The sequence below is a fragment of the Manis pentadactyla genome, chromosome 12 (genome assembly GCF_030020395.1).
Source record: "Manis pentadactyla isolate mManPen7 chromosome 12, mManPen7.hap1, whole genome shotgun sequence".
Classification (NCBI taxonomy): domain Eukaryota; kingdom Metazoa; phylum Chordata; class Mammalia; order Pholidota; family Manidae; genus Manis; species Manis pentadactyla.
Window position 1 is genome coordinate 5405982 of NC_080030.1, and position 122941 is coordinate 5528922.

Here is a 122941-nt window from a genome sequence, read left to right on the forward strand (position 1 = left end):
GCTAAGCAGCCACCAGAGGGCGCCGTGAGCACCAGGGTCAGGTTCCCTCCTGTGTCCAGGCTCCCACCTCCCTCAAGGTCAAAGCCCAAGTTCTCCCCGTGGCCCATGAGGTCCTACACGACCTACTGTGTCCCCTCCATGCCCACCTCTTCTCCCTCTCCCCCTTGCTCACTCTGCTCTAGACACACAGGCCTCTTCACTGTTCCTCCAACACACCAGGCATGGTACTTGCCTCAGGGCCTTTGCATGGGCTGTCCCCTCTGCTTAGAATGTTGTTCCCCAGATTTCCCTGGAGCCCCTTCTCTCAGCCCCTTCAAGTCTCCCTGGGTTAAACACAACAGCCAAGGCCAGCTCACCTTAGCTTTTCCCTGTCAAGCAACTCCTGTCTCACCTGACATATGGCCCTTTACTTACTGCTTGCCTCGCTGCCTCCTGTCATCTGCACGAGGGCCAGGGCCAGACCTGCGCATTGGTGCCATTGCTCCGGGACTTGCTGGATGAACGGCATGTTCATGAAGGCTGGGGGCCTGGTCTCACCCCAGGGCCACAAGACCCCATGGTCAGGCACGCTCCCCAGCTCCCACATCCCTGGAACTGGGTCCAGGCCAGGAGGGTGGCCCCTGGCCCCAGACAAGCAAGCGGGCAGCCAGCTGTCCTGCAGAGGGGGCCACTGCCTCGGCCACTCCTGCCCCTGGCCTGCGCTTGAGGGAGCCCGACTGCCGCCAGGGAGGGCTCTGTGGGAACACAGCTGCGACCTTGGGCCCAGGGAAGGGAGCCCCCTCCAGCCTGGAGGCTAGGAGCAGGCCGTGTGCCCACCCAGCCCCGCTCCGGAGGCCCTGCGCCTGCCCTTCTGGAAGAGGAGCCCTGCCCTGTCCCCTGGCACCCGCTCAGAAATGAAGACACTCCACAACACCAGGGGGCCGTAATTCGCAGTGTTCACGAGCCTTTAATCCATGATGAACCTAGAGGCAGGGGGAGCAGGCAAAAGTACAGTGCATCCTGAATCTCGGGCGAGTGGGGGCTTTTGCTTTTTGTCTTGCACATAGACAGACAGCCCCCTGTGGGGAACCGCACTTCCTCATGGCTGTGCCGCGGCCTGCGCACCCTCGGCATCCTGACCCACCTCGGGCACAAGCCGAGACCCGCGCGGGAGCCGGCCCGCCCTCCGGGCCCGAGAGGCACCATGCACCGCACCTCCCATTCCCTTTACAGTATAAACAGCATTTCCAGACTATGTGTGAACACAGTGCCAGCCCCCAGGCAGGCTCTGCATGCAGAGGGAGGCCCCGTCTGCCGACTCCCTTCAGCACCTCCCCGCCCCACCCTCCACCCCCCACCAAAGGGATGGAAGGTTCTGGGCTCCTCTGGGTTCTCTCCATGGTCTTCAGTTCTCTCTGGCCTGGCAACTGTAAGAACACGCCAGTTTTAATTTTAAAAAATTTTTTATACAAGCAAATTCTGCTTTCAACCTGTCTGTGGGGGACAGCAGGGGACAGCAGAGATGGAGAAGGCTCTGCAGAGGGCGTGGGGGCTGGGCTGGGCTCGGCTCCTTCCCAAGCTCGCCGAAAAGCAGTTTTTTCTCTCATAAATTCGACCCACAACTCTTAAGAGGCAGATTTCCTCCAAGTCCGGAGCTGTAACCCCTCTTGCTCTCTCCCCCAGACACACAGATCCACGCAGCACAAACAGGACACAGAGCTCCGCCGCCCCCTGGGCGTGCAGCAGCAGGCAAAGCCGGGGGACAAGGACCTCCTCGCCCAGCAGCCCACGGCTGACGTGGGCCATCCGGAAGTCCTCTTTGGGCTCTGCGACCTCCCTCCCCACCTGCTCCAGTTGCAGGAAGCCACCCACGCTTGTCAGTGACTAGACAGCTGAGCCACGTCAGTGCCGGGAGGGCTGTCCCTCCCCCTGAGCAGGCCTCTGGGGGCCTGGCGGCACTGGGGACACACCAGCTGCCTGGGGCCATCAGCTGAGGGGCGGTTCACACAAGGGGAAGCAGGACGGATAGCGCGAACAAGTGGGGAGTGTATATTCTGCGAAGGCCGGAGGGGGCCCAGGGCACCTGTGGCCAGCAGCTGCCCCCGCCGGGGCTGCTGGCCTCCTCCTGCCAGGCACAGGGTGATGGGCACTGGCGGTGGCTGCAGAGGCGGGGCCAGCCTCTCAGACCCTCAGGGAGGTCAGGGAGCCGAGTGACCAGTGAGGCCGTCACTGGGCGCCCTGCCCCTGCCTCCCCGGCACCTGCAGGCCTTGCATGGCGGCAGCCCACTCACCCGCCTGCTCACAGACGAGGAGGACTTAAAACCACACACCGAAGAGCGAGCTGTTTTTATCTCCCTCTGTGTGTCTTCGTTATGAGAAAAAGAACGTTTTGTTTTGTTTTTAAAGCCACAAATCTAGAAAACAACTTTGGGGATTTTTCCTTTTCTTTGTTTTCCTTTTTTTCTTGCGTTTTTTTTTTTAAACAATAGGTATTTATAGAAAGAACCTCACAAAGGTACTATGTACAGAAGTCACAATCTCAAAGGCTGCTCGGGGGGCAGGCATCGCAGTAGCACCTTTTCGAAAAGAAGAGCTTACGTGGTTTACGGATCTGAGTAGTGGGGGTGGCACAGGCCCCCAGAGCCCACGTGGCCCTGCTCCCTGAGTCCGGGGCCGTGGCCGGCATCCTGCTCGCTCCTGTCCCTGCAGAGCGGGGAGCCCGTGGCGTGGAGGCAGCCTCTGGGGCCGCGGAGGCAGGAACAGGAACTCACAGCAGGCAAACGCCAGGGCCCGCCGCCACCTGCCTTGCTGAGCCGAGGGGCCGCCAGGCGGCCAGCTGTCCTAGAAGGGCGCTCCGGGCCGGCCCTGGGCCTGCAGGAGGCTCTCCATGAAGGCCAGGTAGTCCGGGTTCCGCCCTGAGTCCTCGGCAGCACGCGGGGTGCCCACCCGGGGGCGCTTGGCGGCCTTCACCTCCTCTCCTGAGAAGACGTTTTCCTGTGGGGCCCCCGTGCTGACCGACTGCGGGAAAGCAGACAGCAGGGGTCAGCACACAGTGGGGCTGCAGACGGAAGGGTGTGACCCCAGGTTCCTACACCGGCCCCTGCCCCACAGTGAGAAGGTGTTAGGAGGTGGGCCTCTGGGAGCCAGTGAGGTGGCGAGGGTGGTGCCCTGGTGAGCAGGGTCAGCGCCCTCGTGGTGGCGACCACAGAGAGCTCTCCTCTCCCTGCCTTTTGGGCTCGCAGAGCAGGGCTGCCTGCAAACCACAGGTGGGCTCTCACCAGACACCAAACCTGCTGGCGCATTGATCTGGGACTTCCAAACTCCAGAACCATGAGAAATAAAGAATGTGGTTCCAGTTGCCCACTCTGTGGTATTGTGACACCAGCCCACACAGACTGAGGTGGGGTTCTGCTCAGGTGCCCGATGGAGCAAATGTCTGCCCTGCTGGTGGCCCAGGAACCTCCCAGAGCAACACCCAAGCACTGGGTACAGCCTCGGGGCCCCTGCCTCCCGGGGAGCCCCTGGTCCTGCACCGAGCCTCCCAGCAGGCAGGGCAGGGGAGCGGGTCCAACACCGCCCTGCCCAGGCCCCCGAGAGGGGAGGCGGCCTGAGCCTGGCCTGGCCTGCCCGCCGCGGCTGTGAGGAGGGGCTGTGTGCGTGCTGGCGCAGCGTCGGGCTGCACACAAGGGCACGCGGCTGCCTGGCAACTCCTGTCTGCTCCCCAGGGAACCTGGTGTCTGGGGTCAGCTGTGCGACCCCCACCAGCGCTTACTTTCAGCTCACTCACCAATGGCCACAGCCGCCGGCTCCTCAAAGCCCTGTCTTTGAATTAAACACAGAAGAAAAAGAAAGGCCAGTCACCAGCCCTTGCCTCCGGGACTCACTGTTCCCCCTAAAAGGGATGAGCGTGGAGCGCAGTTCCTTGCGCCCCGCCAGCCTTCCAGCTCGGATCTTGTGTGCGGGCAGCTGCCGCCCCGGCTCTGCGCCCTGGCTTCCTCAGACGCGCGCCCTACTCTTGCAGGTCCACCTCCTTGCTAGGCTGCCCCAAGCAGGCAGGGCCAGGTCCTCACCCTGCCCCTCTCACCACGGAACAGGCTCCACCCTCGGCTGTGCCCCCCACGGGAGCGAAGGCCAAGGCCATCCGGGACTCCCTGCTTCCCAGAGGCGCACTGCAGGGTTCCGGGACAGCGCCCCAACTTGCTGGGCCACCTACCAGCCGCGACCGGACCCTCTTGGGGAGCTCCTCGTCCAGGGTGAAGATGTCATTGCGCTTCACCGTCAGCTGCGCCCCGTCCTCAAACTCCACCTGCCGAGGGTGTGGTTGTCAGAGGCGGGGCCGCCCCCCACCCCCCGCCCACTCAAGGCCCTCAAGTCCACTGGAGAAGGGGTAGGCACGGGGACATGGGCCCTGATAGCCACAACGGGGGGAGGGGGGCGGCCCACGGTCATCTCTGGCTGCTGGAATGTGGGTGACTTTTTCTCTAAGATTCCACACTATTAAATGATTTCTCTTCTGCAGTCATGGGAAGAAACTCACAACTGTTTTGATTTAAAAAAAAATGTCAGGCACTGAACTGTACTTAAAAGTGGTTAAAACAGTACATTTTTTGTTGTGTTCTACCACAGAAGAGAACAAAACCTCCAAAAACCGGGGAGACATCTCTAAAGGAAGAAATATCAGACCCCTGGGGGCCCCTCTCAGCTGACAAATACAAGGAGCCTCGACCCTTGCAGGTGGGCAGCAGCACCCATCAGTCCCCACGGGGCCAACGCCCCGGGCCTCCGCTCACCTGATAGATGTGACTGGTCACAGCGGAAATGAACCTGGCCTTGTAGATGTTGCCATCAGTCCACCGGAGCTCAACAAACTCCCCCTCGGGCGGGGGTCCCAGCCGGGCACAGTCCCGACTCTGGAGGGAAGAGGGCGGCAGGAGGTGAGGGCGCCCTCAGCATCCCCGTGCCACGCTTGCCCATGGCGTCCCCCGGGATAGATTTCTGCAGCAAGGAGGCCGGGGGTGGTCTCTGCTTGACCTCAAGGCAAGCTGGGCAAACACAGGGGACTGGATGCTGGGCGGCTGTGGCTGCCCAGCCCAGGGCCACCGTGGGCCTGTGAGGAAGCGACAGTGCTTCCTGCTTAGGTTTTGTGGAATAGGCGGCGCCTTCTCTGCAGGGGCCTGTGGCCTGGGCCTGGGTAGCAGGGTCGCAGGTGACCCCCTTGAGGGATCGGGCCCCCTCCCAAGGCCCTGAAGACAACCCCCAGTGCCTGCCCCTGCCTGCCCGCGAGGCTCACGGTGATGCTGTCTGGGTACAGGTTGTCGCTGTAGGACCCGTCGTCAAAGTTCACTTCATAGAAGGTCTGCGTGGTGGTGCCGATGACACGGCACCGGTAGTAAAGCCCGTTGCGATTCTTGGTGATAACCACCTGGCCCAAGGCCACGGTTCTCAGGAACTGGACCTGGGGGCGGAGGCGAGGGCTGCATCAGAGCGAGCACGGCGGGCCGCGGCGCAGGACAGGGGCGGGCCGGCACTCACACTGTGGACCCCCGACTTGTGCTTGAAGCAGGTGATGGAGACAACGTAGGGCCAGTCGTCTGGCTCCATGAGGACCCCTGCGGCATGGGCGCAGGTCACGTGGAAGGAGGTGGAGCAGTGCTCGCAGGAGCACTGTATGCAAGCGCCAGACACCTTCTTCATCCGCTTCCGGCAGTAAACGCACTTCTGGGGGGACACAGGCAGAGGAAATGGAGCTCTAGCCGCACCTCTGCCCCCAGCAGAGCCCCCGCTGTTGCCTGGGAGTGACCCCAAGACCCAGGACTGGACATGGAGGTGCCAGCAGCCCAGCATTCACAAGGGCACCCTGGGAAAAGCACACAGAACTCTGCTTGGCCAGGGGTTGTGACCAAGTGCAGAGCCCCCCAGACCACCCCAGGCTGGGAGCCCCAGGCCCACCAACCCAGCCTGTGGCTCCCCCAGGGGCACTTGGGGGTTCCTCTCTGCCCAACCCCTCTGCATCGCTGCCTGGGACAGGCACTGGCAGAGCCCCCCCGGGGAATGAATACCAATCAGCCAAAGAAAGGCATGACGTACTGACCGGTGCCACAGGGCAGAGGGGCCCTGCCACGTGGCGCTCAGCGAGGGGCCAGACTCCCAAGGCTACACAGTGGGTGGTCCCATTGCTGTGAAATGCCCACAACAGGCAAATCCACAGCAAGAAGGTGGGTTCGTGGTTGTCGGGGGCTGGGGGTGACCGCTCATGGGAACAGGGTTTATTTCTGGGGTGAAGGAAAGTTGTGGAACTGGACGTTAAGTGATGATTACCAACTCTGTGACTGTACTAAAAGCCACTGAATCATGCACTTTAAAATGGGGAACTGTATCTTAATTTTGCATAAAAAGCCGTGCATGTGGCCTCCTTCTTGAGGAGCACGAGTGAGGCCTTTCATCCCCCTGCGGGTCCGTCCACGCTGCGGAAATGCTCCCCGCAGAGCTTCGGCGGCTTTGGCGGCCACGCCTACCACTAATGCGTCAGCCGCCAGGCACCGCCCAGGTTTTGCTCAGCAACCAACCGGCCCCACCCGCGCTGTCACTCTGAGCATTTAATCAGCGGGCCTTTATCGCTCTGTAAACCATGTTCAAAAGCCAGATAAGCACCGCAGCAAAGGGCGCTGCAGGAGCGTGCCCAACGCCGATCGATGGCAATGAGATCTCATTATTAAACTGTCAATACCCAATTCTCCCGCCAGCCTGCGGGCCAGGCGCTGGCATCCACATGCTCCACAGGAGTTAACCCTTAAGTACTGGGCCCACGTTCACTCCGTTTACCGCAGGCGTTGCTCCCTCGGCAAAGGCCCGCAGGCAGCAGGGAGGTGACCAGCAGCAGACCGCCTGGCAAGCGGGAGAGGGCCCAACCCGAAGCCCCGGCTGTGGAATGCCACGGCATGTGTCCAGGCACAGAGCGGCGAGCCCTGGCCCCACTGCTGAGGCCCGACAATGCCTCTCAGCCCCTGGCAGGAGCTCATTACTGAGACTCGGAGTCAGACCCCCTCTGTACCGTCGTCGGGAGCCTCTCCGTGGGCTGCCAGAGAGGCTGTGTGATGTCTTGGTCTCCTGCACTGGGTGCCGCAGGACTGAAGAGGGGATGCAGGGGGGGTGTGGGGGCCTGCCCAGAACAGTGGTCTAGAGGTGGCCAAGGGCCACTGCTGGGTGTGATGTCAGCCGTGGAGGCCATTCCTGCTTGCAGACACCCCATGGCACCAAGTCCTGTGCCCTTAGCCTGTCTTCATGCCCACCAGCCAATGTACTCTGGCAGATGCCTGCCTTCCCTCCTGTCAGGACCAAACATGAGCCCCTACACCTCAAAGCAGGGCCGGTGAGAGGGGTCACAGCTGGTTCAAACTACCTGTTCCCCACCAGCCGTGCCTCTACTGACCCCCGTTAGCTGACCTCTCCCATCCCAAGTCCCCACCAGACCTGGAAGTTCCTCCAGGAACCACCCCAGCCTGGTGAGGGGCTGAGCAAGGGGTGCTAAACTGGCTAGCCCGGGTAATAACCTGGGTTCAGGCCACCAGGGGGTGGGGCAGTTCCCACTGGCCAGGATACTCCCTAGCACCCAGAGCTGGAGGCCAGGGAGTCATGGGACAGAGGGAAAGGATAGACAGCGGACCAGAAGTGGCCATCCCCGAGCCTGGGCCGATGTGTGGCTCTGGGAACGTGGGCGCGCCGCCGGCAAGCAGGAGTTAACTGTTGGCTTCCTCGCACGGCTCCATTAGGCAGTACAAGCAAGCATCATGTAGAAGGATTTTTAATTCATCGTTACAAGTGCTGGTAATGAAGAGGCTGCAAGCTGGAAATGTCAGATGATCCATAAAGTGTCTGGGAGGGAGGATCTATCACGGGCACCGTAAAGCTCACCATCACTCCACCTGAATCATGAGGCCTTTCACACCCCCGTTACTGAAGGAATCACCTGCCAGCCGCCGGCCTCTTCCCAGTCTCCTGTCTGCACATGGCTGGGCTGGCGCTGCCACCCCATGCTCCCTGACCAAGGCCCCCCGCCCCCGCCGTGGGCTCCCACTGGCCACTCACTCATCCCTGCCCAGTGGCCCCGCACCTGCGGGCTTTGAGATCACTGTTCCCACAGGACACTGCATGGGCCCTCTGCTGGCAGCCTGGAGACGCATCGGCACCCCAAGACAGCCCCAGGCAGCTGGGGAATACCCCAGGTAGGAAAAGCAGCCTGGTGCTGCCAGGGGCCCGGATGAGAGCCCAGCCCCTGGGTCCAGGAGGCATGTCCCTGCCCCAGCAAGGCTGCCCACACACTCACAGCCATGACGAGCCTGAGAGCGGATGTGGGTGTTCAGACTGCAGTCAGAGCAATATGGTAAGGCCTAGTGAGTGCTGACCACACAGGGGACCGTTGGCAGCCCATTTTATAGACAGGAAGGCTGAGGCACAGAGAGGTTAAGGGATCTGTCCAAAGTCACACAGCTGGCTGGTGGCCGAACTGGGAATGGAAGCCACGGCTTGCTCCCGGGTCACAGTCTGACCCCTGCTGCTCCCTCCGTCTACTGCCCCTGAGCTGCCCCCGAGGCTAGACCCTTATCAGCAAGAGTAGGAGGTGTGAGCCTTGAGAGGCGCCCCCCTGGCTGCAGATGGCTGCTTCCAAGGGGAAGCTCAACGTGCATCCGAGGAGCCAGCTCCGGAACTCCTGCAGCTCAGCAGCAAAAAAAAAACCCAATTCACCGATGGGCAGAGGACCTGAATAGATGTTTTCCCAGAGACAACATTCAAATGGATGGCAGGCACATGAAACGAGGTTCAACATCAGTGTCGTCAGGGAAACGTAAATCCAAACCACAGTGAGACACCATCCCACATCTGTCCGGTCAACTAGCATCAAAAAGACCAGAGCTAAGTGCTCACAGGATGTGGGGAAACGAGGACCCTTGTTTGTCAGTGGGAACAGACACCAGTGCAGCCACTGTGGAAAACAGTGTGGAGTTTCCTCAGAAAATTAAAGATAGGGCTGCCTTACAATCCAGCAATCCCACTTCTACACATATACCCAAAGGAAATGAAAACGGGGCCTCAAAGAGCTATCCGTGCCCTCACGTTCACTGCAGGATTAGTTACAGTAACCGAGATACAGAAACAACCTAAGTGTCCACCAACAGATGAACGGACAAAGAAAATGTGGTATATAAATACACTGGAATACTATTCAGCCACAAAAAAGAAGCAAGTCCTGCATTTGTGACAACACAGATCAACCTGGATGGCATTGTGCTCCGTGAAAGGAGTCAGGCACAGAGGGCAAAACTGCACAATTCCCCTCGGGGGAGGGACCTTACTCAGCCCAAGGACAGAAGCAGAGTGGGGCTGCCAGGAGCCAGGGTTGGAGGGAAACAGAGAGATACTGCTCCACGTGTATAAAGTTTAGTCTCGCGAGGCAAGAAAGTTCTAGAGCTCTGCTGCATGACGCTGGCCAGTCAGCATGCCATGCACTGGAAGGTTTGTTGAGAGGATGGATCTCCCATTAGGTGCCAGGAAAGAACCGGGTAGTGTGTGTGGCTGCCACTGTGTGAGAGTGCAGAGCCTGCAGCTCCACAGTGTGAAGGCCATCTCTGCACAGAGGCCAGGGGAGCTGGGGGCCCACTGCGCTCAGGAGGGCAACAGGCTCTTCTCTGGCCCCCATGCCTTTCAGCTTCCCTACTGTGTGCCTGTGGGTCCTATTTAAAAAGTAACAGGTTTGGCCAAACTGAAATCGATCACATCTGGCTTTGGGGCAGCTGCCCTCCATCCACGGGCAGGACTCCAGGGGACCTACCAGCTTCCACCGCTGCTCGGGGATGGCGCTGATGTCCACGGGGTGGCGCTCCATCACATTCAGGAACCGCACCTCAGGGACCGCGATGGCGCAGATCACATGGATCCACCTAGAGAGCGGGGGCAGAGCAGGGTTCACGGTGTACCCCAACCCCATGGGTCTTCCCCCAGCTGCGGGCACTGCCCTGCCCACCCCCACCCATGACCCTGCTGCCCGCCAGAGCTTCGAGACCTTAGGGGCAGTCCGGATGCCTGTCTGCCCCTCCCGGCCCTGGCCCCAGGGAGGAGCGTCCCCGGCACCTACCTCCGGTCCGTGGTCATCTGCAGGGCGCCTCCCCGGAGGTTGCACAGGCAGCACTCCTGTGGGAAACGACAACCGCACGGTGAGGGCACGTGGGCAGGGCAGTCACCTCGCTGTCCCGGGAGCTGCTTGGCCCCCACCTGAAGTCTTTACATCGTGAACTCATAGCCACGGAAGGGCCAGGCCGGGAGTGTGACAGGCTCCACCCCTCACTGCCAAGGTGAAGAAAGTGAGACCCGGGAGGCAAGGCCATGGCCCGGGGTCAGCCTGGGGGTCCCTCAGGGCCCTCGTCAGCTTTCAGAGCACCACCCGGCTGCAGGGGCGAGTTACCGCAGTCCAGGCGTGGGCCGCGCACCGGGAACACGTCCAGCCGTCGTTGACCAGCTCAGGACGGACGCCGTAGCAACCTGGAAGACAGGAGGGTGGCTGAGGCAGGTAGCACCTGCTGCCCGGCTGCATGCGGAGCGGCGGGGCCTCCCAGAGCCTGGCTGCGGTATTTAGGGCAATTGCTCTCACCGCCCGCTTTCTCTCTGTTCAGGCCACTGCACACGGTGTCATTTACAACTCAAGTGCCAGGCTGGAGAGCAGGGCCCCACTGGGTCCGCTCAGCTTGCGTGGCCCTCATTGACCCATGCCCACCCAGAAGGCGCTGCCCATGCCCACAGGCCAAGGGAGGCTGAGAGCCCGGGAAAGCAACAAGGAGGTCATATGAAGTGCCAAGGGGCCCTCGTGGGCACTGAGTTCAGGGTGGCCGAGCAGGCCGGCCAGTCCGAGTCACTACTCCTAAAACCCCTGCTGGAGGTTCAGGGTTATTAAGGTGGCTGGTTCGGACCTCAGCCCCGGCTTAGAAATGAGAGAGGGCATGGTGGAGGGGTCCAGCCGCCCACCCCAGGCAGTACGGCAGGGGTCCTCATCCAGCCAGGGCCTGTCGCCCACCACAGCAGCTCTACTGGCTGGAGTGGGCAGTGGCTGGTGCCAAGGGTGACCTGGTGGAAGCAGAGGAGAAAGGTGGCCTTCTACTGTGTCCCCACAGAGGCCCTGAGGGACAGTGATGTGCCCAGGAAGCCACCCCTGTCCCCCTGCTCTGTTCCCTGGGGGCACTCAGCTAAGGTCAGGCCTGGTGGCCTCCACCTGCCTCCAGTGCCAGGTCTCAAGACGACTAGCTGAGCCCACTGTGCCCCCCTGCCCCTCTGCAGGTGGGCGCACCTGGGTCTGCATTGCCATACCCCCAGCGCCGTGTCTCACACCCAGGCCCCCCAGGGCCGAGCAAGCTGGCTCCCAGCCAGGAGAGCAGTGCACTCCAGGCAGGCCTCTGTTGGTCGGGGGAGCTGGACAGAAATATAGCTGCCTTCCTCCACAGGGCAAGGCCTGCAATGAGCCCCAACAGCTTTCTTCCTAGAGGCCCACCTCCCATTCCTTGCCCCTCACCCCGAGGAAGGGGCAGACATCCATTGTCCTATCTGGGATGGCAGTCGGGCCCTCAGGACCTGGGGAGGGCGGCCATCAATGGCAGGGACAAATCAGACCTCCGGGCCACTCTAGACTCAGCTTTACCATCGGCTCCAGTGCGGCCCCAAGGTGCGGAGTGTAAAACTGTCACAGCCCCTGAAGGGCATCTTGTCTCTTCCAACTGGCTCCCAGGCCCCAGAGGGGAGGGATGTCTGTCCCTGAATGCCACAACCCCCGGCCATGACACCAGGTCCTGTGACAGCCCAAAGCAGCAGCCCAGAGGGACAGGACTTGTGGGCTCTGCAGACCCGGAGGTGGCCATGGGGGAGGAGCAAAGCAGGGGCCCGCAGCCCTGCTCCCCACCCCTGCAGCGCCATCAGGCCCCAGCCCCCACCCCGGACCTGCCCAGCACTCACTGGCATGGACCTGCAGGCAGCACTTGGCACAGGCAATCAGCTGGCTGGTCCCATCCTCACCGATGTAGGAGTTGGCGGGGAGCGGTTCTGTATTCTCGCCACTGGAGGTGAAGCACATCTCGGGGATCAGCGGCCGTGTCTTCTGGCCACTTTTGGAAGGAGGCACAGCTGAGGCGCCCTCCCCAAGAGAGGCGTGGGGAGCCTCCTTCTCAGTCTGTAGGGCCTGTAAGAGGAGGGGCCACCTTCAGTGGAGAGCCCAGAGTGGGCAGGCAGGGGACCCTGACATCAGTGAACCAGGCAGCGACTGGAGCCTTCCTGGACCCCTCCCCTTGCCTGCTCCTCACTCGGCCTGTCCCCAGACACACTCCACCTGCTTCTCACCTTCAGGGCCACTGGGTCTCTTACCAGGACACCTGCAGCTGACCCCCCTGATTCCTGCAGCAAGTGGTTCTCCGTCCAGTCACCCTTCCCCAGCTGCCTCCAGGCAGAGCAAACACCAGCACCAAGGAGGGCAGGCAGTGCTGCCCAGGGCCCCCGCGAGGCCCTGCAGCGGGGCCCCGTGTTCACCTGGCTGTACGGGTAGAAGAGGGTGCAGATGGCGCAGTAGGGCTCAGTCAGGGCAGCCGCTGCATTGAACTTCCTCTCGGCCTGGAAGCTGGCCGCCTTGTTCCTCCACTGCAGGGACAGCAAAGACCTCAAGGCCTCGGGGTCGCTCATGTCCTCCTCCCCTGAGAAAGGGAAGGCTTCTAGAGGAAAATGGGAGGGCAGGGCAGGAGAGAAGCCTCAGCACAGGTGAAATGCCCCGAGGACCCCTCCACCGGCCTTCTGCCTCCAGCATTAGTGGTGACAGCTCCCCTTTTCCGAGGCCCCTAAGCCGTTCCACAGAGGCGTCCCAGCAACCACAGCCAGGGGGCCCTGGGCCCATCCGGGACAGGGGGATGTCCGGGCCCAACCTCGGCGGGCCAGGCACAGGCTCCCTGAACTCAGCGGAGCCAAGGGGGCAACGCAGCTGGAGCCGAGTTGGGGGCGGCAGCTGGGCTGCGTCACCCCAAAGTGCTGCTAAGATGGAGGCCACTAACAACCCCTCTCCCAGCCCTGTCACCTGTCACCATCTGGGCCCTGCCAACGTCCAACCCCAGCCAGCTATGTCCCAATCCCCCACATCCTGCTGCTGTCTCCCCAACACACAGGGTCCTGTAGGGTCAGGGAGCCGCGCCGTACTCAGCCAAGTCCCCCAGGGCCAAGACTGCTCTGCCTGAGGACACAGGCAGGGGGCAGTCCTGCCAGCTCAGCCCGAGAGCAGACCCAAGCAGGCCCCAGGTGCCCTGAGGGGAGGAGAGCCACTGTCACCTTCGGTCACTAGAATCCCAGGATACACACTAGGTTCTGGGGCCGTGGTGGTCTTACAAGAAAGTGCCCTAGCCTCACCAAGAAGGCTCCTCAGGTTAGGGGTGGGGAGGGCCCTGGAGGCACTTTCTGGAAAGAACTAACACAACAGCCATGCCCACCTGCCCGTGGGGCCCCTCCCAGCTGCGGCTGATCCTTCCCTTCCACCCCTGGGACCCCTGGCCCTGCCATCCAGATGCTTCTAGAACCCATGCTGCCCCAGCACTCAAGCTGATTCAGGAAGATGCCACCCAGATCTTTTTAAGTTTCACATGCATCTTAAACAGAAGGTTGAAGTGCAGGATGGAAAAGTGACTCAGCAGGGTTTCTGCGTGTGAGGCAGCGGCAGCCTCCTGCTGTTAGAGGAGCTTCTCTGTCTCTGCCCTCCTGCCCTGGCTCCCCGACAGCCTCTGCTCCAGCCCTCGGCCGGGCTCCACAGCAGGAAGTCACCTCTGCAGGGCCAGCCTGATCCCAGCCCCATGTCCACCGCCTGCAAGGACGGCCTGGCCGTGGGTCAGAGCCCCTAACAGCTGCCCGAGGGGCCAGCAGAGCACCAGGGCTTCCTCTAGTCACACCACACAAATGCGGCTGCTTCCCTGCTGATGGCACGGAGAACACAGAGTGGATGTTTGCCCCGGAAATGCACTTGGAAATGGGGAGCGGAGGCACCGCCATGCCAGGAGCCCTCGCAGCTCTGCGCGCTCTGACCCCTGCAAAGCCCAGCCTGGGGGTTGCGGCTGGTGCTCCCACCCGCAGCTACCGCTGGACACCAAGAGCGCCAGCACACCCTCTGCCACTCGCCCTCCAGCCTGTGCTCCAAGTGCTCCAGAAGCCTGCCCTGCGTCGGCCACCGGACAGAGGCCATGAGGATGGGGCGATCCTCGCCTACGTGGGGCCAGGGCAGCAGTGCCGAGGAAGGGGCAGCTGGCAGAAAGGGCATCTGCTCAGTTTTCATAAGCCAAGGGGGTCATGGTTACCACACAGAGTGAGAGAGGGGGTATGCTCTGGGGTCAAAGGCAGCCAACAGCCACAGGAACGAGAACCCCGTGCCAGCATCCCGGCCCACACCACGTGCTCAGCACTGAGCCCCATGCTTTACAGGCATCAGCTCCATGCACCATGCACCTTGCTGGCAGGACCCCTCGTGGGACGGGCAGCCCCCATTTTACAGATGGGGAAACTGAGTCACAGAAAGGGTCATGGCCCATGATCCTGGGCTCCGGGCAGTAGGCTGGGTTTGGAGCCAAAAACAGCTGCAGCCTGCCCCTCACAGACCACGACAGACATGTCAGACCCTGAGCCCAGCACAAGCAAGCCCCCCAAGTGGGGCCGAGCCAAGGGGGGGAGGTGGCGGCCAGAGCCAGGGGGCAGTCTGCAGGGCGGCCGAGGCCCGACTGCGGAGCATGAGGCTGGGCAAGGGGGCTGCTGGGTCAGACGGTGTGTGCGTGAGGCTGGGTCCGAGGGCAGCAGCCTGGGTCAGATGCTGGGCCCCTGACCTCAGCGGTGGTGACGGCACTGACCAGGCAGGCCAGGTGGCAGAGGGGGTCCAGGGGACAGCGTGGGGCGAGGGGGCCTGGCCTGGGGCCCAGCAGGGCAGTCGACGAGCAGCCTGGCTCACCCTCATCGCTCGAGGCCTCCTGCTTCACCACTGTCAGCGGGGACCGAGTGGGTGGTTTGCCCAGGGGGTGGCGCCGACTCTTCTTAATCTCCATCTTCAATTTGGAAAACGTGGATGGTGCCTAAAAGACAGAGCAGGAAATGTCTGCAGAGGGCGCGGCTCTGAGACCTGCATCAGAGCCTGGCTGACCGGAGGCAGAGCTGACGGGCTGTGGCCTCAGTGTCCCCAGCCAGGGGTGCAGGGCCCCAGGAAGGGGATGGCTGGGCGTCACCGAGGGTTCCAAACCACAAGCAGCCTGCTGGTCTCTGGCGAGAGCCACAGGACCATCTTGGACGTGTGGGGCCCTGGCTGGTGTCCCTGCTGCCCTACCTGGACCTCACTGGCTCTGCTGTCCTCCTCAGGCCCTGCTAGCTCCATGGCGGCCACCTGTTCCTTCCAGGCGGGGCCCTTCTGGGCCAAGTGCTCAAAGGCCTGCTGACAGGACACGCGGCCCTTGTCACACGTGGCTGTGCTGGGCCGTGGCACCACGTACAGCATGGGGATGATGGGGCGCGGCTTCACCTCCAGCTCCTCGGCGGGTGCCTCCGGGGGCAGGACATTCAGGGGCGGGGGCAGGGGGCTCCCCGCAGAGGCTGCAGGGCCCGACGCCAGCACAGAAGGCTCCAGTGAGGGTGGGGGCCGCGGTGCCTCCTCCATGGGGAATGGGGTGGGTGGGGGCAACAGGGTGTGGTGGGGGTACAGGGGGCCATAGCTCTTCTTCCTCCGGTCGCTCCTGGCCTTGGCCAGCCGCAGCTTGCCCCTCCCGTCCTCTGTGGGCAGAGAAGAGACAGGTCAGAGCTGAGCCCAGTGGTCCCCCAAGCCCAGGCGGGGGCTGGCTTTCCCCAAAAGAACATGGGCTTCAGGCAGGTGTAAAGCACTGCCAGGTCACCCTGCCAGATGGCTGGAAACCAGTCGCACCAGCCTTGGGGTGGCCTCACCTCCACCCTCTAGGCCCTGCCCAGCGCTCAAAGTGACTTCTAGAATTAGCACTAGGCTAAGAGGACAGCCATGAGAAGGCTGCTGGGAAGGGACCTCTGTGGTTCCGGGCTCCTGCCTGGGGGCAGTTCCCGAAGCCCTTCCTAAGGGGTGGGAAGCAGAGAGAGGGTTCATTTTCTTTTCAGGGGTCTGAGTTTACGTATTTCCACAGTTAAGGCAAATAACTTTTGGGATTTTTTTTTTTTTTGAGGGCATCTCTCATATTTATTGATCAAATGGTTGTTAACAATAATAAAATTCTGTATAGGGGAGTCAATGCTCAATGCACAGTCATTAATCCACCCCCAGCCTAATTCTCGTCATTCTCCAATCTTCTAACTTTTGGGATTTTTAAAAAGCAAAACCTCAAACAACAAACCACAAAGAGTGGTCCCTTGAACGGAACACAGGAGCCACCTGGGGCCTGGAGGGCCTGACCCCCTTCTGGCCCCGAGGGCTGGCTCTGGGGATTTCCTGCCAGGTCTCGGGGCATGGAGGAGGTGGGAGAGGAGTGTCTGCAGTGGCATCTTAACAGGGGCAAGGATGGGTGTGCAGGACACCAGACCAAACTGAGAGGGCCCCTGAGGTCGGCAGGACCGTGGTCCACAGTTGTCACGTCCTAGCTCAGGGACCTGGGGATGTTGAGCCTGACATGACCACAGAGCCTTTGCAGGATGGAATAAGTTAAGGATTTTGAGACGGGATGATCTGGGTGGACCTGGCGGCCTCTCCAGCTGCAGTCAGAGGGAACCGTGACTTGGGAAGGGTCACAGGCACTGCTGGACGATGGAGAAGGGGCCACAAGCCAAGGGATGAGGGACTTCTAGAAGCTGCAAAAGGCAGGAAACAGACTCCCTGCTGCAGCCTCTGGAAGGAGCCAGCCCTGCCCACACATGGATTTCAGCCAGCAACACCCATGTGAGGCTTTTAGCCTCAAAAACTGCCAGAGAATAACTATGGGTCTTCAGCCTGAGTCTGTGGTCGCTGCCCCAGCAGACATGGGGAGCTCTGTAGCTGGGGACCTGCATGAGGCCTGCGGAGCTCAGGGCGACATGCACAGGCCCACCAGCCTGGCGGCCCACTGGAGCACAGAACCTGGGGCGTGGGGAGCCCCGCGGCCCTCGGGCTGTGCCTGCTCCAGCTGGAGGAGGGGCATCCTAGCTCAGGCTCTCGTGGGCAGGTCCCAAGTTCCCCGAGGCTCAGGACATCATGTCAGGAGTGACAACGGCTGAGAACGGGCAGCCACCATCCATTTGCCTGGAATGTGCGGTTCCAGGGCAGCCTGAATGAGGTGGTCGTCCTGCTGGCAGTACTGTGTGGCTGCTGGTTCCTGGGCTTTACAGCCTCAGTCTCCCCGGCCTGGCTGGGAAAACAAGGACAGCTCACGGGCAGCGGCAGGCCCCCTCCATGCTAAACCTGGTGATGACGAGAATGGCCAGCTGTGGTCCGGGACACGCAGCCAGTTCTACCTCTTGCTATCAAAACCTGCCCAAATGTCACCCCTGTTCCTCAACCAGAGAGGACAGGAAAGGTGACGGTGACCCTGGGAGACCAGGTTCCCAAGGGCCAGGGTTTCTACCTTCACCTTTGACCTGCCCTGACCCCACCCAGGGAAGGGGTCACGCAAGGCCCCTCCCTGTCGGCAGACCCAGCCCCGAACATAGGGAGGGGGCCCAACCCCTAACTCAGCGCGCCCAGGCCGCTGCAGCCTCCGCCACCTCCCCTCCCCACCTGTACGCTTGCAGGCCACATGGCTGCTGGGACGCCCACTGTGCCCTGGGCCAGCACACGCCTTATTTTCCAAAAGAGGCTCTACAGCCGTGGGGTGCAGGGCCCTTGTCCTGCCTGGCCCACGCCCCTCTGGTCCCCAGCTTTCGGGGGCATGTGGGGTTCTCCCTGGGCTTTGCCACCTGGAGGGGCCTGGACTGCCCCCTGGTGCCTCAGGCCCTCCCCTCATGAAGCCACCTGGCCGAGGAAAGCAGCAGGTAGCAGCCTGAAGACCAAACCCGCTCCCCATACAGATGCCGGGCTGGCATGGCTCCCCCACGCCCGGGAGGTGCCCGAGGGCCCAGGAGCTCTAGCTTCACCCCCCAGGCCGCAGGTGAGGGGCCCGGGGCTGTGGGCGCTACTGCTGCTAATTTATAGCAACCCGCCTAGGCTGGCCCAGGAAGGTGCTGTCCGGTTTGTGTAAGAGGCGCTTTCAGGCAAATGGCTCTGTTCTCTAAGGAAATCCGATACTCCTTCCTCCCTGACAGCGCAAACCACGTACTGAATAGAAAACCCGCTGTCGCTCAGCAGCCTGGAGGCGGCAGGTCCCATTTGCTCTCATGCTGCAGCCCATTCCTCATTCCCCACAGGCTCTGGGACGCCAAGGGGAGAACACCCAGGGGACCCCATTAGGGGACAAGCTCAAGGCCAGGAAGGACACGTGGGTGCTCAGAGCTCTGCTGGCACTGTGGGACCCACAGTGGCCCTGGGGCAGTGGCTGCCCCTCACTGCCCAGCCTGAGGAAGCCTTGAAACGGGGCAGCATGGTCACAGAGCCAGGGTGGGGGTCTGGGCGAGGTCCCCCCACCCCCTCAGGCTGAGGCCCTTCTGGCCTATTTCAGGATGGGAGGAAGCATAGCCCAGCCCTCCATGGTAGGCTGTTTTGGCTGCTTAGAAGGGGGGTCCCCACACCTTCTCTACGGCACCAAAGTTTACCAGGCTCACCAGGGCACCTGGAGGTCTGGGCCCCCAAGCCCAAGGCACACACCAGAGGTGCCCACAGTAGGTGGGGGCACAACTGGGGTGGTCCTGCGGGAGGAGGGGGTCCCTGCTGCTCCAGCAGACGAGGGTGGATGCAGGCTGCTGGCCTGCCTTCTGCCGGGGCTGCATGGGGTCAGCGCGGATGCGCAGAGGCTCCTGATCCGTCCCAGGGCCAGGCCCAAGGCAGCAGGTCTTCCTGCGGTAATGGAGTGGGGATGCCGGCAGCCAGCTGTGAGGAGGCCCCCTGGGGCCCGGTGGCACGTGAGCCAGCCCCGGCTTCCTGCCACCCTGAGGAGTAGTCTGTCCCTTGGGACACCTGCTCCTGCCTGCCCACGCCCCAGCCACCTCCGCTTCAGCCCGGCTGGCTGCTGCCAGTGAATGGCAGTGTACAACTTTCCCTTTGCAAACACAAAACCGGACGCCCTGCTGCCAACGCTTGACATGATCTTCAGCTCTTACAGCTTTTAGGGACACCAGGCTAGTAGTACTACAGGAAGTCTAGAAAGCACTTAAAACCTTCCCCTCATCTGCGGCCATGTGTGCTGTCGCCCTGACCGTGAGCACTTATTTGCTACCCGCTTGGAGTTTTCCTCCTTCCAGGGACCTGTGGGCGGCTTGCAGGAGGCTCCAGATCTTAGCACAGGGCCCCCTCGGCTGTGGCGGCCACGTGCAACACCCTGAAAGGACCACTTCCTCTCTTGAGGGGCCGTGTTCTGGGAGGCCCCGCACACCCCAACTCCTTTTTGGGAGTAAGACTCTGGCATGGAACAGGAGTGGAGTGTCTGGACGGTGGAGCAGTGCCAGTCTGGGGCCAAGAGATGGCCCCCACCCTGGGGCACCGGGCCTGGGAAGTTGATGGAGGCCCTCCCCACCCAACCTGCCCAGGGACCCAAGGAGATGGTGGAAGAGGTCAGGACTGGCTGTGCGCCGGGACGCCAGCACCTGCCTGCACGCCCTTCTGTGTGGCTACCTTTGTCTTCAGCACGTTTCACTCTCAAAGGACATGGGACCTCCGTGCAGGTGGCAGCCTGCTCAGAAAAGGGAAACTGGGGAAGAACTGGGACTTGCTAGGGTTGGGGGCCAGTGACATGCACTCCTCAGACAGGCCCGCTTGGGGCAGCCTGAGCCCCATGGAGGCCGGGCCCGGCAGGCTGGGCACAAGGTGCCACGGGCCAGTGAGGCCCAAGGAGGTGACCAGTGGGTGGCCACCCCACTACAGTCGAAGGGCTAGGGCTGCGATCCATTTAAAATTAATTAATGAAAAGAGAGCCGTGACCCTTTGCTAAGTGGCTGGGTATGCCCAGCGGCACGCGCTGGTGGCCCTCACTGACCTTCTGCGGCCTCGGCCTCCCGGCCCAGCAGCAGCTGGGGCTCCTCCTCCTCCTCCTCGGGCTCGGCCTCCCGCACAGCCTCCTCCTTCACGCTGCCACCCGCCTCCTCCAGGAGGGCCGCCCTGGCTGCCCCCTCCCCAGGCAACCTGGGGCCTTCGGGCTTGGGCTTCTTGGGCTGGCTCCGCTTCCGGTGGGACCTGGAGAGGGAGAGTCATCAGCCAGGGGGCAGGACAGGGGCGGGAGGAGCCCCAGGCCGGGGCTCCTGCAGAACAGAGCCCCCGGGAGCCAGGAGGGGGGCGGGGGGGCAGCGGGCCGTGGTGAGCAGGGTGCCGATGGCAGCTGGAGATGGCACGAGGGCCGCCGGGCTCCGGGAGCCGCGGGCGGGCAGGGGACAGGGAGTGTGGAGGGGATGGAAATGCAGCCGTGTGAGACGCCTGCCCAGGCGACAGGGAGACAGAAGTGCACTTACGCCAGCCCCGGCTTTTTGGTTTGCTCTTTCTTCCTTTCTAGATTTGGTTTCCTCTCCTCCTCAGTCTTTTTCCAGTGTCTGTTTTCCTTCAGACTAATTTGTCTAGAATGTAAAGGTCAGGGGGTTTTTCTCTGGGGTGTCTGTGCACTCCCGGGACCCTCACCTAAGGGGTGGGTCTGCGCCCCTCTGTGGGGGAGCTCCGGGCCCTAAGCTGCCCGGCGCCTCCTCCTCACCGGCTCAGGGCCGGGGGAAGGCACACCCTAGCCTGGCCTGGGCCCAGGCTGCACCAGTCCCGGACAGCAGGGTGGCCAGTGCCCCAAGCAGGGATCCCTGAGGCTCAGCTACCGCTTCTTAGTAAAAATGCAGGAGAACCTGGGTGAGGCAGTAGAAAGGAGAGTGACAAAGGCGGGCGGTCCTGCAGACCAACAGCTGGGACACCTGCCTGGCTCTAGGACACCAAGGTCCCTGGGCCTTCCCAGAGAGGGGACAGAGTGGCTGCCAACTGACAGGAGGATGTTTGATGGCCCAGGAGCTGGGAGCAGAGGTCAGGTGGGCATGTGGAGAAGCGAAGAAGCTCACCTTGGCTGGGTGGCTAACGCCCCTCAGGGGCTGGGGTGACCCCCCAAGGGGCCATAGGCCCGAGGCCTCATAACTCAGTCCCCACTAGCCTTTCCTCCCTCGCAGTAAGCGGCAGAGCCCGCAGGGCCGAGCAGCCCCTCAGAAGAGCAGGACTCTCTGGTGGGGACCCGGGGAGGCCCCCATCTCCCACCCGGGGGAAACAGCGCTGACAGCCTCCTCGCCACCTGCCCCAGCCGGCTCCTGGGGGCCTGGTCCTGACCTTCCCCTGACACTACCCACTCCCGCCCCTCCCGTGGCTCGGCCACTAGCTCAAGGGCCCCTGGCTTGCTGCTGCTCCGTCTCCCCTGAGCTCAGGCAAAGCCTGGGGTGGGACCAGCCCCATGCGATGTTGTGCCATGAACCACCCCAATGGCCACAGGTGGAAAGCAAGGGGACATTCCGGGGGTGGCAGCATTGCGGGCAGAGGCATGGCGTGCAGGGGGCACTGCGAGGGAGCAGTGAGGGCGGAGCGGGAAGACAGGCGGCTGGGGAGCGGGGTGCGTCAGCAAGGGATGGGGGGACGGGGGCAGGGAGCCAGGAGGCTCCCTCCCTGGGGACTCCAGTGGCTCCACAAGGGGAGTTTGGAAAGCAGGTGTGTGGCCCCCACTCGAAACACATGGAAAGCCTGAGGCTGCAGCACTAGAGTGCAGCTGGCTTTGGTCACCAGCTGTCACCTGAGGAGGGGCCTCCCTCCTGGCCCGGGAATGCTGCAGGGCCGGCACCCACAGGCCCACCCCCACGCTGGCCCCAGGCAGCACCCAACAGAAGGGAGCCCTCCTACCGCCAACTCACCTGGCCTCGGTTTCCTGTAGCTGCCTGCCTCCTCAGCCCCTATCTCGCCCTCCCTTCACCCAACCCAGGGACTGATGCCACCCCACCTGCTCCCAGGGTTGACTAGGGGTGCCCCACTGGAGTCCTGTCTGCTGCAGAGAGCCCATGTCTTCTTTGGCCCCCAACACACCACTGGGCCCCCCCAGAATGGGGGTGAACTAGGTGGACAGACACAGGCAGAGGGCCACACCCCAGAGCAGCACAGGAAAAGCAAGTTGAAGGTCAGCATGCAGAGAAACATCCACTCCATGAAACACAAGCTGGGGGAGTTAACCCTGGGAGACTGCAGCCAACCTGCTGCAGGGCTGGGGGCAGAGGCGTCCGCCATGCACACCCCAACCATAGCAGGCTGCCCAACAGCAGCCCCTGGGCCTCTGCAGATGAGACACCGTCCCCTCTTTTAGCTGTTTCTCCTCGTATGCACTGTCTCCCCCAACCTGCCGCCTTCTCCTTTCTCGGTTCTGGCTTCCTCTGCCAACTGCCGGCAGGGCCACACAAGGTGTGGTCTGCCACCTCCAAGCCCACCAGCTTCCTTCCCCACGTCTGCCACCATTTTCAGTGTGGCAAGATTCCATATGCACTTGTTTTTGCCTCTTTGAATGTTGTGCGTCCATGAGCCACAGAGCTGCCTGTGTGGCAGTCTCTGTTCCCTCTTCCCAGAGTCAGGGGCTGGCCCCCTTGTAGATGCCCAGGCTTTCTTGGTTCCGCCCCAGCTCCTGATGTTGTCTCCCACACAGGGCATCGCATGCTCCTCAATGACACCCAAGGGCCTTCCCCTTGTCCTGAGGCTGCCGTGGCCTCTCCTGGCTTGGAGCTGGTCAGTGGAGCTGAAGCCCTGGCTTTCTTGGGTGATGCCCTTGTTTAGCTGGAGCACATCCTCCAGTAGCTTCCTCAGAAAGGAGGGGAAACCTGAGACGCTGCATAAAAAGATCTGTATTTTCCTCACACATTTAGTTGGTAATTTGGTAGGTACATACTTCTGGGCTGAAAATTATTTCTCTCCTGACTTTGGAAGGCCTTATTCCTTTGTTAGCTTGCAGCCCATCATGATTGATAGGTCCAGTGCCATTAGGGTCTCTTGCTTTTTAAGGTGACCTGTTTGCTCATGCCAGGAAGTCTGCATCCCATGCCAGCATTTTCCATCTGGAAATGCAAGTCTGGGTCCCCGTAATGTCCTTTTCTCAGTGTCTGAAACTCCTGGTAGAGCCTGCAGTCCCTCAGCCGGGCCTCCGGCCTTCTAGCCGCTCCTGCCTCCAGGCCCAGGGTTTCCTCGGGCTGTTTCCCGACCCACCTCTCCCGGCCCCTCGGCTCCCGCCTCAGATGCCTCCGAGCCTCCCTCCAAGCCTCTCTCCGAGCCTCTCTTCCTTGAAGGCTTCTTCTTTCTGGCAACAGGTTCTACTTTCCCTGGTGCAGCCCCTCACGCCAGGCCCGAGAGCAGCCCACCTCTGCTGCTCACGGCACCCTCTCCATCCGTGGGTCCCGCTCTTCTTCACCTGAGACTGACTTTCATGATGCATTTCCTCAGAGGTTGGGAGGCCCTGGCTGGGTGCTCGCAGGTGGCTGTGCCTGTGAGCGGGGCCTTGTGAAGGGGACAGAGGTGGCAGGAGCCCTGATGCTCCCGGGGGACCCCCAACATCAGGATCTGCAGCTTCGCTCCTCTGGGCCACTCTGCAACCTGGGAGAGGATGCCTGTGTTCTCCTGCTTCGGGGCTGGGGACATATGAGGCTGGCACCTGCCCAGGTTTGATGTCAGCAGGCAGCAGAGCCCCTGTCTTCTGCTGGGAGGTGGGTGGAGGGACCCTGAGCCCCGCAATACCTCCCACACCTGCCTCTGGTTCCTCGTGGTCCCTGTCCCAGAAGCACATGTGCCTGAACCTCAGGCCTCTCTGGTCCCACGGCAGGAGCCGGCCCGCGCCCTGCCTGCCGGCCCAGGACCAAGTCTTCTCTGCGCTGCAGTCAGGTGCCACTGCCCACCCCTCCCAAGTCTGCCAACTCCGCTTGGCAGCCACTGTCCTCTCACCTGCTGTCATTTGGTCGTTTTGCTAGTGGTCATTTTAGTCCCATTTCATGAGACGGTGGAGAAAAACATGCCTTTACCTGCCAGGCCTAACAAGATACCACGTGGTTAAGTTTATAGGAACCTAACACTGGGACTGAATCCAGATACCACACTACCATTTTCTATATGGAAGCGGGCGCCCCTGGACCTCAGACGGCAGGTGAGGCCAGGGGGGGCTCCCTTTGGGGCCCTGGCCCATGCCGCAGGCTGAGTGGCTCCTGGAGCGACTACTGGGGGGCCCAGGGCACAGTCCCTCTGGCACCTCAAAGCGGGGCTGCCAGCTCTCACAGGACCAGCTGTTGCCCAGGACTTTGGATCTCACAGGGGGCATTTGGGGCTGCCAAGCCAGCAGCACCTTCACCCAGGCACAGGGGGGCTGTGAGCCGTGCCCCGTGCCCTTTTCCTTCTTGCCCGGCCCCAAGACACGTGCTCCTGCCTCAAGAAGGGACAAGGCCACAGAGGGAGGGGAGGCGGCAGGCAGGCGAGGAGCCCACCACAGTGCCATGACCTCAGGCACGACTTTCTGGCTGTCACACTGGCCGGGGGCTCCTGGCCTGGACTGGGTGGGGGTCAGGAATGCGGCTCAGCTGCCACAGTGCCCAGACGGCCCCCCAGGGAATGACCTGGCCCTCGGGTCAGCAGTGCCAAAGGGGAGACCCTGGTCTGAGGACAGGGACGGATTCACCCCCACCCCCATCTAGCCCAAGCCAAGGCCACTCAGGCGGTCCCACCTCGTCCCCCAGACAAACCCTCTAGGCTCAGGGGAGCCAGCGGGCTGGGGAGACCTGGCACAGCTGGGTGGGGGCAGGAGCCCGTGGAGCACCAGGGCCAGGACAGAGTCACAGGGGACTTGAGTCACTGCCAGCAGGCAGAGGGGGCAGTGGCATCCAGGTTGGCCTTGAACTTCCACACCTCGAGTCCCCATCAGCCTTTTCAGAGAAAGGACCCCCACACCATGACTTTAAAAAAACTGGGTCGGGGTGGAAATCAGGCTTATTTTACATACTAAAGGCTTTAAAGAAAATTATATCCCTGGGAACACGATTTGTTATTCAGTTCCACCATTAGAACGTTACAGCTCCCAGATCGGCGCAGGAGGCGGAGAGAGGCGGGGGAGAGGCATGCTCCAGAAAGGACCGTATGTGACCAGGGAGGTGGGCCCGCCAGCAAGGGCCGCCAGGAGCAGGGGCAGCGGGGGCAGGGAGCACCAAGGGGGCCGCTTCCTCTTGCAGAATGTTAAGGCCGGGCAGCTGGGGTCCCTGTCCTGGGTGCAGGCTCTTCAGACAGCCCCTAACCCCATTCTGGTTCAGGAATGTGGCCCCTGTTTCCTGGCAGTCCATTCAGTCCACCAACCCGCTGAAGCCACAGTCAATGAACCGTTACGCAAATGTGAGCCGCCTGGGGAGCCAGCCACTTGGCAAGCCCGCTCTGTGCCTGCTTAGGGAACAGCCTCGCCCGAAGTGGCTTTTCAGAAGGAACACCGGAGAGCATACATGACAGGTGCAGACGAGCAAGGACAGCAGGAGAGCCTGCAGGTGCGGGTCAGCAGCAGGTCTGAAAGCGTCCCAGGAGCATTCTAAGAGGGGAAAACCCCTGGAGGAGCTGAGGCAAAGGGCCCAGGCAGGGGGAAGGCTCTGGGCCCCCGGGTGAGTGCTCGGCCTGGGGGGTTCTTCCTAGAAACAGTTCGGGGTGTCTCTCCAGAGTGGGAGGACACCAACCCGGCGCCACAAGGGGAACCCCTCAGTGCCTGCGGCCGGGCCCTGGGGAGGCACCAGCCGCCATCGCCATCTCCAGCGGGGATGGGATCCACCCAGAAGGGAAAGCAGTCCGCCGATCCACTGCCATGGGTGGCCCACCAGCTAAGAATGGCATTTATGTTTCTAAATGGCTCACAAAGTTGGAAGAGTACTAATACTCTGTGGCAGGTGGAGATGCAGAAGTGCCCGTGTCCGCGTCCACAGGTGACCCTTACTGGGCCACGGCACGCTCCTTCCACTTGCTTACTGAAGGCCTGTCTGCTGTCTGGGGTGGCTTTCTGCAGGTCAAGGGGTGGTGGGAGACCGTGTGGCCCTTGAAGCTGAAAATGGCAACATCCTGGCCCTTCACAGGAAGGTCCCTGTGGCCACAGCTCACACAGGGGCCAGGAGAGGACCTGCCTTCTCCCCGCGGGTGTGAGGTCCACGCCCTCCTCAGGCCAGACCTGCTATACTCGCCCCCAGGGCCTCAGCGGCGTGCCAAGAGGGCACGGAGGCATCGCCCTCTCCTCCCCGCCCCCCTCACGCCAGGCACATGACCACGTGGTCACGGAGAGCAGGGGCGTTGGGGGTCCTCGAGGTTGAGAGGGGGTTCTCCCAGGTGGAACAGGGGTGCACAGGACATCCCTGGGGGTCAGGTCTCTGCCATCAACCACAAGACTGAGAACCCAAGCAGCACGTATTTGGGAGTGTCACGTGAGTGACCACAGAGACTAAAGGGGAGGGGCTCCAGGATCCCCGCACAGGACCTGCCCCACTCAGAGCCAAGAACGTGCCAAGCAGCCCTGACAGGCAGGACAAGCAGGAGAGAGGGAGGGATGGCATGTGTCACGCCAGAGGGAACAGTGCGGCCCAAGACGAGGCGTGGCAGGGAACAGGGTCTCTGACAGCACAGTCACGGAGGCCGCAGGGCCCACGGAGCACAGGAGGAAGTCGGGTGAGGAATATGCTCAGCCTCAGGAGCTGGGGGAGACGCAGGGGGTGGAGCGCATGGGGAGGCACAGCCTGCAGCCACCTTCCCTCGGGGAGGCCGGGGTGGCGGCTGCTGGGGACTCACCTGCGGAGGAGCTTGGCCTTGAGGGAGGCCCGGGAGGCGCTCCAGGTGCTCAGCTCGGGACTGCTTAGGGCCGTGGGCCGGGTGTGGTCAAGCGCCGGCAGGTCTTTGCCCTGCTTCCACATCTCGTACCTCTCTGGCTGGAGGATGCGCACGAAGACATCCATGGAGATCTTAACCATGTCCTTCCGGCACGTGCACTGCGGGGGACGGGACAGACCTGAGCCCCTGGTGAATGGCCCTGCACAGAGGCACAGTACTTTCTGCCCTGTCCTCCCCTAAGCTCCCCTTTCCAGAGCTTCTATCCCCAGATAGGAAAGGGCATCATCTTGTCCAAGCTGAAAGGTGAGGTTGCTGAACATTCCTACCCAAGCCACACCCCCAAATGTGAGCCTCTGGCGCACCCCAGGGACTGCACTGGTCACTGACAGCCACTGCCTGGCATGTGGCCCTCCCTCTGCTGAGGGCTCAGGAATGAGCAGGGCATGCCACCCAGCCCAGTAACCCAGAGGCCACACAGGTCTGAGTTTTGGCTGCCTTGTGTCAGTTCAAGCCCAAATCCTGTCAGACATGTGTGCCCTCAAGTAGGTAAAATGCAAGTGGAATGTTCTATAATGGCAGTAATTCCAAAGGGATTAATTAGGAAGAGGAAAAAGCAGTCAGTCCCCAAAGAGCTATGAGAGCAAATGAGGGAACAAACATGGTTTCAAGGAGGCTGACACTCAGCTGAGGCTCTGATTTGTCAGGTTAGGAGAGCAAGTGAGGCCCCATGCTCAGAAGCTGGCCCCCAGTGTTGCCAGAGCCCAGACGGCACGGGGGCTGCTGAGGAACATGTGCTGGCACAGCCTGCAGTGGATGCTGCCCTGGACAGGAGGGTTCCTTGTGTCAGGAGTTTCAAGCGAGGGGCAAGCAAGCATGATGAGGACAGGCTGAAATGGGGGCCCTCTGGGCCCCCTCACTGTCCAGACCCATCTGTCTTGTGCCCTGAAACCCCCCAAATCACATGTCCTGGAGGCCCCCCACTGACGTCACAGCACCGTGGTAGCCCCCTGCCGGGCACCTTGCAGGACTAGACACCTGGGGAAGTTGTGGGCAGGAGAGGCCAGCTAAGGATTCTGGATGCCAGGCTGTGGACAGTGAGCCCTCCGTCAGCAGGAGAACCCTGGCAATCCTGGTGTCTTTTTTTTTTTTTTTTTTTAGATAATTATTTTTTATTGAAGGGTAGTTGACGCACAGTATTACATTACATTAGTTTCAAGTGAACAACACAGTGATAAAACATTTATATACATAATTCTAGGTTCCAGCTATCACCCTACCAAGCTGTTACAATATCTTGACTATATTCCTTATGCTATAGATTACATCCCGGTTACTTATTTATTTTACCATTGGAAGTCTGTCCTTTTTTTTTTGTGAGGGCATCTCTCATATTTACTGATCAAATGGTTGTTAACGACAATAAAATTCTGTATAGGGGAGTCAATGCTCAATGCACAATCATTAATCCACCCCAAGCCTAATTTTCGTCAGTCTCCAATCTTCTGAGGCATAACAAACAAGTTCTTACATGGAGAACAAATTCTTACATAATGAATAAGTTACATAGTGAACAGTACAAGGGCAGTCATCACAGAAACTTTCGGTTTTGCTCATGCATTATGAACTATAAACAGTCAGTTCAAATATGAATACTCATTTGGTTTTTATACTTGATTTATATGTGGATACCACATTTCTCTCTTTATTATTATTATTTTTAATAAAATGCTGAAGTGGTAGGTAGATACAAGAATCCTGGTGTCTTGCTTACCTACAGGATGAGGCCAAGATCAGCCTGGAAAAGCATCCTACTGTGAGAGGGTGGGAGAAACGGACAGGTCATAGGTCTAGGGCTGGGCTGACAAACTGCCTGTAAAGGGCCAGGCTGTAGGCTGTAAACATTTCCAGCTTTGTGGCCCACATGGTCTTGGTCACAACCTCTCACCTCTGCAATGAAGCTCAGAGGTGAGAGGATATGTAAACAAATAGGTACGGCTGTGTACCAATAAAACTTTACTTACACGAACAGGCGGAGGGCTAGATCTGGCACAAACCGTAGTCCGCCAAGTCCCAGTCTAGACTCCAGAGGAGAAAGCGGCCACTGGAAGTGGGCAGCTGCCTCCGGGAACAGGAATTTCCACAGGGGTGGCTGAAGCCATGTGGAAGCTCATAGAGGGTGTGCAGAGGACAGAGGGGCCCACGGAGTGGTCGGGATGCCATAGGCTCCTCCCTCCACATCAGGCACAGACCCCACCTCCTTATAGGGAGACAGATTACTGAGGACAAGCCTGCCCTGAAGGCTGTGACAGAGGCCGAAGGCAGCCACCCTCGGGGACGCAGCACTGCACTGCAGCCCTGCAGCTCCTGATGCCAACACGCCTCTGGCAAACACAGGCTCAGGAGACGCCTGTTTCCAAATCCATGACTTAAACTGCGTTCCCATTTGAAATGCATGTCTCGCTCTGCCTTTACGACCACCTGGCAAGCCCCATCACTCTCTCAGTGGAAATGAGGGAGCCACGCTGGAAAAGCCTCCAAGTGCCCCCATAAGCCCTCCCAGACTCCGGCAATCTGCTCTCATGATCCTGAGTTGGGTGGGGCTGCAGGCGGGGGTCAGGAGAGGCTGTGAAAGGTCCCAGGAGTTTCCTGCAGCCCCAGTGTCCCTGCCCTGGGCTGGAGCCCTGAGCTCAGGCTTGGGGACAGCAGTGACTGATGGCCAAGCAGGACGGAGTATTTATGACCAAGCGATTCCCAGCAAAGGCGATTCATCTAATGAAAGACTGCGCAGGAGAGAAAGGCTGGCAGTGTGATTTGGCTGTGGAGCAGTGGGAGCACAGATGGTGCCCGTGTTTCGGATTCCTGGCCAGGCCGTGGCCTCCCCATAGTCACCACTGGTGGTGGCTCAAGGGCTTTATATTGAGTGGCTCTTCGACTGCTTTTCCTTAAGTAATTAAAAAAGACCCTGTGCACTGTGGAGGGGACACAGGGACATGCTCCATGGTGGCATTGCCCAGTGGCCTGAAGCCCAACCTGGATGCCCCGCTATGAACAGCCCCACTCACTCTGCAGGGTTTACTGGCAGGGGAACATAGATTTGGGGGCACGGGATACCAGGGGAGGAAACAGCAGGAAGGAGGCAAGGCCCCAAGGGTCCCAGAGAGGGGAGTGGGAGTGACAGCCTCTCAGATTCAGGACCTGTGACAGGCACCACTGTGGCTGAGTGGCTGAGATCCAGCAGCGCCCCAACCCGTGGCCTCCTTCATCCTGACAATTTGGGAGAGGAAGTTGTTAAGAGCAGCAAGTAGATCCAGCTTCTCTTAAAATGCAACTTCAGAACGTGCCAGACCCCTAACAGCTTCCACCAGCAGCAGCTTGTGGTCGGGGAACGTCACGACGCACAGCTATTCCGTGGGGTGGGGGGCCCCTGAGCAAGCACAGGGTTGCCATGAAAAGGGGGCTCAGAGCAGGTGGGGGTTGGGGGTTGCAAAGGCTCGAGCGGTGTCCTCAGGGCAGCCTCTGAACAGCCCCTGGGAGGGTGGCGAGGCAGACAGCAAATCGAGCTATTTGTTTTCATTAGCCACGCTGATCACCCTCCCGCTGCAGCCTCCACCCGGCACCCAAACCTTCCGGGACGTGCGTTTTCATAAGGATCTGCTGGAGTTACTAAAGCTGACAGCTTCTGCCTTCTCACCACAGCTCCTCAAGTCAGCGGTCCCCACCAGCACCCACGACAGGGACAGAGTGCACTCCTAAAGGAAGCGGGCTAGGCACTAGCTTCCGATGGGAGAAGTCAGGCAGGAATGTGGGGAGGCAGTCTGCCCCCTGCAAGCCTGGGCATGCCCCAGGGTGCCCTGCACCAGCGCAGAGCTCTCAGCCACCAGAGTCGTGTGGGGCAGGGCTCTGAGTAACTAGGTAATGAGGACCCTGCCCGCAGCAGCCAAGGCAGGTGCCCGGGGGTTCCATGAGTGTCCGAGCGGCCAGGTGGGGACAGATAAAGGAATAAAGGCAAGGGGCGGGGTGTGGGGATGGGACCACTCTGGGTGTGGCCTGGGCCCCAATCACTGGCACCTGCACATGGTATGTCCCAAGACAAGCTGTGTTCTCTGGGGGGCCGGCCTGGGCCTGCCAGCCTGCCTGCCTGCCTTGGAGTCAGCCACCGTCCACGGGGTGGGCTTGCACACCATGGGCTCTCAGCCCCAGCTGCTCGCCACCCCATGAGATTCTGGGCTCGCTGCCCTGAACAGGGCCGGGCGCCTGTGGCCTTTCCCTGCTCCCTGGTGACGTCGCCTGCCTACAGACTGAAGAGGCACGGTTTGGGCATGACTCTGGCACACACCCCCATGCCCCGCCGACCACTGCTGATGGAAACTGACTTCCTGACGACCCCACAAAGTACGCCTTAAAGAGCCCTTGCCAGAATGGCTGGAATAGCTGCATGCGCCCATTAATCAGCAGAATGTGTTCAGGGGCGACCCCATGCAGGAAAACAAGTGCTGCTTAATGCGCCAGCAGAGGGAAGCAACAGCTCTGCGCCCCCCAAAACCCCCGGGGAGGAGCTGTGACAGGATGGCTTGGCCCTCACGGCCCCAGCGAGGCCGGGTTGCTGCTGACCAAGGAAGGCTCAGCTCTGACAAGCGTGGACGAGGGCAGACAGACCCGCTCATACCTGCAGCAAGTGCTTCCCGCCGCCTCCCTGCCAGGGATCTTGCCCCAGGAAGTGAGGACTCCAGACAAAGACGGGCTCTGCTAGTGCCTGGGAAGAACGCAGGCACACACGCACTGGATGAGCTCCAACCACAATGCTCAGCAACGGGGACAGGTTAGATAAATGACAGACTCGCGCGACGGCGCCGCACGCTGCTGGGAAGCCTTGGTCCAGAGCACCATTTAAATGACAGAAATGTTCTTGGGACAGATCCGTCATCTGAAGCACTACGTGCTGCACAGTCCTGAGGACAGTAAAGCCCCAATTATGAGCAAAACTCTTTAGAGAAAGCCAAGGACATTGGTCAAACAACGACCATGGTTCTTTCGATTGTGGGCTTGTACAAACTGTGTGCTATTTATTTTTCTCTTTATTGAGCAGCTATCTTATTTAAGTTGGGGGTGATCGCATTATGGACTGTGGGCCAAATCGGCCCGCCGCCGGTCTGTTAATAAAGTCTTGTTGGCACACGGCCACGCCTACAGCTGAGCAGTCACGTGCACGCGTGCCTCAAAAATCCCAGTTAGAATCTGTACCTTTACAGGAAGGTGGCCGAACCTTGATGTAAGCCGTAGGAAAATGTTTACAGGGTAACTTGAGGTCTAAGGACCTTGGTGGTCAATTTCCCATATGCCAACTTTAGTGAACTGTATGAGCAACTACAGATGTGTCGGATGGACTCATCAGTCCCCCAGATTCCTAGGCGGAAGCCCCTGACGCCCAATGCAACTGTATTTGGAGGTAATTAAAGTTAAATGCGGTCCTAAGAGTGGGGCTCTGACCCTATAGGACTGTGAGCCCTCTATGAACAGGATGAGACCCCAAATCAGGATCTCTCCCCCTGTCTCCATCACGTGAGGACATAGCAAGCCAGGACGAGAGTCCTCACAGAGCTAACCAAGCGGGACCCTGCCTCAGGATTCTGGCTCCCCGGAAACACACGGCTGCTGTTTAAGTGGCCTGGTCTGTTGCACTTGTTACAGCAACCTGAGCTATCAAGGCGGAGGGCCTTGTGGAAACTTACTCCAGTTCAGTTTTTACTGAGCCTGGAGGGCTGCGCACTCCCCATGACCTGCTTCCAGAACCTGGCTCTCACCAGGTGCCAGCCAGCAGCTGAAGCGCAGAGACCTAGCTGGGCTCTGCCTCCTCTGGGCTACCTGCTGCGCAGCTGCAGCCTGAGCCCCCCTCTCCCCATGGAACACACCCTCCAGAGCCCAACTGGACTCAGTGGGCCCGGGCCAGCTGCACGGCACCCACACCCGGGCCCAGCCGCTGTCCCACACTGGCCCCAGCAGGACCAGCCCCGTGCTGCCCGGGGTGGGGGGACTGCCGAGTCCCCTCTGGCAGAGATGGCAGCTGCTAACCCCCGGCCACGATTTCACACATTCTGCCTGGGACAGCCCTGGGTTTTTTATTTTAATGAACCCATACAGCCACAAATGAACGGGAACTGAGGTTCCTGAAATGCCACCTAAGAATGGAGACCCTGGTCAGGCCCTGGGTCACCTCAGTTCATGGAGAGGCACTGCACAAGCACCCAGAGCAGAAGCCGACATGCACAGGCTGTTCCTCCATCCTCTGAGGTGGGTGTGTGCAGTGGGGGCCCTTCTCTCACCAGGTCAGTCCAACACGCTACACCGACCAGCAGAAACACTTTGTACACAGCTAAGGGACACGTGTAAGATGACGTCCAAGTTACAGACGTGGCTTCCCCAGCAGAGCCCCTCTCATGACAGAGCAGCATCTGTAACTCCCCACAGCCTTCTGAACAGTCTGGCCCGGAGTGGATGGATGCCCGTGCTCTAAGGGCCTGTAACTCCCAAGGTTTGGGATGTTTAAAAAGAAAGGCACTGATCTTGGGTTGGATTCTGCAATCGGAGCCATAAAAACCCTGAGCAAAATGGTTCTGGACTTTAAGCTTAGTTGCCAGAACACACACCCACTCTGCTCTTTGCATCCTGCCCCTCCAGGGATGGGTGCTTTCTCCCCAGATAAGCACCCTGGGGGAGGACCAGGCCTCGGGACCCCTCAGAGAGGGGCCCTTCTCTGGCCTCCTTGCCCACTAGTAACTGAGCCGCACGGACTCCTTGGAGTTTCTGAGACCCCTGGTGTGTATGTGCCAGCCTGCTCGGCCTGCCTGGGTTCTGCAAGCAGATGGGGATGCGGCAGGGGATAGGAGGGCTTGGCGTGGCAGCAGCCTCAAAGGGCAGCAGCCCAGCTGTTGGGGTTCGGCATTCCCAAGGCAGGTGTCCCTTCACAAAAGCACAGCCTATGTGACCCTCAGTGGATCCAGCCCATCAAAGAATCACAGAAAAGGCTGGTGGCTCACAAGAAGCACATTTGTCACTTCCAAATGACAGTTGACAAAGAGTTATGGCCACTGAGTTTGGGAGCCCGGGCCTAATCTGAGCATTGAGCAGGGGGCAGGGAGGCTGCCGCCTTGAGTCAGAAGACGGACACCTCACACAGCCGAACACCGTGGGCGGGTCTCTGGGGCACTGAGTCCGGGGAAGATGAGAGTGTAGGCTCTCGGGGCAGGGGCTGGCTCTGGTTCCTGCAGCAGGTGCCCAACTCAGACGGATCACAAAACAATGGAGACTGGGACGTGGTTGGGCTCAGGGCAGGCTCGGAGGCCCCGGCATGGGAGGGCACAGGCTCCCCACGCTTTGGGCCCAGGGCAGTGGTTACTCCCAGAGCCCTGGGCCACCAACATGGGACCCCGAGGCCCGCCAGGGACCCCACGGTAGGACGGTAACTGAGGACTGGCCACCCACCTCCGCTTCTGCCTCTTCAGGCGTTAAAGCAGAATGAATTCAACCCTTTCCAGGGATAAATATCAAGGCCTGGTACAGCTTGGAGGAGCTTTTTACTCAGCATTTCCTGGCACAAGATGAACACAGCACCCACCCTCGCTCCTGGGCTGCCACCCAGCAAGCCTGAGGGACAGCGCCGGCCACCCTTGTGGGTGGGTCTGACCCGGCAGGTGCCCGGTGACACAGTGCTGACCCCTGGCTCCTCTAAGGGGCGCCCTGCCCCTGGCTCTGGGACCACCATCAGGCCACCAGCTGAGGGGAATGGGCCCACAGGTGGAGGGGACACCAGAGGCCCCATTCCTTCCCCATCCCCCTTGCTCTTCCCAAATGCCGGGGGCACCCCCACACCTTCCTCAGGGGCCGCCCACTCCCACTAATTTCTGGCCTTGGTCCTTGGCGATGTCCACCTCCATCTGCTGGCCCTTCCAGGGGCCCCAAGAAGGCCCCACCCTTGAGCTCGCCCACACCCAGGGTTGCCAGGCAGAAGGGGCACGAGGGATGTACCAGGCCAGGCTGTCTGGATCTGCAACTGTGTACGGCTAAGGTGGTGCCAAGCGCCCCATTTCCTCTCCTGGAACTGCAACAAAAGGACTCACAGAAAAGGCACACCTGCCAGGACAGGCAACAGGGAAATGCCCCGAGGCTGGAGACAGGCAAGGCGGCAGGCATGCAGAGGGACCCGCCCTCACAGCTGATGTGCACCCCAAGTCCCCTGGAAATGTGGGGGTGCGGAAGCACGGGGGGCAGGGCTGTGCTATTCCCCCAGCCCCTCCCGCTGCCATGCAGCCGGAAGGCGAAAATCAACAACTGCTTTTCTGGGTCTGAATCGCACCAGTTTCGCTTCTGAGGAATCATCCTTTATGAGCCATAATAACCCCATGCAAAATGACTGAAATCATATAAAGTGGTGTGCTTTTGCACAGTGTAATAAACATAAAATAAAAAACTATTAAGAGCAGACCTTCCTTTAGCATCTTTTTGCAAAAGGAAATCCCCCACACCCCCAGAGAATGGAGCTTCTGCCTCCTGTGGCCTCTTCTCCCTGACCCCTCCTGGCCCCCAGGCCCTGGCACAGCAGGGGCTGTGCCCCCCTCTGCCTCCAAGACCAGGCCTTGCTTTCTGGTCTCCACAGGCCGGACTTCAGACAAGACTCCCAGAGTGGCTTCTGGGGGCTCTGTACTCATCTCAGGCTTAGGGGGCTCAATGGGGGGGGCAAACAGGCAAAAATCTTCCCTGGAGTTGACAGCTCCCTCCTGACACCTGGGCTCCGCTCCCAAAGGCTTGCAATCTAAAGAACGGGGTGGGGGCTTCCCAGGCTCCAGGGTAGACCTCCACCAGAGAACGGGGCTCCCATCTCACTGTCACCTCCTGCATGGAGAGCTACACATGGAGACAGAGCTCAGGGCACAAACCTCCAAAGAACAAAGGGCACGGCAAATGCCCTCTGCAGCCAGGCCCCTCCCAGGGCACCCTGTGCCCTCGTCCTAGTGTATCCTCCCAGGATGTTCTCAGCGACCCAGCACGCAGGACAGATCTCCTGCTCTTTTTAGGTGAGATGACACCCCATCTTTACACGGCCTTCCCCTTGGGACTTATCTCAGGGAATGCTCTACCTGAGGGCTTGAGGAGCCGCCTCGGCCCTTTTCACGGCTGTATAATAGTCCAGCACGCACATAGGTTGTTTCCGATCTTCTATTACATATTTAAATTAATATTAATAATGATCATGCCCTGAGAGGCTATTAACTTCACACCCCTCAGCTGGCTGACCACAGCAACCGCTTCTGTGCTTCCCAATTAGATGTGACACATTTCTTTTTTCTTTTTGTTCTACTTTCTGTATACTTCAAGTGCTGGGAGTTCATATTCTTTAAAACACTAATTCTGGTAGAAAACCGCTCAGTGCTTCCTCCTGGCCCCTCACCACCATGGGATGCTTAAGCCCATTTCCAGGGTCCTCTCTGCCTTTCTCAGCACCAGAGGAGTCATGGAAAGAGAGGGAGGTCACCAGGATGATCGGCATCACTGACAACATGCAGTTCCAAAGTCACCAACTGCTCCAGGCACAAGAGTGTCCCATTTTGCAGACGTGGAGGACACAGTCTGGCGCAGCCACAGCAGGGCGTGAAATCAGTTCCCTGCCCCCACCCCAGCCATGCGCCCTGCTGAGGGCGAGAACATTCTGCGCCCTGGAAGTGGGGCGGGGAGGCCACAGGGCATCTGTGAAGACATGGTGCTGCGTACGCACAACACGTGGTTCTGGGAACATTCCCCTGCTTCAAGGAAACGCTTGCCTCCCCTTCAAAAGCGCACCTGGGCCACCCCATGCAGCCTGGAAGGGCATTCTGCTCTGTGGGCACATGCTCTGCTCTGCCCCCTTCTGCAGGGACCAGAGGCCAGGGATTTGGGAGGCCCCTGCTGCAATCTGATTCCCTGGAGCGCGCACGCGCGCACACACACACACACACAACTCTGTGTCTGTTGGGGCTCGCAGGCCCTGAGGACCCCCAGCTGAGAAGCCCTGCTCTGAGCTGAGCTGAGCAGGGTCAGCATCTTGGAGTACCAGGGTCACATCCGGCTCCTCTGGCCCCCCAGCTGCCCCGGGCCCTGTTTCCTCCCAGCGGGGCTCCGCCATGCCCACCCAGGGCCCCAAGCACTGACCTATGCTGGGGCGCAGGCAGCACTGAGGCCTGGGCCCTGCCAGCTGGCCACCCTAGCGCCAGGGCAAGCCACAGCAGGACCAACAGCAACCAAAGGAACCCCGGACGCCCCCACTGGGCATCTGGCTCTATCCTGCAAGCTGGGCGGTCTGCTCCGGGCTGCCTCGGACGGGCAGGCAGCCCCGTAAACAGCAGACAAGCCTGGTAGAAAGTAATGAGGCCAGGCTGCCTTTGAGCTCATGGAGTCTTATTTCCACATTTCCCCCAATTTAAACAGCACTGAGCTTTAATCAGAGGCCATCTCTTTTTAAAAGAGCAGACATTAGAGCTTAGCTCATGTAAAAGAGTGAAATGGGAGAAAGGAGGCGCAGCAATGGGCCTAAAGAGCAAATGATTAAACGTGGTTCAATGAAATCATCAACCCAGATAGCATGTGATCACAGGGACCCTCTTACTTCCTTGTCAGAGTAGAAGCACCAACTCCAGGCCCTCCACCAGGACCCAGGGCAGAACATACAGGGCAAAGGGGCCCCAGGAGGTTCAACAGCCAATGGCCCCGGGCAGCCGCGTGGTGTGTGGGGACGGGGGGGTCCCTGAGAAGCAGTAGACCCCACGGGGGAGGGCCAGGCCAGATGGCGCCTCTCTTCCAGCTGACAAGCCCGTCACCTGCACAGCCCACTGAACTGCAGAGCCCAGCCCCTCGCTGCAAGGACACCTCCACACAGCTGTCTTAGCTGCGCTGCCCGAGAGGACATCGGTGGCCGTTGGCCGGCACTTGCTCCTGAGACCAAGGCTGGACTGTCTAATTTCACTTCATTTTAATGAACTTACAGTTACGTGGCCGCACAGCCCTTATACTGGTCCTTCCTGTCTCTCTGCTCAAGGAGTGGCCCCACTGTGCTCCCGAGGACTCCCCAGCACCCCACATCCCATAGGCAGCACCCCAAACCCCAGGCCTAAACTACCCTCCTCCCCACCCACACCTCTCTCTTCCCTCCTCAGGGACTTTGGGCCTTCCATTCCCCAGTATGGAATAATGCTCTTCCCGCTGTGCTCCCCAGGGGTACAGGCTGAAGCACGCCCATCAAATTCATGCCCACCAGGCCCCTCAGAACAGAACCTAGTTTGGAAATAGGCTGAAGCAGATGTGCTGTTGGGGGACATGGCACGGGATCAGGGTGGGTTCTAAATCCAATGACTGCTGTCCTCAGCAGAAGAGGGAAATCTGAACACTGGCCCAGAGAAAGGTAGGCAGGCCACAAGGAGGAGGGGCAGAGCCTGGAGCGATGGGTCTACAAGGCCAGGAGCCAGCAGAGGCAGGAGGGATGGTGCCCCGGGGGCTTCAAAGGGAGTGTGGCCCTGCCACACCTGGGCGCAGGACACAGCCCTGCAGGTTGGGGGAGGAGAGCGTGAACACACCTGCCCCAGCTCAGGCCTGCCTTCCCCATGAAGCTCCCATGGGCCCCCTGCCACGTCCACGTGACTCCTGGTGGCTTCACCAGGATCAGAAATCTTCCCTGCGTTCTCGTGTCTTCTCTCTCCCATCCCCTTTGCCCCACCAGTGTCATTCCTGTCTCCAAGCAGCTGAGCAGCAAGTGCATGATGAGCAACAAGCACACTTCTTCTGGAACAACTGTGGTGGGGGTGGGGTGCCTGAGTAGCAGGCGCTTCATCCCAGAAAGTGTTAAACAGCAGAAGCCTGGGGCAGAAACCCAGCCAAGGAGCCCTCATCTGCTCAGGCACGCTCCCAGACGCCCGGCCCCCCCGCTTCTGATGTAATTAGCAGCACAGCAGCGAGAGATGTGGTAACAAACCAGTTCATTAGGAAATCCACTGGAAGCTAGCGGAAGCGCTTCATAAACAGAACGATTAGGCGCAGGGCTCCCCTTGGCCCGTGACCATGGGCTAGTTTCCCGCTGCTCTGACAGCCGGCCAGGCGGGCAAGGTCACCAGCCTTCGACCCTCCAACGACATTGGCCCCCGCTCTCCACAAAGGAAGCTTCACCCTGTCACTGTTACCCTCTCCCAGCCCGTGCGCACGTCCTCAACCCATGGGGACCTGCTCCCCCTCCTCCTGGGGGCCTGGCTGCAGCTGGACAGCAAGATGCGCCTCTCCTGATGATGGTAAGCTGGGGAGCTCAGTGCCAGCACCTTCCCGCATGTTCCCCTCACACTGCCGACTGCCCGCGGGATGAAGGCACATGGCGTTTACTCCACAGCCAAACCAGCCAGCCCTGGGGGTGGGGGGCACTCCGCCCCATGGCGCACGCTCTGACACCCTCAGCCCCCACTCTGTCAGGCTGGACAGAGTGACTGGAGGCTCCGGGGAAGGAGCCAGGGGAGAAATATTTCACCCAGCAGTTTACTGCGAGCCCCATGCACTGGCGTCCCACATCGTGAATCACAGGGTCAGTGAGACGCGCCCTGCACCTGTGCCCTGATTGCTCTGGCCGCCCCCACCCTCACCCCCAGCCACTGCCTGCTGCCTCCCTGTGGGCCCGGGTTAGCTGCCCGCAGCAGGAGGCATCCTCACCAACAGAAGGCACGCTCCAAGAGGCAGTGGCATGATCTGGTTCCCATTTTATGGTAATTAAGGCCAAGTACCCATGCTGGGGTTTGGGAGAGGCCCACCCCGGAGGCAGCAGTGGGGGCCCCCTCCAGAAGTGTGCATCTGGGGCACGGCCCCTCCTCTTACACACGCAGCAGAAGCCCTCCCTGCTCGGTGCCTGGAGGGAGCTGCCAGTTCCCAGGGAGGCTGAGCGCCCAGCAGGCGGCGGCCCAGACAGAAGGCAGAACCAGTGAAGTGCGCCCGGGCTCCCCGCATGCACCCCAGGTTCTGAATCTCTCTTGCTCTGTTTAATCCGCAGTCGGCTTCTGTTGCCTTGCCTTACAGGGTGGCCTGGGGATGCCAGCATGCCCTCCATGGAGGAAAGAAGTCCTTGTCGGGCTTCATACAGCACCACCCGCCACGGGGCAGCCGGGCCGCGCTGAGCTAATCCAACATGGCATGAGGTCTTGTAGGACTAATTCGAGCTCAGCCCTACAAAGGCTGATGCGCACACATTTTCTCTTCTCTGAGTGAAGCCGGAGCATCCCTTTGGTCTCACGTGTTAGTAATCCCACTACAAAACGCGCCTGGCTGAGCGCATGCCGTGGAACTTTGTTCTTGGAAAGGAAGCACAGGCCACCCTCCAGGAGGCCGCCAGCCTCGGGGTACCTCCTGGAACCCCGATGGGCACAGGCCTCCAAATGGGGGAGGGGACGGGAAGGTCGCCCAGCATTCTGGGTACAGCCCTCCCACTGCCTTGACCTTGGCAAAGTCACTTTACCTCACAAGGTCACGAGGCCCAGAATCAGAGCCAGACTTGGTAGGGTGGTGTCATCAGTAAGGCTGGAGAGTCGGAAGGAAGGAGGGAGGGGGAGGACAGGATGCAGCCCCCAGGAGATGCCCGAGTGTGGCTGGTCGGGCAGCTGCCTGCTCTGACCCCAGACTTCGCAGAGTCCGTGGCCTGGCCCTCAGGTCCTCTGCTGCCACCAGCCCAGGAAGCCGACGTCCCACCTCATTCTAGGACCCTTCTGAACACACAGTCGGTGCTCAGCCATGCTCAGCGGCCCTTGGCAGATAGGGCCAGCCTGTGACCCACCAGGCTCCCCTCTCCCCAGATCCAGCCCTGCCTCTAGGCCTGTGCTCAGCAGGGGAGACAGGAAGCCAGCTTAGAGTCCTACCAGCTGTGGTTTGTGTGGTTTTTAATTCCCATTTTAAAAACAAACCAACAAAATCAGCACTAATGACATCAAGAGCAGCACAAACCTTCCGCCTCAAGGGGCTGCAGGGGCTCAGGAGGCACCCAGAAGGGCCAAGGCCACTCTCCTTCCCCAAAAAGCTACGCTGGGTTTATAAAAATGCTGTGAAAAAGGACAGCAGTGAATTAGCCTATGTTTTAAAGTTCCAAAATTCCACCAACACTTAGGCAAACCCCCCCCACACACACACATAAAAGGGGATCTGCCCAAAAGGAGATGAACAGTGAAAGTTCAGCCAGGTCACAGTTCTCAACTGGGCCTATCTTTTCCCTGGGGACACTGGGCCATGTCTGGGGACATCAGCAGGTGTCATGACTGGGGATGCTCCTGGCATTGAGGGGGGCAGCGACAGATGATGCTCAGCCCCCCACAGTGCCCAGGATTGCTCCAGAGAGGATGACCTGGCCCAGTGTCTGCAATGGTGGGGGGGCTGGAGGCAAACTGGACCGAAGGGCCAACATCTGAGGAACACGACACCTGCCAAATGCAGTGTTGCACACACAGTGCTCTCAAACTTCTCCCGTTTTGTGCTGGGACAGCTCTAAGAAGAGGTGCCGCTTTATAGATGGGTAAGCACAGGCCCAACCCCCCAGGGGCTGAGGGGCTGGGACTTAACACCCTCACCCCTGGCCCGGGAGGGTGCAGGCAGCCATGTGCAAGGCTTCCTCTGGCACACAGATGGAAGGATAATGCTGGTGAAGGGGCTCAGAAAGGAAAACCACCCTGGAAAGCAAATACATCTCAACCAGCCGGTGAGCACAGGGCAGCCCAGCCCTCTGCCAACTGCATGGGGCCCAAGGGGACTCCCTCCTGGAGCTCTGGCCAGAGGCCTATTTTCTCTGGGATTTTCTGGCCAAGAGGAACCTGGGAGCCTCTCTGGCCTGCAGGGCCTGCCTTGCACCCAAGCCTGGGCTTCTGGCTCTGCTGTGGGGAGGCTGGGTCAGCAATGCCGGGCAGGTGGGCAGCAGCCGCATACTGGGGGCGTCAGGCCTGGCCTGCTTGGCAACCACAGAGACCAGCATGCTCTCGGGCCAGCCAGAGCTCCAGAGGCAGCAGCCATGGCTCTGGGCTGGGGGACCAACCAGTTTGAGGGAGCAGCCCTGCCCCTTCCAGCAGAGACCCTGGGCTGGGAAAGGGCGATGGAGGTGACTACGATGCCCAACCGTGCGGAGCTGGTGGGACAAGGCAGTGCCCATACTGCCTTTTCTCTAGACCAGGGGCAGCAAACTTTCCTCATAATGGCCAAAGGCAAGTATTTTCAGCTTTGCAGGCCAGCTGGTCTCCATGCAGGTGACAGCAAGCCAATCAGTGGGCGTGGCTGTATGCCATAAAACTTCATTTATTATGAATGTGAAATGTGAGTTTCATCTAATTGTCACGTCACATGTTCTTTTTTCTCTTTTTGTCTTACGAAATGTAATAACCATTCTCAGTCTGCAGACCCTACAAGAAGACAGCCTGCCCAGTTTGTCCTGGGGTCGTTTCCTGACCCTGTTCTATGGTAGGGAGGGAGGGGGCCCTTCCTGGGGGCCTGGAGAAGGGTACAAAACCAACACATTAAAAAGTCCCTAAAATCTGCAAAGGGGAACTTCTCCCCCCATAATCTTCTGAGGAAAGTGCTAGAAGGAACAGGCCCAAAACAGATGGGAGTCAGCTCAGGCGGAAGGAGGAGCCCTTGCTCAGCAGGAAAAGGAATCCCAGGAGGCGCCCGCTCCCCCGCCTCCAGCCCCTGAAATCTGGCTAAGGACCCGGCGGTCCCTGAGCGCCATCTGACCCGGACAATGCCCTCTCCAGGCCCCAGCTGGGTATCAGTAAGGCAGGTGCCTTGGTGTCCTCTCCAGCCTGGCCTAGTTACAGAGAGAGCGGAGCTGCTGTGAGTCGGGATCTGCTGCCCTGTTTAATACCAAGGAGCCTGAGAGCTGATGTCCAGGACCACCACGCACGGTGGCCCGACGGCCAATGATCACTCTCCGGCTGAAACCCTCACCTTCCTACCACAGGGCCCCGCAGCTGGGGTCAGCCCCAAGAGGGAGCCTCGTGCGGTGCCGGGACGCCTGCCCGAACCAGGGCCTGTGCGGAGTGCTGCACGCCACTTGCTCAGTAATTTCACGCTACACCGCCCGGCAATGTAAGCATGGGGGTCCAATGTAGGCAGCACTTCCCAAATGTCACTTGTTTGTGAACACATGGCTGAACCCAAAATTGCTTTTAATATCTGGGCAGTCCCCGCCAGCCCCACTGCAGCTTTGGCCCTGACAGCTCCTGCAGAACAAGCCCACGATCTTGTCTGGGGCTTACAGCTCAATTGCAGCTCCCGCACAGCCGGGCTGCTGCACAGCACACCCGGGTCCCTCAGATTCTCTCTGCTTCAAGTCTTACCATCCACGAGGCCCCGCAGTAACACAGACGAAACCACACGCCCAGAACATCTAATTGTTTCTTCACATAAAAGGGGGAATCCTGACATCCATGGCTCCCCTCTTTAAGGGAAGCCCCACGTCTCCACCAAACACCATCCCATCATGATTCTCTGAATTAAATATAAAAGTCCCAACGCTTTGAAGCCCCCAGGGCCCCTTTCCGGCCTTCCTTCCTACAAAGCCCATTTCCTTCTCTAAACTGCACTGAAACAATGAGGCTGGAAAAACAGATAATTGGAAAAAGAAAGGTCAGCCAATTCATCCAGACCAGCACTGCCCAGTAGAAATATAACACAAGCCACCTCCGTAATCTTACTTTTTCTACTCATCACATTCAAAATGTGAACAGAACCACGTGACATTCATTTCAGTAATCGGTTTAACCCAGTCTCTAGGTAACCAGTCTAGGTGACCAGCAGAAGCACATTATTTGTGCGATACCCCATGGGATACTCCGTGTTGTCATGTGCCAAGCCTTGGACAGGGTGTGTGCTTTATACTCACAGCTCATCTCTGCACTGGCAGGCCACGTTTCACAGCCATGACACCCACATGTGGCCGGTGGCCACAATACTGGTCACCACGGCTTAGGCCCCCTTTTGCAGAGGTCTAAGGTTTGGACAATGAACTGAATCTGGGGACTAGGCCCTCCTGCTCTGGCCCCTGCTGCCAGGTCTGGTGAGAAATCCACTGTAGGCCCCAATCCTGGGCCCTGAGCAATTCCTCAGAGGAACCCCGGCTCTGACTCAGGAGGGTGGCCCAGCGTCCTGGCCCAGCTGGAGGGGATGCTCCTAACGCCAGAGTGAGACATGGAGGTGGCTTGTGTTATCTTTCTCCTGGGCAGTGAGGGGCCTGTCTCTATGGCACATAGCAAAGGCTAGAGGGGCTGATCCCTCAGCAAAGCCTGAGCCCAGCCTGACGGGTAGAGCTGTCTGCCTCCTTCCCTGGAGGCCACAGTGACAGTCCTGGGAGCAACGCCCCGGGCACAGGCAACTGGGAGGGCTGGGCCTGCTCCCATGGACAGCCCCCAGGGCTGCTGCCCTGGCCAACTTCCACCGCTGCCCCATCTGGAGCGTGTACTGTCTCAGCAGCCCTGGGCATGTACTGTCACCTGGACCTCCACAGCCACCTTGGGCTGCAGAGGGAGGCGGGCAATTCGACCCTGCCTTGCCCCCTAGGCTCCATTACACTTGCCACCACAGGGCCTCGCCACTCTACAGTCTGCCAGTTACCACCACACAGATGGGTGCGTGCAGAGAGAGCTAAGGTAACTGAGGACAAGCTCTCAGTTCAGACGTCAAATGTGCTGACCCTCTGTGGACAGAAACAGCAAATTCCCGGGGAAAAAATCAGTGCCATTGCCTTTCAGTGAAGCCCCCAGGTCTAGAGAGCAGGGGTCCACCAAGAGAGTGGCCCAGGCACCGTGCTGCCCCATGTCCAGCCCACCTGCCCCTTGCCTCCCCAACTCCGCAGTTCCTCCGGGTGAAGAACCTTCTGGGGACAAGTTTACTGAGGATTCCAGAAACAGACCCTGAAGGAGAGGCCAGGCCCCTAGCCAAGTAGAAATGGCCGCCGTGCAGGCCCTGGGCTGAGGGAGCAGGCTGGGAGGGGTCGGCCCCCATTTAGACCTTTTCACGGAGTCTGAGGCACTCACCTGAGTGGCCACCTTGCCGTAATCGATCCACCGCAGGGTGGCAAAGTTGGTCGATTCTGCACAGTTGAATCCGTGATTGAATCCAGCATGGTAGCCGTAGGGAAATGTGATCATGAATTCCCCAGCCTCCTGCGTGATCTGAGGAGGAAAAGGCCGACAGGTGAGGGGAGAGGCAGTTACCGGAGCAGGACGTAGTGTGTGTGGGATACAGTGAGTTCTGAGAAATACATAGCTGGTCCTACATATGACCAAATGTGTACTTTCCAGGATCTGTGGCCATCATCCACAGTTCCTGAAGACACTTAAAGGTGCAGTGGGTGTCCTGTCATGTTAACAAGGACTTTTGGACCCACCCAAGGGCGGGGGCTGGAGGTTGACTCAGCCATTGGCCAATGATTTAGTCAATCAAGACCAATGAAGCCCTCAGAACAACCCCTGGGAGGAGCACATCTCCATGGAGTTCCTCGCCCGGATGTTCACTGATACCTCTTTGGTACCTTTGTTAAATGGGAAAGTGTGTTTTCTGTGAGCCCCTCCAGGAAAGTAATCGAACCCAAGGGGGAGGTCGTGGGAACCTCCAGTCTGTAGCCGGTAGGTCAGAAGCACAGGGAACTGCCTGGGGCTGGTGACCAGCATCTGGAGTGGGGGGTGGAGGGCAGTCCTGTAGGACGGAGCCCTGAACCTGGGGAATCTGGTGCTGTCTCTGGCCAGATAGCGTCAGCATGGAGTTGAGTTCTTGGACCCCTGCTGGCCCCAAGAATAGACTGGTGTTCTGTGAGGGAAGACAACCCCCCCAACCCACACACTGGAATCCTCCAGGACCAGAAACGAGCTACTCTGAGGGAATGCAGCGTGGAAGGGGAGGTGCCTGCTGGAAGCAACGCAGGCTGGCGCCAGGGAAGGCCGCTGGCGGAGGCCCTCGGGAGCCACCACAGGCACAGCACGGGGACGTGGCCTTGAGGGTTTCCCAAGTCCCAGGGAGCCCAGACTTGAGGAGCTGATGGATTCCACCCAGGGAAAGGTACTTCTGCCTAACACAGGCTCCACCCGGCTACAAAGTAGCATGGCGGTGCCAGCAGCTCTGCCATGGCCCACCGCCCACCACGGCCCAGTCAGGGAAAGGGCACAGGCCCAGCTGGCACTCCCCAGGGGGAGCTGCAGAAGCAGAGGGACCCCGAAGGCTACATCTCCAGGGGCTTGTCTGAAGCCCGCTGAGGCCTTCTGCCACGCAGTCCCCACACCACGGTGCTTCTGCTGCGGTGGAGTACGAGTCTTTCTAAGTTGCTTTAAAGGACTCTTAGGGTCTGCGCTCCTGTGTCTCTTACCCTGGGTCTGTCCTCACAGGCCCTTTGTCCCGTGTGCACACTGTGCATTCAAAGGGTATTTCTTCCGTTGTGTGGATAGATCACTACGTATCTGCTTTCCTGCTGACAGACGCTAGGGTATGTCAGGTTTGGGGCTCTGGAGGGCCAGTCTCCCTGGGGACACATGTCTGCATGCCTCTGAGAACACGTGCAGATACAGAAGGGGTGCCGAGGGGTCTCAGGGTGGGTGTGCCACTAAGTTTGCAAGAAACTGCACAATGGTTTTGACAGTGGCTGCACCGTTTTGCATCCACGCTCGTGGCAAGTAAGTCCCCACGCTCCTGTCTCAGTGGTGTTTGCGGTGTTTGGTTTTCACCATCCCACTGGCGGGCAGCGGTGTGCCCTTTGCTCTGATGGCTTCTCTCTGCAACTACAGACGCCGGTCACCACGGCATGTCGGTTCATGCTGATTTGTAGGCGTCTTGGTCCCGCTAATCTTTATTCCTCCAGAGAGATGAGTAGAAATTGCTGGGTTTGTTTAAATAGCTCACAAGAAGTCAAAGCCCGCAGGGGCAGAGGGGGGTGGGGGGGATGGGAGATGGGGGCTGAGACGTCCAGAAACCAACCACAGAGTCAAAGATCAATCAAAGCTGACACAGCCTGGAGAAGAGCCAGTCCTTAAGAACGCTAAGATATTTTTCTTTTCAAATAATGAATTGCACCAATCAAGGGAAGTCAGAGTGCATTAAGTTTTATTTTTAAATTCCTGTCCAAGTGACAGCCGTGTGCGGGGAATGAAGTGCATGTCAGCAGATGGGGTGGGCAGAGAACACTCGAATGTCCCCACGACCCAGCACCCCCCATCCACGGCGGGGCGTCTCTGCACTGGCTTCTGCCACAGGACTCGCAGCTCTGAGAAACAGGTGGCAAATAAAATTAAAATTTAAGGATGTTTTTTAATGCAATTACTGATTTTCTCATCCAGTTCAAGCTGCCTCTGAAAAGTACTATCTTGCTCTTCCTCCAACGCCAACGGGCCTGCCCCCCTTCCTCCACCAGGACATGGGTGGGTTCGGTCCAGAACCGAGCCTGAAGGCACAAGGCGTGGCACGAGCTTGGAGCCTTCCGGAGATGCAGCTGGGCCCCTGTGAGGCCAGGTCTGAGACCCCAGGGTGGGGTGCCTCCACCACAGGCCCCCTCAGCATGACGCCTCACACAAGCCAAGGCCAAGCCCAGAAGATGGACTCGGAACAAGAAGAAGATTATGTTCCTGTCGGAAAATCTACATCCTGGAGGCCTCCATCAGGAGCCCACTGTGTCTGTCCTCCACATCACCGTTACCCTGACAGTAAATCAGAAGGCGCCTGGGATGATGGACAGACCGAGAGGCAAAGTACAAGCAGAGAAGGGCGTGGCCACCCTGATGCCCACTGGGGAGAGAGCCCAGAATTCGGTTTCTTCTGTGAGCTCTCTCAGAATGAGGAAGTCAATGGCAGATTACAGAAATACACTCTTTTAATTATTAAAAAGCTCTGCTATTGATCTGCTTTTCCTTCTAGAAGTAAATACCATTACAAAGGTTTATAAGTGGAGTGCAGGGAGTCACTCCTTTGAAGGCTGCCAGGAATTCAGATGAGGGGATCCAGTGGAACCCTGAAAGGGGCACTCATCTGGGGCCCGATGTTGCTCCCTGCTGGCTGGACAAAGGCCTTTGCCCCAGGTCTGCGCGAAGCCACAGGAAGGCGGGGCTGCTGTGGGCAAGGCCTCCCTGAGTGCCAGAAGCCCCTCCCGGCCATGGGCCACACTCAGGTGCTTCCTATGCAAACTGCAGTGCCTGGCAGACACTAATGCAGGAGAAAGGTGGGCACCTGCAAGCCGACTCCCTCCACCAGCAAGGCTCCCTAGGAAGCTGGGCTTTGGAGAATGTTCTTGACAAACCCCAAGACAGCACATACTTCTCACTCGCTTGAGCAAAGCTGTGATCTGTCTGCCAGGTTCCTGATAATGATGGTGTTCAAACCAGAAGACAGTCAGGGAAGGGAAAACATGGGAAGCTGAATTTTTGAGACTACATCCCTCTTTCTGCTGGGTGAGTGGCGGCTGGGAGGCACCTCCTGGCAGTGGCCCCTACAGAAAGAGCAAATCCCCCATCCGTGCTAATGCCACAGGCGGTTTGATTGAAATGTCAGAACCAATTTCCGACTTGCTGACACCCCCAGCAAGAGTGAGGCGGAGGGTCTGATCGCAGAACTTGCTCCTGTGTCTGACAAATTGCTCTTTGGGGAAACCAGGTTCCCGGGAAGGTCCACCTCCCCCAGCCTGCCCTCGGTGCCCAGCCCAGAGTCGCTCAGGCTCTGTTCCGGGCATGTGCCTCTTGCCTGGATCCCTTTAGGGATACAGGCCTAGACTCTGCTGTCCAGGAGAAGTGACCTCGGGGAAGGAATTGCCTGGAGTAGGTGGGTGCTGGCCAGTCGCCAGGGCAGAGCCATCTCCTGGCCCAGGCACACCCACAAGCCCCCCTGGGGGCTCAAACCCAAGGTGCTCACTGACCTGGCCCTGGGACACCACCCGCCAGTATCCATAGGGCAGAGGGTTCCTGTCACCAGCTTCCCTGGTTTCAGGTGTCATCCATCAGAGCCCTTGTGGGACAAGCCAAACAGCCCCTGGGGTGGTGAACTGACTGAGTTCATGGTCTTCACCCCGCAGGAGGTATTTCACTTCTAACCAGGTACTTGTTCTCTCAAAGGACACCCACCCTGGGCCATGGGGCAGGGCCAGAGATCAGGGCAAAGGGGACAGGGGGAGCCCAGCCCCAGGGAGGGGTGGGGCTGCCTTGGTTCTGGGAAGGAACCCTGACTGACAGGACACCCCAGAGGGTGGCCGCAGCCCACCAGGCAGAGGATGGGTTGGATTTGCGTTGGGATGGCAGGGAGGGGAGTTAAGACCCCACCTGCTTCTCCACTCTTCCAGCCTCACCTCCCAGCACAGGAGAGCTGACCTCCCAGCCGACATGGCTTGCCTTTGCTCTAGAACCTTCTCCAGGGGAGGGAAGCCAGTTTCCTGGGCCCAGGAGTGCCTCCATGAGCAGGCAGTCGGGCCAGCCCCTACGTACCCGGCTGAATGGGATGCCGTACTTCTTGAGGATGATGGGAGAGATGAGCGTCATCTTGTGCCGCAGGAAGGCGTCGCAGCCCTGGGAGCTCCCGGGGAAGAACCCTGCGGCAGAAGAGATGCGTCAGTCTGGTCGGAGCAGGGAGCACGGTCCCTGCGGCTCCGAGGGAACAAAATGCACTGTCATGCAGACTGTGTGCCCTACTGGCAGGGTCCTCAGCCCTCTGGTGCAGCTGAAGCAGAGGACAGGCTGGGGCTGTGTGACAAGGTGTGCCCACGGCATGTGTTCCTGGTCACAGATAGGGCGCAGCTGCACAGACTGCCCCTCCGAGCTCCCCCAGGCAAGACCCGCTAAGCTGTGTGCATGGCCACCTGGCCAATGAGAGGGCACGGCTAGGAGGCAGGACATGGGAGCTGATGTTTAAGAACCAGCCAAGCTGTGAGCGGTGCCTGCCCCACACTGTGACAAGCCTGCAACACAGGGAAGCCCCGAGTGGCATGGCCTCTGTGCACACACAGGCCCCAAGGCCACCAGGCGGGTGGTGACTGAGGCTCGGGTTGCTGACCATTCCCCATGTGGCTCCCAGTCTGGCAGGGGACCGGCAGAGCACCCCAGCCCCTGACCTGGCCCTGTGAGAAGCATGGCAGCTGGTGCTCACACTGGGGCAGGCCTCTCCTAGCGCGTACCACACAACTGACTCAGAGTAACAGAACACAGGCCGTCAGCTCTACCTGCTCAGACACTGGGCCACAGCTCAGGGACGGTTCCCAATCACTTGTTGGCTGAAGCTCAAATCAGTAACATGCACACAGCGTCGTTAAAGAAACGCAATCCCTGGGGTTCCACCCGACAGCCGGCCCCATGCATGACCATCGCCGAGAGGCAAACAAGGGCTGCAGCTGGATCCAGCGAGGCGCAAGGTTGGCAGTGCTGGCAGCTGCTCCCAAGCGTCCACCTCCCTCCGGGGGCGCTGACCTTGGGCCCCAGCCTCCAGGTCAGGGCACATGCTCAGTGGGTCACCAGTTAGGGAGGCCACGTTCTTGTGTGCATGTGAGCACATGACCCCACATACACTGACTGGGGCAGGGGGGCATCAATGCCCTCATGTAGGAGGAGGCACCTGGCTGCAAGGACACCACGGTGAGGCTCTGCAAATGCAGGAATACTGAATCCAGCAACTTCCCTCCACACTAAAAGCGTTTCAATTAGAGTTACGGCCGCCTGCCGCCCAGCCCACCAGCCTCCGCAGTTCCTCTTTTTAATGCACAGTTTAAGTGGCTCTCATTAAAGCTCTAATAAAGGCGCACATTTTAAGTGATTAGCACCAATAACGCGCCAACACATTAATGTGCTCTCCGTGGGCTCCACAACTCTCCCAGCGAGCCCATTTTGAACGCAGCTATTCATTTTCCATATTAATGGCAAACTCCTTCCACCCATCTCAGCAATGGCGTCTGCGACGCATGCCCCCAAAAAAGTCTTGTAAAGGACACCCGCAAGGCAGTGATTCACTTTCCCTGGAATGTCCCCCATCCTCCCTCCGAGGAGGGGAGAAGAGGCTGAGCATGGGGCACAGCAAGGATGAGGCCCCTACATGCCAGTGCCCCGCCTCCCGCCCTCCTCCAGGGAGGCCAGCCAGCGTCCCCCATCCCTGAAGCGGGGACCCCCATCCCTGAAGCGGGGACGGCGGCCTCCTGGCCACCTCACTCTTGCTCTCCCAGCCGGCCGCTACACCACCCGCATGAGTCCAGAACGGGAGCCAGGGTGCCTGGGGAGCAGGGCCTACCTGCAGGAACGGTGCAGGGGGCACAGGCCAAGTCCATGGAGAATGGCCGGGGCACCACCAGGGCAGTGGGTGGCCCCAGTGGGCCTCGGGGCTCCTCTAGTGGGCGCTCAGATCGCCCCAAACTTTACTTTATTAGTAGAAAACGCACACAGAGAAGAGGCCAGGCATGGCCAGTGTGCCCGGGAAGAGCAGAGGAGCTGTCTGCAGGGGTTGGGCAATGCCAGCAACCTGGTCACCAGCAAGTGCCTGTGCTGAGCACTCGGTGCTTCCTTCATGGTTTCATAGGTGCAGGAGGCTAATCAGTGGCCCCCGAGAGGTCCACGTCCTCCTAATGGCCTCATGTGTGATTCTCTTCCCTCCTGTGGGGAGCAGGGCTCTGCAAAGGGGATTAAGTCAAGGCCCCCAAGATGGGGTGACCCTGCGTTCCGGGAGCTCAGTGTCCTCACGAGGGTCCCTATTAGGGGGGCAGGAGGTCAGGGTCAGAGACGGAAGGCGCGGCCCTGCCGCCATGCAGACGGAGGGGCCCGGAGCCGAGGCGCCTCTAGAGGCTGGAAGAGGCAACGCGGTTCTCCCAGGGCCCCCAGAGGAGCCGGCCCTGCCCGCCTAGGTTTAACCCCTATAGGCTCATTTTGGAATCGTGACCCCCAGAATGTGAGAGAATAAATCTGTGGGACTTTTTGATTAGGATTGTTTTTCAAAGAGCAGTTTAAGATCACGTTGAAATTAAGGGTATCTGTGTGCTTTTAAGCCACCGAGTTTGGGGTGATTTGTTATAACAGCAATAGGGAACAAATTAATACATGTGGGGAAAGATATTTTTAATTTGTATTTTTAAATTAAAGTTTGAATTTAAAAAAATACAAGGGGAAAATTTTAATTTTGGCCTTTATTTTAGAGATTAGTAAGCAATGAAATGAATCTTTGCTGGCACTGGGCCTGGGACTTGTCCCGCGGCAGCAGGACCCTGGGTGGGGGCGGGGGCCGGCGGGCTGGGGGCGGAGCCTGACCCAGCCCCCAGCGAGCCTCCCTCCATTCTCAGGAACCTGCTGTTTGCACACAGTAGGTGTCCATGACCACTGGAGCACAACGCCCTGGTTTTCCAAAAAGAGCCTATTAACACTCCAAAGTCAGACCATCCATCAGTGGGCAAGGAGAAGCCCGCGGTGGGAGGAGGGGTGGGACAGCAGCCGCAATCAGGGAGACGTGCTGGCGCTGAGGGATGGCTGCGGGAAGATTCCGTGGCTGCTTCGGGGACTGCTGGGCTGCCTGCCACTGCCACCGGAGTGTGGGGATGATCAGATGGGCCCCAAACAACAGGGTCCCACCCACCTGGCCACCCACCCGGGTGCTGCCTGAAAGGGAGGAGTTGGCTCTACAGAGCTGGTGGGAGTGCTGGCCAGACTCTCTGGCCAGTGGGGCCTTAATGTCTGTCCAGGCACTCACAGCTATCTGACGTCAGGACAGACAGCTGGCCCACGATGGGGAGCAAGGCAGGACCACCTGCCCGGCCCCCTTGTCTGGGTTGTCACAGCCTCAATACCATCCGGCCAGGTGTCTGGCTGATCTGATAAGACCCACTGCCCAGAGGGCCTCCTTTACCCCGAGAGCTCAGTGTCTGTTCTCCGGATGCAGCCTGGGACCCCGGGACCAACTCGTTGGGCCCAGGAGGCCCCATGAGGACCTGGATGTGGGGGGTGGGCAATGGCTACCGCAGGGCATTTGCCAAGGGGGCCTGAGCCAGCGAGAGCCAGTGCACAGAGCAGACACCTTGTAGCCACCACATGGCTCCGTGGTGTGGGTGAGGGTATGCCTAACTGGACTTCTTTTTTTCTAGACTCAGCAAAGACTGAGGCCTGGCCAAGGGCCTGAGCAGTGCCAGGTGCCAGGGCTCAAGGAAGGCATCCTGTGCAGCATCCGTGAGGCGACAGGCCCTACAGCAAGGGGCCACGAATTGGCCACAAGTGTGAAAGCAAATGGAAATAAGCCAGTGACATTGTGCAGCACATCACCAGCCCCAGAAATCGAAGCCCAAGGAGCTACCAGGAGGATGAAGCTGCCCCTGCCCCACCCCACCCGTGGCTCCGGTCCGGCCACAGCACAGACACCTACCGATGGCTAGCCGCTCCAGGCGCTTGCCGTGCTCCGGCGGGATGGCGTACCTACGAGAGAAGGAGGCACGTCAGAGATGCGACTGTATGGCCACTACACACTCCAGGGGCCTGAGGATCGAGCCATGGCCTCAGGGCCACAGGAGCCTGTGCACAGTGCAGAATTGAACCACAGCTGTGGATGGCACGGCAAGGCGGCAGGAAGGCCCAGGACCAGGGAGGCGGTGGGTCGTGGCAGCCCAGGCAGGATGCCAGGAGCAGAGATGCTTCCAGTTAAGTGGCACTCAAGCTTGATGAGGCTTAAAAGCAAAATATAAAAGGCATCAAGTTGGAACTGCCAGGGTGGGGGGGCGCCCAGAGTTGAGGGCCAGAAGGACCCGGCCTCCCTGTGGCTCTCGCCCGTTCTCCCAGCTCTTGGAGACAACCGGAAAAGGAGCTTCAGGAATGAGAAAAACTCCATTTGTCACCCACTTCATAAGTTTTATTTTTACACATTTTACATTTGAAAGATTATTGAAGCTCCATCATAAATAAAAAAGATGCAAGGTGGAAGTTTGCAAACAGATGATGCCAGGCCCTGGAGCTGGCATGCCCAGGTGCCTGGGACTCTTTCCCAGCAGGGGATGGCGCCAGCAGGGGATGGCGCCAGCAGGGGCAGCCTGGCCAGGGGTGCTGAGAAACCCCAATGCCAAGGACATGCCACCCCAGCCTGCCCCCAGGAACTTGGCCAGCTGAAAACCTGTTTCTGAGCAAAGGTGGACAGAACCAGAGTGGGGGTCCCTCAGGCCACAAAGCGCTGCGTGGGGGCCGTGGCCGGGAGTGGGGGCGGCAAAGGCCCATCTGTAGGGCTGGTCCAGCACACGTGAGCCTGGCTCTCAACCCAGGAGAAACTCTAGACAGTGGTTTTCACCCAGGATGAGCCTATCCCCAGAGACACCGGGCAATGTCTGGGGACATGTGTGGTTGTCATGACTGGGGGTGTGCCTGGCATCAAGTGGGGGGTCAGGGTGCTGCTCAGCCCCCATTGTGCCCAGGATGGCCCCCCAATGAATAACCCGGCCCCAGTGTTGGCAGTGGCCAGGGGCCAGACCCTGCTGCGGAATGACAGTGGCTGACACTTGGCTCTACAAGAGTCAGACACGGGGGCGTCTCCCCCCTCGCAGTCAGGGACACAGGATGGGGCCAGTGCAAAACATCGCCCAGATGCCGCCGCTGGTTAGTCTTTCCCATTGAGAGGTTACTACTTTTTAATAAAACAACAGTGGGCAGGGGGACGCTGTGTCGTCTCCAAGCCAACAGGATGGAAATGACTGATGTCTGGGCCCAACGCAGGCAGGTCCCGGCGTCTGGCCTCAGCACCTCAGTGCTGCCGCCGTCAGAGAACTCCCCACTGTCTGGACAAAGACAAGGTCACTATTTGTAAAGTGGCCTTTTATCACATACATAAAGGTGATCAAAGTTAATCCCAGTCCAAAGCACCTTTGTGGGATTATGTCCCCCAAACAGGGAAATGAGACATTCCGTCCCTTCTGGAAGATGCCGGAGGACTGGGAGGAACTCATCTACAGCCCTAAGGCTGCGATGATTAATGCAGTATCCCCGCTCTACAATGCTGCTTTCACTTAATTACCGCCTGTAATTGGGAGTTGTAAAGATAAGATTAATTGAATCTGGTGGATGTTAAAAGTTTAATACATTGGAACGTGGCTCCTCTGTTATCAGGAAGTACAGACTGCAGGACGCTAGGCTGAGCGTCCGGAAGAGCAGTCCCCGGAGGGATTAGGGAGGATGCATGGACCACAAGCCGACAGCCATGGGGGCTCCTGGACACCGACGGCCAAGAGACAGCGTCGCCTCCCAGCCCTCGGAACAACCCAGCGACGGCCCTGGGGATGCCGAGAAGCCCCAACGCCAATGAAGTGGCACCCCAGCCAGTGGGGCTGGGCAAGATGAAGGCCAGTGTCCCCAGGAAGGCGTGCAGACCAGAAGTCCGTCCTCACCCACCTACACAGGCACTAGTGCAGCCACAGAGCATGGGCCTGCCGTGGCCGGGAGGAAGCTGGAGTCCTCCCCTCAGCCGTGGCCCTCTGGGCACCGTAGCGAGCCCAGAGAGACACAGGCCCAGGAGAGCCGCCCTCCCAACAGGGACTGACACTTGCCACCCAAGTCCCCCAGTGCCCTGGGGACCTGCAGGGCAGAGCCTCATGGGGGCCTCCACCCAGGGCCCCTGAGGAACCGGCTCACGGTACCCTCATCACCGGCCAGGGCTGGCATCCCTGCCTCTCAGGCTTGGCTCTGGCTGGGGAAAAAAAAGGAAAGAAGGACAAGCTATTTGTGCTGAGCGTCTGTTTGCTACCCCTCGAGGCAGGAAAGCATCTGTGTGGCCTTCGGTGCGCACGTTCTTGGGGCCATAGAGCAGAGTGGGCTTTACTGCTCGCCAACACGGGGGCAGTTTGTCTCGTTCCATCCCCATCACAAGGTCAGACCTTATGGCCAAAATCACCCGGCTTTACCCACCTATGACCCTGGGCGGCCCCTCTCTGGATGAAACGGCCCTAGTGCCCAGGAGGAAAGGGTTCTTGCGTGGTGTCCAGGGACAGACGGCCGCCTCGCCCTCTAGCCTGGCCCATTCCAGGTGCTCAGTCTCAAGCCTGGGGGAGGGTGGGGTCTCGGGCAGCAGGTGGCCCTGCCCTGCTGCTCTCCTCCAGCTCGGCCAGCACACACACCCCCTGCTCCCCTGACGCTCTCTGCCAGCAAGAGCCATCTTCTCCAGCAAGGCTGGTTTCCCTCGCATCCTGCCGTACAACAGCCCTTTTTCCTCCTCCAGGAAGACCCCATCCATTGTGACATATATCAGTCAAGCGGCCCCCACCCCACCGGACTGGGCTGCTTCTGGTGGTCCTCTGGGCAGTCAACTCTGCAGGCCGCAGTGGAGGCACAGAGGGTCTGCTGCCAGCACACGAGTGGAAGTGAGAGATTCTACAGTTGGGATAAAGCAGCTGGGCAGGAACTTCCAGAACCTGGGGAGCTGTGGGAGGGAGCGCAGGTGTGGGCTTCAGAGGCAGAACCAGAAATGGGGGGCAGCAGAGAGCCCAGGGTGCCTGTAAGAGGGGCAGCCCTGCAAGGGGGCGACTCCAGCCCCCCTAGGCTGTAGCCTTGCCTTGCCTGGGGGAGTCAGGCTCTGTATCAGCAGCCCAGGTCTGTCACAGCAAGTGCATCCGAGGAGATGCATCGGACACATGGTGAGCCCTGGATGGGGGGCCGCCTCTGGCCTACCAGCTCCTTCCCGATGTTTGCCAGCCCTTTCTCCTCCCCACTGTCTCTGCTCTTGGACATTTCACACTAAGTACTTCTGGACAACTCCAAACCAGAAAGTCCTGAAAAGCTCGGCGCTGTCAGAACAGTATCCCTGCAACCCTTCCAGTGACCCTGCAGAGGCTGCAGCACGAAGTGACAGGCTCCATAACTTGGGTTTAATGTCGTGGAATTGCCAAGGAGGCTGAGACAGGCAAGTTCAGGCATCATTTGCCAGCCACCCTTTTTGGAAAGGCAGTTGTCTGCAAACATCAGGGGTTTCCTGAATAAAATAAGATGCTTTTGGATTAGGTATAAGGCACACAGGCGGAAATGGGAGACAAGAGCCGCGAAACTGGCCCCCCAGGTGGGCACGCGAAACATGAAAAGCCACATGATGGTTAAGAAACAATTACAGTCCAGCAGTTTCACGGTTCAAACGATGAACTAGAAGGAAACACACTTTACACAGGACTGTGGTAGGCTGTCCAACCCAAGTCTGGGCACCACGTTCCAGAAGGAAGCAGCACCCTGAGCAGAGAGGGCCAGGCTTGCCGATGGAGGGTGGGCACCCCCAGGCCTCTCTGCCTCCAGGGCTCATCCTTTATGCTCTGAGCTACTTGGGGTGAATGGCCCCACCTGCCCCACAGGCACCCTGAGAAAGGCAAAGCTAAAACCCACAGACCTGCCACAGGGCACAGTGGTGGCCTGGGCACCTCCCACAGGGCCAGGGCCAGACCGGCAGCAACCACGTCTAAGACCTCTGGCCTGATACTGGGCTAGAGCCTGACCTGTTTAGGGGGTCAGGAACCGATGGTCATTGGGGAGCAACACTTGGCCCAGCGTTCCTGTCTCGTCACTGAGGCCAGAGGGCAGACATCTTGCCAGGCCCTGCTGACCTGCTGAGGCCAAGCTGGAGTCCAGGCTGGTAGCTGAGCTGCCTCCGGGACACTGTGTGGGTGTCAGGAGACTTTCACCTGCACAGGTCATAACAGACACTCCACGAGATGAATAAAGACACCACAGGGCTATGACACCGGGGGGATATGGGTGCTCAGGTGGGCAATGGCCTCAGCCTGGTGGCTAGGCAGCTCTTGGGGCCGGATGGAGCCGGGTAATTAAAGGAAAGGGTACTCTGCAAGCAGGATGGCTGGCTAGGCCAGGGACAGGCCGCCTCCATTTTACCAAGTCACCAACTCAGGAAAGTCTTCCTGTCCGCCATGGAGGATGCTATTAATAGTGTCATTTTCTTGGTGTTTTGTTTATTCCCCTGGAATGGCTTGATGGATGTGAATAATTATCAGACTATAAAAGCCAGCAAATGTGCTATTTTCTATCGCTCTAAATCATCAAACAAATAAAGTGTGAAACAGCATTTTTGAATATAATTTTCCCCTCTAATGGCTTAGAATTATTATCAAGAACAATGAAAATAAATAAGCAAATGCCTTATGAGTTAAAAATTAAGTGAGTGTGTCAGGAAGAGAACACAGACTGTCTTGGAGAGCTGGGACCTGCTCAGGAGCCGTTAGTCACAGTGACGATGAGCCACAGGGCTTGGGGCCGCACAGGCGCTGTCGGCCTGTCAGTGTGGACTCCCACCAACCCTGTCCCCTCCGGCCCTAGGAGCAGATGCCTGCGGCCACTTCCCCAGGTGGGTGACTCACCCTGGGGCAGATGTGCACCACTGTATCCGTGTGCCCCGCTGACCCCCATAGGAGCCTGGGCTCCTATGTGTCACTGTCCCAGGACAGCCATAAGTGCCTCAAAAGTGAGGCAGACAGGGGGCTGGCCTCTGTCCTTCCTCTCTGGGGCCATCGACAAGCAACCCCAGAGGGTCTGCTGCCTCTCAGACTGGCAAAACAAACCCACATCAAGGGGCAAATTCTCAGAATGAAGATGTGAATCTCTAGGAAGTAATCCCACCCACCCCATGGGACAGTGGCTTGGCTGGCTGGCTACCCAAGAGCCACCAGGGGCCCATCACAGATGGACTGAGCTCCCTTGTGAAGGGGACAGCATTTCCAGGATAATGAGGTCATTCCTGGCATGCTCTCCTGCCTACTGCAAGGGTTAAGACTTGAGGGGGGCTGAGGCACTCCAATCTGGGCCCTGGGATCCCCAGCTGCCCTCCTCACAAGGCCCACTCAGCCTCTGCTGGGACCCTGCCTGGAACCATCGTGTCTGGCATCAGAAGACGCAACACCATAACATAACACCACGACAAAAAAAAAACTGTTTTCCCCAAGACTGGTGCGACTCTCCACTGGGCGACAACGGCACATGGCCCAGCCTGACAGCTTCCCCCGGCACAAGGCTCCCGGCAGTTAGGTCCTGTGATGAGAGAGCTCCTCTCCCCGCCCTTCCTCTATGCAGAGGAATGCAGGCCAAGAGCAGGGGTCCAGCCAGAAGCCCTTTGGAAATGTCAGTGCAGCTTGGCATGTGTTGGGAGGGTGAGGAAGTTAATTTCACAGTGTCTGCACAAGGCCTGGGCGGACAGGCCCCTCACCATTTAACATGCTATAATTACGGAAACAGAAACAAGAAGGCTGGGTCCACTGGAAGTGCTGAGGCCATGTGTCAAGTCGGAGGCCACCTGGCATGAGCAAGCCACTCACATGAGACCAGGAAGCTAAGACAGCTCCAAATGCCAGCAGCTCCACATGCCAGGCATACAGAAAAGCTGCTATCCTCAAAGCACAAAGCTCCATTGCGGCCCACAGCCCACACCGTCTCTGGCCACACACCAAATAACCCTCCCAGCACACTGTCCCAGGGGTGGGGCAGGCCAAGAAAGACCCAGGCCCAGAGTGGGGCTGAGTCCCCCAGCTGCCGCGGCTCCATCTCTGGAACAGTTAGAGAGCAGCTGGGCCGGGGGCCTCACTGCTCTGCACTGCGAGCATGGGGGCCCAGAGAAGCACAGTGACACGTGGCCACTGGGATGAGCCCACTGACTTGATTCAATGGGATGTCCATGCGCTTCAAGTGACATCTAAGTCTGACATGTCACACGTGGTAACTGATGCCCCAGTAAAGCTGTCAAAAACGTCCCAGCACCAAGGACACCCAGTATGGGCCACAGTCCATGCTCCCGTTGCTGGGCTCAGCACCAGACGCACATAGCTCTTTGGTGTCTTCTTGGACCAAGCATCCACCAGGTTATATGAGCCCCACCAGAGGAAGCGGAAACCCTGATGAAACCAGGTCACCCTGTCTGGAAAAGGCACCAGGCCATGGTGGTTTTACTGAGAGTTCTACCTAAGTCTTCACACTAAAGGGCCAGTGCCCACTTGTACACATGGTGACTAAGCAGGCAGGAAGATCAGATGTTACTGAACTCATTTTATGAATCTGGCATATTTTTGAATGAATAAATGAATGAATGGAAAACCCCGTCACCAACACAGGACAAGGACACGCAGGAAAATGATGGGCTGATCTCACATAGCTGGAGAGTGCTAACTAAAACGTTAGCAAATCAGATCAGACACAGAAGTGTACTACAAGACCAAAAGGGTTTATTCCCAGGGTTGCAAAGATAGTCCAACAAATAAAAATATGTATAAAATTCCAAACCATTCAGTATAAAAATCCTTAGCCAACTGGGACTCGGAGGGACCTTCCCACAGTCACACTTCATGGTGAGGCAGGAGAGGTGTTCCGGCAAGTCAGATGCCAGGCAAGCTGCCCATACCCATACCATGGCCACTCATCAGCACCTTACCGATGACATCGGCCAACATAATAAGGCAACAAACATAAGATATGAGGGAGTAACAATTAGAAGGGAAGGGACAAACTTTTTCTTTAAATAACACAATCTCCTGCTTGAGAAAACTGAGAGACTGAGCTGGTGAACAACAGAACTAAACAGTCCAGTGAAGGCATCGAATAAAAAAATGAGCCTGCAGACAGCCAGGCTTCCTCTGCAGCAGAATGACATTCACAGCAGACTATAAAACCCACTAAGGTAAACCCTGGCCCTTGTCTGGAGTCCAGAAGCAGGAATTCCTTCCCACTGCCAAGGTCAAACAGAAGCTGGGGCGAGTGCTTGCCACTGATGGAATCACACGGCCCGAGCCAGAGGCCCTACACGCATCTCTGCGAGGTTGATGCTGGCTAGTGTGGCGGCTCAGGGCCTCTGTCCAGGGCAGGAGAGGGCCACAGATGTACACCAAAACACCCCTTGCCGGTGAGAAAGTCACAAGGTTGCAGCCATGCTGTGATTGTGACAACAGCACCGGCTGATTGCACACTGTGAGCGTGGCGGCATTACTGTCGTGGGCACAAGCAGGGAGCCTTATCATTACGGGTGAAACAATCACACGAGGGTAAACGGTCACCCCAGGAATCAGTCTGGAGAAATAAAAGACGTCAGAAAAAGCACCTGACAGACACTTGCCCTTGAAACATGGGGAAGCGAGCCCAAGGCCAGGACAGCCAGCCAGCGCTGGGGCTACCAAGACACCCAGGGGTTGTCAAGCCCCTCCAGGAAGGGAGAGACAGCTGGCACCAACCCAGCCTGCCTGCAGTGGGAACCTGCAGAGGACCTGGCAGGGGACGACAGGGGACCCTTTCCTAAACACTCGGGAGAAACGCAGTGCACTTCCAAGTCCCTGAGCGGGTATGGCCCGCACACAGAGACTCCAACATGGGGGGCTCCTATGCACCCCAACCTGGGGGGCTCCTATGCACCCCAACCTGGTCACCACTACACACAGGAGTTTGGCTCGACCCTGTGGGAGCAAATGAAATTGTCTGCCGGCAAAGGGATACCTGTCCGATCTGTATGAAGAAATCCCACCTTAACCTCCGAGGAGCCTCATTCCACAGAGGGCAACCTCCCCCCTCACACAACGGACGTTAACACTTGCTGGGGAGATAGGATCAGCTGAGGACCAGGGTGGCTTGTTCCCCAGAAAGAACCGATTTGAGCCACAGCGATTTTATCTTAAATAGATCGTTTTACAGGACAACAGATGATGGAATTTGGTATCTCACACCAGCAGTATCAATGATTTCAAACAATGACATTTTTATCGAAACACACACATACACACACACAAGATAAGCAGAGTTGCCCAGAGAAACTGGGGTGTCTTGGATGGGATGACCACTGAGATCGGCACCTGGTGTGCAGTGCCTGTCCAGCCCCGGTAGATGGCCAGGGAAGGGTGGGTGGGCCGTGCCCCAGGCTCATTCCCAGCCTGCGTCCTCCCGGCATTTCCCCGCAGCAGCCGGGATGTCGGCATCCTGCCGGGCCCACAGGGGCAGGGCGCTAACCCGCACACATTGCCAGCCCACTTTAATTAAGGGACAGACTTTACAAGTCGAGTGGTTCGAGCCTGCAATTAAATGCTGAATTTGAGGCATCTGATCCTGAGGCCCAGTTTATTTTGGGCCCATGAATTATTTCTGTTACGTGACAGGACCGAAAATGCCAGGTCACGGGTGCACTTGTTTTTCACATTGTTTTTGAAGCTGTCGGGGGGCCCACTGCAGGTGAGGGTTTGAAAGGCAGGTGCCTCTGGCCAGAGCTGGGAGAAGCCTGATGCCGCACTGTGGGGAGACAGCCCAGGGCCCCGTGCCAGTGAGCACAGTGCTGTTCGTAGAGCACATCGACCTCCCCTTGGAGAGCTGGCCTGAATTTCTGCTCATAAAACAAGCAGGAGGCTGCTTTGCATTGTGCCCAGACCCCTCAGCCCACAAGTCTGGGGCTCCGTCCACCAAACTCCTCCTCCAGTGGCATTTGTGCCCAAGCAGGGGGTGCCCTGACTCACTCCTGTTGGAACACATAGGACAATCTGAACAGGAAAGAATGAGGATGGGCCCACTGAGCACACAGGGCATCTGGAGGGACATAGGCTGTAGGCTCAAGAAAGACCTCAGTTCCCTTTTGGCTGGAGGGTGAGGAATTAGGCTGCCGGCCAGCCCAACAGGTACCAGCAGGAGCCCAGGAGGCAGGGATGAGCTGACTGGGGCCCAGGAGGGTGGCCAGGTCTCTGCAGGCTAAGAGCAGTCACGACACCATCCTGGTTGGGAGGCTGTGGGTCTGTTACAACAGCTTCTGGTGTCTGAGAGATTTGTGCTCATCACACACGCTCCCAGATGCACATGCCTATGAAAGCCTCCTGTGGACACACTGACAACCAAGGGCCCTGAGGACTGCAGGACAGGCCACAGGCTCTCCCCAGCCCTGCCCCCTTAACTAAGGGACTAACTTTGGAGAGCACACAGTTAGACCTTTACAACAGGCCCATGACCACCAAGGACTCCATGTGTAAAACCATCTGGGTCTCAGCCTAGCACCCAGAAGGTGGAGGCTACAGGGCACTGGGGACTGTTCCCAGGCTGCTCCAGGCCCTGGAGCTGCAGGGAGGGTTAAGCTCACTGCTGGGTTAAGTGAGTTCTGCTCACAGTGAGGTCACAGAGCAGACAGCCCCAGCCCCAAGGGGCAGCTGCTGGACGCAGATCATTAGCATGTCTCCTCCTGACTAAGTGGCCACTGCTGGTCCTGCCCTGCTCCTGCCCTGCTGTCTGACAGCTGTGAGGTCTCCCCATCTCCTGCTGCTGTGCAAACGTGGCAGGGGCACTTTCACAGCCAGATTTTTAAGCAAAGCTAATGAAGACTCCCTCTAGTCACATATTTGCAGGCATCTCCCTTCCGGAGAGCTAAAATCTGCCAACAGCAACCTCGCTAACATGAGAGAAATTTGCCATGGAAACCAGACCCTGCAAACAGGACCCAAATTTCTGACAACTCGTCTACAGTGACTGGGGTGGGTGGGGGGTGGGGTGGGGATAAGCAACTCCTGGCCAGGAAAGCCTCATCTTCTGAAGTGCAAGGGGTTCCCGGGGGCAGGCTGCACACCCCATTGCTCAAATCAGCTTCTAATCCAAACACGGCCGAGTGGCAGGATCTCAGGATGGGAGTTAATGCCCGGTGATGACATTTCAAACAGAGCCAATGGTGGTGGGCAGGGAGAGGATTCCGGCCGCTCGCCTGGCAAGCTCCAGCTTGGAGTGAGGAACGCGGCTGCCAGGTGGGCCTATTTAGCTCCTGCTGCCCCAAAGCAAAACTCCTGTGGCCTCACATGCCCATGAGCCAGCTTGGCCACTACCATTCCAAGTCCAAAGAGCCCACTTTGAACAAAAGACTCCAAAACGAAGGACCATCTGCTCCTGTCAGACCCAGCCAGCAGGCCGTGTAGCAGCCAGCATCGCCTGTGGCCATGAGTGACAGACAGCTGGGGAAAGATCATACCCATGGGGGCTGACTGGACCTGTCCACCTGGGTCCCCCAGCCCAGGCCCCGGGCCCTCCCCGGCCGAGGCATCCTCCTGGTCAGAGGAACCTGCCCGCAATCCCACCTCAAGTGGTGTAGCTCAATCAGGAACCCTCCCAGGTCCCCGCTGCCCTCCTAGCCGCCTGCCCTCAGCTGGGCCCCCATGGGCTGCCTTGTTCCCTCTCCTCCCACGGGCCTCTCTGCCTCCCCCTCAGGGGCTCTGGGGCTACTGAGTGCCCACCACCTGGCTCTGCTCTGGGTGGGCTGGGACCACACCATAAGCTCTTGCCCTGACAGATGGCATCTGTCCTGGGGTGGGTCATGCTGGGCCCAGAGCGGGCACTCCCATCAGGGCTTGAGCTCCCCCATCTCTGCAACCTCGAAACCACTCATTCAGCACCCACATGGTGGGAAAGCTCCAACTCACCCATCCCCTTCCCTTTTCCTCCTGGACATGCACCCGGACTACATTTCCCAGGCTCCCTTGCTGTGGGGTGCGGTCATGTGACTGGGCACTGGCCAGTGGACGTGGGTAGAGGCCATGGGCCTGGCCATCAGTTTCCAGAGTACCCCATCCCTCTTGTCCCACATGGACAGCCATGCCCAGGGAGACCTCGGAAGTCATCTGTTGTAGGTGGCAAAGTCTCCATGGGCCTCGGTCCTGCCATCTCCCCCAAGATCCTGCCAGCTTTGATTTTAGCTCAGTGGGGCCTCATTCAGGGATCATTTTGAGACCCTGTAAGAAAAGGGTCCTTTCTCTCCCTTTGCCAACTGGGGCACACCTTGTCCCCAAGACTGAGTGACTGCCCAGCGATGCACTCCCAGAACCCACTACCCCTTCTGATTCTAAGGATGACACTTCAAAGGGCAGAGCCATGGTTAGGAATGAGGCTGGGCCCTGACTCTTCCAAGCTCTGTAGCCCTGAGCCACCAGGGACACCAAAAAGCAGAGACATGAGTGCCATCAAAGTCAGGAGGACAGCTGTCAGCTCTGGGCGGGGAAGGGAGCTGCCCAGGGCAGGGATACAGGGCCGGACACGGAGGTGCAGCTCATTCCCAGCACTGGGGGTGCTAACACCAGCTGTAGACTCCCTTGAGAAACTGTACACAACACGTATCTTTTTGGCACATACATATTTTACATCCTTTTTTGTACCGTGTTATGTCTCACAATAAAACCTTTTACAAAAATGGGAACACACTGTAACAGGCAGTCCTCAGACACCCCTAGGTCTCCTGGCCCCTGGGACTCACACACCTGCTCTGCGATTCAGACGTTCCTCTCGGTACTGCTGTCACAATCAAGGTCCCAAAGCAGCAAAACTTACAATAGGGACAGCGCCCTGGGTGGGCCTGACCTAAGCAGACGAGCCCACAGCAGGGGCAGGGCCCTCCCTCAGGGCTGAGGTGCCACGTGCGAGGGGGGTCCCCGAAGCTGCCCTGAAGGGGGCGGGGGAGGTATCGAGCAACCTCTGGGTACTGCAGCAGCAGCCACTGCTAACACCGAAAAGGACTGAACTCTGCCCCCCACCTGAGAGCCTGGAAGTGGAGCTTCTCCAGAGCTCCTGGGTATGGAAGGTTGCAGGGGCCACACCTCAGTTCCAGCCTCAGAGACTCCAAACTGAGGAAACACCTGGCCTGTGCCTTGGTTTTGATCTACAGAGAATAAACCCAAGCCAGGCGTCTGAGCAGCAACAGAAACTGCAAGTGCCCCGACTGGACGGGCGGAGAAAAGAAAGAGATGAGGAATATCCGGCAGACGTGGGCCAGGGTGCTCACATCTGCACAGTCTGTGTATCAGGCACAAGGCTGGGCTATTCATCACTGCTGCCTTTCCTGATATTTGAAGTTTTTAAGTACACTTCAATGGGGATGGCATGGAAAGGGGAAAAAAGGAACTTTACAGTGGAGACACTGATAAACACACCTCAGTCGGGGGTCAAGGTCAGTGTCACCAATGCAGTCACGGTGGCAGCAGCACCACTGACACGAGGGGAGAGGACCCTTCACCCCATGGGCCTCCTCCCACAGCCCGTCCCCCGGCCTGACCACGAGAAAAACAGCAGACAAATACCAACGAAGAGACTTTGTACAAAACCCCCACCAGGCTGTCTCAAAGCTGCCACGGGCATCAGGGCGAAGAAAGTCTGAGAAACTGCCCAGCCAAGAGGAGCCCAAGGAGACGCGACACCGGGAGGCCATGCAGGACCCCGGATGGGGCCCTGGGTGGAGAAGGGCATTAGGAGAAGCTGAGGCAGCCCGAGCCCAGTGTGGACTGCAGTTACTAGGACGTGTCCCTATTGGTTCATTAATTGCAACCAATGGACCAGCCCAGTGTGAGATGTTACTCGTGGGGAAACGGGGTGTGGGGTGCGGGGAACCCTCAGTACTGTCTTCTCAGTTTTTCTGCAATTCTAAAATGGTTCTAAAAAATAAAAATCTCTAAAGAGAGAGCATGCCCCCAAAACAGTGGGTAAATAGGCAGGCCTCTGACAAACATCGAAGAACAGGGAACTAAGCTCATGATGGGCTGCTGGCTGGGGGCTCTCCACCACGGGCCCCCCCAGCCCTGCTCACCGAGAGCCCATTTCCAGAATCCGTCAGCCACGGTGGCGACCAGCTGTCCAGGCTCACAGCACGGCATCAGACCATTAGAATGTCAGAAGATCCCCAACTCCATCTCCCTGGCTTTGGAGGAGAACATATGGCAAGATTTTTCCTTAGCAGAAGGCTGACCTTCCTCTGCTTAGTGCGATGTTAAAATCACTTTGTGTTCCCTGAACAAACACCAGCTGTGTCTGTCCCGCCGGCGCACTGCGAGATTCGAGGGGCTGGCCCCTGGGAGAGCACCCCTAAATGCATCGGGCTTCCTGGGTCCTCTGATCCCCACGAGGGGCACAATGCACGTACCCTCGTATGACCCAATGGTGGGATTTTGCCAGGGCAGCGCCAGGCTATTAAGATTTGGTGCGGGTGAGGCTGGTAAGAAGAGGATCACACAAACAGGCAGAGCTGATTCAAAACACGCTGTGCCATGCTGCACAAAATTCTCTGAAATCGCCAGTCCTCCTACCCACCATGTTAATCAACGCCTCAATCCACTTCTCAGCCTGATGACACCTGATGCCCCAATTTGAGACTCACGGGTCTCTCAGGCACCAGGAGGTAATTTTCATATGCTAAACCAGCTTTGGGTATTAGATTTACACGAGCCTGGCAAGCAGAAAGCTTGGACTGGTGGCATCTAGGTTGACAGAGTGGTTCTGACAAGGGCCAGGCAGAGGGCTCTATAAGGAGGCTGGGAGAGGGCGCCAGGCCCTCCCTCCCGTGAGCGTCCATGTATGCAGGCCCTCCTGGCCATGGCCTTAAACCACTCCCCCCAGCACTGCCCCGGCACAGTGATGCCCAGCCCCGGGGCGCACAGCTGCATACCCCCTGGAGAAGGAAGGTCCTGGCCAGGCTTTTGGTGGCCAGGTGGGTGGCTGGCTCTCAGTCACCCTATGGAAGGCTAGGCCTCCTGTCTGCTGGGCACAATCTGGGAGGACTTTGGAGGGTCACTCACTCATCAGCTGCCTGGGTGAGAAGAGACTCCTTTTCTCTACTAGCTCACTCACATGTATGTGCACCTGCACACGCAATACCAGTATATGAATGTGCACATACGTGCACACTAGGGCAACCAGGCACAGTCCCCCCCACAAAACGCCCCCGATGATCTATTTCAGGCAGGCACGGCTAAGGGCAGACTCCAGCGGGACTGCAGGCCAGCACTCTCCAAGCAGATGAAGCCCATGGGGCCTTGCAGAGCAGGACCCGCGCCCCTGGCAAGCTGCCTCCTGGCAAGCTGCCTCCAACACCAAGCGATCCTCCCGGCCGCCTCATTATCATTTACTAAAGGTCGTGACACCTTCAGTCTGCTCTCGGGAGGCACTTTCTGCTTGAAACCACTCTTTCTGTTGCTGTATTTCTGTCACCATTGCCCAGGACCCGGGGCTGAGGAAGAGGGGCCTGGCCGGTTTCCCCAAAGAGTAAATGAGATACGAATCAAGCACCCTCCATCTTCCTGGGGGGCTTTTTCCACCAGACCACCCCAGGCGCCCCAGCCACACGGAGCTGCCACACCACTCCCCCCGACCCCGATGCCCAGTGGGGGCTCAGAGCAGGGTGAGGAGGGGTAGAGGGCAAGCGTCCATCTTGCTTTGGCATCTTGCCCTGGTGACGGGGTGTGGGTTGGGAAGCTGAGCTACTAAAATCAATGTGTGCTGCTGTCAGGCTCCTTCCATCTGCATTTCAGATCTGCAGAGCTGAGCTCTCAGGGATGGGGACAGCTACCCCAGTCCCTGGAGGACGGGCCTCACCTGAGTCAGGGGATGGGGACCCCTGGGTCCCTGCTGTGCCAGGCTCTCAGAAACCACGAGTGGCATGCAGCCAGCACAAACCCAAAACAGGCCTCCTGCAGGCACCTGGACTTCCAATCCTGCTTCCGGGGGACGTAGCCGAGGCCCTCAAGGGCCCAGCTGTGTACTTTGGTCCAGCAGCACCACGTGCAGGCAGAGCTGGGGAGCTGGCTTTGGACAGCCAGGGAGGGCGCAAGCTCCTGTCCCCTGAGGGTTGGGAGGCATTACTCAGTCCCCTGGGAGGCGCAGCTGGGAAGTAGACCGATGCTGCCTCAGTGGGCCTGCAGGGAGGTACCGAGGGGCCCCAGACAGGCAGCCAAGCGGCAAGTTCACAGCCCAGCAGCCCCCTCCCCAAAGAGCCTTGCTCGGCCTCCCCGGGCAACAGACCCATCAATCCCAGGCCCAGAACATTCAGCCTCTCGGAGTGCAGCCGAAGAGCAGGCAACACAGACACTGGCTAGCTTCCTCCTTGTGCTCCACAGCAGGGGCAACGTCCTCAAATGGGCACATATGTACACATGAGCACAACACACAAACGATGTATGTGGGCGCACACACATACGCACACACTCATGTGCCCCCACACATGCGCGCACACTCATGCATGGCCACGCACGCCTCCAGAGTGCCGTGCAGGGAGACATGCTGGGCCTGCTGGGAGTCAGGTTTCCCCGCAGCAAGAGAAAGGCCGCCCGATCCCCCTCCAGTGAAACTCCCCCAAGCGCAAATGCCAGAGAAAAACTCTAGTTGCAGCTGAATCAAAAGGAAAAATTATCTGCTCCCTGCTGCCTGGCTCGGGCTTCTTAAAGGTCAAGGAGGCATGGAGTTCTGGGAGCCCCCTGCCTCTCTGGCTCCCAACACATCCCCTCCACAGACTCTGCTTAGGGGGACGTGCTCATCACACCCAGGGCCTCCCGCAGGCCTTCTGTGGGAGCACAATCAGTGCACCCTCTCCCTGTCCCCACTCAGGGAGCTGGTAGCCACCCGGGAGACGGCATCCCAGGACAAGAGCTGGAAGGGCTCGGGAAGCCCCCAAAATCCGCCAGAGATGGGCGCCCCAGTCACAAGCCCGAAGGCCAAGGTCATGGCGCGAATGCCCTGTGGGGCTGGCTGGCTGCCCTGCCCAGGGGCCCAGAGCTCTGCAGCACATCCCCCACCCTGTGCGCAGGAACAACAGGAGGCTACACAGCAGTCCTGTTGCTCATGCGTCATTTAGTGCCCTGCCTGAGAACAGTAAGCCTCCACGAGGTGGGCGAGTCCACACTGAGCCTGCATTGCCCGAGGCCGTGGGGCAGATGGCCCAGGGGGTCATCCTCGGGGCAGCCCTGGGATAGGCCCTGGGGATATCACCTCCAGCTAAGCCACCACGACAGGCATGGCCTTCTGGACACCACCCCCCAGCTGCCCTACCACCCTGGCACTGCCCTGTCAGGCCCTGAGAGTATCAGGAGACAGCCGCCCTGCCTTCCCCCAGCCCACACCCACAACCCTCCTGGCCTCTCTGACCTCCTGGGCTGTGGGAGGCCAGTCGGGGGTGAGTTGCAAGTGGTGGCTCTATTTTAAATCTCATCTTAAAACACTTCAGATATTCTTAGCCTTGCTGCCTGACAGCACCACATAATGCCGGCCTTTCGAAGCTTTTATCGACATCAGGCTGTTCACGTCACTCTGACACACAAATCACACTACCAAAGTAGCAACAGACTCAGAAAGGCTCATAAAATGCTGTAAACCTGAGTACGTCGACACTTAAAAAAAACACTACTGAAATACTCCGAAATGGGTGCAATTAAGCTACTGCAGACACGAGAGAAGCAGGGAAATGAGCGAGTGAGGGCAATCTGCCAGAGACCACCACCGACCAGGGCCCAGGGCGGGAAGGCGCCCACCTGCTCCCCCCAAGCCAGCGTCCACGTCAGTCCCCGAGGAACCATGGCCTAAGGACCTGATCCCTTTGCCACAGCACCAGCTCCGTGTGATGCAAATGGCACCCACAGGGCTCCAAGAGGCTAGGGGCCAGCACCCGGCTCTCCTGATGGCCACCAATCCCCCTGTCTGGGCAAGGGGCTGGGGACATGGAGGGTCCACAGTCCAGTGGGGAGATCCTGATGCCAATATCAGACATGGCTGGCGTGTGGTCACCCGGCAGTCTCTGCTCTCAAGGATGAGCATGGGGTCCAGGACTAGGATCTGGGTCCCCATCCAGGTCCCAGGGAGAGAGCAGGCAGGGTGCCAGCAGGGAGCCTGGGGGCGGGGGGAGGTGGGTGCCCCTGCAGCTGGACCCCACACAGCCCCACCTTGAGGAGCCCCTGCCCACTGGCCACATTCATCCTCCTCCACTTCAGGACCAGAGACCAAGACTAAGGTCAGGGTACCTTCAAGAACATTCTTTCCCTCAGAGGAACGGCCGCTGTGTCCAACACCGCCCCACTGACTACTTCCCCAGTGCGCTCGAGAAGCGGGCTGTGGGAAGGGGTGCCGGCGGGGTGGGGAGTGGGCGGCAGGGGCCACCCGGGCAGACAGCAGGGGGCCGAGGTGCTGAGGGCAGTCCTCGGGGGCCACGGCCTAGACCCCACATTGCTGGGAACAGGCCGTCTCCCCACATTTCCGTCCCCGCCAAGGACAGTTCTAGGGACGGTCCACACACCTGTCCTCCCTCCAGGCAGATGCTGCTGCCTCCAACCACCCCCGACCCCAGCGGCCTCAGTGCAGGACGCCCAGAGCCACTCCTCACGTCAGCCTTGCTGGGACTGGTGCCGCCCACCCCAGGGCCACATTCCCCAGAACACGCTTTGACCCCCAGTCACCCCACGCAGGGCAGGGCCTCGTCCAAGAGACCAACTGGCCCTCAGCCACCATGCTCGGGAACCAGCAGAGGCTGCTTTCTCTTTCTCTTCCTTCATTTTTGTGTTACATTATTTAAGGAAAACGTGGGTCTTTCCCCCTTAAAATCCTACTGGCTGGTGGACCCCAACCAAAACCAGGGCACCCGGGCCAGGCTGAGCAGAGCCGCCTGCCTCTCCTCGCTCTCCGCCCACTGCTGACCCTAGGGGCTCGGGGATGATCACGGCGGGTCCCGGAGTCTATGAAAAGGATGAAAGAACCTGGGGAATTTCCACAGGGAGCCCAGACTCCAGAGAGGGGCAGGACCGCCATCTAGTGGCCGTGGGGGGAGCCGCGGTGGCAGGACCAGGACGGCGCTCAGAGGACAGCCCCCAGGCAGCTGTCCCTCCAAGCCAAAGCCCGCCACGAGACACTGCCCAGGCCAGCAAGCTGGGGCCGAGGCGCGTGTGCGCGCGCGCGCGCACACACACACACGCTTACATGCACATATATACTCACACACATACATGCCTTTATATGTGCCCAAGCCTGTGATCTATGTGGGCAGCAGAAGGCTGCTCCTCAGAAGGCTGCTCCTCAGAAGGCTGCCGGCCCGAAGGGGCCCTTCCAGCCCCCATAAGCTGTGCTACGCGCCCTGCCCTCCTGCCTCCATGTAGTCCCAGGGAGGCCTTGCCATGAGAGAGGTGGTGGGCACAGGGAGCAGCACTGCCACAGGGCCTCCCAGGCAGCACGGGGAGGCTCGGCGCTCAGGACACGCTTGCGGGGTGAGACTCAGGCCACTGTGAAATGCTCATCACCAACCCCGTCCCTCCAAATTTTTCCCAAAAGGCAACTACCTCCCAGCCAAGGTTCTGATGATCCAAGGCCCCAAAAGGAGAGAAATGGATTGAAAACAAGAAGCCGCGGAAATGTAACAGGATGCCCGCTAACTAGCTCCGTGGTGCAACCCACGGCTGGGGCCCGTGGCCCGCATAGTACCAGCCCCAAAGACGCCCATGCCCTGCCTGGGGCTTGGGAGTATGTCGCCTCTCCTGGCAAAAGGGACTTTGCAGATGGGACTAAGGCCCCGAGATGAGGGCGATCCTGAATTTCCTGAGCGGGCAGGGTCCTTGCAGGGGGCCCTGTAAGCGGGGGCAGGAGGTCAGGGTCTGAGAAAGAGAAGGCGCGGCCCTGCTGGCTGTGCAGACAGGAGGTGCCCCTAGAAGCTGGAAGGGGCACACATGGCTCTCCCCGAGCCCCCAGAGGAGCCAGCCCTGCTGCACCCGGATGTAGCCCTGCGAGACCGGGTCAAGCATCGGATCCCCCAAGTGTCAGAAAATAATTAAGTGTTGTTTTAAGCAGCTTGGTTTTTGTTGCCATTGGTTACAGCAGCCGAGGAAAACTCACCTGAAACCCCCACCACGTTTGTCCCCAGTGCCTCCCACCTGTCTGAGCAGGAGCCAGCTGCCAGAGCAGACCCCCCGCTCTGTCCACATCACAGGTGAGGAGCGGGTGGTGACCGCCGACGGCAGGACAGGAGGCCAGGCTGCCCACCCGAGGCCCCCCCCATTTCTGGGCCTTCCTCTCAGAGCACCTGCTCCTGCCACCCTTGGCAAAGGGCTCAGGACATCCCAGGGCCTTAAAGGAGATGAGAGGCCCTCCCACCCCTGTGGGCACAGGCCCAGCTGCTCGGGGGTCAGCTCCCAGCTGGGACACCAAGGCAAGGGGTGCCTTGGCCAGGGCGGGCCTGGGTCCCCAGCTGTGCCGTGCCACCACTGCTCACAACACGCCAAGCAGCACACACTCGGCTGAGCCCCCAAGCCCCAGTTGGCTCCCAGGGCTCCGGCCTCCCCTCCGCCTTCCTCCGAGCCACAAGGACTAGGTAACAGAAGCTTCCAAACAGCTGGGGAGAGGCAGAGAGACGCAAAGCCCTCCCTGCTCACAAAGTCCCTGCTGGGAACACCAGTGAGCATGGCAGCCCGGAGGAAGGCAGCCCCGAGCTGTCCTGCCAGCAGAGGCTGGGCGTGAAGGAGTAATCAGCTCCGAGACTCTAGGACACAGGCCCATCATCCAGAGTGGCCTCCGGGGGCTGGTACGCCCAACTCAGCCCCACACATGGACTGTCAGGGAGTAGGGGCCTGCTGCCCCCACCCTAGGCCTGGAGGCCAAGCAGTGGGCAGAGGGGGAGGCCCATGGCCCTGGGGGGAGCCCCCAGCACAAGAGCCTCTGCCTGATGGAGACCCAGAGGCGCAGCGGAAGGCCTGGTGCCAGCCACTGCTCAGTGTGAGGCACTCGGTGCAAACCACAAGCTCCAGGGACTGGCAAGCTGGTTTCTGGGGAGAGTGCATCCTCTCATCACCAACCGAGGTTGCCCCTGAAGCCAGCCGGGCTGGGCCAGCAAACTGGGGCTGCCGACGTCCCCCCGCCGCCTGACAGTCCTGGCCACAGGCCCAGCCATGTCCCCAAGGAGCCACACAAACGGCCCCACCTGTCTGCCCGTCCCCATGGCCCGACCCTCACCATGACTTGGGCTCCCCAAAGTGCAGGTAGTTGATACTGTACAGGTCCATGTCCTCCGTGTGCCAGGCGAAGGTGGTCTTCCACATGCCAAAGTACAGGTAGGGCGTGTTGACGCCCTCGATGATGGTGCCACACTCACGCTCCACCATGTCCAGGATGGTCCGCAGGTTCCCGATGTTCCACTGGGCCACATCCTGCAGGGGCGGCAAGCACATGGTCAGCTGGCTGGCCCCTCAGGGCACCAGGCCTGGCCACCCCCAGACACTGGCAGGAGAGGAAGGCTGAGTGATGTTCTCACCAAGCCCCGGGCTGCAGTGGGACCCCCACATCAACCCCACATCTGCCCAGATCCACCCAGCCACATCTGACACCCACCACGTGCTGCTCCCACCCTGCAGATGCCAACCTGCCCCATGCTGAGCTGTGCATTAACCTCAGGCAGTAAAGGCAGAGCTGCAAAGGCTGTGGTTTGGTCGTGAATAATTAACGTGCCTCAAAGTCAATGACACAGAAGGAGGAAAAAAATCCCGGAGCGGAGCTAGCCCAGCATTGGTGCCAGACAGCCCTTCCAGCACCTTCCGCCAGAGGAGATGACTTGGGGACCAGGCGAAGGCCAGAATCACCACCCACCACTTATCTGGCCCTAGTAACACACCCCCTCTTGTCATAAGAGCTCATAAAATCCTCGCTAATCAACTTCCAGTCCCTGGAGAACCCTCCAGGCCTGTTGAGACACCGAGTGATCAGCGTTCTCACGTCCCAGATCCCCTGTGCCAACCACGCCTGTCCACGCTTTAGGCTGTGACGTGGCAGGACCAGCAGTTGGTCTTTGCAAGGTGGACCCTGGCAGGAGCCCAGAACACAGCACAAAAGCAGTAAAAGAAAATAAAAATATAAACTGGGGACTTTATCAAATTAAAATCTTCCGTGCTGCAAAGAACATCAAGGAAGAGAAAAAGACAACCCACAGAATGGGAGGAAACATATGTAAATCCTTTGGCAAATCACTTATTAGGTTATGGACTTATATCTATATGAAGACCTCTAATAACTCAATAATAAAAAGAAACATAACCCCACTCAAAAACCAGCGAAGCATCTGAACAGCTGTTTCTCCAGAAAGAAGAGACAAACGGTCAATAAGCATACTGAAAGGTGCTCACTGTCACTGACCGTCAGGAAAATGCAAGTCAGACCCCCACTGAGACACATTTCACACCCACTGGACAGCTAGGATCAAAAGGCAGATAGTAACAAGAGTTGGCGAGGACGGGAGAAATCGGAGCCCCATGCACTCGCTGCTGAGGCGACGGACGATGGGGCAGCCGCTCTCAAACCAACAGGTGGAGCGTCCACATGAGACGGCAGCCTCGTGGGTATGCGCCCCAGAAAAGTGAAGTGCATGGCCACATGAAGGCTTGTTTGTGGATGTCCCAGCAGCCAAGAAGTGGCAACAACCCAGGTGTCCACCGACAGATGCACAGATGGACACAGCATGACCCATCTCCATGCCAGAGCATTTCAGCCTAGGCTGGCCCGTGCACACCACCAAAAGAGTCGGGCTTCATAAATCTGAAATCAACCCTCATCGGTCCTTCCCCAGGTTATCGGAGGTTCCATAAATGTTAATGGACTGTGCCCTAAAAATGATGGGCCCCCTTCAGCCCTCCCTCTGCTTAATACCAGCACTGCTCTGGGGCCTCAGCATCAAGTCCTGCCCAGTGTCTGGCCTACAGGCCCAAACACCAAGGAGCAGAGGCCCCTCCATTGCCCCAGTGTCCCCAGGGCCCGCCCAGCCCAGCACGGGGACTGGATGTGGGTGAACCAGTGGCAGCCTGGCCAGCTAAGCCTTGGGGCTTCCAGGTTTCCAGGAAGGGGGCACGAAAGGAACTTGGGGAGAAAAGTACCAGAATAACCAGGGCCTGAAGGCCCCTGGGAGGAGGAATGAGGCGCTCAGGGCCACTTTTTTAGGACAGCAGTGTTGAGATGGGGCTGCCAAGTCGGCAGCTGAGTGTAGGGTGCAAGGTCAGGGCGGGGGGCTCTGCCATTTGTAGAAAAGACTCTGCAAGTCAGAAAAGCCCTGGATTCTTTCTCCAGTCACCTGAGCAGGCGCATGGTTGTAGGCAGGGCCCAGATGGAAAGCCCGTAAGCTTTCTGCAGTATTTTAGCTTAAATGGTGAAGTCCCATCTGCACCCCTTCCCTCCGCCATTTACAGGCAGCCCCACCCCGTTTTCACCAGGACCTCCAGGCTACCACTTACGTCGTCGTACAAGGAGCCGCTGATGTCAGCCCCGTAGATGGGGGACACGAAGGTGAGGTTCTTCCAGTACTTGCGCTCCAGGTCGTCAAAGTCCTGGTGCCGGGGGGTGCAGTACCTGTGGGCACACACACGCCAGCAATGGGCCGTGGGCGCAGGGCTGGTGCCTGCTGGGTACGCCGCAGCGGGGCTCTGCTCAGAGCACCTGCCGTCCGGCCCTGGGGCACAGCCGGGAGGACGCAGATGTGGTCTGATTACTGCCACGAGAGGGGAGTGCCCAGCACGGCGGCCTCGCCTCCTCTCGCCAGCTGACTGGCCTGGGCCTTGGCCTACTAAGAACACTCAGCAGGCCAGGTGCTGTCACAGGGCCAGGACCCAGAGGCAGACAATGCCCTCCCTCACAGGACGCATAGTCTGGGAGCACAGACGGCTGGAAACACCCCAGCTTTCAGTGAGCAAGGAGCTTGGGGAGCCCTGCAGGGACAGCCCCCAGCGGTCAGCGATGAGGGCAGCATGGCCCTAGGTGGTGAGAAGGTACAGACGTCGCCCTCTAAGAACTGGCGGACTCTGAGCAGAGCTGTGCTGTGCCCACCCCTCTGTGCCCCCGCCCCGGGCCCGGCCGCGTACTTCTCGCTGTTGGCCAGGCGGCGGTACTCTCCGACGGTCATGGCCTTCTTCTGGATGTTGTACTGTGTGAAGAGGCCCGACTGGCCCGTCACCACCTGCTGGATGGGGGCCGGGATGACCACGTCATCGATGTCATCGTACGTCTGCCGTGGCTTCCACTCCTTTGGGGGGATGATCTGAAAGACACAAGGGCAGTCAGGGGCACCTCCAGACGGCACGTGGCAATGGACATTGGTGGCCTGGGGAGACCAGCGCCTCTCCTTGGGGCACTTTATCCGACATCCAGGGAATCCAGGTCCAGGTGGACGCTGGCACTCCCGCTAGGGCAGAGCCTGCCCACCCGATGTTGCCCACTGGGTTCTGTGCAGCCGGCCCAGCCTGGAAAGCCCCAGGGGCCCCCCATGCACTTGGGCTTGATCACAAAGTGAGGGCAGGGAGGGGTGGGCCTGGGGGCCGGTGGGTGGGAGACAGCACTGCATGCCCGCTCAGGTCCCCACTGTGAGACCAGGAAGTGACACAGCCCACCTCATCCCCAGGGCCCGTCTCACTGACACATACAAGGAGGCAACCAGCTCAAGGTGCTGAGACATCGGGAAACAGGCCCATGAGGGAGCGGGCAGATGGCACACACCGCCAGAGACAAAGGGACAGTGGGACAGGCAGCAAGTGAGGGGACAGCCCTGAGGCCACCTCTGAGCCAAGGCATGCCCTGTCACTGCAGCCGGGCCAGCAGGCGGCCACCCCAGCCTGACCCTCTGTGGGCTGAGGCTCTCACGCCCGCCCTGCCCCTCTCCAGGAAGGCACACTGCAGGCCCGGGAAGGGCCTGGTGTCAGGGCTCCCTGAAGCGAAACACATTTATTGTGCTCACAGACTCCCCTGCACACATGTGTGCACGAAAACATTTTGCTTTGCCAGGAAAACACTTATTCTCTGGGTGCCTGTTAGCAGCAGGAAGGTGCAGCCCCGGCGCAGACCCACTGCAGCCCGAACACAGACAAATGGCAACATGGCAATAAGAGGAAGGCGGGTCTCACCCACCCAGGGTGATCTTATCCTCCAGGGGACACTGGAAGTGTCTGGTTGTCACCCACACTGAGTGGGTGGGGTCCATGGGTGCTGCGCAGCCTCCCACAGTACCCAGCAGGGCCCCCCAGAGAACAGCCTGCCCCAATGTCAGCAGCACTGAGGCTGGGAGCCCTCCTCTAAGTTAATGGGGAGGCGCCACCCCTACAGGACATGACTGTCAGTCAAGGCTCTTTCTGGTGACATGTCCTCTCCCTTCTGTGTCAACTGTGGCCATGACACGGCAGCTCCTGGGGTGCCCGTGTCTGGGACGAGGCTGTGTGACAACAGGGTGCTGAGGTCAGCCTGCTGGTTGACAGCTTCTGATTTCCATTAAGAATCTGAAGGGTCTGGTGATCAACTAGAACACCAAGGCTGGAGACACAAAACACAGAAAACAGGACCTGTGCCTGCCGGAGTGAGCACGTCCTGCGGAGGAAGGGGTCTGCGGACAAGGGCGTGAAGGGACGCCCAGATCCCTGCTCTCCCGCCAGGTGCGCAGGCTCTCTGCTCGCGGCCCGTCCCTCCCAATCATGGGGGAGCCTTAGGAACTTCAGAGGGCGCTTTGGACACACGTGTGATGGCTGTTTGCAGTCGTGTGATCTGCATTTTTCTGGACACACGCCAGCAGGTTCTGAAAGGCCGTGTGAACCAGGCCCACTTCCAGCTTCTGAGCAGAAGCCTCGGGAAAACCCGTCAGAGTGGAGGCGGCATGAAGCGACTGAACACTCCGACCTCTGGGAGGTCAGGATCTGAAAGGAGGCTCTCCAGGAAGGCCACCTGAAGGACGCCACCTCAAAGACTGTGAGCACCCTGACTGCCCCACCAGTGCCTGCAGGCCTGGAGGCACCCTTCCTCGGAGCTCTGGGTGGGCCTTGGCCAAGGCCAGGAGGGACGAGGCCACACACCCCAGGGATGGCGGTGACCCCAGGTGGGTGGCCCAGGTGCAAGCTGCACAGCAAACCTGGGAGTGTCTGGGCAGCTGGGACAGAAGATGAGGGCACCTTGGGACGGGAGGAAGCTAGGGGCCAGCCTCTGCCCCCTGAGGCCACTGGGTCCCAAAGCCATTCTGCAGGTGGCAGGGCTGGCAGCTGAGAGGAGCCAGGGATCCACCTGCCTGCCGGGACTGGTCCCCAGGGATGCACCCGAGCACTGAAGAGGACACCGAAGCACCCTGGCCCCTCGCTTGGGCCCCGCGCAGCCCCATCCCCCACCACCCAGAGCCATGCCCCTCCATAGCTATCTCCTGCCTCCAGGTCAGCCTTAAGCACAGCCGCCAAGCAGCAGGACAGGGCACCCCAAGGACCCCAGAGCCCTGTCTAGCTTTGCAGCCTGACTCTAGCTGTGCCTGCTCAATGCTCACCCGACCCAGCTCCCCAGGCCCCACAGAGCTGTGGTGGGGTGAGGGGTGGGACCAAATACAGCTTTGAGGAAAGAAGCCCCAACACCACACCTACACCCACACCCACACACACCCCCACACACAGAAAAGGGCAGCCAAACCCAGTGAGACCAGGATGAAGGCGCTGCACCTCCAGAGCTCACTCAAGCCAGCAGGACAGCACATCCCTTCTCTAGAGGGCCTGGCGGGCCTGAGAGCTTTGAAAGAAGCATGGGTGCCTGGGGCCACAGCGCATGCTCCCCTGGACGCACCAGTCCCCACAGAGTGGCAGGCAGGCTGCCGAGGGACTAAGGCTCGGCACGTGTCCCTGGGAGAAGGGGAAGGGATGTGTGTGCACATGTGTCGGCCTGACCGTGTCGCCAGGACCTTTTGGTACTGCAGCTGGTTGCTGCTGCCCGCCCCTCCACTGCACAGAACGCCGGGCCCCCCACGCTGCCCCCACTTCCACAGGCAGCTGTCAGGGAGAAAGCAGTCCCAGCTCAGAGGAGTGGGAAAGAGTCACAAAACCAAAGGCAGAGGGACCCACCCACACCCTGAGAACGTCCCACAGGACGCCCAGACCAACGGGTTCCTGTGGGTCCGAACAAACCAGGGAAAGTGGCTCCACTGCAGCAGAGGGCTTAGAGCAGAGACGTCTGGGCTCAAGGCAAGCAGGGGCATGAAGGGGACGAATGGCAAGTGGCGGGCACAGGTGGAGACAGGGAGGGTCACAGCAGCCAAACACAGAAAATGCTGGAACATAAGGCTGGGGAGGCCGGCCGAAGTGGAGCCGGAGACAAGGTGATGAGACAGGAGCGCCGAGGGGAAGTGTGGGAGCAGTACCAGGTGGGGCCGAAGGCGCCCTAGAGCGGCCCCAGAGGCTGACCTGAGACACGCTGCCCAGTGGGCTGTGCGTCCAGGGCAAGGCAGACCGAGGCCAGGGAGAGGAGACAAGGCGAGTGAATTTCGAGGGAAAGAAAGGGCCCCTCACACCAGGACTAGACTCCCCACAATGGCCCAGGGCCCAGGGCCCCTCCTGAGGTGCCAGACCGGTGGTGAGCACTGAGGCTGTGGAAAGGGGGGTGCTGCCCTGGCACCTGGGCAGCAGCGAGGTTCCTGACAGGTGAGATCGCTCTGCCGGGCCGAGCCCCCCTTGGCGCTGCGTGACGAACTCCTGAGGGGAGAAGGGGAGAACCCCGGCCGGCACACTCCCCAGGTTTCCTAGGAGGAGGGTGAAGGCAGGACAGAAGCTGGGAGACAGGCTGACCTTGGCGAGGGGGCAGTGAGCCGCAGGCAGCCCGCTGCCTACTTTAATCCAGCCTGTGAGCCACTAATGTTATTTTTTTTCTTTCATTTTTAAATAGCTAAGGAACAATAACAGAAGGGGAAGATTTCAGGACAAGTGAAAATCCTATGAAGCACATACTCCAGCATCCGTAAACGGCTTCCTTGGCGCACAGCCACGCCTGCTGGTTTACAGGCTATCTACACAGCAGCGAGAAGGGGCCACACTGCCTGGGCACAAAACTGCACATACTACCTGGCAATGTGTAGCAGAGGTTTACCAACCTCTTGGTTCATAGAACAGAGAACCAGGCATCTCGGAAAAAGTGATAGTCATACAGGAAGCAAAAACAAGAACCCAAAACAAACAGGCTGCGAATCTTCCCAATGACAGGACAATAATGCCAAACACACAGGGTCATGGGAGCATGAGGAAACACAGCCATCATACTCAGAAGCCACGCCAACCCTGCTTGTCTTCCTGTCTGTAATCACACACACGTACACACACACATGTGATACACTCACGGAGAAACAGGGAACTGGTGACGGTGCGGCAGCGGGGCTGGGAGAAGGGGCCAGGGCAGGAGTGGCAGCGACTCTCCTACACCCTACACCCTGTCGCTGTTTGAATTTGCCCGCAACTAATTTGCTGTCTCAAAACACAATAATTGTTTAAATAGGAACAGACAAAAATGAAGGCCTTCCTGACATCAACTCCCTGGGAACCTGCCCTGGCTCGCAGCCCCTGCCACAACGCCCTGGGCACCCACTGCCCCCTGAGCTGGCCCCTGTCCTTGCCATGCTCCAGGGGGGACAGTGGCTGGGGGAGTCATTTCTGAATTCAGTGCCTAGAACAGTGCCTGGCATAAGGGAAGGACTCCATAACGTTTGTGGCTCCACAGCAGATTAATAGGTACGTGCTGCCCTCGGACATGGCCACACCAGGACCTGGTGACCCAGGCCATGCACAGGCGGAGGCTGGTGAAAACCTGCACTGGGACAGGGCATCACCCACCTTGGCCAGGCCTGCCCGGTGGGCTCCCTGGGATTCGATGTAGGCCACATATTTGTTGAAGTCCTTAAATTCTTCCATGGTTGGGCGAAACGTCATGATTTTACAACTGGGGTTCTGGGCCCCGTGATCCTCAGACCCCATGGCTGCAGTTGAGGGGCCACCGCACCTGCGAGGGAGACAAGAGAGCGTGAGCGTGTCGGCGCCACCACCGTTCAGGGGGTCTCCTCCTTTCAGATGCCGCTAAAACACCGCGGCCTCCGGGAGACAAGGCAGTGGGCCGCAGCTAAGCGGGGCCAGAGGACACTGGGGGCAACTTCCCACCCTGCGCTGGCGCAAAAGACCAAAATGACGTCAGCTAATTAAAAACAGAGGCGTCCTAGTTCTAAAAGCCAATGCGATACTGGAAGCCAGAGCACTAATTTTAAACCAGGGGCGCTTTGAAATAAAGGCTTTTCTTATCAAGGACCCAGCTAGGTTTGCTGGCATCGGCTTCAAACCAATGCCTCTGCCTCAGAGCTGCATGTCCGCCGGGACGGCAGCAGATGGCCGGCTTCGGGAGGTGAGTGTGGTGGGGGGGTCTTTCACAGTGCAAACTCACGAGCAGGGGCACCCCTACTCCGGGCAGCACCCACTGTGGACAGCGCGTGGGGCACTCCAGGACCGGCCTGGCCCCTGTCAGAAGAACCCAGGTGCAAATGACCCACGGGCAGCCCAAGACAGGAATTGGGAACCAGGAGAGTCAAAGGCCTGGCCAGAACGGCTCGTGTGCTGAGATCAGACAAGCTCCATGTGGCCCCTGGCTATGACGTGAAGCCTGGACGTCTGACACAGAACAGGGGGGCGTGGCCAAGTCCGCTGGCCCCACGATTACTCCTTGCAGGTGTCTGAGCAGAGTACAGGGGTCGGGGCCCCCTCAGTGAGGAAGCCCAGGCTGGAATGGCCCCTCCTGTCCCGGAAGTTAAGGGGACCCAGTGGGGCAGCCGGAGGCCCGCCGCGTGCAGGAAAGGACTCCATGACAGACACCGGGGAAGGGCCCGGACGGCAGACTGAATTCTGCAAACTTGAGATGGCAAGGGGGATGTAGGGTTTGGAGAAGGTCAGGACCCAAGGGCACACAGACCCAAGGATTTGGAGGACAGTCAGCAAAGCCCAGCTCCGCCGCCACAGTGAGTCGGGCTGAGAAAGGAAAGCAAGAAGCCACCCGTCCTGGAGCGGCTTCCCTGACATCAGGATGTGGCCGGGCTTCTCACAGGCGCTATCCCATGCAGGCACTAGAGGGCAGCACGAGCCCAGGAGTCACCGCCAAGGCGGGCAGTTCCCCTGCACGCTGTCAGGGTCTGGCCCTGGACACCCCATCTCTGCCTGGGGAACAGAGGGCTGAGGCCAGGGGGTTGGAGGCTAAGACCCTGCTCTGATGGCAAGACTGCCAGGAAAGGCCCCTGAGGGTCCTGACGGGCTGGGACCCCACCTTGGCCCCCCACCCATGTGCACAGTGAGTCTCGAGGCCTCTCCTGGAGAGGCGGCCACAAAGCTGTGCACGGTGGGCCGTGAGTGCTGTGACAGTGACAACAGCTCTGGGCAGGGTCACGGAACCACTGTGAAGACAGGTTTATAAAGGGCTGTCACAGGCTCCCCTCTGGAGATGCAGACACCAGAGGGCCCTGGCCACAGCCAGCCTGCCACCCAGGAGGCTGCCCACTGGAGCCCTGCCCAGCTCTTGGGACTCACTGGTGTGCCATCCAGCTGGACCCCTCGCCTGCGCCCAGGACCAGTACCCAAATCCCTGCCCGCCCTCTCCCCTCTAGCCCAGATGGGGCCACACAGGTTCCCTTCGGGCCTCCCAGCCGGGCAGCGGGCCACTGTGTGTCTGTCCTGGGGCGCTCATGGCCGGGAGGCAGACCCTGACATCAATCACCTTACAAACAGTAGTGTGGACCTGAGCCGGGCTGTCGGCTGTGGACGGAGCCATGGAAGGGCAGGTGGCAGGGAGGCCTCCCTGGGCAGGGACCTCAGCAGAGACACGAGTCACCAGCATGAATGGGACAAGAACAAGCTGCAGCCACTGCTTGCAGCCTTCCTCTGCTTCATCAGCGGAGCCCCCCAACTCCTGCCATCTGCCTCACCACCCCCAGGGTTTTCCACACCCACTGTTAAAAGCCCTGGCTCCTGAGGGTGTCCTCACCGCATGGGTGATCAAATCCATCACTTGGTCGCATGCCCTCAGTGGCCAGCAAAAGTACAGAGGTCACATCCTCAGCCAGCTGTGGCCAGCGCCCAAGTTGGGTGGCAGTGGACAGCTTACCACTAATAGGTCCTCACCCTGCTGCACGCATCTGACATGGCCCGTCCGCTCCACACAGTAAACCCACTTTGGCAGCTCACTGATGAGCTCACAGGGCCCCTTCAGGGGGGTCATGTGCCTGGGTCCCCCACAGCTCCTGCTCTGCTCAGCCGGCTCGTGCTACTCCACCCAGGCTGGCTCACGCGTGGTCGCAGCTCCTCGGAGTGGGCCAAGACGAACGTGTCACCTCGCGTGGAGGATGCCTCCCGCCCATCCACCCCCACCCCACCCAGCCCCGTCAGTGGGAGGTGGCACTGTGGGGCCACCAGCTCCCGAGGACCAGCCTGTCCCTGGCAGAGCTGGGGCAGCCCTAAAGCCCTGCGCCCCTGAACTCCCTCACACAACACGATACTGAGATGAGCCTTCATCCGGAAGGAGGAGAAAGCAGATGAAGAGCCAGCAGGTGAGCTTTCTGCATATGCATCCTGGCAGGAAAGACGTGACTCAGCCGCCCATCACCCAGGTTCAGCTCAGCGGGCCTGCGTGGGATTTCTGTTTCTGTCTTATTTGTGCCGCTTTGGAATGAAGGCTTTTAATAGGTAAATATGAAGAAGAAAATTAAGATGGTTTAAAATCCCAACACTCCATACCCGTGACATGTTTTTGCAAGGAGGGCAAATAAAATCAGACGTGTACATACTTAAGAAATAAAAAAGGAATCTGACTGAACACCAGCCCTGAACCAACCTCCCACTTTACTGGAAATACTGCGGGGGCAGAGCACAAAGTGAGCGCCCCCAAGAGGAAACTGAAAGAACAGGCCAGAAGGAACCATGTGCTCTTGACAAGAGAATGTTGTGCCAAAAAGATGGGGCTCTAATGAAAGACAAAGAGCCCAATTAAAAAGTGGGCCAAGGATTTGAATAAACATTTTTCCAAAGAAAATACACAAATGGTCAAAAAGCACATGAAAAGATGATCAACGTGATTAGCCGTCAGGGAAATGCAAATGAAACCGCCACTGAATACACTTCACCCCCACCAGAATGGCCATCATAACGAAGACAGATAATGACAAGGGTTGGGGAGGACGTGGAGAAACCCGAGCCCTGACACATGGCTGGCCGGAATGGAAATGGTGCGGCTGCCGTGGAAAACAGTCTGGTGGGTCCTCAAAAAGTTAACACGGAGTTACCATATGATCCAGCAATTCTGCTCCTAGGACTATACCCTAGAGAAACGGCAACATGTGTCCACACAAAGGCTTGTACACAAATGTTCACAGTGGGCGAAATGTCATGATTTTACAACTGGGGTTCTGGGTCCCGCGATCCTCAGACCCCATGGCTGCAGCTGAGGGGCCACAACGGATGACCAGATACACACAAGATCCATCGCACACGGAATGTCGCTCAGCAGTGGGAAGGAACAAAACGAAGCTCGGACGCGCACATCAGCGTGCATGGACCCTGACCACGAGATGCTCACTCAGTGAGAGACGCCAGACACACACCCAGGCTGAAGGGGGCTGCGTTCCTTTCCAGGTAATGGAAACCTTCTCAGGCTGATTGTGGTGATGGGTACGCACTCTGTGACTACACTAAAACCCACGGAACTGTATGCCTTGAGTGGGTGAATGCTTATCTCAATAAAGCTGTTACCCATCCACATACATAGAAAGAGCGACTGTGGGGAGGGAAGGAGGAAAGAAAAAAAGAGGGTTCTCCACCTGCAAAAACCCAGCGGCGCTCTACTTGGCCAAAACAGACTAAGCAGACATCACAGCCCCAAGCTACATAAAGACGTTTGGGGACACGTGGAAAAGGGCACCATGAAATGATGGGGAGTTTTGAAAGGCCCTTCCCAGGATGCAGCTGAGGTATTTGGAGTGGAGCATCATGTCTGTAACACATAAGATGCTTTGGCAAAAAACACATGTGTAGATACGGCAAAGTGACAGCGGCAAACGTGAGCCCGCAGGGCCACCTGCCCAGTGGCGCATCTTCTGCTATGTGTTCTGCTGGGGCTTCTGCAGCCAGGGTCAGTCTGCTGGGCCACAGGAGCATCCCTTACCAGGGTCTCCTGCCTGTGGGCCGCTGGGTGCAGGCAGGGACGTAGAGCCCCAGCTGGGGCAGAGGTGGCCAAGGGCTCAGCCCGCAGGTCCCGTGGCGTGGAGAGCCCACCTCTAGCCGCAATCAGGAAAGGAGAGCGCCCCTTTCCCTCTGCTCCTCGCTCGGAGGCTCAGAGCAGCATCTGCACCCACTAGCCTGAACTGCCCTGAACTGCATACTCCAAGCAGGACTTGAATGGGATGTGAATTACATCTTAATAAAACTAGGATTTTTTTAAAGACGTTTGTTCGGGGGACCCTGCGCAGCTTGGGCCTGACTCCTCAGCCATCCTAGCTTGATGCATGGCCTGGGGCCGACCCTCAAGGCATGGAGGGGGTGGTACCCCGCTGTCCTGGGTGGCTCTTGGCTCCTCCAGACACCTGGGAGCAGAAGCAGCGGCAGCAGCCCAGAGGTGTGTGCCAAGAGTGGAGACCTGGGGCCAGGCTGACCTGGCTAGCAGTGGGTCTGGGCCACTCTCTGAGTCACTGTCACCCGGTCAGGTCCAGCATGCACCGTGGACTGGCACCTCACCCAAGGGCCTTCAAATGTGAGGACTCATGGGCTGGGCTGAGGTGGGGACCCTCTGGCTGACCCCAAGGAGGCCTCCATCCCGCAGGCATTGCACCGCCTGGCTGGGCGGGGCTCCTTTGCACCCGCATAGCTGCCACCTCCCGAGGAGCAGGGGGCTGCCCCGCACATCCAGGCCCCAGCCCAGAGTGAAGCCCCCAGGAGCCGGACGGAGGTGGGTGCACTGAGCCCTGAGGGCCTCCCCAGGGGCTGGGTGAGAAATGCTCAAAGGGGTGAGCGGCCTGCGGCCAGGTGACAGCCTCTGAGAACTAGAATTCAGCAATGAGATGACTGGCAAGGGGCACCCTTTTTCCAACAACTGGCCTGGATTTTCTGAGTGACCAGGGCCTGGACTCCGACTCTAGGAGCTTATGAGGCCTGATGGCAGATGTTTCCCAGAAACTCAATGGGCGGGATCTGCACCCCGAGGTTTTGACAAGAATACAGTACTCACTATAATGGGAGGAGCACCCTGGGAAAAAACATAACCTTACAACTAAGGCTACCAGGGGGGTGCCTTGTTTTGAAAAGTCTCGGGGCTCTATGAGCATGAAGTTTGAGGGTTCCCCAGGGACCCCGGTCTTTCCCGGGGGGCCTGTCCCCTGCCCCAAGCAGGGAGTCTCTTCCACAACTCTCCACCCCAGCCCCTGTCCCGGTATGGCCACCAGGTGAGCCCAAACCTCCCAGGGAGCCCGTGGCCAGGCGGGGGTCCCCTGCTCCCAGGTCAGGGTTTCCCACCACAGGGCACGGGGATGGGGGCCCTGGAGCAGGAGCAGGCCCAGGAGTGGCTTTTCTTCTTTCACTGGGGAAGGGACAGAACTGACCTCAGAGGCAGCCCCAGAGCCCCCAAGGGCCTGGCACTTTGTCACCGGGTCACACAAGCAACCTAGAGGCCACAGGCCTCCTCTGAGCTGCTGGGCCCACACAGAAGGCCCCTGTGCAGGCACGAGGGAGGCAGATCATTCCCCATGCCACCCCTGTCTGCTGGGAGGCCCGGGTGAGCACGGAGCCCAGAACAGTGGCCAACGAGGGCAGGCCGAGGGCGGGAGTGCCAGGCACAGCCAAGTGAGACGTGGGCCCCCAGATGAGGCCCCCGAGATGAGGCCCCCAGATGAGGTCCCCCAGATCTGGCTCAACCCCACAGAACTGACTGGGATGGAAGAGCCACAGGGGTGAAAGAGGGACAGAGCAGGCAGAGCCCAGAGGCAGGAAGCCAGAGCCCAGAGACCAGGGCCGCACAGGTCAACTCAGACATGTGAGGTCAAGAGCTGCGAGGAAGGCGGCATGTCTGGACAGGGCTCGCGTGGGCACCTAAGAGGTGGGGCAGCCTGGAGCACCAGGCTGATGGCTGCCCTACCATTTACCTGAGAGACACACAAAGTCCGAAGGGTACACAAGGGGAACTGGCTATAACCTTGTCATTCACCCGCTCGGCTGCTGGAACAAATTATGTGTTGTAATATGATCGTGTTACGCCTTCGTGCCAGAGGCCAGGTACCCACCAGATCTCACAGGGGCTGGGCCCTCCTGGAGGCGCCCTACAGGTTTCCTGCCTTTTCCACCTTCTAGAGGTGCTGCAGCCTCGGCTCGGGACTCCATCCTCTGCAGAGTCCCAGGTCCCAGGACTAGGACATGGGCATCTCTGGGGGCATTTTTCAGTCTAACACAAATGCCATGTGAAAAATGCCTCAGGTACAGAAATACGTGATGGTCACCATGTCTTTCCAACCTGGATTCTGCTGCTGTGCGGTGCACCGCAGGAAGATAGGAACATCTGCTTACGCTCATCAGACAAAAGCAGTTTCTAGAAAATCAGAAACGGCCAAGCTGCACGCAGTGGTCTACAACCCCGTCCTGCGCCCACTTAGGCAAGCATGGACAGCGCACTAGATCGCGGAGCACAACGAGCTGCCACGCTCTGGCTGTGGGGTTCGGCCAGCAGCCCACACAGGGCAGACAGAGCTGCTTCTGGTGGTTTGTCCCCATCCCCCAATGTGACCTTGGCCTGCGTCTTCACGATGGCACCCGCGTCCCTGTCAGACCCCAATGGGCAGGACCTCTGCGTTATGAGACTTACACCTCATCATTCCCACACAGGAACAAGCCAGTGGAGAGGCGTCAGGACAACCCTGGGGCAGAGGTCCTGCTGCGCGGAGCCCCCGGCCCCCAAGAGACCTAAGGGTGGGAGGGCAGCTATGGGGCGGAGGCTCCCTGGGGCTGGGCTCAGTCCGACCTCCTGCATCCCTGCACCCCGAGCCAATCCCAAAGCAAGCAAGCGGCACCCCAGGGACCGTGCTGATGAGCAGTGACCAGGGCCATGCTCTGGGAGATGCCCTGGGGCTGGGGGGCTCTGAAAGGAGGGCGCCGTCCTAGCTCGGTACCTGGTCCTCTCACCTAGGCACCCTCCAAACTGCAGAAGAGAAAAATGAATGAGCGGTCACGTGTCCCCCACGGCTGGGGGCCTGTTGAAAACCGACGGAAGCAAACGAAAAGTGTTTATCAGAAACCTGCACTAGGGCCACATTGGACTCTTCACCTTAAGTATTTGTCTTACCTTAAAAAACAAAAGTTCTTGTCCTGATACTCCAGGGAGAAATGCCCAAAGGCCTGTGATGTCACAGCAAGGCCATCCCCCAGCCCACGACAGGAGGTGTCTTTTATTAGCCCATGGGTGTCACCCGTGCTCACTGAGATAAAAACAGGTATTCTAGACGTGTTTTTTCTTACAGTGAGGTAACAAACTACCAGACCTGAAAAGTAGACCTAGAAGTGTGTTTGGGAGGAAGAAATCTTTACAGTGAAGTAAATGAGCAGCCAGCCAGAGGGGGTGCAAGGAGGCCGGGGGAGAAGTCCAGCTGACCTGTGGCTCCTCCTCCCACGTCGAGCTGTTCGGGGCTCCAGCTGAGCTCACCCGCAGCAGGACCGGGTAAAGTGGTCTGACTGTCCCTTCCGAACCTCAGGAGCCCTCACCTACGGCAGGTGGGAGTGTGAAATGGGGTAGCTGCTGCGGAAACGGGCAGCTCGAGAGGCTAAGCAGAGAGTGACCCTCTAACCCAGCAATCCCACGCCTAGATGCCCACCCACCAGAAATGACATGTCCACACAGAATTCCCAGGACCCAAACGTGGGCGCAACCCACATGCTCTCCGTGGGTGAGTGGGTATACAAACGTGTCCATCCACACAGGGGACTGTTACACAGCCATGAAAAGGAGTGAAACTGACACACACTAACGTAGATGGGCCCTGAGCACACGGTGCTCAGTGAGACACGCCAGACACACAGAGCCAGTGTGTGGTCCCATTTCTGTGAGATGCCCAGAACAGGCAAATCCACAGACAGAAAGTGGATTTCTGGTTGCCAAGGAGGAACGGAGGTGGGGAGTGACCGCTTAATGCATGGGGTTTCTCTCGAGGTGATGGAATATTCTAGACTTGGGAAGTTACATAGCTCTGCAAACATACTAAAAATCACTGAAGGATATACTTTAGAGGGTGACTATTATGGTATTGGATTATATCCCTATAAAAATTAATTTTTACAAAGTTCTAGGTGGCCTTTGTGGGACCTGCCAGACCACAGTGAATCCACCTGTTCACCTTGCTCACTTCCCCCTCATTCCTCAGAAAAATGTTCTCATACCTTCCAGTCCCTGCATTCAGTTTCTTCAGCTGTAAAATGGGCCAATAAAGGGAGATGAGAAGTCACAATGACCTCAGTTTTTTCTCAAGGGACTACGAAAAAGTTACCCAGCCGAGGCAAGCTACCTACACAGAACGTGCCCCACTGCTTTGGGTACAAAGAGAACAACCGCATTTTAGAGAACTGACTGTCTTGCAACAAACAAAGCACAAGTTTCAAAGGCAAAGGTAAAATGCTTCAGGAGGCACAGTCAGAAGTGACCATTTCCAAACCCGTCGATGGGGGCCTGGTCCATCCCACCCCAGCCACCAACAAGCTAACCTAGACTGGGGGCAGCTCACCTTTCCATGCAGGCCCACTCAGGAAAGGTTTCAGCTTTGCAGGCCACACAGTCTGTCACAACCACTCAATTCTCCGGTTGTGAGGAAGCTCTATGTGGAAATGAATGGATGTGGCTATGTGCCAATAAAACTTTATTTACAAAAACAGCGGGCCAGGTTGGTCCACAGGCCATAGTTGCCAATCCCGATGCCTCAAGTCTACCTTCAAGGAACAAAACATTCCCTTCACCCCTCCCAGCGGAGTCCCTCAGCCCCACGGCCCATCTCCCTGAGTCCCTGAACAGGAAAGTCTACCTGCTGGTCCATGCTTGGCCCTAAGGAGCCACGTGGCCTTGGACAGGAGCCAAGACCAACAGCGCACCCCAGGCAGCCTCTCCCAGGCCACCAGGAGGGGGCGACGTGGGAACACATAGGCTGCAGCCCATCCCTACCAGCCCTCCAGCCCACGCCACCCCCTGCCCGGTGCGTGTGAGCCAGGGGGTGACAAAGTCATTGCCTCTCTTCTTATGAGCCATCACCTTGGCCCACCTTCAAAGGCCACCTCTGCCCCCGGTTTGTTCAAAAAGTGCAGGAGACGGTGGACAGCCTCAAGTTGAACCCAGAGCAGCTGGGCAATGGGATTCTTTTAAAAGCCTGTAAAAAACGATCCTCTATTTCTAAAGACCTCCCTACCCCCAGCACTGTGACTGGTCACCATTTCAGGCAGGGTTTGGGGTGGGGTGAGTGTGCCCCTCCATGAGCCCAGAAGTGGTGTCCCACAGGCTGGGCAGCTCAGCCTGGGTGACCGCAGTGTCACCCAAAATGCACAAGGGTTTTTAGCACTTCTGGAAGTGAGGCTCAGGCCCTCGGACGGTGATAGGCGAAGGGACACACATGGGCATATGGACGAGAGAAGGGGTGCCCAGACACCTCTGTCTAAACACCTGGACCCTGACCGCCCAGGACCTCAGGACCACACAGGGCCCACCTTCTCCCCCAGTGTGCAGGCAGGCCTGACGGATGCCCTGCAAAGGAGCTATGGCATTCAGAGCTTGGTCTCTCGTGGCCACCTGGGCCCAGGGATCCACGCACTTACTCCCAAGTTCCAGAATGTACTAGGAAGCCGCAGCTGCAATGAGAAGCCCCGATAGCTGGCTAGGATTTCTGTCAGGTTCCAGCAATGGTGATGGTTCCTAAAATGCACAAAATAAACGCACGATTAACTAAATTGATCACATGCTTAAATCTTAATTCCAAATTATACTCTAACAGCTACATGGAGCCCAAGGGCACCCAGACATTTCCAAACCCTCGCGACTCTGCAAGACACGAAAATCCATAACTGTAAGCACTTTCCCCATTAAAGTCTTCTAATGACTGCCCATTTCCAGCTCGGCTCCTAAAAGTCAGTAGCTGAGGAAGTGAGGGCCTCCAGGAAGCAATCAAATTAAACCAAAGAAGCTTCTGGAAACCTTAAGGTATACAGGCAGCTACTGAGGGGTTGACAAGAGGTTCTGTCTCCTCCAAACCCCCAGAGCTAAGGAAGACACCCCTACCAGGGGGACAGTCATGTGGATAGTGCCACACGGTGGCGCCACCCACACACTCAGGAGGCAGAGAGACAGGCAGAGGGCCTAGCAGGGGCTATGCAGAGCCGAGGCACCATGGGGTTCAGGGTCCCACCCAGTAGACTGACAGACGGGCAGAGACACTCCAACAGTTGCTACGTGGATACAGGAAAAGACTCCAAACTTTGGGGGTGGCCCCACAACCTGTGGCACTTGGGACTACCACTACTCCACCTCCTGCACCTTCCCACCTCCGCCTCTGCAGACCCCCGAACCCCCAGCGGCCCTCGGTCTCCAGGCCCCTCCCTGCCCCTGCACCTTTACAGGGGCTGTCTGCCAATGGGGTGGTCTCTGCTAGCCCGACCTTCTGGGGCTGGGCAGCTCACCCCGCCAGGCCCAGCCTTGCTGAACACAGTCCCGCACACCTTCTCCAGTTCTCCAGGCCCTGTAGACAGCACAGCTCCGCCGAGGGACACCCTACCGAAAGGTACCTTCCCCACGCTCACATTTGCTATCTTACTTTAATCTGGTTTTGAACGTCCTAGGCAGGACCCATTAAACTGCATTCACTAATTTTTTTCTAGGTCACAACCCCTGGGTTGAAAGGCCACACCACACCACGGAATTATTGGACCTCGGGCTGTACACACCTTCCCCTGGGCCAGGTAACCTTCCGGGGGCCCTCCAAAGGGCACCTCAGCCTCTCCCACCTGCCCGGCTGAAGCCTTCCCTGCCCCACAGCCCTGCTAGCACCTGACATCGGCCAGAGCTGGCACATGAGGACCCCGCTCTGGAATCTGTCCACACAGCTGTTACAGAAGAGGTGTCCCCCAAGAGCATCCCCCAAGAGACAAACACCCCTCAAGGATGTTCACGTCCTGTTCCCTTCCACAGCAAAAGGGGCTCTGCAGATGGGACTAAGGCCCTGAGATGGGGGAGATCCAGATTATCAGGGGGGCTGAGGGGCCTCACAAGGGTCCTGATAAGAGGAGACAGGAGGGCAGGGTCAGAGAGATGCGAAGGCGCTGCCCTGCTGGCGGCGCAGATGGAGGAAGGGGCCTCGAGCCGAGGCTGCGGTGTCTCTAGAGCTGGGAGAGAAAGAACAGATTCCGCTGGAGACCCCAGAAGGGACCGGCCTGCCCACGCCTGCATTTCAGCCCTGAGACCCGTGTTGGCCGCCTGGCCTCCAGGACTGTGGGAGATCAGGGTGTGTGGTTGGAAGCCACTAAGCCTGTGGCCGTCGTTAGGCGGCAAAGAGCCTGGCACAGAAGCTCCCATGAGCATTTCCCTGACTTCAGCAGGTGACAGATCTTTTCACTTCCACCACGCAGAGGCTTCTAAGCTGCGACCTGCCGGCCCTGATCCTTCGCTCAGGTCTCAACAGGATCACACACACCCTCGTCACTGGCAGGCCATCTCCCCTGCTGACGTGAGCACCAGCATGTGGTCTGAAAGGCAGAGGCCAGAGGCTGTGGTTCCCAGCTGGAGAGACTCCGGGCTGCTGCTGCCCATGGCCATCGGGCCACGAGGCCGGGGTCCTTCTGCCATCAGCACTGCGCCCACGCTGGGAGGCTGGGAGGCTGGAAGCTCCAGTTCAGGGCGAGGTCAAGGCCCAGGTCTCAGGCCACAGCCTATGGCAACATATCCGTCAACCCTCAATCGTGTCCCCCATGGACAAGGAGCCAGGGTCGCCTGCCTCCCATGCTCCTTTGGGCCCAGGAACTCCAGGGCCAGCTGGCAGTCACCCTACAAGCTCTGGGATCAGACCAGGGCCTGGCCCACTCAGCACAAGGCAGCCAGAGGGCTTTTAAGTGCCAGGAAAACACACCTCAGCCGGGGGGTCAAGGTTAGCGTCACCAATGCAGTCACGGCGGCAGCAGCACCACTGACACGAGGGGAGAGGACCCTTCACCCCATGGGCCTCCTCCCACAGCCTGTCCCCCAGCCTGACCACGAGAAAAACAGCAGACAAATACCAACGTAGAGACTTTCTACAAAACCCCCACCAGGCCTCCTCAAAACTGCCACGGGCATCAGGGCGAGGAAAGTCTGAGAAACTGCCCAGCCAAGAGGAGCCCAAGGAGACGCGACACCGGGAGGCCGTGCGGGACCCCGGATGGGCCCTGGGCGGAGAAGGGCATTAGGAGAAGCTGAGGCAGTCCGAGCCCAGTGTGGACTGCAGTTACTAGGACGTGTCCCTATTGGTTCATTAATTGCAACCAACAGCCCAGTGTGGGGAAATGGGGTGTGGGGCACGGGGAATGCTCTCAATTTCTCTGTATTTAGATTAACTGTGAAAAAAATAAGGTGCAAGTAATTTTTGAAAAAGGAAAACAAAACAAAAAGGCTGGCAGGCTGGGTTTGGTGCTTCCCGCTGCCCAGGCTGGCCCAGCCCAGCCGCTGGCCTCGCTGTGAGTCCCTGGAAATCTGGGGCGCTAAGAATAGAACTTGGGGCGGGAGTCCGGTTGCAGCAAGGGAAGAACCTGCGGTGGCGACCAGGGCATCAGACATCGTTGCCCCTAAAAGGCACAGTGTGGCCATTTCTCCTGGAAAAAAAGGCACAATCTGGCAACTAGGTGGTATTGTTATCCCAGCATGCCCACCCATGCCCATGGAAGCTGATGGAAGCAACAGGCTGGGTGTTTTACGCTTCCAGCCACTGTGCAAAGGGCAGAAGAGGCAGGACACAGGGAAACGGTGAGGCATTAGGAACTGCCACTAGCGGGTGGTGCCTCTGGGGACCCCATGCGCTTGGTCTCCCCACTCCAGGCAGAGGTACCTGGGCCTCCTGGGCCTGTCAGCTCTTGGATGCCCAGGGCTGATCCTCAGGGTGGGTAGAGGAGCTGGGCCCGCACAGACACACTGCCCACCCTCACCCTGGAGCTGGGCCCAGGGCCTGAGAGGCAGACAGCTGACTAGGCAACCCCATGGCCAGAAGGGAGGGGAGCCCACACCTGTGCACTCTGTTACCTGACCCAGAGGGCTCAGCGCCTAGCTCTGCCTACTCCCACCGCAGCTGCAAACCCCGGGCAGCCCTCAGAGCAGTCCTGGCATTGCCTGCCACCCACCCAAGCCTGCAGGGGCTGCGTGTGCCCCTCCCAGTGCAGGGAGATCACTCAAAGACTCAGAAGGACCCACGGACTTGCACACTCCCATCATGTGATCAGTATGAACTCATGGGTTTTATTAAAACATATACAAATAGAAGGGTGCAGAAATAAATCCAGACGTGCCACAGGCATGGGTTAGCATTCACGTTTCCAAGCTCTGGCTCGGAACTACCAGGGCACAAAAAGCCACACGACCCTGAGCAGCGCGTGCGCCCGGCACCGCTCTCTGCCTGATGGGCCAGGCTCCCTGGGGTGGCCACTCCCAGAGCGGGAGCTGGAATGTATGAGCCAAGCTGAGCACGCTGTGGAAGCAAAGAGGAAGAAATCTTCACTAGAGGACTTGGACAGGCTGGACGGACACGGGAGCCACAGCAAGGGGCGTGTGGTGACAGAGCAAGGCCAGCTGGGGCACCAGAAGAAGCGATGATGGTGCTGGATTATAACCCTCAGGGTAAAATAAACACACCCAAGTGTCCACTGGTGTAAAATGAAAAAGGTGATATATAGGGGACCCCTCTCCCAGGACCTCATTCCTGAAAAGGGAGGCTGTTGATACAAAGTTGTCCCAAGAAGCCCCAGCACTGACTGGTACAGTGAAGATCCGCAGGGGATGCTGAAATCCACAGGCAAAAGTTTGAGGAGAAACCAGGTATTTGTATAGTCTTGAGGTCCCAAAGGGAAAAACTGTAACTTCTTGTGGGAGACTTCCGGCCGGGGCCTAACTGAGGGATCGAGTCCAATGCCACCAGCAGGGAGACACAGCAACACGCTGCACAGAGGGCATCACACACATAGCCCAGGCGCGGTCGTGCCCCAGATGCATAACCTTCGGCTAGCCATGAGGAGCACCCCCTGGAGCCAAGCTGAGGGACGTTCTACAAAATCCCTGGCTGGTGCTCACCAAAAGCATCAGGGTTGTGACGGACAGAAGGACAGAACCAGCCCTCAGCCGGAGCAGCCCAAGGAGAGGAAAGAACCAAAGGCAGTGTGGGGTTCCGGTGGGGATCTGGGCAGAAGGCGGATGTGACCGGCAGCCGGTAGACTCCAAAAGCAACCTGCAGCTTGGTAAATCCTGCTCGTCCACGTTCCTTGCTCAGCTTGGGTCACTTCTCCGTGTCACACTAGGTGCCGACACCAGGGAAGGTGGCTGGGAGGTGCACAGGAACGTTCTGTACTGTCCCTGCTACATTTCAGTAAGTCTAAAATTATCTCAATTCAAAATTAAAAGGAAAAAAAAAACAACCTTTATCTCCATCCTCTGAAGCTCACTGCACAGCAGGTTTTAGCAGAAAGAAGAGAATCTAGCTATAAAAAGACCCAAACTGGTAAGAAAGGAAAAAACAAGTTTCCCCCACACGACAAGCCATTTCAGGGGCAGATTAAAGACCCGACCTGCTGAACCCATGTTCCAGATACTTTCTGTTGGAGAGAGCTGACAAGTGACATTCTTCATCAACTTCTCATACTAGGAAGAGAGCCTCTTATTTACAAATATCTCACCAAATCCTCCATATCCTCATGGACACTGAGTCCAACTGTGGACCCTGAGAGGGCTCCATTAGGGAGGTGGCAGGCACCCCTCGCTGTCGGAACTCAGCTCAGAAGGCTCTGGTCTCATTACATGAAAATGTAAGAACCACATCGGTTTTCCTTAACGTCCACCCCCAGACTAGCTGTAACTCAGGGTGACAAAGCTAGTCACCAAGAAAGTGTGGCACCAGTCAGTACCACATGTTGGTAAGACTAGTAAGGACCAACATAGAGATCAATGGAAGAGAGCTGACAGCCCAGAAAGAAACCCTCACATTTAAACTCAGCTGATTTTCAAGCAGGTTGCCAAGACCACACAGTAGAGAAGAACAGCCTTCTCAGCAATGGAGCTGGGACAGACGGATGCTCACATGCCAGAGAAAGAAGCTGGACCCCTACCTCATGCCACATACAGAAATGAACTCAAAATGGGTCATAGATATAAAACCTAAGAGCTAAAACTATAAAACTCTTAGAAGAAAACGCACAAACTAATCTTTGTTTGACCTTGGATTAGGCAGTGGTTTCTTGATGTAACACCAAAAGCACAAGTGGCAAGGATAAAAACAGATTAATTGGAATTTGTGTTTCAAAGCACATAATCAAAACAGTGAAGACAACTCACAGAATGGATAAATATATTTGCAAATCTTATGTCTCATAAGGGATTTGTATCTAGAATATATAAAGAACCCTAACAGTTTAGAAGCAAAAAGATAATCTAATTTACAAATGGGTAAAGGATTCAAGTGGACATCTGCCCAGAGAAGATACACGAATGGCCAACTAGCACAAGAAGATGCTCAACATCACAGCAGTGAAACAATGGAGAAGAAAAGAGGTGAAAACACCAAAGAGAGTGGGGACAGGGCAGCCAGGCCTTCCCGAAGCCCACTCCTGAGGTGGTAGGGCCTTATAATTATTTTTCACGAATACACTTTTCATAGCATGTCCTTCTCCATTCTCTTGAGCTTTCTCTCTAGAGACCACAGTGGGGCGGTGGTGATGAGCACAGACCCCAGAGGCCTAGATCCAGCCCCAGCCATGTGACCTGAGGCAAGTTCCTAACCTCTGGGCATCAGTTTCCCCATCTGTAAAGTTGGGGCTCACCATATTAACACCTTGCTGGCAGGGTTAAATAAGGTAACAGACTGGGGCACTCAGAGATGACCCCAGCACTGTAAATGCTCAATAAATGTCATTTTACATTTATAAATACATTTATTGTCATTTAAGATGCTTACTTGGGCAGAGAAGGCAGGTCCGATGCCACACTGGTCAATTGCGCTCCTGGCAGCCACGCAGGACCTCTCTGAAGGGCAATCTGGCAATGTCCCTTTTTAAAAAAGTGCCTACCCCTTCCCAGCCAGCCACTTTTAGGCCTTTAAGCTCCAGACACAAGGCCCACCTGTCCGCCCAGACTTCTCTGCAGAAACCTCCTCTGCAGGGTCCAGAGAATGAAAGGGCAGCCAATAACTCAGCCGGCAGTGGGGCGAGGGGGGACGGTTCAGCCTAAATAAGCAGACTTCCAAGGGAGCCCCAGGACCCAGGAAGGTTCCAGCTAGATCTTGTGAACTGTGAGACACCTGGAAGTGATTTGCCAAGTTCTGCGGGCTGCACGGCATGCACTTAGCATGTTGGAAAGGAAGGTGAGTCACACGCCTCTCTAGAGGGTGACCTCTTCCGGGGCTGCGGTCAGGGAGGGAGGGAGACAGCGGTGGCCTCTCAGAGCACTGAGAAAGGATGGACTCTGAACCAGTGGTGCTGGGGTAACTGGGAAGCGAGCCGGTCAGGCCCGTGCCTCACACTATGTGCAGGATGAACCCCTAAGAGAAGAGGGATCTACACACGCAGAAAGCAGCCCTCTTCAGCCTCTGCGTAAGGGGAAGGCTTCCTAACTATGGACTCGGAATCCAGAGGCAAGCAAAGGAAGAGGCTCATCGATGTGACTATATCAAAAATAAAACAGATGAAATATAAACACTTACATAAAAATTAAAAAATGAAATACACTTTGCAAGGCAGGAAAAAAAATCAACACCATAAAAAAGTCAAAATGCAATGGGAAACAGAACATACACATACCACAAAGGGCTCACCTCCCTAATACTCCAGTTTTTAAAACTGGGGGGCAAAGGTCAAAAATCCAATAGAAAAATGGGTGAAGAGCAATGAAGACAATTCACAGAAAATATAAAAATGACCTTTAACCTATGAAATGATGCTCGCCCTCATTCATAATTTCCAAAATGCTCACTAAAACTACCAAGATCCCATCTCTCTCCTCTCAGATTGGCAAGTATTTTAAGATTTTAAGAGAACTGTGCACCCTGTCAGTGAGTCTGCAGGGACAGACCCTCTCATCCTGCAGGGCTGGTGGGAGCAAATCAGGACTCCCCTCAGGAAGGCAACTTGACAGAAGCTACAGAACACACTTGCACTTATCTTTTGACCCAGCAATCCCATTTCTAGAAATTTGCCCTTAAGATACTCCTCCAGAGCATGAGCATACCTATGAACAGGAGCCCTTACTGCAGCCCATCTGCACCTGCAAGACACCGGAAACCAACACTGGCCATACACCAGCGGGGCTGGCTTAACTGCGCCCCACAGCAGATACCGCGCAGCTGTGCGGGGAGCAAGGGCAGTTCCGTGGCCGGATGAGCAGTTTCCAAGACGTGCCCTTCAGGAAAAAGAGCAACTGAAAATAGAGATCTCCACCATGCTGCCTTTCATGTGAGAAAGCTGGGGATATCAGAAAATATACGTTTTTGCTCTTTTGAGCAGCAGGGCATAAACCAGACACTAATGGGATCGGTCCCTGCAGGGTGGGGTGGGAATGAAGGGATGGCGGGGAGAGGTAAAGACAAATCTCTCCAGATGCCTCTCTGCACAGTCCTGGCTTGGAACTGTGCTCATGTCCCAGTGAGTGCATGGATGAATGAAATCAAGAGTCTGGGGGAATAAGGAAATACAAACAGAAATCAATAAACCAAACTGTATTTCAAGTAAATAAAAAAAGCACAGTAGAGAAGGAAGAACGAACTAACCCATGTCACTCTTCCACGTGGTCTTGGAACCCTAGGCCTTGGAAATAAAGGTAAAACAAACGATTAACTTCTACCCCACAGGCTTCTTTTACTTCACCGATGCAGCGGGTTCTCCCTCCCCAAAAGAGAGGCAGTTGCCAAAAAGGAGAGGGGAGATGGCCGGGGGCCTGTGTGAAGGGCTGGGACTGGAGGTGTCAGTGAGCTCACAGGCCCTAGTGCACATATGCAGAGAGCTGGAAGCAGAGGCAGATGTGCTATCTGTGCGTGTGTGTGTGTGAAAGAGGGAGAGAGAAAGAGATACATACATGTACATATACACACAAGCTAATGGGCACTCATGTGTTGACTTACACGTCTATCTCCCGACTCTGCCTGATGAGAGCGACTAGAAGCAAAAACACCCCATTGGCAATGAGCACACCACTCGACCAGATCTTGGCTTCTAAATGGCACTGTCCACAGAAGAAGAACCAGGGGCCCTCAGAGAAGTGGTCGATTCCAGACGGCAGGGAGAGGGCAGGCCGGGCTTGGAACACCTCAGTGTCCAAAAGGCAGGAGGTGCTCAGGGAATGGTGGGGACATGCCAAAAGGATACAGAGAACAGCTGGAGGGAACACACTCCCTGGATAAAACTGGGACCACTGGGGCCACCAAAGGGATTGCGATAGCAGTGGATTGATTATAACCTCCTGAGCCAGCTGAGAACCCAGGAGTCCATGCTGACACACATAAACAAGTGGGGGTGAAAAAATAGCCTTCCTTACACTAGAAAGTCAACGAGTAAATGCAGAAGGAAAGATGGAATTCGATAATCACCATTCGGCCAGAATCAGCAACAGCTGCTAAAACAAACAGAAAATGTTGACGGAGTGACAGTGTTTATGTGGTGTCAGAGTTTCTCCCCACAAGAAACTCATTAAATACAAATTGTCAAATAGTAACCTTATGGTGGACAAACCTGGCAGACACCACCTGAACCAAGGGCCCTAAGTTAATGTCACCAGAGAAGGGACACACTGACCCCAGGTGCCTCTGGATGCCATGGACCAGCTGGGATGCAAGGTCACTTCCGGGGTATTCTTGCCAAAAAAATGCATAAGCCACACTGATTGTGAGGCACCATCAGACAAATCCACATTGACAGACACTCGGCAGAGTAACTGACCTGCATTCCCCAAAACGCAGGAGTCACAAGCTCCGAAGACAGACTCGGAGCCAGTCGGATCGTCAGAGACAAAAGCAACGTGGTGACTGAGCACAGTGTGTGACCCTGGATGCTTTTTTGACAACTCTGAGAATTAACTGCCTGATGGTGATCATTTGCTAGGAGAATCCCTTGTTTGGAAGAAATAAACGCTGCAGGGTTTGGAGGAAAAGGGGCATCTATCTGCAACAGTTCAGGAAAAAAAATGCAGAGAGAAGAAAAGCAGATGCAGTGAAATGCTGCCTCTCAGGGAATGGGGTGAACGGTATCTGGAAATTCTTCATGCTATTCTTGCAACTTTTCCATAAATCTGAAATTCTGTCTCCAAAAATCGTCATTAAAAAAAAAATCAAAAGGAAGCAGTTGGGTTGGAAAAATAAAAAGTGCTTGGGCGAAGGGCCAGGGAGCCCAGGAGGGACGTGGGCATGGCCGCCAGCACCTGCTCTGGCATCATCACCTCCATGCTCACCAGGCTCCACAGGGTCAGGGAAGCAGCATGGGTGAGGGCCACCTGTCCCCCTGGCCCGCAGCCCTGGGCAAGGGGCTGGAGCCACACAGGGAGAGGGGCGGATGCCAGTGTCCTGGGGACCCCCAAGCAAGCTCCCTGCCCAGCCAGAAGACCAGTCCTGGCAGATGCTCACGACACCGGTCTGTATTTTACTCCTATGTATAGGTCCAAGATGCTCCATAATTAACCATTTAAAACCATAATCATTGACAAAACAATCTTCCTATTTCTCTACAAATGTGTCTTGTAATCTTGTGGGCACCTGTGTAGGCCCTGGTGGGGCCGTGGCTGTAGGGCTATGGGGCTCTGGGGATGGACAATGCATATGTACACAAGTTCAGTGCTGAGAGGGGACCTCACTCCTCACCCCTGCCCTGGTGACCCTACTCCTCACCCCTGCCCTGGTGACCCTGGACAGTTCCACTGATCTCCCCAAACATCATCCTCCTTCTAGAATTTGCTCTGAGCCCTCCCGCGGAGCCAGTGCGGGGATGAAACACGACCGGTAAGGCTAGAAAGACGGACAGTGAGGCACAGTCAGCCTGCGTGCAGCACAGCGCCAAGCACCCAGCACATCTCATCAGCCCAGGCCCCTATGAGCACAGCCCATGTCACAGAAGAGGAGACAAAGGCACAGGGCCATGAAGGGACCTGCCCAAGACCACACAGCTGGTGCCCGGGGAGCCAGGCTGAGCCTGGGTCCTAACCGCCAGCCTGCCCAGCCCTGCAGATGAGGGGGGAGCCGTGTGGACACCCAGAGCCCTACTCCTGCCCCTCTGCTTCCGGATCTGCCCAGGTCTCTGCAGCCTCCACAGAGTGCAAGGAGGAAAATCGGGCAAATGCTTTTTATAATCGCAGGGTAAGACCTTTGGAAGGAGGTCACAAGACCAGGAGCTTTAAAGGAAAAGACAAATTTGGCAAGAAACCTTAAAACATTCTATGTACCAACACATCAAAAATAAAGCTGAAAGATAAATGAGAAACTGAGAAAAAAAATGTATAACAGAAAAGGGTGCTAACAGCCCTAATATAGAACAGGTCATTATAAAACAGGAGTTCTCAACCAGAGGCAACTCTGCCCCCAGGGAACACTGCGCAAGGTTGGGGACATCAGATATTGTCACAAATGAGGGTGCTCCTGGCATTGAGGGGGTGGGAGCCAGGGAGGCTCTCAACCCCTCACAGCTCCCAGGATGGCCCCCCAGAGACGGTCTCAGCTGAGTTTTTGAAACCCATTCTAAGACCAGAAAAATAAACACCCCATTTTAACAAGTGGGCAATGGCTATCACTAGCCATTCAAAAAGGAGGTGACCAGGAGGTGAGAGAGTCAAAGGACAGACAGAGCCGGGGCCGTCACCAGTGTGACGAGCATCAACTCAGCCCACCTTTCTGGGGGCAACCAAGCAACGTGCTTCAAGACATAAAACGTGTCTGCTCGGAGCCTCCACACACACGAGTTTACCTCGAGCAGACAGCAGCAAGGATGTCCGGTCGCTGCGGCGTTGTTTACAGAGAAAACCATACATGCAACCTGAGTGCTCGTTACTAGGGGAATGGGCGAGAAAATCCCAGACACCCACGCGTACATGAAGGAGTGCAGCCGATGGCATGGAAAGACCCCCACCTGACATGCAGCCATGACCAGGGAGCCTTCGCCAAGAGGCCAAGAATGCCTATCTCTGGGTGGCAGGATCTGGGGACACCTGTAATTCGCGTAGACTTCTGTCTCTGATGACAATACTCAGATTCACTGTTATAAAAAGAAATATACTTTGAGCCTGCCTCGAGGGCTGTACCTGGAACCCAGAGGTCCCGTCCTTCCAGCAGCTCACTGGCTGGTCCTCCTGGGGACACAGGACCAGTCCCAGCGGAAGGAGGCAGCAGACCCTGGGATTAAACCGTCACTGAAATGACAGGGTACCTTCTCCCTACCTAATTCAAATTTGAAATACCAGGCCAAGCTGGAGCCCTCACACACTGTGGGGTGAGGGAAATGAAAAATGGGGCAGCCGCTATTGGAAACAATTGGCAGTTTCTTAAAGTGTCCAACAAGGAGTTTCTATAGGACCCCGCAATTCCACTCCTAGGTATCTACCCACGAGAAATGAAAATATGTGTCCACACAAAAACTTGCACATGGATGTTTACAGAATGCATTACAGGCATTATTCACAAAGGCCAAAAAAGTGGAAATAACCTAAATGTCCATTGACAGGTGGATGAATACACAAAATGTGGTCCAGCTACACACTGGAATATTATTCGGCCTTGAAAAGGAGGGGGATTCTGTTAAGCACTACAACATGGAAGGACCCTTAGAACACGGTGGTCAGGGAGAGAAGCCAGACACACAGGGCCACAGTGTGTGAGCCTATCTCTGTGACATGCCCAGAGCAGGCAGCTCCCCAGAAACAGGACGTGGATTTGTGGTTGCCAGGGGCTGGGGGGTTGGGGGGAAGTGACTGTTACACAGGTGCAGGGAGTCCCTTTTGGGGTGATGAGCTAGTTCTGGAAATAGATGGTGATGGCTGCACAACTCTGCCAATATACTAATAACCACCAAATCATACACTTTAAAGGGCAAATGTTTGGCATGTAAATTAAACTTAATAAAGTCACTACTAAAAAAAAAAAAAAATTACCAAGCCAGGAAATAAACATACAGGAGCTCCCAAAAGTCTGGTCAACACTTCAATGTTGTTTTGAAACTTTGGTGAAATGCATGCAGGGACACCATGGCTGCCTGCGTTGTGGGTGACCAGAAGCACCTGCTGCCTGCCCAGGGTCTCGGCCTTGTGCCACGCTGACCACGCCCCCCTGACTGCCCCCCAGGCTCTCCGAAGGGGCCAGAGGCAACAACCAAGCCAGAGCCCACACCCTGCTCACCCTCTGAGGACTGAGCTCTAGGCTGATCTGGGGTGTCTTGCATCGGGCACCCCTTAAAGCCTAAAGACCTGCCTCCAAGTGGGTGCAACACACTGACCCAGATTTGGAACCCCGTGGCAGGATCCAGGCCACAGACCAGTCAGCTTAGATGGGGCAAGGGAAGCGAGGCCAAACCACAAAAGGGGTGATGACAGCCCAAGACGGGAGAGCCTCACAAACACTGTCAGTTATTACAGGTCCTGGGAGGGCTTTGACACATTCACGTCACTGAAAGTGAGGAGGAATGGACCAGAGCGGGGCACCATTCAGGCACACTGACACGTTGACACCCTTGAAAAGCCCAAGCCATTCAACTGATCAAGTGAGTCTAATCCTGATTAAGCAGTTCAAACTGAATCAAATCAGCACAGATTTGCTCCAAATAATATAGGGAATTGGATTCTGTAAGATGTATATGATAAGACTTAGAGCAACCACTAAGAATATAGTGATAAAATCATCAAAGGAATTAAAATGTTACACTGGGGAATATTCACTTGATGCAAAAGAAAACAGTTAATGAGGAAAGACGGGAACATTAGACATGACACAGAAAAAAAGGGAGATGGCAGACCTAAATCCAACTACATCAACAATGATGCTAAATGTTGTGAATAGATTAAACAATCTGATCAAAAGACTGTAAGACAGGAGGGGAAAAAACTAAATCCAATGCTATGCTGTCTATAGGAGACACTCCTTAGATTCAAAGATATAAACAGAATGAAAATAAAAGAATGGAAAAAGGAAAAACGTTCAAAGGGCAACGATAAGAAAGCAGGAGTGGCTACACTAATATCCCATAAAATGGACTTTAAAAAAAAGTTAGTAGAGATAAAGGTGAGTATTTTATAATGATGAAAGGGTTAAGCTATCAGGAAGATATAACAATTACAACATATAGGCATCTAATAACAGAGCCCCAAAATACATGAAGCAAAAAGTGACAGAAATGAAGGGAGAAATAGATAGTTCAACAACAACAGTTGGCGATAGCAATACCCCAACTACAACAATGGACAAAACTAGGCAGAAGATCAACAAAGAAACCGAAGACTTGAGTGACATGACAAGCCAACAGACATCTCTAGAAAACCCCACCTAACAGCAGCAAAATATACTTTGTTCTCAGTACATATGGAACATTCTCCAGGACAGACCGTGTGTTAGGCTCTAACAAGCCTCATTAGACTAACAAGAATTCAAATCATGCAAAGTAGATTCTCTGACCACAATGGAAATCAGTAATCAGTAACAGAAGGAAATTTGGGAATTCACAAATATGTGGAAATTAAGCAACACAATAATCACTGGATCAAGGGAAAAAAAAATCACAAACAAAATTAGAAAATACTCTGAGGTGGATGAAAATGAAGACACAACAAATCAAAACTTATGGGATGCAGCTAAAGCAGTACTAAGAGGGAAATTTATACCTGCCTATAGTAAAAAAGAGAAGAAAACTCTCAAATCAATAATCTAAACTTCTACCTTAAGATACTGAAGAAGAGCAAACTAAACCTAAAGCAATCAGGAACAAGAAATAATAAAGATCAGAGCAGAAATTAATGAAATAGAAAGTAGAAAAAAAATCAACTTTAGTTGAAGCTTTTCAACTTCAAAGTTGCCTCTTTGGAAAGATCAAACAAGCTGACAAACCTTTGGGTAGATCAAGAAGGAAAAAAAGAGAAGACTCAGACTGCTAAAATCGGAGTGAAAGACGGGACATTACTACTACTGCCCACCTTACAGAAATGAAAAGGATTATAAAATAATATCGGCACGGAATACTACTGAGCAGTAAACAGGAATGGACTGATGATGCATGCAACAACTCAGATGGATCTGAGTGAAGAAAGCCAGTGTTACAGATGATGTATGATTCCACAACATTTTCAAAATGACAAGATGACGGCGGTGGGGAACAGATCAGCGGCTGCAGGGGGCTGGGCTGGGCTGGAGGGAGCACGAGGGAGTGCTGAGGGGCAGTTCTGCGTGCTGACTGGGAGGGCGGTTACAGAAATCTATGCAGGTGGTAAGATGTGACAAAGACATACCAAAAAAGGGGCACGTGATAAAACTGGTGAAATGACAGCATGGCCAGTGGCGTACTGTGCCAATGTCGATTTCTTAGCTTTGCCAGCGGACTCTGGTTATGTAAAATGTCACCACTGGAGGAAGCTGGGGGAAGAGAACGCAGGACTTCTCTGTACTATTTTTGCAACTTTGAGGGAGTCTGCAGTTCCTTAAAAATAAAGTTAAAAACTGCCGTGGGGGACAGTTCCCTGTGGAGAGGCGGATGGAGGACAGACTGTCATATGGGTTGATGGTCTGGGGCTGGGTGATGGGCACATGCAGGTTCTTTATCCCACTCTGTCTACTTTTGTATATATTCAAATTCTCCATAATAAAAAGCTTAAAAAATAAAGGGAGCCACCCCAACAGTGGCCACTACCAAGGGCCTTCTCCATCCCAACTTTCAAATGCCCTTCAAAATGCTCCATCATCAGACTACAGACCTTCTCAGCTGGCAGCCTCCCCGAGACAGTGACCAGAGAGGCCAACAGAGCTGCCCAGGTGTCTTCACAACACAGGACTTGAAGAGATGTGGGCCTGTCTGAAGGCGCTCCACTGGGAATCGTGAGGGCGTTAAAATGCATCCACGGTCTGCCTAATATGCGTGACCTCTGAACGGAGCGCCGGTGGGGGCCCGGAGCCCGGGCTTCTGTGCGGAAGCCCACTGCCTACCCAGCATTCCTCCTCAGGGTGACAGGTGCTGCCAGGACTCACCCCCCCATGCCCTCCTCCCAGCGGGGAGGCCTGAATACTCAAGGTCGGGGAATAGGCACCGATCATCAGGAGCTGCACCGGGTCTCTCCATTTCAAAGCCCCTATTTCTGGGTGGAAACAATCTGCCCCAACACCAAAGACCCCACTCCTTCTAAACAAGAAAATGTAAAAGGGGGAACAGTAAAGGACAGGAAGGTGGTTGTCACGATCATCAGGACGAGCTGCTGTGGCCCAGCCTCCTCGGGCCATCCCGGAGGAGCAGGAAGTAGCACCCTCCCAGCTGCACTGGGCCCACGGTCCGAGGAGAGGCACCCACTCGTGAAGAACTGACCCCACGGCTCCCCAGGCACCTGCTCACCCCCACTCAGAGCCGTCCTTTCAGGCAGTCACCGCTATTACAGTTAAGGCAGATGAGGCCCAGAGAGGTCGGCACTTGCCCAAGGTCACACAGTGTGGGAGAGCCAGGAAGCCGGCTTTGGACCCGGCTGTTCCAACCTGGGAGCAGCACTGGCTCCTCTTTGCCTCACAGACAATCCACGCTCGGAGCCTCACAGGTCTGCTGCCTCCAAAACCCACCCCCAAGTGCAATCCTCCTGGCGTCCAACCCAGACCACCTTCTGAGCCACCATGAGGACTCATCTGGGGGATGGCTGGAGTTCCCTCCCCACTTTTACCCCTGACAGCCACCAGAGGGGTCTTTCAAACATATAAATCTCTGACCTCATCATCACCTCCCATGGCTTCTCCCTACATTTAATGGGGTCCAGGGCCTCATTGCAGCCAAAGTAGCAGAGCCCACTGGGTCTGGCCTCTGCAAACCGCAGGGTCTCCGGCTGTCCTGCTAGCTCATCACATTCCAGCTACACTGGCCTCCTTTCAATCCTTAAACAGGCCAAGCTCATCTCTGCCTCAGGACCTTTGCACATGCTCTTTGTACTTCAACTGGAACTTCTCATCTCAGATCTCCCCAGGGTTGATACCTTCAAGTCATTCAGGTCTCTGCCAGACATCACCTCCCAGGAGAGGACTTCCCTGTCCACCCAGTTAAAGTACTGCCCCTTTCCCAGTCAAACCACTCTCCTGTCTCCACCACCCAGGGGCCAGCTGCTCAGCACCTAAACAAGCAGAGTAAACTTGGAGGTGTCTAACAACACAGCTCCCAGGCCATCGGGGGCAGTGCACCTTCGTTTTCTCCCGTGAAGGTGGGGCTGGTGGAGTCAGCGGGCAGTAAAAAGGCCATCGAAGGTCCACAAGGTGGCCATGGATAAAAGCCCCCATGCCAAGCGCTTAGTAACGTACACTGTCCTGTTTACAGCACACCACCATCTAGCAAGGAAAGCACACGAGGACGCTGAGGCCCACGTCAGCGAGCGGCAGGACAGGGCTGGGAAGCAGGGACCCTGTTCTGATCTCTGGCTCTCAACCCAAACCAAGCTGTCTCAGGACGAGATGCTGGTCCCCGCAGCGTCCCCTTGAGAGGCCTTCCTGAGCACCTGGACTGCCAGAGCTTACTGTGCATGCGGTGCTATGGAACGGGGCACAGTCCCCCTCCCAGTAAGGTTTCACCAAGTCCCACAGCCATCACTGCCTCCCTGCCAGCCTCACTCCAGAGCCAGCAAGGGGACATGCGCCCGAGGGCACAAGGTTGGCACTCAGGGCACCAATCAGAGCAGGGAGGCCCTTTTGTGTCATGAGGCTGATCTGCACCCAGTGTAGAAATCCCAAAAGCAGGTACGCAGAGGCCAAGAGCCCAGGGTTCCGGCGGATTCCCAAGCCATGGCCCTGCCAGGCCCTCCACACAGGATCCACCTGAGCAGGTGAAACCACTGGCCTGAGGGATGAATGTTCTCTCCTCCAGGGCCTCTGAGCCTTGTGCACACATGCCAACTCTCATCTACTGGGGGGCCAGGGTCATTTAGCAGCACCCGCTCCCTTGCCCTTGACTGACCCCAACCACATTGAGGTCCCAGTCCTCCCAGGCACCCAGCCTGTGGGACAGGATCCCTGCCTGTTGCTCACAGGGCCACATCCTGGTCCCCAGCCAGAGGCCCCCGCATCAGCCTCTCAGGGCAAGGAGAACACCCTCTCACCCCTGAGCCAACTGCTGGACCCCAGGAGCACAGGGAGGGACCCTTACAAGTTCCACGTTGACTGGACACATACCCCAGCTGCTCCCTGGGGACCACAGCCACCCTTTATTGTTTCAGGTCTGTGTCACCATAACTGATTTTTATACCATAAAGATAAATGATTTTTATAATGAATATCCCTCTAAGAGGCTTGTTAGGAAAACAGCCACTGGGACTTGGCCAGTCCCAGTTTTCAGGCCTTCTTTTGGCTAAAGGCCAAGTTAATTAATACAGGGTGGCCTGGGGCTTCAGGGAGGAGGTGCCCTGGCCCCAGGGTCATGGTGGCTGCACCAGGGCCACCTGTGCCCCAGCAGGGCAAGCCAAGGGCCACGAGACCTACATCAGTGCTTTTCACCACCAGGAGCAGGTCTGCGAACACACAGTCCGGCCCTGAGCCCTCACGTGTCCCCAGCTGCATGTTCAGCCCCAGGACTGCGGTTCTCTGGGCCACTGGCTCCACGTAAACCCCAAGTTCACTGGAGGAGAAAACCCGGCGAGGCGTGCAGGATGGGCCCCAGAGCTCGGAGTTCCAGCCTGGCTACCTGTGGCCCAGCACTCCCAGGAGCACCGCCCCGCTTCCTGGGAACAAATCCGGCACCAGCCTCCTACCTGCCCCATTAAAACAAAGAAGGAAAAACAAACTTATCTTCAAGGTGGCTTCCAATGACCTCTACTGCCCCTTAGCTTCCTTCCCAGCCCCCAAAACACCCAACTGCAACATAAAAACCATGGGCTCTTCTAGAATGTAAAGTGGTTGCGGAAACTTTTCTTGCAACACCTGATTCACAGTTGAGGAGAGACAGAAACCCAGAGAGTAATCCTTACCATGGCTGCTGAGGCTCAGCTTGGGCCTGGAGTGCCTGAATCGGGACATCTGGGACAGAGCTCTGGGGGGGCTCGAGCAGCCTCCCTGGCCCCCACCCCCTCAATGCCAGTCGTGACCACCACAGATGTCCCCACACATCTCCCAGTGTCTCCTGGTGGCAGAGCTGTCCTGGGGTGGGAACTGCTTCACTAAGGGATTTTCGGTTATTAACTCAGTGAATCCCACCCACCCTCCAAGCAGAGACCTCCGCTGTCATCCCTGTTTTGGAGATGAGGACACAGATGTGCTAGCTGCTGATGCCACTGGCCACCCTGCCTTAAGACTGCAGGCCATTTAGGACGTCTGCAGCTGGGCGATGCTATTTCCAAGCTATGCATGCACACACGTGCTCCTGAGCTTTCCTGTGGCCAAAGCAGCAGTCCAAACTCCTGCAGTTCCCTTCCCAGAAACATCTCACGTTCCAAGTTCAAGCCCCACCCAGCCAGCATCTGCGCCACAGCCGCACTGCCCGAGCTCGGCCCCCAGGACTCAGCCCTCCCAGCTGGTATGAGGTTCCATGCACCTGTCAAGTATGAGAGGCTGCATGCAAGGGTGCCTGGGAAAGACTGGGACCACAGCCATGGCCACCCAACCCACGGGGGGCCGAACGCCCAGCCCGACGTCCAGGAGCAAGCGGCAGCACTGCAGCAGGGCTCCTTCAACCATGCGTCTCAAGAGCAGGGTCTTCCCCACAGCACCCCCAGACACAGGGATCTCCAGGGCCCAGCCCCTGCCGTCCCCATGTGGGCAATCCTAACCTCCAGGGTGGCCCACAGCCTCCTCCTTGATCCCCAACACCTCCATGAAGGGCTCCCCATCCCCCTAAAGGGCTCTTTCTTGTCTGCACCCCACCGCAGCGGGTCTCACCCACCTCACTCGCCCCTCAGGTGCCACAGCTGGTGTGTGTTGAGCCTGACTCATCTTCCCAGCGGGAGGCAAACAGATCCAGAAATTCTGATAGGCCAGGAAGGCAGGGAGGAATGGGATGGGGTGGAAGAGGCCAGCCCCCATTAAGCGCCGCGCGCCCTCACTTACAGCTTCCCTGACCCTCAGCTCACCCAGGGACCGCAGTCTTCCGAAAGGACTGTCTGGAGGAGGGCCGGCGCTAAGTATGAGATATACAGAGGCGGCGGAACAGTCAGGACCAAACACACACACACACACAAACAGGGGAGTGTCAAGTATCTCAGGGGCAATTTTTACAATGATTACATGCTGAAACGATAACATTTTGGGTATATTATGTTCAATAAAATACATTATTAAAATTAATTTCGCCGGCTTCTTTTCACCTAACGTGGCTAGGAAAAAATTTAAAATTACACATGAGGCTTGCTTTGCGTCTTTACTGGCCAGCACAGCCTTGGAAAGGATGGGTTTACATCTGAGCCTGTTTTCTTCCAAGGGTTTTGTCGTTTCAGCTTTTACATTTCGGTCCTTGATCCTTCTGCAGTTAGTCTTTGTACGCGGCAAGAGGTAGGGGTCCACCTTTGTCGCTTGACATTTACTTCGTGTTCATGCATGTACCACCGTGGTGTCTTCCCGGGTGCCCCAAGCAGCTCCCTAGCACTCGGGACACCCCCTGCTGTGCCGGAGGAGAGCAAGCCACCCAGACACACACACACCGGGCAAGTCCTGGTCCCCACAGCGAAGAGACGCCAGCAACGCGGGCAGATGTTGGAGGGGCTGCCGGCCTAGCGCTGTACGAAGCCACGCCCCTGCCCCTCCCCCGGGAGCCCAGCCGCCTTTCTGAATGGCCCAGCGCCCCTGGTGGCCTACCCTCGCAGACAAGAGGCACTCACTCACCCCTTTACCCACTGGGGGGCGGAGGTGCCCAGGACGGGGCTGAGGCCCACCTGCAAGCTCTGTTCGGGGGCTGGTGGCTTCAAGGGGGCTCTGTGGTGGGCTCCATGGGCTCCCTGGAACCTGGTCACTGCCTTCTAAGAAACAACACAGCCCTGTCAGGGCCAAGCTGGGTGACCAGGAAGGGAAGTGGCCTGAGAAGGCAGCTCGTTTTAAACCCACTGGCCAGACATGCAGGGGTGGGTCTCAGAAAGGTCTCTTAGGAGCCCTGCTCCACGCCTTCCACCAAACGGTGTGACCCCCAGGGGCAGGAGATGCTGTTCATCTGGCCACCGAGAGCACCTGCCACACACACACAGACACACACGCACAGGTTTGACAACTGCTGCACTCAAGCAGGTGATGGCTGGTACCGTTGGCTGGACCCAGAGCTCCAGGCACATGTCTAGATACAGCGTGTCCACCGCCCAGCCACCGCCAGGCCAGGATCACAAAAGTAAGCAAGAGCTACGTGTGAGAAATCTTCAAGTCTTGATTTGGTATCTTCATCATGAGGTTGGTGGAGGACACATCTGGTGTTTGTAAAGGCCCTGTGACGTGTCACAGGAGCCACCACGTCCAAGCTCCCTGTGACAGCCAGCCTGGCCCTGACTGCACCCATCTGTTGCAGCTCTGTCCATCTATCTGTCCAACCAGCCATCCCATCTTCTGCAGGGCCAAGCAACAGGACTGGATGTGCGGAGTAGCCAGTCTCTCGATGCATGGCGCTGTCGTCTGTCTCTGGCACACCTGGGGCTCTGCCCTGCCTTTGGTGCCAGCAGGATGCCAGGAGGCCTGAGCGGCCACACCATGTGCAGCCCAGAAGGCAGTCAAACAAGACACCTTCTCCTCCAAAAGGGTGTCAGAGAACTCTCATTCTCTACCTTGGGGGAAAGAACTGAAATAAAGCTGTGAATCAAAAGTTTAAATTCCAGGAGCTTTACTCACATGAAAGTGAGAGACCCAGCAATTCTCCGACTCGTGACCAAGATAATCAGATCCATGCAGCCCGCCAACCAAGACAGAAGCCTGCTCTGCTTCGGGCCAACTCTTTCTGACGGGTGGGACTTTAGAGAGAATGGGGAACAGTGGGTGTTTGAAGGGGTTGGCAGCAAATGACCAACTCTCCCAGTCCAGTTGCCTGGTTAGCAGGTCAAGGGCTGTCCAAATGGAGCCACCCCAGCCAGCTCCCGGGCTGCCACCTTCCCAGGCAGGCTACCCAGACATGCCGGGGCCCCAGCTCTGGCTGAGCGCACAGCCCCTTCCCACCCCACTTGTCATGGGGCCATCACTATGTCTGCTGGTGGCTTCAGGCTGGCTCTTGGTCAAAGGAGGCCCCTGGGATCCATCCTCTCCTTCCGCATGAAGCACGATTCTGGACTCACCACCAGCTCATCTTTCACGAGCTGTCTCCAAGTTTTCTCCCCTGAGCCTGGAGCCAGCAACCACGAAACATGAAAGTGGGCCCAAGTCTGCCCCAACCTGCCCAGAAGACACCATCATTTGGGGACAAATCCACCTACGACCACCCCTTCACAGCTTATCACGTCACGTCTGGCAATGGAACTGTGATCAGGTGCCGGCACCAGGGCCAAATCCTCCACCAGTTCCCCTTCTGACATCTACCTGCAGATGCTCCCAGGGTGCAGCGGCCCTGGGCCCAGATTCTTATTCTTTGTCCGCTGAACGAACACACTTGAGGCCTCTACCCCAGCGAGACACATCCCAGAGCTACGGGATGGGACAGCTTTGCACTCTGTGCTCCACCACTGCCACAGGGCACAGCCAGCCCATGGGGCAGAGTTTCTACCCATCCTCTCACTTTTGACTAATCTCCCCGGGTTCACTGGAACCACTGAGGTGAGATGAGAAAGGAAGGCCAGGGGAGAGCTGGAGATGCAGCGAAAGACAGAGGCAAGCCACAGAAAGGACAGGCCACTTCACAAAGCCCAGAGGTTCCAAAGCAGCCCTCTGCAGATTGCTTATTCTGATCAACTAAGGAAGGCATGACCATAAATTCACCGCAATGTGCTTTCCTGACAAGCCAGGACATTCCTGGGACAGCACCAGATCGAAGACACCCGGGACCTACTTGGCTCAGAAATCTTCACTCCGCCCATGCCACCAAGCTCCATCAACCCCCAGAAGCCGCCCCTTTCCAAGTGCTCCCATGCAGACCAGCAGCTGGGTGACTGCTAGGGGCCCTCCAGGACCATGCCGCCTTTTCCGACAGGGCTGCACGTACCAGTACTGCAGGTGCATCAGATGCTTCCAGAACAAACCCATTGGGAAACAGGTCTTCCTCTTAATCCCTCAGCTTCTGCCAGGACCAAACTCCTCAGGCCGAGAATACTTCCTCCTGGTCTCCTGATGCCAGGTGGGGTGTGATGCAAAGGTGTGGAAAAGTCAGGCACCACAAACAGCAAACTACTTGCCCCTGTTTTCGTCTACATGTTTATATCTACATTACATTTTTTCTTCTTCATTTTGAGGCTGTTTCAGTAGATGGGGTCATAACATTTTCTTATATTCCCTGCAGTTTTAATTTATCTCAAAACAAACTAGGACCCAACAGAGTATGACTCTAAATGGTTTGATCTATAAAGGTAGAAATTCATTCATTCAACAAATGAATGTTTACTGAACACCCACTATGTGCCACAAACTGCCCCAGGTGCTGGAGATACACACAGTGACCAAGACAGGTGCCAGGCGTTCCTGTAGCACGGACCTCACACCCTAACGAGGGTGATCCCAAACTGTGGCCCATGGGTCAAATCCAGCCCACGGCCTGCTTTCGTACAGCCTGCAAGCTACGAATGTTTTTGGACATGTTTTAATGGTTGGTTGGAAAACAAAAATCGAGAAAGGAAAAACAGTTCATCACATGTCAAAAATATGTGAAATGCACATTTCCATGTCCATAAATACAGTTTTATTGGAACAGAGGTACACTCACTCATTTGCATACTTTTGTGCTATGACGGTGGGGCAGAGTGGTCAGGACAGAGACTGCCTGGCAGGCAAAGATAAAAAGATTTACTCTCTGACCCAGTACAGAAAAAGCTCCCACCCTAGTAGATGAGATAGAAAATAAATACATAAATAGATCAATATGAGTTTCTGGCAATGCTGAATGCAACATAGAAAAGGCAGAATGAGGAGAGAGAGTGGCTGGAAGGTTGAACTTATGCAGCCTGGTCAGGGATGGCATCTCTGAGCCAAGGCCTGAATAGCAAGGAGCCAGCTGGGTGGAGGGTTGAGGGAACAGAATTCTGGCCAAGGGAACAGCAAGTGCAAAGGCCCTGAGGCAGACGACTAGGCAGGTAAGGTGGTTCCCATCAAAGCGAGCAGGCACAGGAGGGAGTGTGGTAGGGCAGGGAGAGAGGAGTGCACCACAGAGGACAAGAGGACAGGGAGGCCATAGGAAGGGTTCTGGAATTGTTTCCAAGGAAAACAAGAAGCCACTGGAGAGTTCTGAGCAGAAGACCAGTTTTAGAGTTTTGAAAAGCTCCTTGAGGGAGCAGGAGAGAAAACTGATGAGTTAGGACACCTCTAGCTTCTGGCTCCCGGGACAGGCCAAGTCAAAGGCCGGGAACTCAACACAATTCACCAACAGCAAGATCAGTTCACTGATCCACTCAGGCCTTAGTATCAAAGTGACACTTTTTTTTAAATATCATAGTTAAATCCATGTCATTGTATAAAAGTATTGGCAACCAGCACATTAACAGTCCCACAGTCCCAAGGCCATTATCGCTCAGTAAGAGGTCATGAGTAAAGAAAAAGTGAATCACCTTAGAGTCCACTGAATGCAAACTGTTAAGGAAACTGACGTGAAGGGGCACGGTGACCAGGGGTGCGGAATGGAATCCTGGGCAGGGGCCTAAGGTGGCTTAGAGGCTGAGAACAGCCCGGGGAGAACTCCCACACCATGCCCAGCAGTCCCTTAGGAGGGCAGCAGTGGGTGGCGTGGTGCGCCTGCATCTCCTGGGGGTGGCAGCTGAGGGCTGGGAAGGGCAGGGAGGCGGAGCAGTGGAAGGGACTGGGACAGCAGGCCAGAGAGTGCAGCGGACACGGTGTGCAGGCCCGAGCCCCTCCCTATTCAAGGGGGAGGGGGGACAGGGACAAAGGGAACCAGAGCTGGAGCGAGACAGGGTCATGGCCGAATACTGGGCCGCTTAAAGTTTAAAGCTTCAGTGAGAGGGTCTCGCCCAGGGATGACTGTGCCCCCCAGGGGTCACTCAGCGGTGTCTGGGGACACCTGTGGTTGTCACAGCTTGGGGGAAGGGGCTGCTGCTGACATTGAGGAAGTGGGGACCAGGGATGGTGCTCAAAGCCCCATGTGCCCAGGACAGTCCCCGGAGAATGCCCCGGCCCAAACGTGGACAAGGAGGGCAGGGGAGAGATCCCAGCAGAAGCCATCAGCACTGCCCTGGCGAACCCGCCCAGGGAGCAGAGCTCCCTGGCACCATACAAGGCACTTCAGTGCCTTTCATCCCTTGACCCCACAATGACCTGGCATGGGTCCTCATGACACCCATTTTACAGATGAGGAAGGCGAGGCCCAAAGCAGTGAAGTGAACTGCCCCAGGGGAGGGATTTGAACCCGGGTCTCTCACACTGGGGAGCCTGTGCGGAGAATGGAGGGGAGGATGGGAATTTGGGGAGGCAGGTCAGACCAGGGTTCAAGTCCAGCCCTCTCCTCGGCTGTGCTGTGTCCTCAGCCAGAGGCAGAGGCACCAGGGGTAGGGCAGGTAGGAGCTGTGGTGCCAAGGCCCCATGGGGCAGCAGAGCAGGAGCCTCGGCGGTCCCAGCTGTAGGTGAGGCATGGTGGTGACCGGTGGATTTGCAGGCACCCTGGTCCCACACTGTTTGCATCTCCACCCAAACCCCGTCTGGGGAAAGTTTAACAACCCGTGTCCCCACTCTGTTCTTGAGCAAGTGACTGGCCCCTGGTCACACAGGTCCAGACCCCGCATGGCACCTCCAGATCCCGGCAGAGAGCCGCCTGGAAATGCTCCCTTGCCCACACCTCAGCCCCTCACTACCAGATCCCGGATCCTGCCTGCTCCCTGAGCTGGGCCCTGCGGCAGCTGGCTCCACACAGCCTGTCACAGCTGTGCCCAGGCCCCAGGGACATCCACCTCTCCCTTTGCCCCACTAGACCCAACGCTCCCTGAAGTTAAGGATTCCCCACAGCCTACCCTGGAGTCCCCAGGGAAGGTGGATGGGCGACCCCAAAGGCCATGCTCACAGGTGTCAGGTGAAACCAAGGAACAGATGGGCTCCAGGCAGCCAGGGGAGGGGGGCGGGGCACAGGAGGGCAGGGCAAGAACCCAGCGAGGAGGTGGAGAAACTCGGGATCCAGTCTAGGCAGAGCGGCCAGGGTGGAGACAGGCGGCGCCACTCCAGGGGGCTCCTGCCGGAAAGCGCAGCAACCAGGAGGGGTCTTTTCCAGGAGGGAGAAAGTACAACAAAGGCTGGGTGGGGTCCCAAACGACCGGGTCAGCGACACCTTTAAGCTCTAGTATTTAACGGCTCCTTAGCAGCCGCCTCCCCAAAGAAGAAAGGTTTAGAAAATGGGAGAAAATCAGCTGTTACCAAGACCTCAAGTCTCAACAACTCCACACTCGCGAGCAGATGCACGGGCAGCACCTGACACAGGACCCACTTGCATGTGCCGCAGCACCTGGGAGCATTTGTGCAAACGTACCTCCGCCGCCCCTTTGCTCCCAGGAGGTGACCTCCCCCAGAGCAGGGCTGGCTGGCCAGCGCGGTGTCCCACACAAGTGGGGAGCACCAAGATTTGCCGAGCAGCCAATAAGAAACAGAGAGAGGGGGCTAGCGAGTTTCAGAAACCCTTAACTCAGATAATGACAAGTTGACTCTACGACTTTGACGCTCCGTCCTTCGGGGTTCCAAAAGCCAAACTGTAAACATGAAAGAGGCTGCCCAGTGCTTTTGCAGAGGTGGTGAGAAAAGGCTTGGCCAGTGTGTTGACAAACCCTCCCGATGCCTCAGAAGAAAGCTATTATTTGAGAATTAAGAGAGTCATTAGCTCTCGCACGGCTGCGATAAAAACCCATAGGAGTCATGTAATGAGCCTGTTTGAGGGGCATCGCCAGCCTGGGGACAGCCACATAAATGGCTATTGAGGCAGACGGCTGGGGCAGGGCACCCAAGCTGTAAACGCACCCCGGTTTCCTCAGACCTTTAGCCTGCCTGCATCCAGTGGGACCCAAAGGAGCTTGCTGAAAAAATGCTAATTGACAGAAACACATGGAAAATGACACACTCTTTACATATTATAGGATCCTTGGACCCCATTCACTTGTTTCATAACTCGGGAAACCATTTCCCAGGTGCACCTAAATTATTAGAACCAAAGCATTCTCCCCAAACCAGACAGATGGAACACACCAAGGCACAGTCCACACTCCCACCGCTGCCAGGAATTAAAAAAAAAAAAAACGCCAAACAGCCTGTAAAAACCTTCCGCCCCTACCCAGGTGAACATGCACCCCCTTTCACCTGGGTGCAAACCCACTGGCTGCCTCGAGCCCACTGGGTGCTGACAGAGGCCCTGGCAGATCCCAGGGAAAGGCCCTTTCAGAAGGAATCGGTCCCCCAGCTACCACGAGGGTGGATGGGACACCCCAAGAGGGTCGTCGCAGGAGCGACTCCACAATCTATTTCTACAGAGAAGAGGGGCTGCGAACAGGCGATAGGGCTGACACGGGGAGGCACGGGGAGGGGACACGTCTGGAAGCTGCAACGTGCATACCAAGTGGATACATTTTTTTAATATTAAAAATCCAGATTGCGTGCTTATCTTAGGGGGGCCCAGGGAGACTGAGGGCAAGTTTGGAAGCCGCGATGGCACACAGCGGGTTGACTTGGGGAAGGGGCCGGGTGCGATGATGGCTACTCAGGGGGCCAGCGCTGGGAAGTGCCCCCGGCCACCCCACCGGTGCCCAAAGAGGCGGAAACGCAGACGGGTTTTACCCGGGGCCAGGGATATCTCCCTCTCTGTTTTTTTTAATGACTAGGATTGTGGAGAATAATAAAAGACCAGGGCCCAGCTGGGCAGGCCGGCCGGGCCGGGCCACCCACGCTGTCATCTTTTGTGAGGGGCAGGAGGGGAAGCCCCGGCCCAGCCCCCGCGCGCCCCCGGCCCGGTCAGGGCGCCTCCGCCCCCCGTCTCGGCCCAGCCATTGTCCGGCCGCGCCGCCCCCGCCCGAGGCCCGGCGGGCGCCCGGGGCCGGACGGTTAACGCCCCCAACCGCCTCGCGGGCCGGGACAAAGCGCTGCGGCCCGACCCGAGCAGGCCGCGCCCGAGGCCTGGGCCTCGCGTCCGGGGCGCCCGCGCACCCGCAGCACCGGGCGCGGCGCGGGGGCGGCAGCATCGGCGGGGCCCGCGCTCGGACGCGGCGGCAGCCTCCCTGCGGGCTCACCTGAGGCGGCGCGCGCGGCCCGGTCCAGAGCAGCGGCGCGCGCTCCCCCGCCCTCAGCGTCGTACCCCCAGGCCGGCTCGGGCCGGGCCCCGCTCGGTCGCTGGCGGCCGAGCCCTCCGCGAGCGCTCCGGGCGGGGCTTATGAGGCGGTGCGCCAGCTCCGCCCCGACTGCCATTGGCCCCCGAGCCCACGCCCGCGCACCCATTGGCTACCGCTGACAGCTCCACCCCTCCCCTCCGCCGGATCCATCAACACCTCACGGCCCGCCCCCTGCGCGCCTCGATTGGGCGGGTGCAGGCGTTGGTCTCGTCTCCGCATTGGCCACACGGTCTGGACACGCCGGTGCCCACCCACGTGCCCGCTGACCGGCTCCGTTCTCATTGGAGGTAGCGCACGCCAGCCAGATAGGCCGGGACCAACCCGAAAGTGACTAGGCCCCGGCTTGACAAGGACGCCTCGGGGACCGCCCAACGACCGCTCGGGGGCCAGAGAGGATTGGCTTGCGGGGTCAGCCCGAGGCTCAGAATGGCTGGAGCAGGTGCCAATCACGCCCCGGGCCCCGCCCCGGTTATCAGGCTGCAACTGAGTACGTGAGACCCAGCACAACATCAGCACCCATCCCGGGAATCGTGGAGAGGGGGTTCGAGACCCGAAGTGGGAAATTGGACTCTGCGGTCCCTAATCTATAAAGTCCAGGGCTGGTAACATAACTCCTATGAAACCCATTTTGCAAAGGAGGAGACCTGAGAACTGGAGAAATAAAGTCAAGCAGCAGGTGTCCCCCCACCCTTCCTCCAAAAAACCAAGTTCATTTCCATCACAATTAATAAATCTTTGCAAAAGAGCAAGACCTTACGGATAAAGTTAGGTGCCCTCCCCGGGGTTCCCTACAACATAAGGGAGGAGAGGAGTTTGGTGCCACCTGACCTAAGTTCAAAGCTCAGCTGAGCCTCCATACCTCACTGTGGGTGACCACCAGAAAAGTAATTTCTCTGGCCCTCAATTTCCCCTTTGAACTGGATATGATGGTAATACACCCACCACCACCACCACCACCACCATCTGTCCTTCTAGGAATCTTGCAAAAATGAAGCGGGACGGGGCACATAAAGGGTTTGACCGTGTGGCTTCGAATAGCGAGCATTTACTTGGGGTTCGCCATGACCATCATTAACTGAGTACCAGACAGTAGTGTGGGCACACCCCATTTCGGCGCCCAAAGGGTGAATCCGGTGATTGGACGTTTTCTGGTAACATGTTAAGTGTATCTACACTGTAGTCCTAGAGGTCGTGTACCCCGAGAAATGCTTCCAAGCTTGCACAGCTCAAGGATGCTTGCTGCACCGCGCTATGTATGCAATTTCTTCCAACGTCTTGCTCTAAATACCCATCCGTAGGGGAGTAGGTAACTTGTGGTGCAGGGTGCTCCGAATATTTCTAACTACGTAGCAATTAAAAAGGAGGTAGATCTGATATGTACTGTCCTGGAACATCCCCTACACGCTTTGTGGGGCAAACTGCAGAATGGTCCAGAATTTTGTATCCAATAACATACACTATGCAAAGGTGCCCAGAAAAACCAACGTGGTTTCTGAGAGCACACACCTGTGTCAATGCACAGAAAAAGACCACCCCCAAACCGAGAAAACGAACTTAATCTCTGGGGAGAAGAAGAGAGATCCCCGTTGGGAAAAAAGGTAGTCGGTGGGGACTTTAGTCTGTTCTGGAGTGTTTTAAATCCTCATGGGATCATATTCATATATTCCTTGTGTAGTTAAAATTTAACTTAAAAAGTAGGAAATAGTAACTTCCCCCAAGGAACTCCCTGGCCAGTGGGAAAGACAGAAATAGAATTTGATTATGGTAACACAGGATCCAAAGGGCAATAATGAAGAGATTTTTCCCACATGTACAAGCCTTTTGTCTACTTCCAAGTTTGTAAGACAGGGAATTCCAGGTGTTTGGATTTCAAGCGTAGGCTTGGCAGACAGGTGCAAGTCTCTGATGGGGCTGGGCCTGGGAATCATGTTTGGGAATCTCTCCTTAAACAAAGCCAGAGACCCTCTGGCACTGGCCTTCCAGCAGGGTAGCCCGAGGCCAGCTCATTTCTAACCCATCTTCGTGGTCCCTGAATGGACAAGGGGTGGAGTTGTGAAATACTTCAGGCTTTACAAGACTTCCCTCCCATTTATGGGTTGGTTGAGGCATAAAAAATAGAGATGTGTGGAAAGATAGATCTCCTATGTGCTTAAAAAGTGAATTTTTATAACTACATTTGGGGGGATTCTAACATTGTGTTTCACGCCAAGCCCATATTGCTGAACATTTGTCACGTGTTTCATTTATGAGAACAGATGATACAAACATGCATACACCAGACCACGTGTTCTAAGGTGCTAGACAAAGTGGCTACTTGACGAATTAACTGAAATTAATAGAAAACTGGGCACAAAGCAGTATATTTAGCCCTGTCCTAATCTTTTCAATTTATATATAAAATATATAAAGAAGTATATATAAATATGTATGTGCCCTGGCTTTGATATATCCTTGGGTGTGTGACTTAACCTCTCTATGCCTCCACCGCAAAATGACTGAGTAAAAACTCTACTGGAGAGTTTTTTGAGGTTGAATAGTACAGTACCAACACATACAGGTATACAAGTAAATGTTAACCTGCTGGGGGTCAGATTATGTATTTTTACTTTTTCATCATGCATTTAGTTTCCAAATGTTTAATTATATAATCTATTTTAACATAGCCTATTAATAACAATTAATTTTATAACCTGGGGTGGAGGGAGAGAAGGAACAAATTTTACATTAAAAAGTCAACCAGGTGGATTTAAAAAGGTGCTAAATACAATGGAATGTTATTCAACCTTAAAAGAACAGAGTGAAGCTGACACACGCTACAACATGGATGGACCCTAAAAACACAATGTTTGGTGACGGACGCCAGACACAAAGCCACAATGTACAATCCCATTTACATGAAATGTCAAGAACAGATATCCAGAGACAGAAAGTGAATTTGTGGTTGTCAGGGGCTGGGAGTGGGGAATGATGGCTAATAGGGACAGGGTTTACTTATTACTGGGATGGTGGAATGTTCTGGAACGAGGGGATGGTTGCACAGCTCAATAGACTAAAACCCACTTACTGTGCATTTTAAATGAGTGAACTTTATGGTAATGTGAAATATATTTCAATAAAGCTGTCAGACAAAAATAAAAACAAAAAAACCAGGAAAGAAATATGCCTAATATTGTGATTATTTCTGCATGGTGTTTTCACAAATGCTTTTCTGGGTTTTGGTAACTTTAAACAATGACATTGTTCTTAAGTTCTAAAATGAGGAACACACCAAAAAACCTGGCCATCTCGACAATGAACCCACCTCAGTGTATGCATCCTGTCCCCGTGCAGGACCCACCTGGGGACATTTATGGAGGTCCCACAGCTCCTCATAGCTGGCCATCTTTCCTGTTTTTATTTCATGGCCACACTGGGCGCTTTTTTTTTTTGAGACAGAATTCATATAATGTATACTTCATCCATTTGAGGTAATTCGAAGGATTTTAATATATCCACAGGTACGTGCAACCATCACCAAATTGGAGTTTTGTCACCCCGAGAAGCAGCTCTGTACCCTGCAGCTGTCACCCCACCCCTTCCCCACACCCTAAGCAACATTGCTAGGCTTTTCTGTCCCTATCGATCCTGTGTTGGAATTGCACATGAATGAGATCATATAATAAGTGATCTTTTGTGAATGTCTTCTTCCACTTAGCGTCATCTTTCCAAGGCCAGGCACACTTGCCCCATTTTA

General features: G+C 57.4%; 1 protein-coding gene across 6 annotated transcripts; it reads right to left on the reverse strand.

The window, feature by feature from the left end:
- Positions 1-926: 926 nt before the first annotated feature.
- Positions 927-119239, reverse strand: KDM4B (lysine demethylase 4B). Of its 6 annotated transcripts, XM_057489800.1 has the most exons (24): positions 119110-119239; positions 91227-91323; positions 81210-81375; positions 76464-76639; positions 75840-75954; positions 73579-73772; positions 53261-53310; positions 49366-49469; positions 44950-45087; positions 26855-27051; positions 20536-20637; positions 20067-20263; positions 15344-15783; positions 14975-15095; positions 12538-12716; positions 11971-12193; positions 10436-10512; positions 10109-10164; positions 9806-9914; positions 5512-5697; positions 5270-5434; positions 4770-4889; positions 4193-4285; positions 927-2997 (listed from the first exon to the last, which is right to left on the reverse strand). In XM_057489800.1, the coding sequence occupies exons 3-24, from the start codon at positions 81348-81350 to the stop codon at positions 2821-2823; spliced, it is 3360 nt and encodes a 1119-aa protein (XP_057345783.1). In that variant the 5' UTR covers positions 81351-81375; positions 91227-91323; positions 119110-119239; the 3' UTR covers positions 927-2820. The 6 variants fall into 6 exon arrangements, with proteins under 6 accessions (XP_057345783.1, XP_057345784.1, XP_057345785.1 ...); XM_057489801.1 differs by lacking the exon at positions 20536-20637; XM_057489802.1 differs by lacking the exons at positions 927-2997; positions 4193-4285; positions 4770-4889; positions 5270-5434; positions 5512-5697 and adding an exon at positions 8329-8959.
- Between the last annotated feature and the right edge of the window lie 3702 nt (positions 119240-122941).

Coding starts and splice junctions, on each gene's coding strand:
- KDM4B (XM_057489800.1), bottom strand. CDS start 81,350: ATGGGGTCTGAGGATCACGGGGCCCAGAACCCCAGTTGTAAAATCATG. Junction 76,640..81,209: donor ACCGGGCAGGCCTGGCCAAG/GTGGGTGATGCC, acceptor TGTGTCTTTCAG/ATCATCCCCCCAAAGGAGTG. Junction 15,784..20,066: donor GGAGGCCGAGGCCGCAGAAG/GTCAGTGAGGGC, acceptor CTCTGCCCACAG/AGGACGGGAGGGGCAAGCTG.